This window comes from Centrocercus urophasianus, unplaced genomic scaffold (genome assembly GCF_019232065.1).
Source record: "Centrocercus urophasianus isolate 14NV4802_14NV808 unplaced genomic scaffold, USGS_Curo_1.0 seq_16, whole genome shotgun sequence".
Classification (NCBI taxonomy): Eukaryota; Metazoa; Chordata; class Aves; order Galliformes; family Phasianidae; genus Centrocercus; species Centrocercus urophasianus.
This window is the reverse complement of record NW_024884711.1, coordinates 24,834,582-24,978,399: the sequence shown is the minus strand read 5'-3', so window position 1 is coordinate 24,978,399 and position 143,818 is coordinate 24,834,582. Positions and strand designations below refer to the sequence as shown.

Genomic DNA, 143,818 nt, shown 5'->3' with positions numbered 1-143,818 from the left:
CTCTCTACCTCATGCTAGAGCTGAAACATTTTACCAGCCTTTGTAAAACTACTTGGAGGCTGATGGGGAAAAACAGCATACACAGGCTTTTATTATTATCAGTGTAGTTATTATTACAATTATTAACTCTAGCAACAAATCAACATTTTGTTTTTTAATCTCACCGTATGCAGAATATCCCCTGTAGATTTATTACCATTGTATTGAAAACAAACTTCTGAATCCACTGTGCTTTAAAGACCAGCATCAAAATAGTGGTGTGCAGAATAATGATATCAAATGGCAGCAGATGTTCTGCTAGGGAGACACTTGAGAATACATAACCATAATACCTCAGAGTGACTGCAGCTAACAATACACTTATTTACAAGCCAACCTGGTTTCCACTCATAAAACATGGAGCTTCTGGTTCATGTAATTAAAGCTAAATCAGATTATGAAGACTGTCAGTTTAGAGGGAAAATATAATCAGTGTCATGACAATGGTGACCCGTAGAAATCAATGAGAACTAGAGGTGTTCATGACCTCTTGTTGCTTAGAGATGACTGCTCCCCAAGTTCTGCTGGGGGAACTCTGGAGGTGTTCAGATGCTCACATATCCAATCAGTTTATAGGAAAAGCACTGAGGTCAAAACTCACTGCAAAAATTTTTGTTACTCTGGATGGAGCACAGAAAACAAGGAAGCCAGTATGCTCGTTAGACTGCAAACAACAAACAACAGAAAATGTGCTATGTAGGAAAGTAAATAAGTTTCTTTTAAACTCTTTTGTCCTGACGTGAAAAAATGGTGACACCACAGCCAGAAATCTACCTTTATTGTCTACTTTCCCAGTAAAGTTCAGGTACTGTAGATATATTAAAAACCCAATTGGAAAACTTAGAACATTTAAGAGAAATGTTGGTAGATTTCATTTTTGGTACTATCCTTTATAATATTGGGGATGCATAGATGAAAGAAAATTGACTTACTGAAACACTTCAGTATTCAGTGCATTTTCCCATCCATTTACCAAAGAGGACTAACTCCTTTCAGAAGGGAAGCACAGAACACTCATACTTTACATCAACAAATGCAAGTGTTTTAAAAAACATCATATCCATTTCCATAAGTGTGAATTTTGTATATTCTTCCTTACTGAATGGCCTCTCACTCCTCTTTTGAGCAAGACAGGTGGTGACCCTTTCCTCTGTTCTCCCCAAGCTGTGGACAGACATGGAGGCATCTGAGCCATTTTGGGGCAAGGTCAGGGAGCAGGGTAGTTTTCCCCCTGTGCTCTTACCCCACTGTAGGTATTTGTAACAGTGGAAGATCCATGGTACATAAAGCCCAAGCTGCCTCAAAGCCTTGGTTGCTCATCACTAGGTTAAATCTGCCATCAGCTTCCCTGTTTGATGCTGGTCATGGGTCACATGCATGGATGTTATTCTCCTGTGATGCTGATCATTTACATCTCTGAACTCTGAAGCTGTTTTGTTTCTTTCACCTCTTCCATGAAAATATTATCTTTTCTGCCTACGGGTATCTCACTTCTTACTATTTGCTTAGTGTTCAATGAGGTTATAATCCTAGAAGAGTAAAATCCTCATTAGCTGTAGGGAATTCTTCAAGGAAACCAGCAAAGTGCTCTAGAAAGAAGGCACAAAATAAATGTAAAAGGTGTCACTGTGACAAGCAGTGGCTTTGCTTTTAGTAACTATTAATTTATTTTTTGCTTTCTGTAACTGAAGATGACTCACTGCTGTTGCTCATTTTTAATTAATAGAAGAATATAAAATCATAACATTTATTCTCTCTGTGAGTAGTTCTGATTATAAGCAGCTGCAGAAGACAACAAATCAGACCTGTTCATTCCCATCTGTGAGTCTGAATTGCATGTTTATCAGGATGCCTGTGATAAACACAATTTTTCCTCTCATTTATGACTCTAAGTTCTGGTGTTTGGTCAGCTCTCCAGTGCTGGAGAAGATAACAGAAGCTGGTAGAACTCCCTTTCTTCACTGACTCCAAGGGTTCCAGTCATTTCCCAAAACAGCTATTAACAATGTTCAGATAAGGGACAAGCTCAAAAAGCTTTGCTGTGAAGACAACCAGCATCACATCAGTAAGAGACCCTTTCATAAGCATCAGAACTCAAGACTGCCACTAACAGTTCTCTTGTATTACTTGGTGACCAGCAAGAACCCCCATGCTCACAAGTGTCCTTACACTCACATCCACATTTCTACATTTCTATCAAAATGTTGAGTCAGGGCTTGAACCAGTGATGGAGCACCTGGTGGGAAGGCGGGGTCAAGCCAAGGCAGTTCAGGTGCATGCAATGCTTCTGAGTGACTGGAAGGGATGCAGTCAGGTCTCATGGGAGGGTTAGTGGGAGGTAAGGCCATCTTGCTAGAGATCCTTGCGTGTCTGAAGCCTTCTGAAGGTAAGCAGCTTCTTTCCTTTATTTCTGTGCCCACGGTTGTTGCATCTGAGCACATTCTCACTTGCTGCAGCCTAGAACCTTGCTAATCTGCTGTCGTTGCTGCAGTTTCATTTATGTTACAAGTTCTGTAGTCAGTTATTATTTTGGAAGGAGAAACTCATAAAAGTCATCGTCCTAAGGTCTGTGCTACATTCAGAGCTGTATCTGTTCGTGCAATATCTGCATTATCTTTGAACTCTGTGCCTTTGGCTTTTAGATCCATTTGCAAAATACTAGCACAGAGTAGCTAGCAACACAGACATGGCACAGGCACAGAGTTGATCATAACAAAGAGTGAAGCCACTCCAATGGTGAGCTGCATAATTTCAGCCCCTCACCTACTCATGATAGTGGGGCTTATTTATTTGGATTTCTTACCTACTGATTTTCCTGGCATAGTTAATTGTTTATTAAGTGATAAGAGGATTTTGTAATGTTGTGCACATAAAACAGTATCAGGGCACTGGACTGATAACTCATGGGCTTTTTAACCTTAATTTTCTTTGTTGGCTTTTCATAAATGTGGATGGTTTCTCAGTCTACTGAGAATAGTGTAGCAGAGAAAGGAAATGGAGAAGCAGAACCTTTATTCTAAAAAGGTTGATGTTGAGGAAAACATCACCAAGGAGAGCATGAGCTGATACCTTCTACTTGCTAAGGCCACAATGACTTCGAATTAATTGAAGGAGGATGCCACACATTTCTTGGAGGAGCAGCATGTGTTAAGTAGAAATGTCATCTGAAGGCAGATCTGTCCTACCTGGGCCATGCTGATGAACCTGCTGTCCTTTGTTACCTGTTCTGTGTTACTTTAGCAGATTACCCGAGACTTTGGCATTCTGTCTTTTCTCCATTAAGAATTCTTTTTCCTGGTCGTTAGGAGCCACAGAGCTCAATTATATGACCAGTTGCAGCTGTGCTACCTGGTGTGTTCTAGGTAATTGCTTTCACTCCTATTTACCCTTGTGCCTTTCCTCTTTCAGTGATTTTGGGATAGGAGGGGTGCTAGAACTGATAAATAATGGAGTAATAAGCAGCAAGGGAATCTGCAATCTCCGTAGCCTCAAAGCTGTGAGCTGCTGCAGGAGAGTGGGCTCACCTTGGTGCCTGAGATGCTGAGATCTCCACAGAGGCACTGAATGTGATATGAGACATCACTGTGTGCCAGTAAGGAGAACTGCTTTTTTATGAGAAGAAACAAATGTAAAAACATTTATTATAATCATGTTATTTCATTCCATTGTTTTCCAGGACAAAAGCAGAGTGTGTATTTGCTCTATCCTTGCTATGTGACATACTTTTATCACACACAACCAGTTTCTGCTGCTCATGTTTGGGTCCCATTCGGTTATAATGAAATACAGCTGATAGAAGATAGCAACAACATTTAAAACCAGGGATATTAAATTTTTATACACCAAAGAAAGCCTTACTCTTGATAAGGCATGGAAAAAAAAGAGAAAGAGACTGCAGAACACTCAAAGTTCTTGCCCCATCTCTACACCTAAAGAAACAGATGATGCAAGGTTTATAAAGGAAAGAGGAGCTGAAAAGTGGAGAGGGTGGATTTCCCCATGTGTATGCTATGGACAATGTTAGTTTAATGTAGCTCGTATAATTTGGACGTGGTGTCTTGAAAGGACCACAGCTGGCAGAAAGCTACACTGGTGAACTTGGCTGGAGGACATGCTGTACGTAGAAGACTCTGTATCTGGGTCTGCACAGGCAAGTTCCAGCACCAGTATTTAATTGGGAAAACAGCAGATGCTCTCCCCACCTCCAGTCCTACTCCTGCTGCAGGATTTCACATGGGAGGAGATGACCAAGTCTTTGTGGCTTTTCCTGCTGTAGCATGAACATCCTGTAGGAAAGGAAGTGGTTGGCTTGTCTAGACAAAACTCATGGGCACAGCATATATATGGTCTCAGCTTTTAACTCTTTGAGAGCACTGTATCAAGCACCAAGTTAGAAGGTTTTATTAGAAAAAAGATTGGAAACCTTTGACTATTTTTTATTCACTTGTTCACGTTATTATAATAACGTGTCCTCTGATTATCCTGCTTTATCATTATTATTACAATGGAAATACAGTGCATTTAACTACTTTCCTGTGCTGTGAGTCTTTCAGCATTGTGTACTTGTGAGGAGATACTTTCTCAGCACTGCGCCCTTCATAGAACTGCTTGGGGCAGCAGTGGAGACATCTTCCTTTCCATAATTTTCTGTTTATTATGAACAGTAACAGCACCTGTGGCCATAGATCTCAAAACTTTCTCTATTTGAAACAAATATAGTTTGCATGTATTACTGTATACATATATGTGTGCATACATATATTCTACATGAGTATGTGATAAACAAAATTCAGTTTGCTTTTTTGCTGTCATCATGGGATCTGCAACACCGGTGTCTCAATTAACATCTAATTCTTCATAACAGTTGAGAAAATCTTTTCTAAGAGTTTGGGGATTTTTTTTTCCTGCCCTTTTTTTAGTTCTAGAAATACTAAGAACACATTAAAACAACGTAATGAAGGCTGAAGGAAAAAACCACAAGGTTATTTAAATGAACAGACTTCTAGACATTATTCAGAAAACTGGAAAAGATTCTTTTTTACAATCTTCTCATCTTCTATACTGTGCTTTAGTGTTTCAGTTCTTTTTATAACAAAGCCAGGCTAATATCTCAATACTTACAAGTTATTAAAACTGAGAATGAATGTGCTTTGCATTCAGGCATGCTTTCTTTGGCATGCACAAAATGTTTTTATCAGATCTGTGACTTCAAAGCAGCACCTGTTAGCTCTTTTCATGGGCTTGTAGTTCACACCATTGTATCTGTTCTTCATGAGCTTCTCAGCAGCTACCACTTTGTCTGAAACAGGCAGCAAAGTGATGAAACCAGCTGAGAACTGTACCCACATCCTAGAGGACAAACCCAGTGTTCAAACAAGCCCGGGAGATCCCATGTGGCAAGAATGTAGCTGAAAAGCACCTTTGGTGTTGTGCTCTTCCAGGGCAGAGCTGCTGATGGAACACATGCAAACATCTCTCTTGTGTCTCACCCAGCGTCTCCTGTGCAAAGGTGCTAAGTCAGGTCCAGGAGCAGAGATGAGCTCTGCTCAGCCAGCTAAGCAGTGCCGAAATCAAACAAGTCACTCGTTCATCTGCAAAAACAAGATGTTCCAGATGTGCACTAGTCACTTTCAGGCAGAATAATATTGGACCACAACCCATGGCAGCACGTGTGTGACCATGAGGTCTTGGGGCAACAAGAGTGCTTTCTTGTTATTTGAGTGTCCAAAGGAGGGCTACAAAGATGGTGAAGGATCTAGTAGGAAGAGTGCGTGAGGGAGAGGTGTATAAAACTGGCTGAGGTCCCTCGGTTTGCTCCTCCCAGAGTTGAGGAGCTGAGGGGAGTCCTGATGGTGCCTGCAGCTCTTCACAGGCAGCGGAGGGGCAGCGCTGAGCTCTGCTCTGTGTGACATCGACGGGGCCCGAGGAAACGGTGTGGAGCTGCGTCGGGGTGGGGGGGGGGGGGCAGCTGGGGGTCAGGGAAAGGGTCTGCACCAGAGGGTGGTGGGCAGGGCCCCAAGTGCTGGAGTTCAAGGAACATTTAGCTGATGCTCTCAGACACAGGGTTTGCATTTTGAGTGGTGCTGTGTGAGCCAGGAGTTGGGCTAGATGGTCCCTATAGGTCTCTTCCAACTCAGAATGTTCTAAGAATTTATTAATGGTGACTACTGAGACTGCTGAAGTGGAATAAGAACACTTGAAGTGGAATGTGATCTTCAGGCACAGCCCCATCTATCCCTGCATCAGAAAGTCCTTTCTGGCATGAAGGAAGTCATTAGCTTTTGACTCCTGCTCATCAGCAGACTTTCTAACCATTTCCACTTTGACTTCAACCATTAGTAACCCCTAGAGATTCTTCTTCAGTACTAATACATACTGACTGTGCTTTCAAAGAAAACCAATGGATTTTCTATACCTATCCAGACAGTATCAGCAGGGGATTGCTTAAGTTTGTCTTTTCCTGCTCGAATCTGTGCTGAGTAGTACTATTTCTTGGAGAGACAGAAGGGCATCTGAGGAAATAATCCTCTGGATGAAACCTGAATATAATATATTTTACTTAAAAAGTCCCATAGCAAGTTATTCATTAAAAAAAGTAAAATAAAATCTGAGAGTTAGAGCTAATAGCCTTTCTTCCTTGTAACTCCACTGGCTCCTGCTGTGCACTGATGTATGGGGAAGAGAATGAACGCTATTATTCTCTATTTGAATGATGCAGGATATATTGAAGGCACCGAAAAGCCTTGGGAATGTGCTAATCAGTCGTGACGAAACAGTGACTCACATAAAGCTATACTTGGAATATGCCTCCCATCTAATTCATTTTATGTGCTGAGCATTTACTAGAATACACGAGGTCTAATTTACCTATATTCCTTTGTAATGTCTTTCACTGCACTCAGGTGAGCCTGGCTGTTCAGCAAATGCTTTTTGCTCTGCCTCCTGAATCAAATTAAAGATATCCCCAGCAGATACTGCTGAGCCAACTAGTGAGTTAAAGTCAATTTACATAGCAAAGCTGTTATAAAGCTCTGAAACTTGTTACACTGCAGGTCATCATCCCTGTGCCTGGAGAATGGGAGGAAGAATTTTCCACCTTACCCAAAATCTGAATATTGAAAGAAAATGTGTAATCATTTATTGGGAAGATTGTAATGGAAATTCCGCCATGATTTGTAGTCTCTGGTATTCAAGTGGTATTCAAGTAATCATACTATTATTTTAGCAATGCTGCACTTTGGCACATTCCTGTTTAACAAGTACATTATTTTAAATAGACAGGTGTCAAAAACAGTTCCCATGGTACAATAAAGAGGAATCATAGCAAGAGATCATTTTAACACTTGACAAATCTATTTCCTTGAATATAACTGTGGGCACCCACTTTTTAATCCAAAATCATATCCTGCCTTGGTTTCCTGATGTGTCTTTCCACCCGCTGCCAGGGGCCATCCAGCACTCTGACTTTCAGCCTCGCAGCCACCTTCAAGATTTCTTCTCACATCAGCCCTTTATTGCTGGGAGTGGTCCTTGTAACTCTGCTTTTCACTGGTGGTCCTGCCAGGAAGCAGAGGAGGGGTTGGAATGTGTTAAAGTATCCAATGAGCTTAATTTTTTCATAGCTCAACAGCCAGATCAATTCCCCAGCAGTCCTCCTCCAAGCAGTGGTAGTGGTACATGTGAAGGTACAGGGTGGTGCAACAGCAACTGTGAAATACCCAGAGAAGAAATGGGAGCACCTTAGTCCAAAAACTCCTTAAACCAGCTTTGCTATAGAGTACAAAAATCAAATAAGAAACTGAGTTTTGTGCATAGATCAGCATGAAACAATTAGTTTTTGCTGTCAGGAATGCAAGAACCTGGAGCTGCTTGTATAATGAGCAACTTCTAAACTTCAGAGATGTGTCAAATATTTCTAATGTGGAGGAGAGAGATGGGGAAAGAAAATTTGTATTACTTTTAAGCAAGTCTTGTTCAGGATGAGGGACTAATGTGACTTTTTTTTTTTTTTTTTTTCTGGGAAGATTTCCAGAGCTGCTGGTGAGGAATTGTTTCCTTCTGTCCAAGAGAAACAGTGTTTTATACAGATTTTCTTAGAATGACTTACTTTTAATGGAGATGATGATTGTCTGTGAGGTTGTACTAATGCTGATGAAAAGTAGAAACCCTGCAAAATGAGTGTATTATGTCATTTTATCTTTCTTGGAAGTCAGGATGAATCATATATATATATAGCATATGTATATATGTATACATACTTTATGCTATTTGCAGAGAAACTCTTTGTCTGCCCAGGAGTTTCACAGAGCTCCTTTGTTTTCACCCTGAACAATAAACCCAGTTTAGATTATGGCAGTCAGTGCCCGATTTCCCACAAAAATCATATTGTTTGCACATGCGAAGTGCAAAATTCAGCCTGTGACAGCCCCCCACACAAAACTTCAGAAGCAATATCTTTCTACTGTTATTTTTCTCTGCAGAGAAAAAGTGCAAAACTATGCTGAAGTCCAGAAAAAATATTTTTTAAATAAATAAATTTCTGAAATACATTCAACTCTCAAATATTGAATGGGTTCTGAACTGAACCGGGAGTATTTTACCTTAGAGATAGAGTATGTTTCTTTTAGCTTTATTTTCCTAAAATGCTCTATACTACTGCGCTGTTTAGAGCAGTGTTGCAGGAAAGTGAGAGCTGCCTTTACATAGGAGTGTTAATTTTTTATTGGTGTACCCAGCCTGATGGTACAAGGAAATACAAGGAAATAACTATCAGCCCACATTTATCATATCTGTAGTTTTTGTTCATTAGCTCTGCTTCCTTTACCTTGGGGATCATCTTCCTTATAATGAGGCAATTTGTTAATTTTATCAACTGATCATATATACGTTGATTTTATATATATATATATATGTGTGTGTGTATGTGTGTTTGCGTGTGTACTTAAAAATGAGGTTTATTGAAGGAAGATAAAGCAATCACAATGAGTTCAGAAATAAGAACATGAATATATATGGTCTCTGTAGTGAATACGAGTTAGTACAACCAGGAAGGAAAATTGAGTTGCATAGAGGGGAGACATCTGATGTTTCTGCAGTATTTAAAGCAGCTCACAGACCTTGATGCTGCTAACTTCTCAGTGCCCAGAGCAGGCATATACATGCCCTTGCCAACACAAAGTATTTAATGGGACACAAGGCGGCCTTGCAGGTCTGGAGAAAATCTGCAGTTGAGTTGGGTAAAGTGCCAGCTTTGTTATGAAACTTTACGTGGATGAGGTTTGTAATTGGGTTTTTGGTTGTTTTGTTGTTGTTTTCCCTGATATTTAAAAGGTAAGAGTGAACAAAAATAGGTGAAAAAAATCACTTTTTTTTTTTTTTTTTGTATGTGACATTGGGAGATAAAATTGCACTTGTACAAGAATGTGAATAATCTCTAGAAAGAATAATGTAGCTCAATGCAATGTCTTACGAATAAGACTAGCAGAAGTCATTGATCTGGTGAATTATGCAAGTTACTTCAAATGTCTTCTACAGGTGAGATAAAATAAAGATCAAAATAAATCCCGAATGTGGAGTCTAGACTCTGCTGCACATCAAGCAAAAGTGCTTGTTTGACACCAGGTCTTAATTCTGCTCTTTCTCTGGGCTGAAACAGATATACTTCTGAAACCAACTTTCTGCTGTCACAGGTTGTCACATAAATGAATGAGGGACCTGAGCTGAAGACTTCGTGTCTCATCTCACAGTGTACATCGTGCACAGTTGCACTTCAGGCTTTTCATTTTTTGACATGCAGCTGCCTTTTGGGTTGGCCTTTTATTGTTTTCCCCACATGACTGAGTCATTCTCCAAGGGCTGGAATCTCAGCCATAACCTGAAGGCATGAGAGGCAGAAGAACCCTGAGTCAAAGCTTTGGAGCTTGTGTTGCAGAGCTGTGGGAGGAAGTGGCAGGCAGCATGTTAATAGTGCATAGTTCATGAAATAAAGGAAGCAGTATTTTCCCAGATCTACCATTCTTCAAAAATAGGAATCTTTTGTCTTCCCAAACACACATATAAATAACTTCCTTCTCTAAGTTTTGCACAAATTCACATAGAAAGCTAAAGATTAAAGATTACTTGCATTCAGTGTATGTTATGCATTCAAAGGATAATATGTGTTCAGGTGCGATCTGGTATCAGCACCAGCAATTTATATTTGTAAAACAGGTGACTTATGCAGCGAAGAATGTGTGGGGAAAAAAGTGTATACGAATGGCTGAAAGGGGAAAGCAGGAGACTGCATAAAATGTGACAGGGCCAGTGCAAATACTGATAGGGGGAGCATCAAGGCTCTCGTGTTGGGAATGTCACACTCTGAAGGACTTACCAAGCATGCTGTCGCTTGGTGGAAGAATTCAGTGATTTGAATGGATCTCTGCCCATACAGTCCCGAAAATACTGCCACGCAGATGCCCCTTGTGTGGCAGGAGCCTGGACACCAGTGGGAGCATCCTGTGTCTCTTCAGGATTCATGGAGGTGCAGATGGACGTGATTTTAAAATTCACTCTTTTCCTTTTGAAACTTGTGAGAGTTTTGTTACTTGTTTCCATCTGGAAAATATTAAGTTCTATATCATGTATTCTGGATGTGAGTTCTTTTCTGTGGCATTCCTGATACTGTTGCAATATCCTGTTGTCTTCATAACTGTACACTTTCGTGCTGTCTTTACTTAGGGGGGATTTTGGGAGCAAAAAGGAACATTCATTTCAAGTTGTGAAGCTATTTTAAACATAAGGATTATAAACAGTGCTCAAGACCCAGTTGGGAGCTAGTCACTCAATGTCAAGATCAATAGCCTAGTGCAGAATCAAGGCAGACGTGACATTAGAACCTATTGTCTAGAAGCAATCATGTAAAAAAGAACAAATTCCCACCTTTTCTCTTTACATCAGCTGCTCATCTTCCTTTTAAATTTTTTCAATTTTCTCTAAGGTCTACAATGACATTATATTCACAGGCATGCTTTTCTTCTTCTGGATGTCAGGATGTTTATTCTAATATAGTTGGACGTGAAGATTGTAATGGGTACTTCCTTATGACAAAGTTTTAATAATATTTAGCAGAACAAATACCAGCAGCAACCACCCCAATAAGTGTATTGTACACATGTATATGTGCATGGTTGCACAAGCTATTTATTGGACCAAAGACAAATACCTGCAGTGCACTCATGTTGAGAAGCTATGTGTCAGTAGCAGGTTTCACTGGGACAGAAATAAAAGCTGGGAGATGTGTGGACAGCATCCTGCCTTGGTAAGGCGTGGCACGTATCCAGCCTCCATCTCTTTCTTCATAAATGGCTAAAAAGAGCTACCTCCCAGATTTCTAGAGCTGTGTTAAGAATATAAAATTATCTGAGGTTGCTTGCTAGCAGAATAGCAGATAAATGCAGGGGTTCAGGGCACTTTGGATCATAGGCAGGTGGGAAGGACATGTCCCAGTTCTGGTCACCATGAACTGACTAACACTGGAAAGAAACCCTCAAAGGAGCCCTGGTTTGCTTTCACTGTTCTTTGGGGTGATCTGAGCAAGTTTTTCCTTAAACTCTGATCAGCTGTATCTGCCTCTACTGCCAGGGACCTGGCTGCTGGCACTTCTGCAAGCAGATGCAGTTCAGTCAGACTTACTGGCTTTTCAAGAGCAGGTGGTGAGGACCTGCTTACATGGCCCTGTGTGAGGATGCTGTGAGAACAGAGTTTGTCTGAGACAGCTTTTACAGCTGAAAACAGAAAATAACAATTTGTTTAATGTCTACATATTAATCTCCTACAGCTTCTAGGAAATGCTCTAGATATAACTATAATAGATATAACAGCACTGTTTTTCAGTGTTTTGGCTGTACTCTACATGCTTACAGGAGACAGTTTGAGTCATACTGTCAGTGGTTGAATTGCTGCCTGGAAGCACAAAACACGCAATGCCCATGCCCAGCAGGTAAGATGTGGTGGTGGAAGAGCAGAAAGGAGCAGACAGCTGGGGAAGAGGAAATTTGCAAATCATTTGTTACTGTTTATTCCATGTTTATCTTCTGGCTGTTTGCCACACTTTCTGAATGAATTTTTTCCTTATATTCTTGCAGTTGTTTAAAGACAGCAGGGAAATAAGCAATCCCTTACTTTAAGAGGGTAGATGAATAGGAAAGGGGACCAGAGGAAGAAGAAAAAGGGCAACAATACTGAGCACTGTTCATTTACATGTGTGCTGCCATGGCAAATCTGCCTGCCTTGTCAGATGTGGCAGGGAAGTCAGTGAGGAAGGGAGATTCTGCTGCTGCTGAAGTCATGGTGCCATCCCTCCATCTGCACAAATGTCTGCATTTCATAGTCCATCCCAAGAGCTGGGATCGTGTTTGTGAATGTCCTCCCCACAGGCAGCATGTGTGCTATGTGTTGTCTTTGTCACATTTACAGCTGTAAGAAAGAGCACCTACTGAAGCTTTCATGGCATGTTTCCTCTTCCTGATAGTCGCCGTAAAAGCAATATGGCACAACACAGACAGCACAACAATGCCTTGGATTGCCCAGGGGATGATCTCTGTCTTGGCACTTGGAGGCTCTAATAGGGTCTGTGGCTAGTTGGTTTTCACTTTGGAACTTCGGACAAAATGGACAAAAAGAAATCGGAGGGAAAATGATCTTGTGCTAGTGGAGCTCATGATTCACACAGATCTGAATGGATGAGCTACTTCTAATAGGCTTCAGCAGGGCAAAAGCAATAGACTCCAGAAGCAGGAGTGGTGCCATGGAGAAGCATCCCGGGGAAAAAACAATTCATGGGAAATAGCAATACCTACATGAAGTGGCATCAAAGAGACAAAGCCATTCTGCCCTTCTTTGGGACAAAAACAGGACAATGTCTTAGTGGCTCATCAGGCTGTATGAGGAGTGTACCTGAAAAACAAAAAAATCAAAGAGTAATAGAAATGAAAACAGAGCTGGTAATTGAAAGAAGATGTCTATAGTTGATTCCTGCAAGGAGAGAGGGGTAAAATTCTTTTCAAAGAGAAAGGAGAAAAAATTGCAACTGAAAACTATGTTGTCCACAGGCAGAGGGGGTTGAGCAATAACACATATTTGCACCCATATATCTTATGAGAAAAGGAGGCCAAAATAACATCAGAAAATTGATGAAGCTTTTTAGAACATCTCTGGTGTAGCTGTTACAAAAATATTAATAGCAATCACTGTTTAAGCAGTTAATGAATACTGAGAAGGCAAATCCACACTAGGAGAGGGAAATAGCAGTTAAAGACTGCTTGGGACAGTGATATATGTGGACCTAAAGCACAAGGTGAACATATCCTCGATTCCTTATGGAAACAGTCAAAATGTATCTGCTTGCTGTAAAACAAAAATTGCAGTTACAAAAAATAATGAATTCATAGAAGATTGGAGGAGAAAAAAATTATAAAGAGAAATATTTTTTTTAAATGTGGAAGAAATTGTAGTCTAAATAATTGCAGCTTAGGCAGCTTAGTTCCAATACCCAGAAAGATTATGGAGAAAATTGCATTCAAAAAACAGCAGAAATTATTTGAAGTTCAGAAAATATAAGCCTAGAAAAAAAGAAGAAAATTATATTAATTTAGTGTAGAAATGAGACTTATTTGAGGACATAATTGGACAATATAAAGAGAGTTTGGGGTGGTTTTTTAAGCCACCTGTGGGGGTAGAGCAAGACAAAAAATCAGTCTAAAGGGGAGCACACAGTATTTTAGATATTAGGAGAAACTTGCAAATGATAAATATACCTAAGTACTGTCATTTTCAAAATAGAGTGCAATTGGAAGGTCCCCAAGGAACATAATGAAATTTCCTTAATCTCACCTCCCAGCAACAAACTTCACCATGGGACTGAGTGCCCACTGGGAGTGGACGGAGGTGAGAAGGAACAGTGCTTGTATGTCTTGCATCAGAAAGCTAAGAACTACTAATGTCAGACTTGAGCCTAGGGGAAGTCCCTAGTTTCTGAAGGAGGGAACTGGGGGATCAATGCCCTCCCCTTTTAGTTATAAAAGGACTGTAGTGCCTCTTAAAACTCATATGGACATTTTACCTTTTTTTTTCCTGAGCAGCTATTCTAAACCTCACTGCTTTTATGGACAGTATTGTTTCTTATGGTCAGCGCTGCTTTTGAATCTGTGTTCTAAATTGCTGATTTATTCCATTTGTTGTTAGGCCAATGTTGTCTTTACATTTTCATGGCCTGGGATAAATCACATCCTGTCTCAGGCTTTATTTTGCTTTTAATTGGAGTAAGGCAAGCTTCCATCATTTTGGAGCCATGCACAGACTCATGATCCCCATCCTAACACTTGAAGCTGTGAGCCAGGAAGGCACTGAGCTGAAGAGCCCTGCTAAAGCATTTGTGCAATGACAGTGCTTACAGAACATCCAGTCTTTCTTGGAGGTTACTGTGAGATAAATCAAGAAAAAAATTTGGGCTGAGGTTATTCTGGGCCTTTCCCAGACCCAGGAAGGGTGGTGGCAGCAGTCCCTGTCCTGCAGCTGAAGACCAGAAAAGGATGTGTTTAGCTTAGATTTGATCCAGTGTGCACACTGGGAGCAGTGTGTAATTCTGGGAGGGATGGAGGGTGCCGTACCCTCAAACTGACAAAACGAAATGAGAACAGAGGAAAAAAAACTATTCTGCCCTGTCTCTGAGTCTGCTTCTTAGCTTCTCTTGGACAGCTGGCACCCAGGAAAATCAGTGAGGAGGAAGCATGATGTTCTTCTCTGGCCCTTGGCTTTATCCTATGGACAGGACATTCCTGTCACACTGTGTATCACTACAAGATTTAGGCAGAATCAGTACACAGTTTTCCAAGAAATTATAAGGTCATTGTGCCAATTACATCTCTCTGATGACTTCAGCAAATCTCACATTTTTTCCTTGTCTTTATCTCTAGCCAGCAGCATTTTTTACATTTCTAGAATGTTCACACTTGTCTGCTAATAATGTATTCCTAAGTCTAGCTATATGCATTCAGGTAGACTTAGGTTCAGTCACAAACCTCTCACTTCTAGGGAAGGAGCTGCACTGTGTTGGTGTGTCTGAAACCCAAAGGTACTTTTAATTAGTGAACTCACACAAAGCCATCTGATTTCATGTATCAACCTCTGAAACTGGTACACCACAGAAATAAGGCCGTTGCAAATGCAGTGAAATTATTTTTCTGAAGACTCAAGGTAAATGTTACAAATCCTGGATTTTTAAAGCCTTCCTCTGAATTGAAACTTAACATTTAACTTAATAATTAAAAAAAAAAAAGACAGTGTGCTTGGTCTAGAGTATCTAACAATGTTTTTCTTATAAGTTGCCTAAAAGGAGAGTGTATCTGTGTTTTTGTTCTTTCGTTAAAACTTGGGGAAAGAAGAGCATAACATACATACACAGAGATAAATCAGCAAGCTTTGCAGAGCCATTGTATATTTCCTGTTCTATGCACTCAGCTGATTGCTTTTGGTGATGTCTTAATCCAGTGGCAGAAAGCACTGATGACAGCCAGCAAATGGTGCAGAGACTGACAGCTGTCTGTGTGAAATGGTCCAAACTTTGTGCATGTCACTTCAGCTCATTTCTCAAATCATTCTTCAAGAAGTGTCACAAACTTTGCTTGTGACAGGTAGGGTATGCACAGACCATTGCCAGAGACCAAGGGCCAGGACTGTGAATCAGCTGGGTTCATGATGGCAAAACTGGAAACTCAATTTCTGCTTCCTTACTGCTTGTTCTTACCCTTTCTGTGCGCTTCCAGTTCCTTCTGAATAAGAGGGGATTGCTTTAATTTTTTAGTAAATCATGGTTTAAACAAAGCAGTTCAGTATTTCAGAGCAGGAAAGAATACGGCTTTGCAATTGTTAAACAGAGTTACAATTGCAAAGCCGTATTCTTTCCTGCTCTGAAATATTACAGCTTTTTCTTTATTCCACCACTAGATATAACTTTCAGTGGAGGTTAGACGCAGTTGGTTTTTAATGTAACCATTTGGAAAACTAGAAAAACGGAGGAGTTAGGCTGACCTACATAATCATAACATCTCATCATGCTTTTGAGATAAAATGTGGGTAATGCAAGTCCTCTGAAATGCAGCTGGAGAATCTGTTCCCACATTTGAGTCCGTGATGTTCCAAGAAAGCACTCAGAAGTCCAGATAACTACTCAGCAAGTCAAAGCAAGAACATATCTGTGTTTCAGGCATAGGCTGGCCTTGCTTGGATTCAAATACAACCTGAACTGGACTCCTGCCTGTAAGGCTAGGTGTTGGCAAAGCACTGAAACTGAATGGAAAAATAAATTTAAATCATTCCATCCTTTAAGAAGATGTTCAGGTGAAATCTCTGCAAAGCAACAGAGCCAAGCTTCCTTGTAGCCCAAAGCATCGTGTCATGCAAGGAGCACTGTGCCTCAAGACATCAGGCTGCTAAAGTGCATATTCCTGTGCTCAGAGTGCTGTGGACATTCTCAGGCTTTCAGAGCACTGTAGGCTGAGCCAGCAGGTTTTGATGCCATGCTTAATATGAATTTCCATATTCAATGTAGAATTATTTCCCAACTACAGACTACTTCTGAAGATTTTTACAGAGATGCCAGGACAAATCAAGTGTCTAACAGTTTGAGTAGCTGTATTTTTGATTCTTCTCCTTTAAGCCTGTTGCAGAGTGAAACGTGAATGCAGGCTGGGTTGAAGTGTTTCATCCCCACTGCACAGTGGTAAAGGATTGTGGTTTCAAGAACAGCAGCATTCCCAGGCTTTGTCCCAGAGCTGCTCAGTATCATTGAAGAGGTGGTGACACTACAATTCTAATTTCCCACTAGTGTTAGCAGTGAGCAGCGAGACACAAAAGAATGCATCAGAAAAGCAAACCAGAATGACTTGCTCCTAATAACTGGAACTAGAAGGCAGAGCATGGAAGGAAGATCTTTCCCAACTGAAGGGCATATCAGATTCATCATAAATTGCTCCTCAGTGTAAATTGCTTCTTCTTCAGTGACAAGAAGTTCCCAGCAGTAGACTTCAACTCAGAATGTCAAGGTTCAGTTTCCAGTAGGGAACACATTAGGTACCATGGTCTTTATTTGATGTGGTGAGCTAATTTCTTCTTGTGTTTTTGTGCATCTGATAAAAAAGCAGCACATGTCAAATAGTGAACTCCAGGGAGGGTGGGAACTCTATTCCAGTGAACCTCACTGGCTTTCCTGAAGGATGAAGAAACTGAGGCCAGCCCTCACACTGCCCTTCTAGCAGAATGAAAATAAACAAATCAACCTCTTTGAAGGCTTGTAGCATTGCATACAGCATTGGAAACCAAGTCCCTGTGGCTTCACACTATTCCCAGCACTGGCCAGGACGTGACTAACACTGGTGGTTTGTGCTACGAGAAAACTGTGGGCTCTCAAGGAACTTCTCATCTGCTAGGTCTGGCCTCACTGCGCTCTGACATGCACCCTCTTTTATTTCTCCATCCTCAGATATCATGAAACTACTGCATAGTGGGAGCTGTGGGGCACTTGGCAGCCTCCGTGCAGGGCAGTTGTTGCTGGATATGAAGCACTAAAGCACTACCTCAGCACAGCATAAGCGCAGTGCTGCATGAAGATGATCTTTCCCAGAGACTGTGACCCTCTTTTCCAAATAGCACAGCAAAGCCATGGCCCAGTAAAATTACTTTCCTTTGATAGCAGACTCACAATTCATTTAAAGATCTTCCTCCTCTTTTGCTGAAATCACTAATATAATAAAAACCTGCTCACATGAACGTCATGCATACAGTGGAACAGCTCTGAATTTCTCATTTCCTTTCTGCTCTTGCTATAATTAAAATAAAATGTTTGATCTTCTTTTGGATAATGTTTGGAGCAGGTTTTCTGCAGTGGTTTGATTAGATTATTGAAAACATTTTATCCTATCATTGTGCAGATGAAAAACTATCTGGGACAATCTTTCAAATTAATAGTAGTATAGTGGTCTATGTTTGCAGTGGAAAGTGCCTTTCTTATAGTTGAAACCGCATGAAAAATATATGCAGAAAATGAAAACTGTGCTGTTTGTCATCTGCTAAGCAGAGAAAGCTCTGCAAACCTGCTGGGCATGGATAATACTGTGCACAGAATGAAAAATCAAGTTTTGAGGTGAGAATGAAGAGCACGTTATATTTTATTTATGTGTTCTCAGGCACTGTGTGATAACTACTAAGCTTAAGTTCATAAACATCACAGGCACAGGAAATAACATCTAGAACAACCCTATGTGGCTTCTGGCACTCTGTTTCCTCCAAGCCATCAAGTCTGTGATTGCCCCCTGCCATGTGGAGCAAATTTGTCTTCCAACCCCTCTGGCAGCCACTGCAGGGGCCGACTGGCCATGGTGTGCAGGCACACGCTAGCTCTATTCAGTGCTACTGGTAAATACCAGGCTGTTATTGGTTTGGTTCAAATATTTTGTTCTTATTGAAATACATACTTTTTTTAAAAATTGCACCTGCACTGTAATGCACAAGACTTGCATTACATTATTCTTTGTCCTCTCTCTATCACCTGGGCTTGTCCTTCAGCAGGTCTATGGCAGTGGGCTCAGCTGCATCCAGGTAGGGGAACAAATCTTCCCACTCACTCCCTGTACCCAGCCTTGCTGCAGCTTTTTTGTAATGTGGCAGAATTTCTCCAGTTTTTCACTGTCTTCAAAAGGTTTCTTGTTTTCAGGGAGCTTTTCCAGGGAGCACTCACTCTCCACTTACAAAACTTTTGTTCTTCACCTATGAGTGAATTTTAGTGGCCAAAACAAATCCATACAAATTAGCTCATTGGAAGAACCATGCGTAACTGATGAGTGGGGCTGATGACACAATGCATGCTGCTAATGTAAAATGCTCGTGCAGTCCAGTGCTCTCACTTCTTAGTTAATGAAAACCAGTGGTTCCTTACAGATTGCAATTAATGGCAAAGACTGTGAAAGCTGTGTTGGAATTAGCCAACTTCTGGACATAATATTTCAGAAGGCCCTGTCTAGGGAGGGGGAGTGGAAGGTCAGGCAGTGATCTCCTCTCACTGGTGACCAATGATAGAACCCAAGGGAGCAGCATGGAGCTGCAACAGAAGTGATTCAGGATGGTAATCAGGAACTGGTTCCTCACCAGTGGGCACTGGGCATGGCCCTAAGCTGAAGGAGTTCAAGGAGCATTTGGATAATACTCTCAGGCATAAGATTTGGATTTTGGGTGGTCCTGCGTGGTGCCAGGATTTGGACTTGATGATCGTTATGGGTCCCTTCCAACACAGGATATTCTATGATTCATAGCAGCAAGGTCACACATGCCCCACCCTCTCACCCCCTCTGACACCCATACTTCCAGCTGAGGAGCCAACTTAGCCCTGTGGTCCCAGGGCAGCTGCGCTCTGTAGCTGCACCTCCCTCTGTCAGCAAATTATTTGCCCCTAAAGATGATGCCTGGCACTGGCTCATAGCTGATGTAAAAGATGAGGTTTTCTGACTCTGCTCCCTTCTGTGAAAACCTGAAATGTTAGCATGAGAGGAGTAGTGATGATTTTATTTTGCTTTTATCACTTCCAATCTTTTTAAAGTATCAGAAGGGCCACTTTTTTCCCCGCTTGGAAAAATAAACATCTTTGAACGTATCAGAAAACATCTGGATGTTTTCAGGTTGAAATGGAAAAATAAAAACTGTTCTGAGATTTCCTTTGAGAAAATGCATCAAAATATGGTCATCTTCACTCTTAGCTTTTCCTGAAATAGTGTCAGCACTCTGGCTCAGCCTTCAGCAGCTCCCACCACCTCTCCTTCCTTTCCCAGTTGCCTCCACCCCTTATGCTGGAGTTTCTCTTATCTCCGGAGCTGCTCCCTACCTCTGAGCATGTACTTCTCCCTCACAACACCCCCAGCTGCTGGATCCTGGTGTGCTCAACAGATCATAACTCTTGTTGCCATTGCAAATGTTGCTCTTCTGGCTTTTGTAGATGCTGTCCAAGTGATGTGACTGATAAACATGCTTCTACAAAACTGCTGGGCTTGTACAAAAGCACCTCTGTACATTCTTTTCTGTTCTGGGTATTGACGTACTATCCACTTAGTCTGCAAAATGCCATCATTCTCCACTATTTCAACAGTGGCAATGAGTTTTACTCAGTTTTACTCAGTAGAAGGAAGCAAATTTGTTGTACCTACCATGATGAAATTAATGATTTCTTTCTTTTTCTTTTGCAAAGTTATTCCACTTCCCCACAGTTTCCCTCTTATTGATTCCCTGCACTGTTAGGGCAGCATCGAACAGCTCACCAAACATCCTTCACGTTTAGCTCAGTTTGCTGGGATTTTTTCAGGAGACCAATCCAAGTAGAAAAATGATCACAGGTCCATGAAGTGTAAAGAAGAATTGCCTAAGGATGTCACATGAGAATCAATCCAAGAGCCAATATTGTTGTGAACATTTTTGTTTACCAGGACCCTGGGATGCTTGGGAGTGCAGGGCGCAGGAGGCACTGCGTAAGCAACAGGCCAAATAAAACAGGCACCAAAAAAAAAAAAAAGCAAAGCCAAATCACACAGTAAGCCATTAGCAATCGACATAGATATGACTGCTGGGGTAACAACTCTCATTGTTTTGGCTGTCTGTGGAGAGTTCCTGCTTATCACACACTCACAATAAAAGACAAACCAATACATATGTCCCACATGAGGCAACAAAGTCTCTCATGGTGCTAGCTATGAACTTGTTAGACGAAATAGCTGGCTCCTCATACTTCAGCCTGAAATCCAAGCGCTTTATTTGTGCAACTGCTATCAAGATGGCATTGCAAAAGAAATTTTAAGGACATAAGTGGGATAGAAAGGCAGCACTGCTGTGGAAATAAGCCTTAGAGTGACAATAAGAAAGACCTCTCCTTACACGTGGGCATGGCTAGACTCCTTGCAGGACAAATTTAATACCCAAATGACTGTTGGAAGCTGCAGTATCCTATCTACACAGTGGTAATAAAGGGGGAGAAAGTAATTCCAATTGTATTTTGCATGCAATATTAGGGGCAACAGCTGAGGTGCAATGACAAGTATTTGAATAGTTCTGTCAGGTTGGTGTGGAGTGCCACTTATTTGAGCCCCAGAACAAAACAGAGCAGATGCTGTAAGTGAAGAACATCCCTATGGCTGTGATTATCAAGATATCATAAAATCATAGAAGGTTTGGGGTTGGAAAGGACCTTAATGATTACCTAGTTGCAACCCCGCGCTGCCATGTGCAAACTGCTGTCTGTCCATCACAGCCACTTGACATGCATTTATAGTCATCTGCTTTCAAAAATTACTGTAGGAATCAATCAGTCTTTTAATTTAGATCAATCATTCCTATGGATTTAATTCATGCTGTGAATTTCAATCATTTTAGTATGAAAATGAATTTAGTCTAGAAGATATTTGGAGATTTCTTAAGCAGATAAGGTGCTCAGCTTTTTTAGAAGTCCAAAGAAATGAGATGAAATACAAGACCCAGGTTTACAAATTCCATCCATCCACTGATTTTCATAAGAACAAGATCTCATATATGACTGTAGCAATGAATGTATTCATTTCTTTATTAAGCTTTATTTTAAAACTAATCTAAGGACAAGCTAACTGGGACATAATCTGTTCTATACTCAGGAATGAACTCATCATGTTGGTATTTTGTTCACCAGAATTTGTTTCTTAAGTATTTTGTGATTTCTCTGTCTAGCTCAAAAATTATTTGTCCAGGGAATACAGCTGGGACTTAAGGATCATTTGGAAAATGACAGAAAAAGCAGTATTTTACATGCGCCCCCACAAAACAAACAAACAAACATAAGAACATTTTTTAAAAAGACACTGCATTCTATGTTAAATAGGTGTCTCCACACAGGAATCTGCACTGATCCAACCCAAATGACATTGGAGCTGTTACCGCTTCTTAAAGCAGGCAGTGGCACAGTTGAAGATGGGGGTCGGTGTGACAGCCTATGGCAATTGAAATGGCTGGACAGCGTGACACTTCCCATGGGACAGTGAATAGGTCTAGCAACTGATCTGGAAATATTGCTGCCAAAACAGATCTTTAAAGCCAAATAAGGAGTCCTCAGGTTAGCATAGGTGTTCTTACCACTGGAAACTGTTCAGGAGCTGTACAGCTTCCCTGGCTATTTGTCTGTGTTGTGCAATGTTTTCTTACAACAGATAAAACAGCATTGCTTAGCAGCTGCAATTATCTCACCTAACAGATTTATTGCGCTTGAAAACTGCCATCACTCAGATACTCTCTGGAGAGAACATGCAGTTACTGAGAAATATGTGTGAAATATTTAGGGTGAAGTAATTCTGGCACAAGGAACATTGCATCTCTATAATTTAGTCCATTCTCAGTAAAACCTCTTTGTTTTACAGGCACTTTTAGGGCTTATTTGACTGATTGCCAGTAACGAATAAAGGTTGAAAATGTAAGAAAGAGTTTGATGCAGAAGGTGCTCACTGAAGAAGTACATTTGAAACAAGAGAGCAGTGTGACAGACACTTCTAGCAGAGCATATCAGTGTAACAACACTGAATTAGGAAAAGAATCCTGGGAAACTGTTATTGAGGACAGAGTTAAAGCATATATACATGAAACTTGGTGTATTTATCAGACACTGCTCTCCAAGTGCCTGCATTCAAAATTTAAGTCGTCAGATGTCCAGCCAGCTTTAAAGATTCTAAATTCTTTTTTTTTTTCCCTCCAAAGACTTAAAGTGAAAAAAGGTCTTTCAGCGGTGGTCAGAATTAAACCAACATCTCACTTACTGTTACCCTAATGAGATCTACCCAGTAGTAATTCTTTCATGTCTCATAATCACCTCACCATTGTCATTCCGAGAGCATGGAATGACAAAAGCCTCATACATTCAGGGACCATTGTGATGGGAGGTGAACTAGATCTTAGGGCTGTAAAGGTGTTTTTTTTAGAGTGGTGAAGATTCAGATGGCAGATACTTAACTTTCTAATACAAAATTCTCCTTAAAGCAGGTTTCTATCATCCAGGTCTTTCTTTTTTTGTGTGTATTCTATTGAAATTTAATTGCATTACTGACATCTTTCACTTTCAATGAATATTGAGTAATTCCAGAGGTAGAGATTTGGAGGAGCTCAGCTAAAAATATTCTGTATTGTGAAACTGGAATGTTTAAGAAGGATGTGTGGATTTATAATCTCTGAACGGAGGGACGAACTGATGATGGCTGTCCACATCTCAGTAAGGGCAGTAACCACTGAGGTAACTGATGAAACAGAATGACTAATAATATTTATGATTTTTTATGTCCCTCCAAGGAAGGGCTCAGAGTTGGAGTTCAGACTCCAAAATGGAATCGTAGAATCATAGAATGGCTTGGGTTGGAAGTGACCTCAAAGATAACTAGTTCCAACTCCCTGCTGTGGGCAGGATTGCCAACCACAAAATCATGCACCAGATCGGACTGCCCAGGGCCCCATCCAACCTGGCCTTGAATGCCTCCAGGTATGGGGCAACCGCAGCTTTTCTGGGCAGCAATGCCAATGCCATATCACTCTCTCAGTGAAAACCTTCCCCAACATCTAATCCAAATCTCCCCACTAACAGACCAATATTCTGATGAGACTTGGCTGAGTCCCACTGCTCACTGGCAGTCCACCGTTTACCTGAAACATTAGGAGACTTAACAATGTCATCTGAGTATGGCATCCTACATCTGGTCTGTGGTTATCCTCAGTGGATCTCAACCTGGATGTATTTGCTATTGTTTAGTAAATCGTCTTGTAACTAATAATGAGGATTCTGAACATAGCTAAAACTTTCCTGTACACTTTGAAGCTTTCAGTTCCAGCCGGATGAGCATGCACCATGGTATATGCCAACCAGCAGGAGCTTGGGGCAGGCCAAGTCTCCAGAAGCACCATTCAGAGGCTTCATTAAACGCTTGGTTAGCGTTGGCTATGCCGTAGCATCATTTCTCCAGAAATTATCTGTTGTCTTTGAAGTATTCCCAAATTCTTTGGCAGGGGGGACAGATATCTGAGGATGTCTCAGAAAGGGAAACCTTCTAGGGGACACTTCCACAGGGCCCTTCAGCCAAAAGTATTTCTTGCTTGTTTGTCTTAACGCTTTACGTGAACTTTATGAAGTTTGAAGTGTTTTCTACCATTTTAGGTAGAACATTTTTTCAGTGTTGATTTATCTGTTCAGTACAACAATGAGATCTGGGGTTAAATGCTACAGACAAGGAGGAGACTAAACTAAGTCACAGAAGTGCAGCCAACACCTCTGAGTAAATGCCATGCCCATGTGGCTTTCTCTGGGCGAAATGGCACTGATCAGGAGAGTGTCATTTCTCTTCCCAGTCAGTCACTGCCCTTTCTAACCTAATATTCTCCAATACCCTCCCTTGCTCTTAGCATTCTGCAGGTAGGCACAGGCTTTTCGCTACACAGGCAGAATTTCTTCAGGTAGACTATTTACAGGTGGAATTAGATAAAAGAGCAACTCTAGCCCAGCTTACTGAAGTGCTTCCCTCCCTCTCCTTGTAACTCATCTCATACAAGCATGTGAGAGGCTGAAGTTTAGGGGGAGCAAGGAGAAATCCTGTTACCTGTCTATCCTGATGGTATTTCTCAAGATAGTAGATGCAGTTACTCAGAAAAGAGGCAGTTCATGAATCAAAAGCAAATGTTGCTTGCATCTGGGAAAAGGATCAGATAGGAGCTCAGCTGCTATTCCAAATATTTAAGGCATCCAATTCAGAAGAGATCAAAATAATTTAAAAGGGTTCACTGCCTTATTAAACTGTTCCTTCTGTTACTAAGCCACCAAGTCATTCATTTCCTCATCAGCTCCTATATGAAAGATGGCAATGAACTCAGAAAATTTGCTAAATGATGGATCAGTATTACTAATTCACTCAGCTGACTCATCCAGCTGGCTGGTCTGTAGCAGGTAAGAGTCTTTTCATAGCAATAACATTAGCAGGTGTGAAAGGTCACAAATACTTAGCTGTAATTTTTAAGCAGATTTTTAAGCATTTTTAAGCAAAGTTGGGTGCATTCATTGCAGTCTAACAGGGGTTTGTCCCAGTAATTGTTAGGTAGGCACAATTAGCCATCCACTGTCTGGCATTAAGGGGGCATAAATATGACTTATGGTAAATTTTAATTAATATGAAATATTCATTTATTCAGAGCTAAATATCCCTCACATGAAAAAAGGTTGTTCCATTATCTGTGTAAAAACAGCCCCAAAGTATCTGGGAGCTCTGAAGATAAGTTCCTTAGTATTTTTAACAAGCAGAAAGGGGAAGAGAAAAAACATTTCTACCTTGGTATAATTTCAGTCTAATGCTATTAAATCCCCTTATCAGTGTGCTCTACCAGAAGGTGTCCACCAGGTGTGGTCCTCAGTGGCATGGCACGCATGCCTGCAAGTAGGGAAGCAGGCACACAAAAACATGCTATATTCACTGGAGCACCTCTCTGGTGAAGAAATGCTGAGGGAGTTTAGATTGTTCAGCCTGGAGAAAAGAGGTCTCCAGAGAGCCCTTGCTACAGCCTTCCACTACTTGAAGGGAGCTTATAAGCAGGAGTGGGACTGAATTTTTACACAGTAGTTAGTGATAGGACAAGGGGGAATTACTTTAAACTAAAAGAGGGGAAATTCAGATTAGATGTTAGGAAGAAATTCCTTATTGACAGGGTAGTGGAGCACTGGAACAGCTTTTCTAGAGAAGGTGTGAGAAGAAAGAACTTGTGCATTGTGGAAATACTTCAGCCTCAAAGGACAATCATCTCTGATTGCATTGAGCAATTAGATAAACCTGACCTTACAATATTTTTTCAGATTGGGTTCAATTTTGTATTTGTAAAGCCTTTTTCATCAATATTTTCATCAATATTGAGCATAATGTCCTGTTCTGCTTTCCAGTAATTAGTGAAGTTGTATCTCATTTCATGGTGGGATATGTCATCTCCATGTGGCACTGGAACTAAAAGGAAATAATAGAAGGGATTGTATCAGGAATGGGATGAGGTCTCCTCCACAGTGGAAATTCAAATTGTGTGGTTGTCCCACAGTGCCATGTGATCGCCTGCCCAAGTGCAGCCTGGCATTATTCAGACCTGGTTTCCCATAACACACAAGGTGATCACTTTTTCTGTGCTCTCCTCTGCCAAACCACAGAGGAACAAAAGCCGCAACACAAGAGCTGAGCTTCACTGCATTGTGTCAGCAGGACCTGGGAAATCTGTCCGAAATATCTCAGAAAATGATTTTATACTCCTTCTGAGCCATAAAAATGGTTTCTCAAAAATTTTAATGAAACAGAATGATTTCACACAAGGAAAAATTATATTTCAAAGACCACTCATTACGTCCTTTTGAGCCATAAAAGATTAAAGGAAAAAAGAAAATGAGTAGACCTCAGAACAGTTCAAAGGACTCTTTAGGCTCGGGAAAAAGTCTTGTTGCAATACCAAAGGAGTTATTTTAGCATTTCTTCTGATTGTTACCATATAAGAATATCTCCTGATTTAATTGGATTTCTTAGCTGATTTTCATTTTTTACCAAGAATATGCAGGCAGAGTTGTTAAGTAGTGCCTATCAATAGTAAAATGTGATAAAGAAAGGACTGAGTTAAAAGGGGGTACAAGGATTTAGGGAAGTAAATGAATGGAGAGCAAAGCCAGTATGCTTTTCTGAAAGATGTTGTCATCATATTTGGCTGTGGTAGGGCGTGCTTGAAATTAAAACTGCTGAGGCAAATGGAAAAGTCAAATTAGCTAAGAAGGTTCTAATGACAAATCCTATGGTATGAAGCTAGTCTGTGCTCAACTGAAATTCCAAAGAATTTCACTAGAAGTATTGCCTGGAAAAAGACTGGAGGGTTAGGCATTTGGATTCGAAGAAAATGGTGGGATGCTTCTGGGTTAGTTTTATGGAACATCATAAAATACTGGGCTATAAAACCAGAGGTATATAATAAAACCAAACTGCAAACACTCTATAAAACCAATCTTTCTATTTTAACTGTGGGGGAAAATGTGACTTAGGAAAAGAAGGAACAGTCTACATTTTGTGCAAATCCCTCTAACTGGCCAGTATTTATTGTAGGAAACCGAAAGGGAGACAATAGCTACTTTCACACTTCAGCATATTAATAACCTTTAGTTTGGATAAAATGAATACTTGCTCCTAAGATGTTGAGTTTACAGGAATAACCTATTACCCACACTTAGATTTCTGGACTTTTTTTTTATGAGGTCTGCTCTAAAAGTACTGCAGCTCATCTCATCATGTTGGCCCACAACGTCAGAAACAGATGGTGGTGATACGGTTAAGGTTGAACCTTCTCACCAATATTCTATTACATGTTGTTGCCATATGACAGATGGCAGCAGAGGGGCAATCTGACAGAATGGCATCTGACATGGAAATGCATATGAAGTAAATGTGTGGAATTGTATTCTTCCATGCAGAAAAGGATGGCACCCACTGACACTGCTGAACATATATGGAGCCCAGACAGTGGATGTGGGAACAGTGAGGTGGTGGGTAGTGCATTCCAGCACTGATGATAGTGACATGAAAGATTAGCCATATTCTGAATGGTCATGCACAGCTGTCATATCATGAAATGAAGAGTATCTCAACCACCTCATCTGTGCAAACTGGCTCGTGATTGCCTATGTTGAAGCGATTTGTAGTTGAGAATTTGTTTGATCAAGCATTGTTACTAAGCTCTTTGTGTCTGTTGTAGTTTCCATAGAAATAAACAGGAGACATTACTTCAGAGCAATTTATATAGTATTAGAAAGAGGAATTAAAGCAAGCTCATTAAATGTACGTATTACTCTGTATAACTTGTGTTCTGTGTATCTATTTTTTAGTTGACAAACTTTTAGGGGACATATAAAAGGTTATCCTTGTGCAATACAAACTGCCAAGCACATTTGGCAAAATGGTTTTGGTTATATCTGCAGCTTGTAAATGGTGGCAGGATTTTGTTTTTTGAAACACTTATGAAGTATGAGAATGGGTCCAAGATACGTATGCCAAATACTGCTACAAAACTTTCCTTTATGGCAGACACTGAAATTTACAAGTTTAAGGAAAAGAATACAAATACTCAACATAGAGCATAAGAAATGTGTGTGAGCACACTGAGTATCAAATAAAATTGTATTAACATTGAAGATGGAAATAGAAAACACATGACAAAATAAAGTAAAAATATATCCATCTTGATTTCTTCAGATCATCTTTGTCTGGCCTGTGCTGTGATTTTTTTGGATGTGACTCATCTCTCATGCATGAGCACAACACCACCTAATGCCAAAAAACACAGTGTCTCAAATTAGTTATTGGTTTTAGCACTAATACAATTATTCCTATGCTGAGCTGCCATTTGCTGAGTTTGTTTAGGGCATGGGCAGAGTGTGCCCAAAACAGTAAGCAAGGCAGAGAGCTGTGCCTTGAGGCAGCCAAGACACCAAAGGACTTGTACAGCAGTTATAACTGCTGTTACAACTGCTGTAATTCTTTTTTTGTGTTACTTGAGGCATTTGCTGTATTTGTGCTAGACTTCTCACTGATGCTTGGACAGTGCAGTTATTGGAGTATGATATGGCTCTCTTAAAGAAGAGGGCTTCTTGTTTATTTTGTTTTCCAAAGGTCGCTGGCTGAAAATACCTGCGGTAGAGGTGACACTGGCTAGGGGGAGGGGGCAAATAAAGCCTTGTATGTATTATGAGATCCTCTAGGAGACCAGAATCAAATTATTTGGCTAGCTGAGTCTGCCAGTGGGAAGGCAGATATAGCTAATACTGTATGACAGTGAACAGATACCATGTGTATCCAAAGTAGTGCCAGGTCTTCCCTCTGTCTTCAATACAGGAACTTAATCCTAGATGGGCTTTTAGACCACCTGCTTCAGCCATAGTCCTGACTTGCCAATAATGATTCCCAAATGAAGTTGGTAACAACACAAAGTATAATCTCTGGGCAAGATGTTGCTATGCACCTGTAGACATGAGGATTACATCAACGGGGATACAGCCCTTCCAGAATGAGGTCATATGGTGGTCAGCATTTCAGAGAGAACCCACTCCATGTCACTGCCCTATCTGGGATTTAATTACTGCCTTGATCATATGGAGCTTGGGAAGCCTGTTTCACAGGATTTTCTAGGATTTCAGTAATCCAAGATGAAGTTTGCCTGCTATGACCATATTTTTGTGCTGTTTTAGGCAAATTAGTCAAGTCTTCTAAGATGTAAGTAACTTTTTTTTAACTTCATGAGAGCTATGTGTCTAGCTGGCCTGCAGGAAATGACTCCTTTCTGCTCTGCAAAGTGGTCGTGAAAGAATCTCATTCATAGAGGAGCATAATAAGATTCAAGAACCCTCATCTGGGAGACTGTGCCTTCAAGTTTTGATAAGATTTCTTAGCTCAGGTGCAGTGTCAAGCAAATGCAGCTTTATAGTTGTTTCAAAGTCATTTCAGGCCAGAAGTAGCCTTGGTGCATTTGCGCAGAGCTTTTTGGGCTGGTATTTGGTTGTAAGACATTCTTTGTCTGTACTACTATCCACTGTATTATCCACTGAATCTCTGCCTCAAAATGGAAACTCATTTGAAGATTAAGCATCACAAACGACTACGCTGAATTTACATCCTGAAAGGACTCCTAGGCTTTGTAGAACTTCAAATGATGTAACATCTGTTTGTGTCTGTATTTTTTCATGGTCTTCTCAGTCAAATACTCATACTGATTTTTCACCTGCCAGGATTCCAGTATTTCTCATTGATGTGATAAGTACAGATGAACAAGATATACATGAAGTGTCTGACTAGGCTTGGCCACACAGTTACAAAAGGAAAAACCTTTCTGTTGGGGAATATCAGTCTGACTGAGGCTGTTTTGTGAGAACGTGTTTCTGTCAACAGCATTAGAGGAGAAAAGAGGAAAGCATTTTTCTGACATCCATCATATTTTGTTTTGACTTGACTACTCTTATACTTCTTTTAGTAAAAATGATATGTTTGAAATGTAATTAAATCTTACAAAAGTAGTTTTTCATTGTAAGTCTGATATTTCTACTTTTTTTTTTTTCCTTTTGCTCCAGACCAACAATGGAGGAAAATATTTGAAATTCAAAAGAACTTCAAACTTTACAGAGGACAGAAATTCTGTTTTTGACAGACAGTGGTGCTTATTAGGCCTACACTTCACATTTTCTGAGTGCACTGGTTGATTTCAGACTGAATTCTTGGAAGTTCTTAAGGGTGGCATTTGTAGGGTGGCATTCGTAGAATGAATTCTGCCAGTCTGTGGTTTACTCTTAGGTTGATCACTGGCAAATGTCAGTGTACCCAGTAACCTTCCTGCTCCTTTATTTGCATGACTGCATCCACATGAACCCAAATCTCTGGCCTTTCCCACAATCTGCTACAAAGCCACCCCAAAAAGGCCTTCTGATTCAGCTTATACAAAAGGAACTAGTGCAAGAACCATTACACAACATGTAAGGTATATATGCATTTTCCCATGTCAATCTCCACCCATCTGAGCCACTGACCAAGTATTAGGTGTACCAAAAGACATCTTGTTAGACTCAGGTCAATGTGGTAGTCATTCGCCTTCCTTGTCTTCATCTTCACATTTACAACTTCCTCCTTTTTTTCAGCAGTTAATTAATTGAGTTCTCAGAAACTGGCTGAGTTCCCTAGAGATTTCTGGGATACAGATGGTAATGAACAGCATAGCTAGCATTTAATACTCTTTTGGGTTAAACTTTGAAAGATGATTGAGAAATATTTTCCAGTAATGTTATAATTTATCCCCCAAAATTGTTTGTAAAAAATCAGGAAGTCAGTAACAGAAAATAAAGTCTTCCTTGTTGGATGACATCAAGGATGAATTAGGTGCTGTATCAACTCCATTAGCCGAAAGGACAGAGACCTTGACAGCTACCACATCCTCACAAAAATCTCATTTTATGACATGACAATATAGACATAAACATGAAAAAAAAAAAAAGTAAAAATACTGAACAATGAAAGCTAAAAACCTACAAGCCTGTTTATTGTGGTTGCATTTCCTGAATTATTTAAAGCTAATTGTATCATTAAGAATAGAAGAGCAATATTTTGCCGGGTACTTTTTTCTGGATTGGCTTCTAATTGGATGATAGGTATACATGACTTTCAGCTTCAGTCTGCTGCACACCACCGCCACCCTTTCTTTATACTTTGTGACCTCTTGCCACAGCATAGCATTCATAACAGAGCTAACAGACTTCTCTTTGCATTCTTCGCTGGTCAGTCTACTTCTTCAGACCTTCTCTTTAGTGTATAAAGATGTATCTATATGCATGAGCTGTTGAAATTTGGTTGACTTTTAGTGCTTATGAAAAGGCCAAAAGATAACTCCCAGGTCTTTAAAAATCTTCCTATTTCCTAAACAGCTTAGGATTGCTGGTTAGAAGCACTTGTAATTTCAGTTTTCTCCAAATGATGAGACCTATTCTGTGTGACCTGGCATTGGAGATGAGTGCATTCCATGTCCTGCATCCAGTAATGTTTGAGTGGAGAAGCATTTTGGCCAGGGTCTTACAGGAACTGGAAGCATCAAGTGAAAGGCCGTGTATCTCAGGAATCTGAGCTATTCAGTATGTCAACACCATTTGAAGAGCCACGTGTGCGTCATGTTCTTGTTTGCAAGCTAATTAGATTACTTGTTTTGAAAGATGGATTAATGAATTAATCACAGGGTGCGGTGGATGTTTTTTTCTTAATGTTCTGAAACCAATTTAATATGAGCACTTTTTTTTTTTTTTTTTCCTATGTATGATTCATCTCTGGACTGGGGAACACAGAAAGTGGAAACGTGAAATGATAACCATGTTAGAAAATTACAATGGTAACCACAGCCATCTTTGGCAGAGCAAATTTTCTTTCATGTTATCTGGAACTGTAGTTAGTACCAGCAACCATGGAGGGAGGGAATGATATGAGAGCTTTTTAGTCAATAAATCAGAGCCAAATGAAATAGGGTGTGGTTTTGATTGCTCAAAATGTCAGACAGGTTTCTGGTTTGCAAAACTGAGACCACAGGTGGTTCGTGTCTTGATATCTTCTCATACTGCAGCATTTAAGGAAATTTAAGGATATATTTTTGTCTTTATTTAAATTAGTTATGCTTTGGAGAAAATTTTAATAGCAGAAAATTCACCAACTTCAGTTCATTCATTCAAAGGCAGAAGGAACCAGCAGGGAGTAGGGTCTGGTCCAGGACTCTGCTGGTCACCTAAGCAGCTACACTAAGTCAAGCATTTATATGTCCATGTATATTTTCGCCTATTTTCTTGGTTTTCATTTTTCTACTTCCAGGCAGTTGCCCATCAGTGGGTCGAATTGTGCATTCTTTGGTCCTCTAACCCACTCAGCTGAGTGTCGTGGGATCCTGGCAGCTGGCACACAAGTAGGGAAGGAGTATGAATGCTGGGCCACACCAACGTGCGCAGTTCTGAGCAGGACAATTGAATGAGCCACAAACAACCTGGTATTCAGAAAATGAAAGGTGTAGCCAGATTTTTGAAGCTATTTGCCTCAATAAATAGAGATAGAAATATATGTCTAGGGGCAGAGATAAGGTGCACTAGACGTTTTTTGAAGTGTCTGGGAAATTCCCACTCTATCAATTGGAGTTGGGTAGCTACGTACCAATAACCAAACACTTCTGTAAATGTGGTCTTTGTTTCCCAATCCTTTCTAGTTCCAATTTTTCCAACTTCAGTGCGGCCAGCACTCTCTGCAGATACAGCATGCACAGCTGCTTTCCTTGTGACCTTCATTTGGTTCTCCCTTATCACTAAAACCAAGGAAATGACAGCTTTACTGGTGAAGGGGACATTGTAGAGACTAAATATTTTCCATTAAGGTCTCTCTGAGACAAAACAGTTTCCAGAGTTGTTGAGTTGTTGGTTATGAAAACCTTTTTTATTCCTGCAAATTGAATGACTGCTAAATGGAAACTTAATGACCAAAGCAAACAGAAAAATTGAGTCCAAATCATCTTTTGGAGCATGACTATCCAAGAGTCTGAAAGAAAATATGAACAGGATTTAAAACCGCAAATGAATGCTAGTCATAATGCATCCTATTCCTGGGTATTTCATGTATTTACTTTTGCATTATAACTTCTCTTTACATGTGCTTAGTTCAAATGCCATGTAATAGAGGAAGAGCTGTCACAATCATTCAGCAGCAGAGAAAGTATGGAAGTTGTGCTTTGCTGTGCTTTATGGGCATTCGCTCCAGTGCTACTGAGACATTTCATCAGCTAGAAAACAAAATATTCTTTATTTTTAATGATTTTGGATTAAAAAAAAAAAGAGAAAAGTTGGAGAAAAGTATTACCCTTAGGCTGCTGCTCACAACAACAGTGATGTTCGAAGGTCTGTTATTAGTATGTGATCCACCTGAGAGGACAGAGAACTGTTTCCATTTCCTATTTCTTTTTGCTGTCTGTAAATGAGATGATGCATGGTAGTGCTGTAATACTGCTGTGTGGCCAAAAAGGTCATCTTGTAATGCTGAAGGATGTAAGTACATCTTGGTCCTCAGGCTCTCTCTCTGCCCACAGTCATTTCCCTATTCCAGCCTGGAGCGATTACACCAGCACTGTCCCTGCCCAGCTAGGATTTGCTACCCAGCTGTGCCCAGCACTGGCTCCAGCATCCTCCCCAAACCCAGTAAGGTCTGTGACTCATGCTGGGAACAGGGATTTCCCCCAACAGTGGTGATGGGAAGAACCCTGGATGCCTAGACTCAGCTTGGTCCCTAGTTTCTTGGCTGTGTCCTCAGAGAATTGATTTGCATTTCTGCTACTATGTTACTCTTCACTTAAGATAAATTCAAACTCCACCTATCATCTGCTCCAACCCAGCTAATTCCCACAGAGCAAGATGCCAGGTGCTGCATTCAGGAGCACTGCAGCAGGAACTGCCACTGCACAGCAGGAGAAGTCTGCTGAGCCACTCCAGACCCTCACTCCTCTTTCCCAGTTGAAGATTTACCAGCAAAGGCACCAGCATCAGCACACCACACACCTCTAGACATCTCTTGAGCCCGTAAGAGTCATGATAGTTTTATATTCTGCTCATTTACCTTTTACACGTGTTGGAAACATCCCCTGCCTCCCTTTTGGAGCCCTCTGAGCTGCTTTCCATGGGGTTCTGCAATTTGCCATGGATAAAATCTCAATTCTGAACGCTGTTAGGTGCTTGCTATCACATTTAAAGGCACAATTCTGTCTGCTGGCAATGGGACCATTAAATACAGGTGTCTGTTCGAAACCAAGGCAGTAAGAGTTTGACAATGCTTTGCCAGCTCCATTTCAATAGGTTTACAAAGATCTGCTTTGTTGTATATCTGGAGATGAGAGCAGCTTTCCATCAGCATAACCACAGAGTGCAGTCTGTAATCTTTTTCCCAGTCTCAGTTTGAAAAAGATTCAAAATTCACAAAACAAACAAAAAAACAAGCAAAAAAAAAAAAACAACAAAAAAAAAACAACAAAAAAAAACCAAAAACAGGTTTTACTTCACCGCTGCTTTTACATTTTCCAGGTGTTGCAACTTTAAATAGTTCTGTGGAAATTAGAATTTATTCTAATTCACACTGTACAGTTTTCTTTCATCACAGCTTAGTCTAGTTAACAATAAAAGGATGCAAAAATGACATGAGATCAGTTAAGGAGCACAGTTTAATTGCCAGTATGAAAATGACATGTGGATTAGGTTTACAGTAGCACTTAATACGTCTGAAGGAAGAACATCCAAGCTATCCAATGACTCTAAGTCTAACTAAGAAGATTTTAAAATTCCTTCTTCAAGATAAATCAGTCTCACTTTACCTCATTATTGCTTTATATTTTGACAGAAGAGGGTCTTGAAAATGATACTAAAGTCCAGTTCTTTCAAAGTTGCAAAGAACAACTCCTAATAAAACCTAGTCAAATCAATGCCTTTAATATTAGGACAGATATTTTTCAATGTTTTCCTATAATAGGCTTCAGAGAAATTTCAATGCCTATCTTATGTGGAGACACACTGGAGTAAAGCAATGAATTAGTGAGTACTTTCCCAAAGGAGAGAGACCAATTGCTTCACCAGAGCACACAGTCACTGATATCAAGCATCCAACACTAGTGTGGGCACTGAAATAAAAGTAGGGAACATTTTTGCTGGGATTTTTGCTCATTGGCTTGCACCGAGGGATAAGAATTGAAGAACACAGGTAAAGTGCCTCATGCTGGTCCCACACCACATCCTTATCTCTAAATAGGAGAGACATGAGTTTGAAGGGTGGACTATTTGGTGGGTAAGGAATTGGTTGGACGGTCACAGCCAGAGTGTTGTTTCCAACAGCTGCATGTCCAGGTGGAGGCTGGTGATGTGTGGTGCACCCCACACCACCTGTCTTGGCACTGTTACTCTTTTACATCTTTATCAGTGACATAGGCAATGGGATCTGGTGCATTCTCAGCAAGTTTGCAGATGACACCAAGCTGAGTTGTGCAGCTGATAAAACTGCTGATAAATCTGATAAAAAGAAGGAAGGGGTGCCATTCACAGGGACCTAGACACGCTTGAAAAATGGGCCCATGTGAATTTAATGAGGTTCAGCAAGGCCAAGTGCGAGGTTTTGCACTTGGTTAAGGCTATCCCAGATATGTATACATAATGGGAGAAGAACTGAAAGAGAGCAGCCCTGCCAAGAAGGACTTGGGGAAATTTAGGTCAGATAATAGGAAGAAATTCTTTACTCAGAGAGTGATGAGGCACTGGCACTGCTGCCCAGAGAGACTGTGGATTCCCCATCCCTGATCGTGCTCAAGAACAGGTTGTATGGGACCCTGGGGAGCCTGATTTTGTGAGCAGCAACACTGCACACAGCAAGGGGTTGGAACTGGATAATCTAAGTAAGATAATCTTAAAATAATCTTAAGATAAACCCAAGTCTTTCTGTGATTATATGATTCTAAAGCAGGTACACCTGCTGCTGCAGTTCAGAGAACACTGCTCAGTGCTAGACCACTGTCCTGAAGCTGAAGGAGGTTGTTGCAATGCTTGGACTCTCCTCAGGTCCTGTTGAAATCATGGGAGTGTCCCTCTGGCTGGCAGAGTGGGAGCTGTGCAGACTCCTTGTACTCCAGCATGGCAGCTCATGTTCCGGGGAGAGCAATAAATACCATTTGTCATCACTGTTTTTCTCATCTGACTTCTTCCTGCTTTCAGAGAGAAAAAAAATGAGAAAATGTCTTGCTAGAAAAAAAGAAAAAACTCAGAAGCTCTTGCTAGTCTTGCTGCTTTCTTCTGGATGCATTTTTATACAGTACGTTTTTTTTTGACACTGCTAAAAAAATCAAGATTTCTGCTTATTGAAAACTACTACAATAATAGGAAGCTCTATAACAAGGTATATTTTTCACACTTGCTCTCTTGACTATTTAAGTAGCTTTTATTAGTATAATTTATCCTCTTTATCTGGCTTCCCACACTCAGAAAAAAATATCCCAGAGAGAGTAGCACTCATAAGCATTTATAAGTTGCTATGAGTTTTAGTACTATGCTCTGTATTAAGCTTTAAAAAATCTAAACTGGGCACTGGCCTCATAGAAAAGCTGCTGCACTTCACTAAGCAAGCAATACCTCACCACACAGAAAGCTCACCAAGCAAAAAAAGTTGTAACTCTGCTGCCAGCTGTGTGAGAGAATTTTACCCATAGTTAATGTAGTAAGGCCTTCATTGAGGATTAAGCATGAGAAAAAATAAGGGTTAATATTGCTGTATACTCACAAGCTTGAGGACCACAGCTTATGATCGCATCAGTTGCCTAATATCATGAGCAGCACATTTTCAGACTTCTTGTTTACTTGGATTTTTTAATATCACAGCTGTTCATTAGGCTTTATAGATTATGATTAATACATCTCAGCAATTAAGTAATTTATTAGATGATAGATGTTACTATACAGGACCTCCATAAAAAATGAGGTTTGCTTCAACAGAAGCAAGTATCTCTGAGCTAATTACCAACAGTGATAGTTATGCATAATAATACAAAGCTTTCTAGAAAGATAATGAGGTAGATTTTGCTTTCAGTAACATTAATGTAAATACCCAATAATTCTGGCACATTTGTGTTGTGGTTCTTGCAGTTTTGCACAACAGCTGCAGTACATTTATGTAGTGCAACAGATTTCTGGTCACTGCTTGGATAACAGAGTTGCCCTCAGCATATGGCTGACCTTAAGCTTAGGGATCAAATCTGTCACCTGTGATTGAGATGCAAGTTCACAGATTATTTTTTTTTTGGCCCATTGTGTCTAGTGAACAACTGTTCGTTAAAACATTCCACATTTTCTACCTCCTCAGCTGAAGGATCAATAGAGGAATGGAGACATTTCTGGCAGTAGGAAATCCAACTCCAGCAACATGGCAACTGACTGCCATTTTGATCTTGATGTATGTAATTGTGAGAAAGTAATTTATTAGGGCTGTCACTGTCAAAATGAGGCATACTGAAATTTAGCCTGCCATCATTCAGCCTATCAGTAAAAAAAACATATTTCCACATGGATTTTTTTTCTCTTTTTGACATTTAAAGTTCTACTGACATACAAAGATGAAGAAGCTCCTCTCCTCCTGGAATACTTTTCAAAGCCATTCCCTGAGTGTTGCCACAGACTAAGGATAAAGAATCAATGCAAATTTTCTTTTTTATGGAATTTTGATGCACTTCTTCACAAGATACCACTAAGAAAAGAACCAGAATTGTGGATTGCAAAGGAAAGTTAAAGATCAGTGATCATATTTGCAATGGCATTTAGTCAAATCAGCTTATTTCAGCAGCTGCTGTTAAGCAGCAGGTATGACTGTCCCAAGTAAATCATTAGTCATGAGCTTCCGTGGAAGTCTACCTGCGCAAGACAAGATGAACCCAACTGATTATAATCACTGCTTCCCTCCTCTGCAGCAGAAATTTGCGCTGTGACACACTATAGCAGCTGCTGGACACTGGCTACTATAATAAAAGTTAATTTGCAGGATGGTGTGAGCAGCATTAATTTTCAGCATGGCAAAATGCTAACAGTTGACCCAACCTTGGGCCATTGTTGTTTCATCAGCTAGCTGAAAAAGGAAGTAAATCATGAGTCATATAAAATGCTGTAGATAATAGGGAATTATTTAGGTTAGTCAAAGGCACAGCAGGAGGCTGGAGGGATACCAGAGTAAGTTAAGCACATCAAACAAGGCAGCACATTGGCAGCTGAAATTCTTGAAATTCTTAAAAAAAAAAAAAAAGAGAGAGAGAGAGAGTTTAAGGCATTTACCTGAAAAGAAAGTACAATTTTTATTAGGTAGAATAGTAGAAGAGAGGCTGAAAGAAATTTACACAGCTGTTATCTTGCGCTATTAGGGAACCTTGCAAGAATAAAAAATGATTTGATTAAAATATTTGGTAGTAGGTAGGTAGGAGATTCAAACCTAAGCCTCTGATATTTCATGGAGTAGCCTAGAAACAGGCCCTTGGACTTTGAATGTTTCCTGCATGGAAAGAAAGAGCACAGGGAGATCTATACTGCAGAGGCAGTTAAACTGAATTACAACTTCTGAAATGAGCTTCTTTTTCCAACTCAGTCTGCAAGTCATAACAAATGCAGCTGGGGCCTCACATGCCATAGTACCAGGCATTCAGAGGGACACAGAGCTGCCTGTGCCAGAAGCAGCCAAAATTCACAATCTGAGGAAAGGGATGGGGACAGTGTCCATTGGACAGTGTGTTTCATCTTGCCTAGGGAGCTGTAATAACTCCCTAGGCCAGAGCAGCCCCAGCTGAAATCCTGGCAGTGCCAGCACACCCCAGATTCACCTCAGCTCAGGTTTGAGTCACAGGAGATGGCTAGGATGAAAGATCCACTGGAATAAGGTGGTTTCTTTTGAGACTAAGTAGCAGAAATGGTGTGGTAGGAAGACTATAGCAGTTTACTGCTTCAGTTGCAAGCACAGGGGTGAGAGAAAAATCAGAATGAAAAAAAATCTTGGCTAGTTTTCCTACCACATTCCTTCACTGAAATGGAGATAAAGCAGGCACCTGAAACCTTCTATTTGGAACAAAAAGGAATTTTACATGTCAGCCCACCATCCTTACAAACGCTAATCGGGCAGCCTAGCATCAGACAGGACACCCAGCAGCAGTCATCTGAGACAAGCAGCCCTTCCTTCCACAGCAGCTCCTATTGGAGCCAACTGAGCCATAAAAGCTCACGAATGAATGGCATCAGTGCAGTCTGATGTCTTTCTTCACATGAAGACTTCAGCATAAGGAAATAATATAAGAGCCAACTAAACTTTACTAGTCATAATTAGTAGATAATAGGCTCCATAACACATATTGGTGCATGCAAGTCATTCAGGATAATTAACAGAATCATATGAAAGAAAACAAGTTGTTCTTCAAAAAAATTTATTGATATTACATATCAATCCATATTAGAAAACGTTGTAGGTGAAATGAATTGAAATTCAGACATGGCTCAAACACAAAACATAAAAGTGCAATAATATCGCCACAGGCATAATCTAACATAAGAAATACAACAGTGCCTCAGATTATGTGAGATTTGCAGAAGCTTCTGGTTTTTTTTAGCACATCCCACAAACATTACTATCAAGACCCTCAACAGATACGTTCAGTGTGTTTAATTAAAAAAAAAAAAAAGAAGAAAAATGCTGATTTCTGTCACAAGAGAATCTGGAGCATGACTTTGTCATGGTGTTTGAAATTTCAACTAAGTAACATCTACATTTTCCTTTTAATACTCAAGCAGGTTACTCACTGTTTTTGTCGGAGTATTTGGCATAATATCCCTAATTCCAATTCTCTTTTGTGGGATGAACCAGATTTATGTTTATATTTCTTGTTACAAAGGCTGAAAGGTTTTGACTATCAGTGCGACTGTAAAGGGTAAAGACTGTAAAGACAGTGTCAAAATATGTGAAATGGCAGAGCTATGAACCTCCGAACACACTTCTCTTCACACATCTTCTTTAGCAAGCAGAAGATGTATAAACAGAAAAAAATTCCATTGCAGAGACTTTGCTTTGTATTCTCCTTAGTGTAACTAAGACAACTTTTTTCAAGTCTTAACTGATTTTAACAGCTGAAATATTCTCCCAAGGCAGTAGTAATATTCCCCCATAAAAACATGGAAATCTAAATGTCTGGCAAAGTATTACTGTGAATACAACAGAGTAGAAGAACCATAATTAGGTTCATTCTGCTTCTATTAAACGCAGTCCTTTATAAAAAGTAAGTTGGAAAACAAGCAGTTCTGAAAGACAGAACTATATGTCAACGTATAAATCGGTGGAAACTATAATACAAAAAAAAAAAAAAAGAGTCAAAGTGTTTCAAACACTCAAAGGCACATTAGACTTAAGACTTCAGGTTATGTGTCTGAGGCTTTTTGATCAGTTTTCTCATCATTTTTCTGCGGAGTAGATTTCTTGGCTTGTTGATGGTTGGTTTCTGACTCCCTGCTAAGAAAGTAAAGGAAGTAGTCAGCAAAGCAGAATGACAAAGTTATTATTACTCTTCACTGTTTGGAATTTTTTTTATTATTTATTATGATGTTAAACCAGTTGAACCCAGTAATAACAGCCATGTCAGAAACTGTAAAATGAGTTCTGGACACTCTATTCTCACATACAGTAAGGTTTCTAGTGCATCCACTATGGCACTGTTCTCTGTTTTTGCTGTTTGTTCTTTTTCTGAGAAAGAATGCAAGTCTATTCTAGCTGCCCCACAGGAGCACCAGAATGGAAGTACACTCTACACTACTTGCAAAAGAAAAAAGAAAACTATTGCTTCATTTCTTTGATCAACAAAAGGGCAAAATCTAATTATAACCAGTGCCTGTGGGAGATGGAAAAAAAGGTAAAATTATCTGAGTTCCTGCAGAGAACAGGCTTTCCATAAGATGCTGCAGAATGCTCCAAGGCAGCAGTCAGGGTTATTTCCAGAAGAATTTACAAAAGCCACACGAAACATGTGAGTATAGTCCTGAAAGCCAGTGCTTGACAATGCCGACTGAGAAATCTTTGCTGCCGCACTGCCTGTTTATCTGCACAGAGTCCTGCATCCAGCTTCCTGTTCATCTGCTTTGACTGCAACTGTTTCCTACTCTAGTTTTTTAAAATGAAATTATTCAGGTACCTTGTCTTTTCAAGAGCTACAGATCAAGTTAAATAGCAGTTGCATATATACATACGAGAAGTTAACCGATTACAACTTCAGACTCCAAAAGGTTACAGGAAAGATACTAGGGAGGGGAACTTGGAAAGGGGAGAATAGTAGATTAAGTTGCCTTAAAGATTTACTTAATGTTGCTGTACACTCCCAAGCTATAGAAATGTATATGTACGTTAATTAACACTAATTATGCCCTTAACTATGAGCTTCAGTTGACCACACCTTACTGAATTTTGAAATGCACAAGTTATTACCAATCCTTTGAGTTTTCCTATCTGTTGCACTAATAACAAGACATAACTTTTCTTCATGCCTTTCTTCCCTGTGAAGAGGGAGTAGAGGAGAGCCCCCAGAGTGGATGTGGCTGAGTATGCAGGGGCAGAAGGCAAGATGCTGAACAGGTGATTTCCTTCCTCCTCTCTTTTTGCATGGTTAGGCTGGAGCCTGTCCCTACCACTTCCAGAGAGTAATAGATGCAAATTAGGTAATCATAGGCATCTCTGATAGACTTAGCACACCATTAGTATCTCCCTTATAATGCCAGAATGGCAGAGACACAGTCAGAGTGGTATGCCACAGAAATAGTACTGCCATGAGTAACTGGCAGGCAATATTTTTACTTCCTAAGACAGTAGTCACAGCTCTTCAACTACCAGCTTCAACAGCCATGGTCTTCAAGCCCAGAACTGGATAATCCTCTACTGACTTAAGCCTTCCACATACCTTAAATATAGCTGTACTTGGGCACTATAAATGTTTCATGTTTAAAACAGAGATGGGCTTTGGTGTTCTGTTGTTTTGTTGTTGTTTTTGTTTTTTTCGAATGTGAAGTATATGTTAGACAGCCCTAATTTTTCCCCCTTAGGATAATTTTTTTTTTTAATTTTTTTTTTTCAAGTTTTGTGCTATGTCTGCTTCCTAACTGTTCTGGGGATTTACATTAACTGTGCTTCTCTCTCTCATAGATTTACATATCAAATCAATCAGAGTATAAGATCTGTAATAGTGGGTATAGACATATTACTGCAGCTAACAGCACAACATGTTTTGAATTACAAGTACAAGAAGCTGGTTCATTATTCATTATATCAAATCATTAAGAAAAAAAAACATCCCAACCCTTCCCCCCATGGCCTCAGATTCAACACAAGTGATGAGGCAGAAATCTTTAGCAATGGGAATGGTAAATGGGAACGGGCAGCAGAGAATCAAGAGAGGATGTTAGCTGCTAAAAATGCTAAAGAAAAAAGTAAATTGATTTCACAACTTGCTTTAATCTCACTTTAAAGTGTCTGGAAGAAAGTAAAACCTTAATTAGTGTTTAGAACCGTTTAAATACTGATTCCTTGTGGGCCCTACTAAATTAATGTCTTTTCGTGTGCCTTTCTCCACATTTCATTTAAAAATTAAAAATTGTATAACCACCACACATTACTCTTTTCTTGTATGAACAATTTAGTATTGCATCTCAGTTTTCCCTTTCTTTGAGAATACTGTCCAAACTGTAGAAAGCATACATTTATATAAAAAATGGTGAGTAAAAGAACACACTGGACATCTAGTACTGGTATATGGATTGGTTTATCTGCTTTTGACTGACAAAATACCAAGGAATCTTACCTTTTCTACAGACATTGTAGCAATCTACTTCAGTAACGAAGTTGTTGGCATTTCCACCACAGCCAGTGTACTTGAACTCCTTGCACGATTTACTTGTGGTGTCATAGTAATAACGGGGCACAGAAGAGGAGCACAATCCTTCATCTTTTGGGCTATAGCATAACAAGGGGCCAGCTTGAAAAAGAAAAAGGAGATGATTTATATAATCTCTATGCCTACCATATTAAAACTCTGCAATCAGTTTGGTTGTTAAACACCTATTACTCCCATTGAACAGACATGAGTGCTACCAATGACTTCAGAGAGTTACTGCATCCTATTCCTATGAGTTATACACGGGAGAAAGCAGCAGGCAGCCCCAGAAAACAAGCTTAGTTCACAAGTGAAATTCATCTTCATTTCCCAAAGGCAGTGCTGTTTTTGGAAGCGCAGAAATATTCATGGGAGATAGACAGCAGTCTGATTCCATGTTTATAGGAACACAATAGCAATTCCAGTGGAATTACCTCTGTAGGTGAGAAAGGTACCATTTACTCTGTTCTTGCTACAATTTTGCTAATAAACCCTACCCACTTGCTGCAAGAAGTACAAAACCTCACCATATTTCTTACTAGAATGTTTAACAAAACCTTACTTCTGTTGCTATAGACTTTTTACTAACAGAAATTAAAAATAATTTTCTGTTTGCTTAAGAAAATGGTGACAGTCTCTCATCAACCAAAAATAACTATCTCATTGAGCGCTAATAAAGCACAGGCAGCAACACTATTCTGGTATTTCTCTGTTCTTCAAAGGCACTGTCCTGCAATAGGTATTAACCAGATGGTGTTTATGAAAACATTCATCTACAGTCACATCCTCATAATTACCCTCTCTCGTCTTAAAAGTTGGTACGGAGAGGCAGGGAAGAGCCACACCAGATGAGGCAAAAAGTCTTCCATCGATAGTTGAATTTGGTGGTGTGGAGCTTTCAGCACTCCCAACAGCATCCCTCAGGCTTGAATTCATAACAGGACCTCTGCATATATCAGGATATCACCTTCCTGACCATGACAGCCATAGCACCCTAGACATCTGCCCCAGCACAGGTCTCCCATCTCACTGCCCTTCATCTAACAGGTGCACAGTTCACTAGAAGGCAAGAGTCTGGCTGGGTGTAGCTGCGCTCAAATTTGAAGTCACCATATCAGAGTAATAGAGTGCTCTCGGTAAAAGGCAGGTGAGAGCAGCCACACACCACAACCTGAAGACAATAATAAGCATCTATGCTACAGAAACATACTGTGCTTAAAAAAAAACCACTGTGCAGGTATCTAGAGCAAAATACCAAATAAAGTATCATCTTCATATCGCTTTCAAACCATCTAGTTTATTAAGGATTTGGAACAACCGTTACTTTTCTCTGGAAGACAGTGATCCACACAGGACTGCAGGTCCTTGAAGTTGTTGCCGTTCCCGTAGCAGCCCCCGTAGACAAACTCCTCACACTTCATTGAACTCAAGTTGAAGGCATATCTTCTTATGTGTCCTCGGCAGGGCCCTGTGTCAGCCTCCATCCGGCACAGTTTAGGCACCTCTGCAACAAAAACAGTTCCACAGTCAGCCAAACCACCCCTACATGCCCTCATTCCAACAGCACAGCATTGCATCCTCAGTAAAACCAACCCTTCGTGCCCTTGTCCCCACAGCACAGCGCTGCACACTGAGTGTGGGTGCGCCGGCTGTAGCAAGACCCAGCTTGTCCCAACACCTGCACTCCACAGAAACGTGGGATAAGCTTTACAGGAGGAATCCGATGCATTAAACAGATGCTTGTTATAATACTAAGATTCTAAGGAAGGTGGTACATCCCGTGCACTCCAATCTGACACAGCGCCCGGCGTACAGGCTGGTGCAGCTCCCCAGGCACGCCCCCCACACCCCGGGGGCTCTCGGTGCTCCGGACTCACTCTTTATGGTCCAGCAGCTCTTCTCGCAGTCGTCGTAGCTGAGGAAATTGTTGGCGTTGCCGTGGCAGCCGCCGTAGCTGAACTCCTGGCAGCTCTGCGTGTACCTGTCGTAGTACCAGCGCGGCACCAGGGCGCGGCACGGCCCGTCGTCGGGGGGCAGCAGGCAGGCGCGCTGCTTCTCTGCGGAGACACAAGGCCGGGGCTGAGGGCACCCTCGCGGCGGCGGCCCCGGCCCCGAGCGCCGCCCGCGCCCCGCTCCTACCTGTGAGGCCGCGCGGCGCCAGGGCGGCACAGGCCAGCGGCAGCAGCAGCGCGGGTAGCGGGAGGCGGCGGCCAGCGGCCATGTCGTGGTGGCGCGCGGGAGGGACGGCTGGCAGCAAGGTCCCGGGAACGGTCAGCGCTGCCCGGCCCGACGGCAGCGCTTTATATGCGCCGACACGGCTTCACCGGGCCGCCTCCCTCCTTGCGCGTGTGGTGGGAGGGGAAGGGGTGATTCACGGGGCAGCAGGTCGGCGGCGGGGCGCGCGCCTGCGTGAGCCCCGGGGTCCGGGGGGGGGGGGGGGGGGGGCTTCCCCGGGGCGGGGGGGGGCTTGGCGGGGCTCCACGGCCGTGTTACGGGACGGTGCCAGAACAGAATTTCCCGTTAATGACGGATCCGGGACGCGTACGGCGGAGCCCGAGACGGGCGCGGGGCGGCAGCAGCCGGCGAGGCTCCGCCATACCGCCTTACAGCCGGCCGCCTTCAGCTGCCCCGGCACCAGGGGCACTAGAGAACGAGCCGGCGTCGGGGCCTGGAAGCGCCGAGAGCTGAAGGGATGAAACCTCTGGATGGGTCTCAGGAGGCATCACGGCTTGGTTTATCCTGAAGATAACCCCAGCAGGCATGCAGGCCCCGAGGGAAACTGTGTTCCACGTACCGTGCGTGATTGCTGGCTGCTTCTGACAGGATTTTGCTTTCTACAAAGGCAAGAAAGAGGAGCAAATTCAACCCCCCAAAACCTTTATGGTTTCTCTTGTTTCTCTTCAAAAATCTCCCAGTTGCTCAAGAATAAGAAGCTGCTTTAGTTAAAACACAGAAACATACAAAAACACACGCAAAACTACACCAACAACCAAACAGAATCCTGGTTCAATGTGAGGCATCACCATGGGACACATCTGCTATATTTCAGGATCTTATTACTATGGCCGTTAATAGCATGCCCTCACTTTTGGGTAAACTTGTGAAACGCAGTGATTGTAATAAAGCTTCGGTTCCTCTAGTTGGAAAAAAACAACCACCAGATTTTCTATTTCCAGAAGAAAAAAAAAAAAGAAAAAAAAAAGCCATCTTTCTCACAGATGATTTTTATACAGTCGGACTGATGGCCTTTAGCTTTCATTGGATTTTGTTGGAATTGCACAGGAAGCCATTGAAATGCCACTTCAAACAATAGCAGCAAAATGAGTGCTGTCACACTAATACCATTTTCCATTTCCTCTGTGCATGCACACATACAAAACAAAGTTTGGATTAAACCTGTCTATCCATCAACCCTGCAGCACGGTGTGGCATTTACTCAGCTGCTCCTCTGCTGTAACAGCAACAAAGTTCACTTAGATTAGGTGGGTATTTGTAAAAACATACGAACCTGAGGAGCAACTAACAGCGAGTGGTGAGAGCCTTCATTAGCTACAGTCAGCAGAAGTAGTCATATCTGCAGGTGGCTGCTGCAGGTTTTCCATTGCTGGGCTATGATGCCCTGCTCCCACTGGCAGCCCTCAGCTCTGGCCCCCCTGTGCCCACCATTCTCTATACCCACTCCATGCTCCCAGCAAGGGCTGTGCTGCCCAGCCAGCAGCTCCTTGGCACTGCTCTGAGCAGCACTGTGGCCAGCAGGGGCATGGGGATGACAGCGTAGGTTGTAGGGATTAGGAACTGCACATGGATAGTATCCAAAAGGATGGAGGGGAAGAGGAGCTGATTTTAGTGAACTGAAATAAATCTGATTAGCAAACCCTGTTTGTTAATACAAACAAACCCTGTTTGTTGTAAACCCTGTGAACACTTATTGGAGCAGTGGCAGAGGAAGGAGGTGTAAATCGTGGCATCCTGCTGTACTGCTTACATCCGGTGGGTGGGAGAGGGGCAGGTAGTGTCCTTGTGGCTATAGCCAGAGATGGAAGGAGGAAGGGGGATGACTGCCTACAGGGGCGTTTCAGGTTCTGAAAACCAAATGGGTTCATACACTCCCACTCGAAGGACTGCACGTAGGCCTGCAGCTTTGCTTGGTGTGAAGGGCTGCGGCTGTGCTGATCCCATATCTGCTAGCGTCATATGAAAGCAGCTGCCAAGAGCAGAGATGCCAGGGCGCAAACAGGGTGAAGGGACACTTGTTGCAGAGAGTGAGACCTCTGCTCAGGGTCTGGACCTCAGCAGTGTATGTATGCAAGCACACAGGGCTTTCATCAGTCCTTCTTGTGCTTTCTGAACCCACCACTCCAAGTGTACCCCATCCCCAGCACCCAGCACAGCTGCAGGACCCTACATGCTCTGTGCAGTGCTGTGGCATGCAGAGCTATGTGTCCCACTGACAGCCTGACCTGACAGCTGTTCCTTCTCCTCTCTGCCTTTCAGTCTGATCTGCCTGTAGTTTTAACACAGAACTTTTGGGGGAATGAGCCCAAGAGAAACACCTGCTGCGACCAGCTCACCTCTCTCAGCACGCCAGCGGCACACGACCACGCAGCACTGAGGTACAGGAGGAGAGGGCTGAGCGCTGGGCAGCCCCGGGCCACCTCTGCCCCACGGGGCGAGGAGGGGAGCAGGTCCCGGCAGCAGTCCGGGTGCGGGGTGCTGAGGCCCCGCAGTGTGAAGGTCCCGAGCGCGGAGCCGGGAGGGCCGTAATCCGATTAGAGGGGATTATCCCGGAGTTTAAAGGCCGGGCGGCGCGGGGCAGGGTGCCCGGCGCGGTGGGGAGGAAGCGGTCGCCGCGGAGCAGCCCGGCGGCACCGGGTGAGTGAGGCCGGGGGCGGGCCGGGGGCGGCCGCCCCGCCGTCCCACCGCCCTACCGGGGGCTCCGGGCCCGACGGCCTCGCTGCCCAGCGGTAACACTTCGTCCTCTCTCCCTCCTCCCCTCCCTCTCTCCGCGCTCTGGCAGCGCACACCATGCCGGCGATCAACATTGAGGATCTGAGCGAGAAGGACAAACTGAAAATGGAAGTGGAGCAGCTCCGGAAAGAAGTGAAGCTGGAGAGGCAGCCGGTGAGCGAGGGGCCGCCGGGCGGGCCAGGGGCTGGGGCAGGGGCGGGGGGCGGCCGGGCAGCCCCGACGCGGTGCCGTCGGGCGGCGGCGGGGCCGGGCGGGCAGCCCCGTGCGGAGCCCGGCGGGGCGGAGCGGGAGGGCTCCGTCCCGGAGCAGCGCGGGGGTGCTGGGGGCCCCGCCGCGGGAAGAGGAGCGCTGTGCTCTCCCCGACGGCTCTTGCCCAGATCCCCCTCCGAGCGGCCGTGCCGGGAGAGGCAGAATTCCCCTCCTATGTGAAAGGCACCGGGGCGTGGGGGGGTGCCGTGGCCGCGGGACACCCCCGGGAGAAGGGTAGAAGCTGAGGGGCCGGTGCCCCAGAGCCCAGCTCCGTCCTGCTGCGTTCAGTGGGAGCACTATACTTTCTGTCACACTGGTAATTTCTTTCCACAGGTGAATAGTTTCTGGTGGTTTTTATTGCTGTTGTATTATTGCACGTTTTCTGTAAATGGAAGAACACAATTGATCTTGCTCCATATTTATATTTATATTAATTCTATATGCCAGCAGGAAAAAAAGTACATCTAGAAAAACTATTTCAGACTAAAAGTGAGTTTATATTAGGGGATCAGTGGAATTGTTTCTGTGTATTAGATCTAGGTACATAGCCAACAAAATAAGAATGCCACAATTATAACAGACTCATTGAATGAATGAGGACTTGGCTTGTAAGGGACCTTAAAGTCCACGCAGTTCTAACCCCCTGCTGAGGGCTCGTGTCCACCCACCACATCAGACTGCCCAGCGTCCCATCCAGATCGGCCTTGCATGCCTCCAGGGATGGGGCACCCACAGCTTCTCTGAACAGCAGTGCCAATGCCTCATTGCATTTTATGTGTCAGTTAAATGTCAGTGGTTGTAGATGTTATGGTTGTGGATCCAGAAGTATTAAGGACTGCACATCTGAATACTACAGGCACCTGGGTCATTCCTCAGAGCATTCCCAAGCTCCTGAAGTACTCTGTAGAATGCATAGATTTTGATTTTCTTAAAAAGAGTTTAAAACTCTTTATGTAAATAAATATATATTTAAATATTCTGAATAGTCTAAATATTCTAATACTTAGTCAATATATTCTAGTATTCTAATAAACCAAAAGACTGGGGAAATGGGTATTTTGAAACCATCTGCAGAAAAGCACAGTCAACATCCTCAGTTTCACCTCTGCACTGTACCAAAGCTTCACAGTGAGAATGGAGTCTGTGTTGCAGGTCATAGCTGTACCACAGCTAGAGGTAGTTAGGCCTTATTCTGCACACCCTGTGGTTGAGGATTAACCCTGAGCTACTTCTGATGGCTCAGAGGCTGTGACACAGCGGGTAAATTCACCATCTCACTTGGCATAACTTTACCTATGGAGTAAGATATAATTATGGAGGAAAGCAGCGCGCCTTAAATTAGAAATAATGGCCCCTGTCGGCCTGGCAGCAGCTGGATTCTGTTGCTGACTGCGCTCTTGTGTCTGTGGGTTGGCAGGCACAGAGCAGGGAGCTGTGCTTGGAGGCGTCCCTTATCCAGGCACCTGAGGACAGTGTCTGTTCCAGAGGAAGGGAAGTGAGAGGTGTGTGTGGTCGGGGCACAGAGCAGCCCCGGTCCTCCTCCAGGGCAGGTTCCTGTGGGGGCCCTCTGTGTGGGGCCGTCATGCAAGGAGGCCTGTGGGTTGTGTTCCTGCTTCGTGCAGTGTTTTATTAGCTGTTGTTTGGCATAATGCCACGTGCCAGTAAGTGAATGATTTCCTAGGTGACTGTCATTGAAGACGGGTGGCTTCTGCTATAGAACTTGGGATGGGGATTTGTATCATCACTGAAAAACCATTATGGAGTGTTTTGTTTGGGAAAAAAGTATGAAGTAATGGATGTGTTGTAGACAGATAGCATGTTGTGGAGCTGAAATGTTGATCCTGAGGGTGTTGACTATAAGTCACATCGGGAAAGATGTGCTTAATACAGCAGTGTAGCAGCCAATGGGCTGAGTGCTGGCCTGTGGTACCCAATGGGCGGGCAAACAGGGAAAGGTGCGAGCCCAGCACCTTGCTGCTGAGGAGTGCGTGAGCTCTGGCAACATGTGTGTCCTCCCCGCAGGTGTCCAAGTGCTCCGAGGAGATCAAGAACTACATCGAGGAGCGCTCAGGAGAGGACCCGCTGGTGAAGGGCGTCCCGGAGGACAAGAACCCCTTCAAGGAGAAGGGCGGCTGTGTCATCGCCTAAAGAAGACCCCAGCCTGCTGGGCTTGCGCCGGCAGTGCAGGAGCGAATTTTGTCCTTTTTTTTTTTTTTTTTTTTTTTTCTTAAATAAATAGATGAATCTGAAAGCAGGGTCTCATCGCTTCGCCGCTCTCCTCACCTGTTCGCCGCTCGCTCCGACCGGTAACCCGAGAGGGCACGGCGGCCCGGGACAGAGGGCGGAGCGGAGCGGCCGACGGCAGCCATGGCGCTGCGGGGCGGAGGGCGCTGGGTGCTGCGGGCCTCGGCACTGCGCGGCGGCGGCGGGCGGCGGGACAGAGGGCGCGTAGCCGACGCGCCGCAACACGGCGCATTGCGGGCGGCCCTCAGGAAGGTACCGCGGGGACAGCCCAGCAGCCTGCGCGGCCTGCCCGCTGCGCTGCCCCGGCTGCTGCGTGCGGCGTGTTGGTACTGCGTGGCTCCCCGTTTCGCTTTAAAAGTCGGGTGGTGGGACTGTGGGGATTTCTGCGAGTGGGGCCGAGCTGCCGTGCTGCCTGTGCGTGGAGAGGGAGCACAAGCGGGGTGTTGGCGGAACTTGGGTTGCCCGAGTGCGACGTGAAGGAGTGGGGCACAGAGCGGGGGAGCGTTCAGTTCCCTCCCAGCTCCTGCAGAGCGCAGGGTAAGGGTTGGCTGTGGACACCGAGCGTAAGGCAGGCGGAACAGAGTCCGTCTGTTACGGTGGTGTTTCTAGAAGGGCCGTAACAGGAGGTTCCTTTGAAACAGAATAAACCGAGAGAAAGAGACACTTTGGGTAAGGTCAAATGGAAGTTGAATGCCATTCTGTGAATAATGGTGGCAGTGGGGAATTATCTGTGTTCCCAGCAGTGAGATCAGTGTCACCTGCAAAAAGCTGTGGTATAATTAAGCAACACCTGTCAAAGTTGGATAATTAGTTTTTTTTGTTTTTTTTTTAAGTTAGAAAACTCTGGTGTGGAACCCACTGGCAGGGATGGTCTGGGGCCAGTGGGTGGAACAGGATGGAGTGGAGTGAATGGGGTGGGATGAGAGGAGAGGAGAGGAGAGGAGAAGGGATGGGATGGGATGGGATGAAATGAAATGAAATGAAATGATACAGAACAGAACCAGGCAAGCTGGGATAGGATAAGGCAAGGTGAGACAAGCTGCATGTGGGAGAAATCTGTCTCTGAATTGTGATGTGCTCAAGTTCATCTGCGTGCAGGGTGTGCATTCTGAGATGGGCATGATGGAGTGTGAGGTACTGCCCCTGATTTGCCTATAAGTGAATGCTCAGCTCCTGGCTGGTGCTGCACTGTAGTTTTTTTTAAAAGCAGTGCACTCCGGGTGTCCTGGTGTTAGATCATTTATATGACCTTGGAGCTATAATGTCCAGAATTTGATAGAAGCTTTTTAAAATGACTTGAAGAATCTTAAACTTTTATGGATAATTACCTTTTTTCCAAATTTCTTTTTCCACACTTAATGTGGAGAGAGGATATTGGGGCTACTTCTGATTTAGACAGTTCTTCAGGTTTTTGGGTTTTTTTTTTGTTTGTTTGTTTTGGAATTAGCTTTCATACTTCCAGGGTTAAAGCAGGATATTGCAAAGGCCGTTTAATTCATCAAGTTCTCTATGGCAAAAGTTAGGCCTCTTATCCTTTAACATTTGCAGTAGTGTATTCATTTTCTTTGTTATACAAAGAAACCTGTGCTTGACCAACTTCCTTATAAGTTAGTTTCATTCATTTAAATTCCTGGACATTCTTCAAAGCAGGAATGAGCTGGCAGGGAAAGGATCAGTAAAAGAGTTGAAGATAAATCCTCTTCTGTCACTCAGGTGAATAATACAGGATTGTTTTGCTTGTATTGCAGTAACAGGCCTGCATGTCTGCAGAGTCACCTGCCTTGCTCTGTCCTCTAGACTGTCCTGGGCTGTCCGTTACTCCTAGAATTTAAAAAATACTTATGTAACTCTTATTTCAGTTTCTGATCATACAGAAAAAATAATCTTCACCAGTTTACATCAGATCCAGTCTAGTGTTGTTTACTCCAAAGCTTCCATCAGTCAGTGTTTATTTTGGCCTAAGTTAAAACTGACCCCAGTGAATTCAAGACAAACTGAAAAGTAAACACTATGGCAGAGAATGACCACTGAGTATCTGGAATGCATTTTAAATGTAATGATTATTTAATTTTGGGCACTTTTTCACTAGGCTAATCCAGGTGCAGTTGCCAGTGAAATCAGAGAAGAAAATGGTGTAATTCCATTAGTGAGAACTGTTATATTTTTGTCTGCATTCCTTTTATTTTTAATCTGTTAAATTAATATATTTTAAATGATCTGTACTTCTCCAATTGTTCTGAGCAGGATGAGGAAGAGACTCCTGTAATTCCAGGAGCTGTTTTTAGCAAGGCATTGAAATAACCTTATGAGTGGTTTCCTTTACTACTTCATAGGTCACCACCCTTCCTCTTGGAAATCGAAAAACATAACTTTTCTTTACCTTGTTAACAATACTTACAGTGCACTGGTATCCTGCAGTTTGATGCAGTAATTATATTATAGTATAGGCTTGAAGGGAAAGAGGGTTTAAGCTACTTTATGTGCATGTGTAACTATGCATATACATATATGATATGTACTTTAGCATGTCCCTATTTGTATACATCAGGCAGTAGTAGTAAGAAGCTTTGGGAAATACATTTGAGAAGGATTGGCAACTATTTTGATGGAGTTGCATCTAATATAAAAAAGTTTCATTTTACACATGGTGATGGCTTGGACTGATTACACAGTGTTACATCTCTGTAGAATAAGGGGGATTCCTGTAAAAATGGACTGTACAAAAGAACACCACTGTTTATTGCCACTCCTGGCTTGTATGTCTGGCTTCAGTTATTAACAGTGTCACAAATTTCTGTTCATTAATATATATGTATTCATGGAGGAATTAGAGCCTCTTTGTATTAGAGCATAAAAGAGCTGGATTAAATACTAATTTTCACTATAAATATCCATTAAAATTGTTGTAATCTGTCAAAAATCTGTCAAAATAATACAGCTATTTTGGATAGTCTGCTGATTATTACTGAACTATACTATAACTACTGTTACTGCTGGAGCACTGTAGTTGGAGTTGTTTTGTCGATCTTTTATAGCAAATCTCAAAAAACAGTATTGAAACAGCAAAGTCATTGGCTGTTGGTGCTACAAATAAATAAAATACTTTCTTACTAAATTGAAAGAGAAAATGGGAAAGGAAAGACACAGCAGAAGTTGCAAAAGATGTGACTTGGATCTCTGAAACAGTATTTGTCATGCATTTGAGGTAGAAGTTTGAGAAGGAAGACAGTTAAAAAATATGATGTTAGTAAACCTCACAGCTTTTGTACAGACAAGTAAGGCAAACAAAATTCCTAGATTCTGGGATATTTGCAGTAGCTTTGTCATCTTGTGTCTAACAGAAACACTGTATAACATTTTAAGGCCAGATCCCTTTCTGGTGTAGACGAATGCAGAAATATCCTTTCCTACTGCATAGAATTTTGGGCAGTAATTTAACAGAGGGAAAGTGTTCACAGTTGATTTTTGTTGTTATCAGGGCAGCTGGGATATAGTACTGTAATAAGAAATACCACTTAAGACATTCAGTAGTACTTTATCATTGTCACACCTGATTGGAGGAGGCAGTGCAGGCATGAACTTCTGACAATTTAAATTGTATCTTCATAAGCGGCTTGTGACAGAGAGAATGCCTGTGATATACACAGGTTGTGCCATGGCTGTTCAGGAAATGTAGCTTTTCTAAATCGTTTTAGGTCCTAGTAGTGTAAAAATGTGTGAGTAATCTTTACTTCTGCTGCACGGGCACACTGATGAACATGGCGGCTCCCAGCTAGGTGTCATTGTGCTCTGAAAGCTGTTCTTTCAACTTGTTCTGAATGTTTTTTTTCTTTTTTCTTTTTTTTTTTTCTTTAGTCTCAAAGGTAACAAGAAAGCCTAGGTCAGGTTTGACAGATGAGCGCTGGTGGATTGCTGCAAGGAGACTTCTGAGATTCTTGGTGTACTACTTAAAATTATTTTCTGTCCTACAGCCAGGCTTGTGTGCCTAGTCAACAACTGTTGTATTATCAACATTGTTTAGGAGCAGAAGGTCCCAGGTCTCTTGCCCTGATAGCACCACCAGAGGTGTGTCCTTCCTCAGGTGGTTCAGTGGTTAGTTTATAGCTTGTCATAAAAAAATTAGAGCCTTGGTTTGTCTGTAGCAGTAAGGCAGGCCAAGCTTATCTGCAATCTGCCATTTTATGTGCTTTAGCCTTCAAAATATGCTGAGCTAGCTTGAGACAGGGAAAACTGGTATGGGTGTCATGCTACGCTGTTTGAGAATGAAGCTGCTCCTCAGGCAGACTTGGGAGGGTCACAAATATTGTAGTTAGAAATTTGCAGTGGGATAAGCAGAAGGATGTGTGTCATAATTGCATTTTCAAAGACAGAAGTGGAGACTAGGAATGTCTCCTCTACCCTGGAAAAGAAACCAGCCCTTTCCCAGGGGAAGCTAATAAAATTCTGTTGATCACCTCATCCAAAGAGAAATATGGAACATTTTATTTCAGCTTAGCTTTATCCCAGCCACGAAAAAGGAAAACGAAAGAACAGAAAATAGATGGAACAAGAGCATGATGAATAAAAATGTTTCCCATGATGCTGGAGCAATGTGGTAAGTAGATTCTGTGTAAGCTTCTTGTGGTTGAGATGACAGTCCAAATCTTTAGTTGCTGATTCAGCATTCAGGACTAGCAGTCCTTCAGTGAGGTCAGCTATTTGGATCTGTGAGGATACCCCAGGCTTACTAGGCACTCAGCTGATGTGGAGATGAGCGTAGTTTAAGTGCTAGGACGTACATAAAATGGCATAAGTTGTGAGTCTCTGGTGGGTTCCATCATTTGCCTTTACTGTTTGGCATGTACAGAGCCATTCTTTTAGTAGCTCCAGAGAATTATTTATCCTCTTTCAGTGACACAAGATAAAGAAAAGGTGAAGGCACCAGTGAGGTTAAAGCCAGTTCTTAGGACTGAATATTTTCCATTTCATCTGAAGGATTCAGTCACGATGTGGGCCACAATATCTGAACATGGCCCCCTGGTGCTCTGGGAAGTCCTAGAGTACTTCAGGAGATGCTTGTTGCCACTTGTTGACTGTTAAAAAAGCACCATGTATGTCTGGAAGCTCTGCTAATTGAAATATCTTGAAGAAGGATGTCTGTTAGCCTGGACAAATCAGCCCAGGCACCGCTTCATACCACATTGCTCAAAACAGCCAATATCTCCAACGGTACCCAGATTTCAGGCTGCACTTCAACCTAGTAATAGCATGAAATGCTGAGCTCTGTCATGGGTAACAGTGTGTAGGTGGCAAAGATGGGCAAAAGCCGGGGGCATTTGCCTTTCATGTTGGATCCCATCATATTATTTCATGACATCCTAATGACTTGCAGTGGAAAGGAGGTCTGGAATGGCCACAGTGAGATAAATTGCTTTGTTCGCACAGGGATATAATCCAGAACCAAATATGAATAATCACAGTTCCTAAGAATATAATTTGTGGTCACTGTGGCCAAGTCTGAACTTAGTAAAGTTGTTGGGAGGTGGAAAAGGGAGTTTTTTTTAATCTAGTTTTTTGCCATAATAATACCATGTGTGCACGAAATGTCCTACAGACTAACAGAGGGAAAGAAAACAAATTTTGTGCATTAGCAGCTTTGTAAGTCACAGGGATGGCACATTTTTTGAATGAGTAGCTAGATAGATCAAAGTTCTGATATTTTAAGTATTATTCCCAAATCTTTTTGTGTTTCCTGACCCATTCTGTTTCTACTAAATGCTGTTTTGTTTCCTAAAGTTAAGAGATTCAGGGGAGCCTGATGTGTGCAGAGGCATTGGGTAAATACTGTCAGTAATGAGGAAAAAACCATATTTTCTGCCCCAATATAAATCATATTTTTAATAATCTCTCCTTGGATGATATCCACTGGTTACATTTTTGTGTTTGGGGTATATATATCCATGAATACCATGGAACCATAAGCGTGAATGTATTTTCTATATCTCAAGAGATTAGTTCACAGTTTTTGCAAAAATATCATGGTAAAAGGAACAGAATTTCTTGTCCAAGAAGGACATGGAGCCCAACATGGCTTAAACCATTTTGTGTTGAGTATCAAGGGTGAGAAATGCTCATCTGATAGCATATTGCTTTGCCCATTGTGGTGTGGTTGAATGGAGCAGATAGCAGATGCCATCAATGAGACGGAGGAATAAATAAATACAGTTTGTGGTCAAAGGGAAGAAATTGAGAAATTCGCTGGAACCAAACATAAACACTTAAATGATTGCCTGATCCTGGGGGGCTTTGCAAACATATTCCTTTCCTGCTTTTGCTGGAGAAATGGTTTTGGCATGGTATTTGCAACTCTTGGAGTCTTGGAGTGAGAAGCAATTTTGGGACCCTCTCATTTTCAGTTGTGTTCATAGATTGGGGCTGTTGAAGGAGTGGCTGGGAGTGAGCAGGGACTACAAAAGCTCCCAAGTGTGCAAGGGGTTTGTTTGTGTTTGTATCCCTTTGGGCAGGGAGGAGAATGCCAGAAAGGAGGAGGGTCAGCTGGGATCACGTCTCCCCAACCAGAGCTGGTCTTTCAGCATCTTGTTCCTCAGGAAAGGTTAAGCTGGGCTCAGCTCCCACATCCTGGTCTGGACCTTTTGTTTTCTTCATCGGGTGATGATACGTGCCAGAGTGACAAATGCCACCTTCTGCTCCACACAGGCAGAGGGACAGCACGTGCTTCTGCACAGCCCTGCACAACCTATAGGACTTGTAGGTTTTTAAGTTCCAGGCAAGCAGTGACAAAAGCTTTGTGGTTGATTCAGATATATATTTTTTTCCTCCAAAGAAAAAATTGTAGCCAGATGTATGGGAATAAAGAATTTGCAATACTTAATTTTCTGAAGCAATAATCAGCTCTGCTTTATGTATTATGTATATGGCAGAGAACTGTGTCTCTGACAGGAAAGAAACACAATGATTTAAACAGAAGCATGTCCAATTATGGCCGAATGTATAGAGCAGAAGAAATGGCATTATACTTGTAATGTGCGTGCTTTTCGGCTGAAAGGAAAATGGATGAGGACAGGTATGTTTTGTTGTATCTTGAGATGCTGCCAAACCTTACTTATTGGTTTTTTTTCCCTGTGGGCTTTTTTTTTTTTTTTTTTTTTTTTTCTCCTTCCCCTTTAGGAAAGGGAAAATTTAATTTAGTAACGATTTGTTCTTGTGTTTGCTGATCTCGCAGTCTTTGGTAGCCAGTGCTGTAGCACACTGCGTGAGTCCTTTGTTGCCTGTGGCACAGCATAACTGAAGGTACAAAAAGGAATTGTGGCGTTATAATTAATAAATTTTAAACACATCTTCCCATTTTGGACATTTATTTTTGAGCACTTGGGGAATTTTTCCATTTTCATCTTCTATAAACCTAATGAGTATTGCTTTTAAATCCACTGTCAGCTTCTCTGGAAGCTCAGCTCTGGTCACAGCTGTCTAAAGGCAGCAGAGAAAGGTGGACATGAGCCGGGTCTGTTCACTCTCACTGTGCAGTAATGGACAAAAAAAATAGAAGCAGTATCCTAACATCTTGAGGTGCTAGCAATGATGTGTTATCAGTCGCCTTTCAGCCACCTTCACAGCACTAAACTGGATTGGCTTTTTCTCCTGAACTTTTAATGTACTGCCTATTGGGAGAGAGAAAAGGGGAAAGCTGAATGACCTCAAATCTTCATGTTTTATGTCTAAGTTTGCCCACATGCACAGGAGGGGGTATATGTAGCATACCTGACGAATGTGGTTGATGTGCCACTATTTATTCTGTCAAGCACAGTTCAAAATTGTATTATTGTGAAAAATATTCTCCCAGTTTGTTCCCAGCAGTCTGATGACCGCTCATAGCAAAGTTTCCAAATTGTGTACTCAAGTAGGACAAACTCTTCTGCAGGTTCACATGTTATGATGTACGTTTAGCTGCCCTAAGTGAATACAGAGTAAACTCTGTAGATTGAATTTGAATGCCAAATCTTCCACCTGAACACGAGAGAATCTTGCCTTCCTCATGCAAGGAGGCAGAAGTATTAGAGCAACCTCTAAGGATATGTCCCATGTTGATAGGACCCTTGTGTGGTGGTGAGTTGTTTTCACATAGGTTTCCTAGGTGAGTCCTGAGATATGCCAATAAAAATGTCTATGTTTTAAAAGATAGTGAGAGAAGGAACCAATAGTTTTGGGTTGCTAGCACCTTTACAGCAATTAGTATTAAAAGAAACAATACTCAGATGAAGGGCATACAAAACTGCTTGAAAATCTATGGTGAATCACTCTGTACTGCTTGAGTGGTACTGGAAGAGGAAACAGAGGGTTGTAGCCTTGCTGTCAAGATCACTTCAGAATGCTGGATTTTGTTTGCCGGAAGGAAGCTTGCTAGGTAACTTGGTGGCATAAGCAAACAAGGTTTACACTCAGGGAATCATTTCTGTGGCTGTGCAGTTAAGTCATCTTTGTGTGATGGGATTATCTGTAGCTCTTGTGGTCCATGATGTCCTACGCTGCCTCCGCTTCTGCTTGTGATCTCATCAGACCCAAGCCATGGCCTCTTCCTTTTGGGTGCCAACCATTGCAGGCCTGGGCTCGTCATTGCCATGCTTGTCAGGGCCAGGCTGAGTTGGGTGATGTAGCCCCCAACAGCTCGTGGCTCCTGCTGCATTCAGGAAGAAGGCTAACAGGATATTCAGATGGAAAGCATGTTCTGGTGCTGCTGGTGCATCCCATGGTGATTTCTATGGGCTTGTTTTGGTAGCATATATGGGCAGGGCAATGGATTTGGCCACCTTGACTCTTTCAGTTCTTAGCCTTGGGAAAGCACTGCCTGTCCTTAGCACCAGTGCCTGCGCTGTGCAATGTTGTTTGCACTCATTGCTGCCAGAGGTTATGAATTCAATTACAAGGAGAAATGTCGTACTATGAGCTGTTCATTATTCCCTTTAATTATGGCTGGTATCAAAGGCAAAGGGCTCTGTAGTCTGTTGCCTCCTTTCTTTCAAGTCAGCGTTCTGCTAATTGTCATGATATAATCAAGGAAGAAATGTTGTTAGTGGTTTGTTGCTTATTTACTCGTTCCTTATATTACTTTCAAGATTTAATCATTATCTCACCTTGATTTAAAACAAAAATACTCCTCTGACCCTGGTATGATATGGCACCTCTAAATCACAGAATTGCAGGGGTTGGAAGGGACCTCTGGAGAACATCTAGTCCTGCCCTCTGCTAAAGCAATTTCACAACAGTAGTTGCACAGGAAAATGTCCACAGGAAAGTGGGTCTGGAATATCTCCAGAAAAGGAGACTTCACAACCTTTCTGAGCAGCCTGTTCCGGTGCTCTGTCACCCTCAAAGTAAATAAGTTTTTCCTCATTTTTGTATGGAATTTTCTATGTTTCAGTTTGCCCCTTGTTCTGTGGCTGGGCACCTCTGAAAAGACCATTGCCGTTTAGGACCCTGCTCCCTCAACTCCTTCAGTTTAAAGCCCACCTCAGAAGGTTGGCCGGCCTGCTGCCAAAGATTGCCCTGTCTCTTCTAGACAGGTGAATCTCATCCCTACCTAATTTTATAATCTTCATAGAAAGTCCCATTGTCAAACTCAAAATCCATGTAATTTTCTAAATACAAGGGTATGTTTTTTGTCAGACATTTTCTCTTGCTTTTCTAGTAAGTCAGCCTAATTCAGGTGTAACTCTCAGGACATTTTAGTAAAAGTTTCTTTTTGTAGGAATGCATATTAATGTATTTTTTCTTTTTTGTTGTTGTTTTTTATAAGACTCAAGGTTATACGTTGTCCTACTTATTGTGTGCTGAAATATTGTACTACCACTGTTCAGTATTGTAGGAGACAGATATGAGATATTGTGTATTGAATGTTATTTTTAATTTCAGATTTGAATTGTTTGCTAAATGGTAAACTTGATGGTGAATAATGGAAAGAAATCTTTAGTGGTTGTAAAGAATATCTGTAGACACTCTCAGTACCCAAAATGATTTAATTACAGTTACCACTAGGAATAGGATATTTGTTTTAGATTACAGTAAGAATTAAATGGCAATCTCTAATGCTTCTGCTGGTACAATGTCAGCAGAAAATACTGAGCACCATGCAAAGGAAAATCCTCATGTGTGTGGTTTTGTTTCTTACTCATTTAAACAGTACAGTAACTTCCAGGGGAAAATAAGAAAAACATGCAACTATCTGGCAATGTTCTGGGGAGATATTTCTCATTCTCTCTTCTAGATGGAGATTAAAATAATCCATAACAAAAAAAAAAAAAAAAAAAAAGAAGTGTATTTCAGTCTTTCTCCTCCCCTTACTCCCCTGCTCAATTTTCTCTTTCCTGAGCAGAAAGTTACAGGTTCTGTTTTCACAACACTTTGTAAAGACTACTTGAAATATAAGGCACTTTTATTTTTCTTACTACCATTGAACATGAGGTGAGTGTGTTGTCTTAATCAGTTTCTGACTGGACATGCGCACACAGTGTTTTTAAAAATAATTCGTGGCTTATACCAACCATGGCAGTCTGCATCACTGAGATATAGACTGAGCCAAGTCTGTCTCCAGAGTTGAGTCCTTTAGTTTTATGTTTTTATGGGCTGTTGAAGCAGCCTGAAAAACCTCTGTTCCTGAACACAAGACTTAACCATGTCCTCACTGCCAGGACAAGAGCAGAATTCTGCTGTGGCTTACTCTATCAGTAGGCAGAAAAAATATAGGGCTCCCAAATAGGCATTAGATCCCAAATACCTGCTGAGAGGTGTTTTAGTTCTTACTGTAGTCACTATCCTAGTGGTGTATTTCTGAATGTTACCAGCTACAATTTCCACATTCTTTTCCGTGATAAAGCCTGTAAAAATAAACAAAACTGCTTCTTGGCTACTGCTAAAAGGTTTTTTTCTGTGTAATTACCATATGTGGCAGGTATCCCTTATGATTTAGCTCAAGGTGCCTGCAGTGCTTAGTGTTTGCTTCTGAAAGCTGTGTGCACTATGAAAATGTAAGTTAATTCAAAATTAATTACTTACCATATAAATTGATTGAAGCTTGATGTAATTCTCTGGGATCACACATTACATTTTGGCAAAAACCAAAGGAAAGGGCAAATGAAACATACAGCAAACTTGATCTGCTTCCAAATACATCTGTCTTTAGCAATGTTTAAAGTACAAGTTCTGTACGTGTGCAAATTCCTTTGGTAATTGATTATTTTGTTCACAGAGAATGTCTCTTTCTGTCAGCTTTTGCATGAAAGAGTGATAATATCCAGCGATCAGTATTAAAGCATCAGCTGGTTGACCAGCACCACAGTTCTCTAGCATGTTTGTATATGGTAGCAAAAGGAGAGGGGTTCCTCCAGGTGCTCTCTCCAACTGATGCTGCCTGTTGTCTGATTGACCCATAACTTTTTCCTCCCCTTTGATTCTGTGCAAATTACCTAAAGTCTTATTTTCATGAATAATACTTCTGAAGGAATTATTTCTCTTGTTTGAAAGTAGGTTAATTTGTTTAGAGTCTTATTTACGATTGCGAATCGTAAACACAGTTTAAAGTGGATGGTCCAGGAGCTAAGAAATAACTGGATATTGATATCTGGACTGTGATGTTCATTTTTCTTGACTGTGGAAACATAAACTCTAGTGCAGTTTTTGCAGTGAGGCTGTCCCCGTTTTTTTTTTTTTGTTTGTTTGTTGTGTGTGTGTGTGTCATGCCAGGTAGATCTTGCTTTACTAGACATGACAAATTTCACCTGCTAGTTTTTAAACTTTGGTTCTGTCAAGCAGCTTGAGCTCTGCTCAAAAGCACAGAAGGAAGCAGGTTATAATATCCAGGAATTATGTAAAGAACTTCTTGAATGCCTCCGTCATTCTTCTGACTTTGTTGAACTTCAAAGGTAGTTTCTTATGTGAAACACTTGGCTTGATACCAGCCATAACAAATACAGAATTGTGTTAGTATGTTCACATCAAACTTTTGCCAAGATCTGTCAAAACACCAGGTTGGCCTTCTGTATAGGCTTCATAATCGCTTTCAGGCACTTTCCTGGGTGTTTTCAGATCAGCATTAGCACGTGTTACAAAAAGTACAATCCAGAACGTGCTTCACGTCCTGTTACTCAGCATGAAGGGCACACATGCTGCTGTCTGAGCATTGTGGATATGGCAATACAGATAGTTAAATGTAGGCTGTCCTGGTGTCCTGGTGAGTATTTTGTTAGTGTTGGCCATGAGGTCTATATCAGGTAGTATAAGAGAAGGAGAGAGAGATGGTAATTACTGAGTGAGATGAACATTGAGCTTGTATATTTCTCAGAATTTAGTAGGAGAATAGAAAAAGTAATTTTCTGTAGCCAACAGTGAAGTATCTGTATTTCTGTGACCAGTGGAGAAGCAGAAAGCAACCGTATATGGTCTGAAATTCTCTGAAGAATGTGCAATAAATAGCTGAGAAGAACACTCTACAGGGTCTCATGAGCACGGCACTTCAAGAGGAAAAGAGATCTATTTCCAGCTTAAGGAACAGTTAGCACTACAGGGCTTGTTTATTTAGCGTGGAGAAAAGACTAAGAGAAGTTCTTAAAATAATAAATTCTCTCTGTGTAGAATGGTGTAACAGTAAAATTGTGGTCATGAGCTAGGGACATTAGATTGAGAAATGGTACTTGTTCTGGTGTGGTTTGGTGGCTTTTTTGCTTTACTATTGAATGCTCTTGTGTGTGCTGACTCAGTTGCACGAGGCACTTGGAGGCCCAGCAGAAGCATGTGCCAGCACCCAGCTTGGCTTGTGGAGCTAGAAAGGGGTGGACGCCATATCATAGACACTTTATGAAAGCTATTTGAAACCATCTACCTCATGAAAGGTCAGTGGGCATGGGAAGCAACACCACAGTGCAGGGGACTGAGGCATGGTGCTGGCTCTGTTGAGCAGTTCCTCAGAACTCAGCTGCGGAACTGCAGATTGCCAATCTGCTCCCTTTTCATGGCCATGAAAATCTGAGGCTTTGGAGGATGAGCAAAGAGAAGGGAGATGAAGCCCTTTTTGCTTGCTTGTCTTGTGTGCTGTGTGTGGTCATCATGAACAGGCCATCATCCATCCTTGGCTGTGTCTCTCTGAGGACAATTCAGATTTCTCTTCCTGTTGCTTTCTAGAAATAATATCCAAGAAGATAATAACTGATGATGGGAAATTGCCATTTTCCTGGGCTTAAACCAGTCCTGCTGAATTCCTGTTGCATTAGTTGCAATTGCTAAAAGAATATACCCCATTGCAGCTGTTGTAGTTGTGAGTGGGTGCTTTCAAAATTTTCCCTGTGTATTTCTTTTCCTTTTTTAATTATTTAGACAAAAATAGTCAGTGTTGTTTCAGTAAGAATGTCTCTGTCAGTAACTTTAAATTTATTTTTCAAATCTAGATCATCGACAAGGAGATTAACCCCTTTGTGGACAAATGGGAAGAAGAAGGACAGTTCCCAGCACATAAAGTGTTTAAAACCCTGGGCCAAGCTGGATTCCTTGGTGTGGATAAGCCAACAGGTAGGAGAGTGTGCAGCTCCTGATTATTGATGGAGACAGTGAACCATACCATTTCATATAGCATTTGCCCCAGATCAAAACCTGCTTCTGAATTCAGTGTGAAGATAACTTTTATTCCTGAGTCATAGGCATGCTGCCTACCAGCTGTGCAGGTATAGAAGATGATGGTGTTTCTAAGTGATCAAGTTGATATTCTCCTAAATATAAATGTAAAAAAAATTAGTGATTGTCATTTTAAAGCCAGTGAAATAAATGTCACTTCAATTCTCAATGTACAGGCCATCTAGTGACTTTTCTTTCTTCTGGATCTGGTCACCATTAAGGAAATCACAGTTTGAATGCATTGAAAGCACTGTAAGATTTGGCCTGTTATAGGTATTTAACCTGTACCTCTGCAGCACTGTAATGCACTGTGTCTCATCATTTGGAGGGGATGCCTGTGTGGGCTTTGGGCCACTGTATTCTAGACTGTCCTTGAACTATTCTGACACTATTCGAGCCAGAAACATGTGCAGAACAAATCATCAACAAAACAATCAGGTTCATGTTTGTTTTCGTGTATTTGTGAGAAAACATCTAGAAGCCCAGAGGTGTAGGAGGTATTTCAACTCTTCAGCTAAAATGCGTGTTCCAAGTATTTTTCATTTGCATTCAATGTAATAGATACTTCTTTTTAAATACTACTGTTACGTATTCCTGTCAGAATTCTGTTTTTTTTTTCTCCCATTTTCTTATTCATGGTTTAAAAGTATAAAACAAAAGCAAGTTTGCATAGGCAAACATTGAGCAATCTTATCAAATTCAAAGCAACCTGAAGTGACGTTTGAACAGTTAACTGCAAATAATCATCTATATAGAACAGCTCACACAACCTTAGCTATGCCACACCACATCTTTATGTTGCTAAGGGACAGGGTTTGAACTGTATCTTTTTACCAGTTATTTTCAGAGGAAAGTTTTCTTCTTGAAATGAACTTTCATATTTTTCTACGTTCCCACTTGGAAGATTTTCCTTCAGCTAGGGCTTGCAGAACTGGTTAGCTGTCGTTTTCTGACAAATCCAATTAGATCTGAGCTGGTATTTCTTTACAGAACTGCTGACGGATTGAGATTACACTTAAGATTTGCTTAAAGGACAAAAAGGATTATTGGAGGAATGAGGAAAAAAAACAGCACCTCCACTTTCTGCCATAACTGTTTGATAGGCAGATCTGAAGTATGTCATGGCGTAGTCTACTTCAGATGGCTAACGCTCGTGTTAATTGTAGTAATGGTGCCTTTCACTGCTTCCATATTATAGCTCTGACTTTGTTGTATACATTTTAGGATGTGCAGAGGCCTGCACTGGGGTAAGGAACCTCAGTGCCAAGCATGCCATGCATGAATATTGTGGAGCTGGGAACTTTGTATAATACTCACAAAGTAGTTAGAAAAAGAGATGAATGAAATATAGAGAAGAATGGGCTTGGAGAGGCAAAGATGGGTGCAGAAAGCTGCATGCACTGACTGCACTTGCTGTACTTGTAGTTAAGAGTATTTTATCCTTGGCTTTGACACTTACATCTATCTAGCTGTTAGTCTAATTTGTTGGAGCTCTGCACTCTGCAGTTGCATTTTACAAAAGCTTTAAAGAACTGGAAAAATTCCTCAGTGCTACTTTGTCACTCTCATCTGATTTTCTGGAGCAAGATGTTAGCTACAGAAAAAGTAACAGCTCCTGCAAGATTTCTTTACCATTGTAATGATACAATAACATCAGGCAAATTCTGAAATTATGGAATGGGATGATCAGTGAAACAGTCCGATGGGTAACATCATGCTCTCAACAGAACTTATTTTGGGCAATTAAAATTTTTTTTATCTCTTTTTTTTTTTTTTTTTTTTTGTTTAGAGTACTTATGCTTGCTGTGTAACCAGTGTGTACTGGTAGCAGTAATTAAAATTAAAAAAAAAAAAAAAAAAAAAGATGAGAGCTGTACCTTTTAGACTCTGCCCAGCCACTTCTATTATTTAACTGCTGTGTACCAAGGAAGAGGTACTTGAAGATCTGAAGAGAAATGAGGAAGTCAAGAGCAGCCAGAAGTTTGGGGGGTGTTGGGAGAGGTCTGGAGAGGAGAGGTTGATTAGTTTGATTGGTTGGAGAGCATTTGAGACGTGGAGCCGTGTGAGTAGGAATCTGCCCTACTTTCCTTTTCCAGAACAGACCAAAATTACAATTTTCCTTTTATTCCTCCAAACCTGAATCATAAAGCATTTGTAAAGAACACCAATTTTTTTTTTTTTTTTTTCTCAAAAGAATTGATTCTAGCAGCTGCAGTTTTGAAATAAAAGTTTTTCTGATTTTATTTTCCAAGGTCATTCTGTTGAGTATTTTTTTTTTCCCCTCAGTAGAATTAATTTTGAAGCTTTCTGATTGGGCAAAAGCAATTCACAAACTTGTTTTAAACTTGTTTTGCTTTGATAGAAGGAAACATCTGCTGGACTTCCCGTTTGCTGAAACTGGACTTCTTCCTGTGTAAACACTGTTCCATTTGTGAACAATGAGCTGCTAGATGGGAGACAGGCCTTTCCCTTTTTTTTTTTAAGGGAACATGCCCTAAATGTGTCACTTATCACTGGAAACTTTCTCTGTATGAAGAACTGATTTGGGGCACTGTTTGCATTGCAAAGGTTCCACCAATTCTCACCATCTGCAGTTGTGGGCTACAAACTTGTCAATATTTTTTCTGGATGCTTTTTTTGCAGTTGTTTATGCTTGTAGTGATATTTGCTGCAGTACAATAGTTCAAGATGTTAGTTGTAGGGGTTATGTAAACACTGGGCAAGGCCAAGCCATACACATGTATAATTGGAGAATGCTGAGGATGATCAGTGCATTTAACCTACTGTGCTCTCTGGTCAGTCCTCTGCCAGGGAATGATGTTTTTCTTTAAATCATTTTTCTGCTCTGCTATTCCTTGAGGGTGGGGAGAAGGGGAGGGAGTGTGTGTTGTTCTCTTTTATTAGGAAATTCTTTCTATTGGTAAAATAAATGGTGAAAAAGTAAATGTTAATTGTGAATAAAAGGTATCATTTTGCTATGTGCAATATGTGTTTTACAGAATCACTCCATTCAGCCTGAAGTATTTAGTTTGAGGGGAAAAAAGATAGCATCTCCAAATACTTATTACACTTCATTTATGTTTACTGTGTGTTTCTCCTCAAATTATAAAGTTTCTGGGCTTTTGAGGTATTGACAGTCCCAAAACTAAAGACATAAAATATTAGGGTAGACAGCAAAAATATTTTAAACAGCCTTGATAATTGGCCATTGGAGATTCCATAAGGGAAGTGGGCAAGACATATTTTTTTTGGAGCATTTTATGTGCAGATTAGATGAGATATTGGAGTAAAAGCTGAAAACATCCATGTGGTCTTTTATGATCTTATGGTTTGTAAATCAAAGCCTTGGCTGTTAGTAAATTTTAGGATGTGTTGCCAAAGACACAGGCCCCAAATATGCTGTTAGATGCCTGTAAAGCTCTGCATGCCAATGCAGATGACTGAAGCTTGTTTTTATCTGATGATGAAGTACAGGAATCCTACTGTAAAGGCTCAGGGAAAGCAAAGGGGAGGAAAAAAGGCTTGCAGGAGGACTGCGTCTTCTGTTGTGTGTCTGCATATAGCAGTGCTGTGAGACATGAGCAATAACATTGCCTGCGCTGGGTATTTCTCTAGCAGTTCTCTAGCAGTTTCACTGGCAGTCCTGTAGGAATTCTGAACAGAATGCATTTACATGCACTAATGATTATGATGGTATGTCCAGACAGTAGCTTTAATTTAATCCTGTCAAACAGTTTGCAGTGCTCTTGCAGAAATACGTTCCTAAACACATGAGGAGAATCAGGAGAGTGTGTTGTAAGGCTTCCCATACATGGGAAAAGATAGATTTACATTATCTCCTTCCCATAGCACTGGGATGTATGCCAGATTTCGGACTGGATAAAGTAATAAGCAGTGTGTTCTTGTCACCTGAAACAGATGAGCATCTGATGCAACAAAACAAGCTTCAAATGATGGATTGCAGTGCAGTTGGAAAAGCCTGCTTTTTGTATGTGCCTGTGTACTGAATGTGAGAATACAAACCTGCACCATCCTTTGAAGTTAGTTCTGTTGTTTTCTTCACAGATTATGTTTTTCTTGTAAGAGGAGACCTTGTGAGCGCTTGGTACTGGGAAGACACTTTTAAAGTGTGCGTGGGGGGCTGTCTCTTTCTTTCCTTTCTGTAATACTAAGCCTTATTGTTTGGAATTAACAAAAGGACATTGGAGAATTCTGCCACTACAAAGGGATTTTTTCTATGGTATGGATGAAGTGGAGTTGTGTGGTTTTCAGTGACTAACTGTAACAAACTTTTTAAGGTGTACCTATGGATTGAAATGAAAAGGGATATAGTTGCCAATAGAGAATTCATTTGCCTCCCAACATTCTGTATGTCAGGAGTGGACCGAATACAGTTCTTTTGAGTTTAAGCATAGCCAGCTGTGCTCCAGATGTTTGGGAGGAGGGCATTGTGCTGTGTATTAAGTTACCAGTGAACAATAAATCAGCAGTTAGGAGGTGCACTTGTTTTACAATCAAGAGATAGCCTTGAAATAGCCTTTGAAGAACAATAAGCCCCAACTAGTCATTGCTTTATTTGAAGTGAATTGCTGACAAAATTCGTGATGGATGGCAGTGGTGTGGACATCTCAGTCAAACAAATTAAGAAATTTTAGGTGATTGTCTGACCTTCTTAATGCCAAGGAAAAGATTATTATGTGTATATATGGAAGTTCCGTGTGGGTGATTCTTTTCTCTCTTGTGAAATGGGGAAGTGCAGAATGAAATTTCTGCTCCTGGTCAGACAAGGAAATGGATGCTTGAGGTTTGGGGTTTGGTTTTTTTTTTTTTGTTTTTTTTTTTGATGCTCCACATGATTGGGAAGCATGGGTGCTTCATTCTTTATGTCTGGTTAGGAACTGCAGTGGAACCTTGGGAATAGCTTGTTTGGCTATCAAGCAGCAGAGAACAGACTTGCTGAAGGACAGTGAGTCTTTGAGGAAGAGATAATCTTCCTTTAAAGTTGTTGTTGATAGAGGGATCAGATTAGTTCCTGGGATTCCGCTTTTGTATTTGAGATGAAGCAAATCCTCACACCTGGGGCTTGTAATGGAGGACCAGACAGTAATTTGTCCATTTCAGGTATGCATATACCAGTACTTCTGGGGCAGACTAGGAATTTATGAAAGCTAATACCTGTACTCCATACTGGGGGATACTGGGGGGAAAAATAAATAATAAAAAAACCCAACAACTTAATTCCTGAAAGAAGTTAGAGGTGTCTGCAATTAAGTACGTGAGCTCTTGGTGCTCCATGACATATCTGCTATGCCAAATTCTCTTCTGCATCTCTCAAGCTTCACACAGCTGACAGACCCAAGTGGTGTCTGGAATCCAGCTCACAGCACTTTGCCTCGCCTGTTTCTGAGGGACAGCTGGCAGCACCTGTGCCCACGGTATGGTCCCCCCCTTCCCAGCCAGGTGTCTGAGGGCAGCTGTGACATTGTTTGAAGGTCACATGAGATGGAGCACCAGGATGAGATCCTTGATTTCCAGAAGCAGAGCTGTGGTCTTATCTACTGCCTAACTGGTTCTGCCTTTTTTTCTGTGCTGATGCTTCAAGCTTCTGAAGAGAGGAATCCTCTCTACCCAGAGTTCTGTCTGTTCCCTGGTGCTAAAACTGCAGCAATCATGTTTTTTGTATTCAGTGAAGAGGACCTGCATGCTGCTCTGAGGTCTAGATACTGAGCCATTAGCCCAATATAACCTGTGGGACAGAACCAATTGGACTAATTGGCACTGAACTGAATAAAAAAACTGGGTGGTATTTCTCACTGTAACATCATGAAAAAAAACAGTGGAATCAGGATTCCTGGTAGTATCTTGTGACCATTTATTTAGAGATGGACCTGTTTCAAAAGCTGTAGTTGAACAATTCTATTAAATTTTGTAGCTTTTAGTATTTCATCGGTATGTGAGGTGCTCATTTTTTCATTTTCTCCCTGTTCCCTTACTTTTAAAGATCAATCTATGTACCTATGGTTAGAATTTCTTTCAGTTTCATAGAGAAATGCTGAGTTTGTTTTTGAAGAGGTAGATCTGCTAAAATCTGATGTACTTAATTTTATGACTGCAAATAGAAAAAGAATGTGCATCAGGGAGAGGAGCTGAATAAATTAAAGAAATAAGAAATATTACAACACCTTCAATATAGGGATCAAGACAGTATCGACTAAGATATTCTTTTTGGAAGATTCAGTTAAAATAATTGAATTTATCTGTGTGCTTCTCTGGATCAAATGGCAAGGCTGTCACTTGGCAAAGCTTGGGCCAATGAATGTTTTGTATTGAAAACCCTTAGTATTAGAAGCCTCTTTAGTTTACAGTTAACTGTTAACAGAAACTGTCACAGTTTCGTAAGTGTGACTCTAGATTCTTGACACCTGTCATATACCTAGATGGCATAATGAGAATGCTTTCTGAACAGTATAAATGCACACTTAATGCATTTAGACGTGTCATTACACTGAGTGTGGGAAAATAAACTTTGTGCAGTATAGCTTTCATTTGCATTTGCGTTATGCTGGGACTGAAGGTTGATTCCATTCCTGGGACCAGAATAGAGAAAAATATTGTGAAACAGTCATTCTGAGGTTGACACAGAAATTGTTGAGGAGCTATTAACTTGTCAACATTTGCAGATCCTATAGGTCAATAACAAGATCACACATTTTGAATGACAGCTGGCCTGAGGAGAGTGTGTTGTTCCTAGGTTAGTGCTTCTATGCCCAATACTTGAGCAATACAAGAAGCTGGTGTCCTGCATAAACCAGAACACGTGTAGCTGTATAAGAGGAAATGAGAGAGGGAAAAAAAAGGAAAAAAAAAAAATCAGTTTATGTTGATCTAGTCTATAATGATCTAATTTTTCTAATTGCTACTGATCCAATTAATGCAAAATCATTATTACATCATTATTAGGTATCATTAATAATCTAATCCATGCTGATATTGCATAAGCCCTTAATCATCCCACTGCTGGTAAGGGAGATCAGAGTTCCCCATACCAGTGAAGTGTCTTTAAATAGAAGTGAAAAATGGATCTTGGCAGTATCTTTCTCCTCTTCTGACAGGTAGCTAACACTGCAGCCACCTTTGTGAATTTCGTCCTTATCCTTGCCAGACAGTGCTAGAACTTCTCCTGCTGTAAACTGGGCTTGTGGAGAAAGTGGTAATCGCTTCTGGAATTATCCCAGAGAGAAGGACAGTCTGAGGCACTGGCCCAGTCTTTATGGTTTTATGTGTGTCTGACAACCTGATATGAAGTGTTGCGTGCATACTTCTGTACTCATTTGCTACATGGTAAAGAAAAAAAAAGAAGAAAAAATAATGCTGATACGAAGAGTGAAGCTCCTTTGTGCTTAATATGTAGATTTATACACTTGCAGCTTTCTAATTTGATGGAGTGCAACAAGTGAATTTTGAATTAATGATGCAGAGAACTGAGATGGCAGTATTTTTAATCATGCTGTGTTGTGTGACATAGATATCACCATTTTACAATAAACCTGGAAGCGAACACATCTTCTGTGATGTTATGTGACGTGGGTCTTATGCTTGTTCTGCTTTTAGGTCTATTGTGATTTCATTGCTTACCTTCACGTAGTACTGATAGGCACACCAGAGACTGTGTGATACCCTCTAGCAAATGAAGTAAGAAATGAAGAAAAAAAAAAAAAAAAAAAAAAAAAAAGTTTTCTTCTTCTGAAATGTTTCTAAAAGCTATTAAAAGGTGTGAGGCATATTGTAACATGCGCTCTGATGAAGTGGTGCAACCATATTGAAAATCTTCTACAGGTTTAGACTAAATACTGCACTGATTTGTAGATATGTGGTCAGTCCAAAGAACTGATCCATTCTCCTTCAGAGTCTTTGTTAATTAATCAAATTTTAAAATCACATGATTTATTTATTTATTTATTTTTAAGTCGGGGTACACTGGAGATAGTAATGAATGATTCTTTAAAACTTCAAAAGTAGCTCTTTTGAGCAGTCTAACCACTGCAAGACAATGGTTTGGTTCATTTCTGGGGAGGCAAGCAGGGATTTTGTGCCATTACAACTTGTGTAGCATTATCAGCTGTGTGTCTTGCAGTTCTGAGGGTTCTGTGAATTCCTCATTGGGGTGGGTAAGCAACAAGAGTCTCAGGCATGTGCAAATGCTCTGTCCAGCTGTAATACGTATCCAATGTGGAGCAGTAATATTCTGTACTGAATAGTACTTTGTAGTGATAAGCATGACTATGTATATATGTTATACATTTATATGACATACTGCAGTAAAGTTATGTTTCATTTTATACATTGATTTTTATAGGTAGAGAAGGATTTTTAAATTATTTTTGTTGTTTTAAACTCTGTAAAACTTGAGAGAATGAAATATCCATTTAGTCAGCTTGGCCAGTTGTTTGGTTTTAAATTATTTCAAAGTCCTGTCTCCATTTGCTATGTAAGGTTCATATTTCAAATCTTACTGTTGAAAATAACAGCACTGTAACATAACTGTAGCTCAATGCTAAGATACCATAATTTGTAGCAGTAGGAAGGCAGTAAGAAATCTTTGTGAAGATTTTTGTTTCTATCACATAACCAAAACTGCTGTGGGCACTCCTGATGGGAAATGCATCTGAATACACTGAAACCTGCAGCTGGCTTTGGGGTCACTTGGAGATTAGAGCTGCCCCCACATGGTTACCTTGTGGTCAGCTTCCAATGCAGCTGCAAACTGAGCCAAGTGAGCACCATGCCCCAGGTGCATTGTCCTCACCTCAATGGCTGGCAGTCACAGCCTACTTGTCCTGCTCCTTTTTTTGGGCACTTTGGTCTCTTAGCTAATCAGACTGGAGTAGTAACCAGTACTGGCTGATTTTTCTTGTTATTTCCTAGGTTCAGTTTTTTTCATCATCTTTTCTCCAGAGAAATAGTGCCACGTTATGCCTCCACTGAATGGAGTGAGCTGTGGATGAGTGTTTAGAAGCATGCCTTTGTGATTGCTGTCCGTACTGCCTGCCTATAGCATCTGAGAACAGTGCATACGCACAGCAGAGGAGCACTGTGTCCTCTTCTCCTGTGCTGCCCTTACAAGAAATGACATCCCATCGTCCAGCGCCGTGCTGAAATTTGTTATGAGCACCAGAATTCAGCTCAGTAACATTTCCCAGGGACTGAGGGGCCAGCCTCTCTCTAGGCTGGCTGTGTCCCAGGCTGAGCTGTGACCTGCTGTATTCCACATGAGATAGAAGTCATATGTCTGGCTGACCTGCTTTTTCTTCCAGCCCGTGATCAGGGACCTTGCCTGACATAAATTTATTTAATCTGTCGTCTTCTGTTCACTGCTAAATGAGTAATCATTATTCTAGTTTATTTTCACATGAAAGAAAGGATTATTCATGTTTCAGAGTATTTTACAATTATGTTTGTCACCCATTTCCTAGAAACTTAAAATGGTCTGCCAAATAGATGGCTTGAACTGAATAAACACTTAAACTTTAAGGAGACATGATTTGAGTGTACTTTGCTAAAACAATTAGATCTAGAATACACAGGTATACAATCTTTTTAAGTCTGTCATGAGAGAAATGTATGGACTCTCACATAGGCAACGCTGTCTGGGCAGCTGTCTTACGGGGTTGGCTAGAAAACCTGGTGCTCCTCGGCCTGCCAGGTACCCCTTAAACTTTTGATCATGCAACATAAGATAACCTTTAGCTCTTCTAAGTGTGTGCTTACATACATTGTTCACTCTTATTGCTTTGGTTCCTCAGGTCTTGGCTGCAAACTACTTGATGTGAGGAACTCACACTTTAGCTGTTTTTTTTCCTAATATAATCTATAACATCCAAGGAAAACAAAAACAAATGTTTCCTGCAAGCTGCAAACCCATATAAAGAGGATAGTGATAAGATATGAGAGACTGATAGCTATTCTTCTCTGAATTTTGCGTAATAGCAAGAGGAAATGATTTGATTTGTTGTTGATTCTTTTTTCTTTTTGGATGCACATGACATAAAAAATGAATATAAGGAAATGTGCCATTTTGAAGCTTTTTTGTTGTTTTAAGTCCTACTTAGATAAGACGTTTACTTAAAACAGAAGCTTAATGTAGTATGTTGCATTGCCTCCTACAGTAGTAGCATTGATAGGTGATGTTTATCTGGTTTCATGCTTGCTTTAAAAGAACAATCTTTAAAGGGAACTGCACACAGTTTATTTTCAGGGCAAAATGGATCAAGTGTCTCAGCAACCTGCACGGGGGCTGGTGTACAATGGAATATGAAAACCAAAGATGGAAAAATAACATAACCTCAAGGCTATGCTAAAGAATGTAAGTCTTTAGGGGTGAAAGGAGCACGGAGCAGGACTTCTGGGTTAGGTGTACTGGGGCAGGACACTTTATTGCAGTCTTGCTCCTGCCTTGTGGTGTTTCAGGTGTTTCGCAGCTGACTTTGTTGGTTGAGACCTTGGGAAGATACACATCCGAAATTCATTGGGACAGAAGTTGGGAGTAGGCGTGGGATAATGGGTGTTAGAAGGAAACAAAAGGCAGGCGCCACGAGAGTGTGTGAAGATTTGTTTAACGCTTTTTTTTTTTTTTTTTTTTTTTTTTTTCCGGAGGCATTTGGTTTTGTGTTGCCATTAGAAAACCGCAGTCATCTGAAGGCTTCAACTTCATACTGTTTGAAGAGCAGAAAACAACAGCAGCAAAACTGTTTATTGATTTAAAAAAAAAACAACCAGAAAAAGAAATTAAAACCTCTAAAAACATATATAATTATCCATCTATCCATTCAAGAAATTAAGTTTATACCATTTTCTGTTTTACAGATTTGTTTTTGAAATTGGACTTTATGTCATTTTTTTATTTTTTATTTTAAAGAAGTACAGTTCCTCTCAGCTGCTAATGCATCCAGAGAAGTGAATGAAGCCAGGGGTTCCTAACCCTGGCTAAAGTGCTGGGTTAGCTCTGTAACAGCAGCTAGAAATGGAACAAACTAATACTTTGAGGAAAACTGGTACAAAGCCTCTTTCAGCTGTCTGTCTAGCTTCTTCATGGTGAAATGGCTCTGCTCTGCTATCTGCTGGCTGTATGTCAATATCCATTTCAGTGACAGAAATTTTTTTGGTGATGAGAGACATGTTTTGGTAAGAGTTTTTTTTGACATGGGACCTTTAGCATGGTATGTACACATTCTGTTGGCCTGTGAAGCTAGCAGAAAATGTGCACTCCCTTAAAACCTCCTGCGTTTACAAATTCACTTCATTTGCTGAGCAGGGAAGCAAAGGGCAGAATTAATGGAAAATTTCCTTGAGTGAGTATCACAGGGGCAGCTACTTGAGTTTTTTATAGCATCATTAAATGGTTTAAAAATCTGTGAAGGTGACTTTAGTCAGCGTTTCTTTGGCTCCCTGTTCTATACGTCAGAGGAAATGATTGAGATTGTGACGCTACTCTCCCTTTATTATTCAATAGTGGGGTCTCTTGGTGGAGTGAAAGTTCAGTGAGTAATAGGGCAACAAAAAGAATTCTTTATTTTTTCTTTTTACGTTATGCATAACCCATGAAACTCGTGCCAAAAAATCCTAGGAAGCAAAGTTTAATAGGAATCCAGAAGCTGTTATATACATTTATAGATGGCTGGACCATTCACATCTACTTTAGGGTGAGCAATTGTATTTCAAATCACTCAAGATCTCTACCAGCAGTCAGCTGCAAAATACCTGAAACACCACAGGGCAGGAGCAAGACTGTAATAAACTGTCCTGCCCTGCACATGTAACCCAGAAATCCTGCTCTGTGCTCCCCAACACAGGAGATGAAACACATTATTTTTGCACTTTTCTCCTCCTTCGCATATTGGAATTACTATGATTATGATTCTACAGTCATTGCTACCCATATTTGTTTTTTAAATCCTAACAGATGTTTTCAGCCACCTCTGTCTGTGATTTCCTACTGAATGTCTTGTCTCTTTTTTGCTGCTTTTCTTTCTTAAGGGAACTCAGGTTGATTCATGTGTGACCTCTCCAACAACTGCAGTTTGCCACTTTCAACTTCCTTTGAGAGGAGTGTAATGTGTGTATATATTTATATACGATGAAAAACTGATGAAGTTCTGGGCATAAAAATGTTCTTTTAATATCAGGTACTGTTACTATTACTGGAAACCTTAAGGTCCTGAAAGCTGAGGAAATTGAAGTTTGTTTTTATGTCATCTACTTGTTACGAATTTCTGCAAAGCCCAGTGCCATTTCAGAAAAGTTCAGACAGATGGACTTTGCTTCATTGGGAAAGCTTATTAAGAATGAAATTGCATATTTTTTTCCTTAAGCTAGTTACTCACTGTGCTTCTTTTACCTTTTTTCTTTTTTTTCTTTTGTTTGTTCTTGCTCTGTAACCTTTTCAGGAGTTTTACTCTGGAAGATAAATACAGTATCTCACTTCAGCGTTCTAATAGGGATTTGCTTTCTCTAGTCTCTTGTAGCTGAGCAGTTCAGGCTAAGCCCAGCTGCCATGGAAACCCTTGTTTACAACAGATTTTTGGAGTTGTTTTGCTTGTTTGTTTGTTTTAGGTAGAATACTGAACTTCTGCCCCTTTTCTTTTAAAGGAATGCAGCTGAACAAGCAGCTCAGTTTGCTCTTCTGTGGCAAACAGAAAAAAGCCATTAACTCGTGGCAAATCAGGAAATTCTTTCCAATATGTCCAGATGCTTCCTGACACCGCGCTGGTGTCATACTTGGCGCATGATTAAAAACAAATAAAGTCACCCTCTGGCTGCATTTATTTTATGTTAAGCCCAGTCCTCTGGCACCGTGGAGGGGGATAGCCTCACTGCCTGGCCAGTGCTGCTGTGCTTGGGTTGTTTTGAAGAACACAAAAGAACTGCAGAAAATGTGATCATTTCTAGCAGCTGACAGCTTCCCTTGGTTTTCTTCTCCATGCTGCCTGTATGCTGACCTCCTTGAAACAACACACTCCTCTATTTTGCACGTGCCAAGCTCTGTGTTACTGAAAAGCTGAGTTAAGTGCTGAGGTTGGCAGCGGTGCTGTGTTTGGAGAGGGCAGTAGGTGTTGGCATCTTTGTGTTCTGTGCTGGGTTTAAGTTGAACCCAATACATCCTCTGACCGCTAAAGACTGCATTGCTTGGTTGTGTAAACTGTACGTCTTGGTTTATGCTTGTAAAACCTGTGGGCTCTTGGACCTGTAAAAGAAACCAGGATGTGTGTGTTGCATTTGGGCAGGTTTCTTCTGGCCTCTCCAGTCATCACACTGAGGAGATATTAGGATAAGCCTGATAACACTCCAAAGCAAAAGTGGTTATCTGTGCTCTCTTCTTATCTTCCAAACACAGTTTTGTGAATCCTGTCCTCTGTCTCTGCCCTAGTTGTGGTTGGATTATCATCAAGTCCCATAGTTCCAGGGCAGGATGTGGAGCCAGAAGAATGCAGGATGAAACAAATACCAGGAGGAAAGTGCTTAAAGGAAAAGTCATTTCAAAAGGAAATGTTCTGTTCCATCCAGCAAACTTACTTTGAAACTATACTCCAAATGCTCCTTGCTTTTTTTCTCTGATTTATTCTTTACTGCTGAGGATCCAGTTTCTTCTTTCCTAGAATATTGTCTGAGATGTGTAGGTACTGGTCTTTGAAAACTTTGCAACTGCAAAATGCTTGAAAGGTGTTCTGAGTTCTTCTGGGGGCTTCTTGTGAAACTGAAGAAACACTCCATTTTGGAGGTGCCCACTGGACATGCCCATGCACAATCATGTGCAGAGCTGCCCCAACACATGGGGTCACTGTTCTGTGTAACCCCTGTGCGACACGATTTCAGGGTTGTGTCTGTCTGTGATAAATCATAATTTGGGCCTTTGTATGGTTTGTATGGTGCTGCCCTCTGAATTAGGGAAAGGAGTGAGAAATCTTTCCATTTTCTATTTTGGGAGGGGATTGGGTAGAGTGGAATGACATGCACTAGCCTTTCTCCAAAGGTAATTTTCAAACAGATATCTTTCATGTAATATATATAAATGTACAGAATTCCAGAATCTTCTGGCTCTGATCTTGCTAAAGCTTTAACAGGTTTTAATTGTTAAAGCAAGCAACTTGAAGAAGTCTAAGATTCCAAACTCAAATCAAATGATTGTTAAACTTGTAAATTTTTACCATTGCACTGAGCATCACCTAGGTCCATTCCATGCACTACTTGTGTTTTGACATGGCTGATACTTCTGCATTGACCACTGCCCCTTGCCTGCTACACTATGAGTGTCTACAAGGTGAGATGGAGAAAACCAGAGGTGGAAACTTGCAGTGTCCTGTTCTGTAGGTAAAGCAGTACATGTGGAAGATGGTGGTCTACCTATGGTCATCCCATCTGCTGTCTTTTGAGTGAAAATGCTAATAGTGTTGAATGGGGACAATGAGCTGAGATTTAAAATAATTCTCCTTTCAGTATTTTATGGATTCAGTGGATTGTAATGAGCTGTGCTCTGTAAATGTCTCCACATGCTGAATGATCTCATTTTCCATGTGGGAGTACAGAATAAACTTCAGAACACAAAAGATTACATGAAAAACTGGCATTAATTATACAAAATTACCTTCAAAAGGCAGATTCTTATATAGAACATTCTTTTTGACATTGTGAAGCAGCTTTTAATTTAATAATAAGTTTAATCTGCCAGTTCTCAAAATTAACCACAAATCTTTGCGGTTCAATTTCTGACAAGGAAATATCCTTAAAGTTAGTTATTGAAGCCTACTAATGTTTTTTGAGGGAAAGAAATCAAAATCTGAGATTTGGTGACTAATTATAAAGAAGTGCTTAATAGAAACCAGTTTAGAGTATCTTTAGAGCCACAGAAAAGGGGTGTGGAGAAGAGCTTACATCCAGCATCTGCCCGTACCCTGCCCAGCTTCCCCTCTCCCTCCCTGTCTTTGTCTGTGGTGTTTTTCAGTCAAGTCTTTTTTTGTTGGGAGAGTGGTTAATTTTGGTGAGAGGGGGCATGCTTTCAAAACATATTACAGATGTTCTTACTGCTCAGGCATCAGGCTGTGAAATCACTTGGCAGTGCTATCCTTATTTCATTCATTTCTGGCCCTGGGGAATCTGAAGGATACCACAAATGCATCTTTAATGATCGGATGCAATTGCACTCATAAGTAACAAATCACGAGTGATCCGATCATTTAGGGTGAAAAAAAGCTCAATGATAGGAAGTCGCTCTGAAGTGCAGGACTTGATGAAAACATCCATGTTTGACATGGGTGATAAAAGCCAAATGAAAGTGCTGGGTTGGGCTGGGTGAGACATGTCACAGCTTGCTGCTCGGGGGACGCAGCCTCCAGTGGTTATTGTTAAGCTTGTTTTGAAGAAGATGTGTCAGCATTGTAGGTTGTTCTTGCAGCAGTGCTTTAAACCCTGAGACTGCAGGCTGAGGCTCTCAGATAGCAGCAGAGGGCTTCCCAGCTTCTCACATGAGCCTTCCTATCTGCTTATGGGTAAATATCACCTTTATATACGTAACCTCGGGCAAGATAAACTTCCCTAGGTGCTGGTAACTGTGCTTTTCCCATTGAACATTCTATGTAATACATATACTTACAACTTTTAATATTTTTTGAGAGAGGTGAGGCACGTGTATTTGCAGTTTCAATTTTTTGAAAATTGCCTTTGTAGTTCCATAAAGGAAGTGCTGTGATAAACACTGTGCTTCCTCTCTGGTGTCTTCCTTAGCACATCTTTGCTTGCAGGTTCCTACCAAGCCTTTAGCTACTCCATGCGACCTTAAGCCAAGCAACAAGATCAGTTGGACCCCAAGTGTTTAGATGCTGAAGGTCTGCCCTGTCTCCCAAGACAGTAATGCTGGTGCTGAGCAGAGCAGGAAAGGACAGGATAGGGTGAATCCTGCTCCCAGGGATTTAATGGCAGCATCCTTGTTGACTTTAACAAGCTCTGGACTGACAGGCAGGAAACACGTCTCATATAGCTGCCTTTTGGACAGGATTTCCCTTGGTATGCTGGCAAGAGATACCACAGTGAAATTCTTTTAGATTTGGAATGCAGAATTTAACTATTGCTCATCATTGATGCCATAAATTTTTACAGAAAAGATTTTCACCCCCTTTTCCACTTTCAGTGGCCGTTTTATCCTCTGTGTTTCAGTGATCACTGTCAAGTTACCCATCTGATTCATTTTTCATGAAATATGCTTCTCACTTTATATTTCTGGGCTACTGTAATACTGCATATATTGATTATTGGGTGAAGAATAATTGTGTTACTTTTTGGAGGAATGCTTTTTTTCTACATATTGCACACGTTGTTCACACAGTGTTTCAGTATTGCTTTCAGATTGTATGCTATTATTGCTGAATGTACTTTTTCTGTGTTAGTTACACCACAGTGAAGCTTTTCTGACATTTTAGAAAAGGTTTAGCTGCAGTTGTGTTTCCTAAGGAAATCTTTATGAAGATATTTTCAGTAGCAGTGCCTTATACATTATTCATGTAATTTATACATATTTTACACTGCCCAGATATATTAAAGAAAACTTAAGGGTAAAGGAGGAGCCCACTGAACCAATTAATGCATTCCAGCAAATGCCCTTAAATCCTTTGAGCAATGGGAGTGGGGCATAGAGAAACCTCCCCTTATACTTATTTCCACTTGTTGCTTCAGTATTTAATTAGCATGGCTTCGTTGCTGTAATTCTCTGTGAGTTTTTAAAAGACTTAATTTGAAACTAATTGGACTAATGCTCCGCCTGCTAATTACCCAGAACTACAGATGGCTGATGGTGGGAAGCCGCTCTCTGCAGAGACCCAGGGTGCGGTGCAGGTTGGGGCTGGAGCTGAGGTGTGGGCTGAGGTCAGGCACAGCTCCCACTTTCCTTTAGGTCCCCCTAGTTGTCGTCTGCAGAGAAGAGAAAGGTGGGTGGCACAGCACCTGCCACCAAGGGAGTCTTCAGTGCTGCTGTTCTGTGATGGTGTTTGTAACATGAGTGAGAGAGGCTTAGAGATGGGTAATATGTATAGCATGTTTGGGTGGTTCTGTGTGGAGCCAGGAGTTGGAATCAGTGATCCTTGTGGGTCTCTTCCAAGTCGGGATATTCTATGATAAAAATATTGTCTTAAGACACATGTACATATATTGTCCAGGCTTTAACTAAGTACTATTGGACATTTTTGTTTGTGTTTTTTTTTTAATGTGAATTTTAAGTGGAAAGGCAATTGCATTGCCTGTCGGGCATCAAATCTTTTTTCTGAGGCCCTTTCCTAGTCAAGTTTCCAGGTGTGAGTGGCCAGTGAGGAAGGCCTGTTTGTGACAGGGTTGGGGTGCCTTTTCCTTGGCTGTGAAGGTACTGCTGGTTGGAGAAGTGTTTGCAAGAAGTTTATCAGCTTGTGAAACTTCAGTGAAGAATTACACACTCTTAAAGTCTGCATTCTCACTGCTGGGCAGCTGGAAATTACGTTTGCAATAAGTGTGTCATAGTGAAATTTGGGAACTTGCCAGATTGGTTACAGTGAGGAAACTTACTCATGCTCTGTAGTTGTTGCAGTTCTGTGCAAGCTTTTGCTAAGTAATCTCAGAGAGCATTGCATTAAGAACATGCACGGGAGACTCTTGGTGTGCTCAGAAGATGATGAGAAGGGGAGGGCTAAGATCTCTCACATTCAGAAGGAAAAGCAAAATACTGATTTTTTTTCCAAAATAATGCTGTGGGTTTTGTTTGTTTGTTTGTTTGTTTCCTGCTGATTGCTTGGTTCCTGCCTGTGGTGTTAGTCTGAAGACTTCTTTATTGATAAGAGGTCATTTGTTGGTGAAGAGACTGCAGGCACAGGAGGTGTTGCTTCAGCATGCTCGAAGGGTTTGTTCTCGCTCCTAACCTCAGAGCTGGAGCTGTTCCACATTTGTCTCTCAACATCAAACTGTAATGCCTTCCCCATGAAGCAGAAGCAGGAAGCAGAACTGTCCCCTGAAACGCGTGGGAGACCAAGGGTGGCTGTTGGCATCTTTCTTGGAGGAGCTTTTCCTGGCACACACTGTGCTTAGTGCAATAAAAGGAACTTAGGTCTGGTTTCATTCATTTAGCTCAGTCAGCTTAATTTCTTATGTTGCTTTCATTTTGCACAAATAAAAAATACCAAAAATACTGACTTTTTATTACACTTTGCTAGAGTTAATTTTTTTTTAAATAGTGAGCTTGATTTCAATTTTTTTTTAGTAAGCCATCTTTTGATCTGCAAAAGTTATATTTTGGAATGCTGCTTTTGTTTGGCTGTTGGAAAGCTTTGCTGCGATGCAGGAGTGCCTCTGCCATTAGAAGATCTCTGAGCTCAGTAACCAGCACCAATCCGCTCTCTGCTGTCAGAAGTCTATCACTGTCCTTTTATGCAAGCAAGAGCAGAATTTCATTCCCTCTTTATTTTCATTTTTCTCTTTGCTACAAGACTGCTGCCTGCAGCTCTGCGCCGCACTTATTGCAAGAGCCGTCACCGTGATCGCTAGTGAATGCTTAAAAAAGAGGAAGCCCATTTTTCCTGTGCTTAAGGGAATTTGCATCTACAAAATAACTCAAGTTCAAAATTAACAGTTTATTTTACTGACACTGAATGAAATTGGGATAGCACCTCTTGTTTAGGCATGTCTTGGCCTGAAAGTTTCTGGCAAACTGTAATGAGTTCAGGGAAGAAATGCAGAAAGATCAAAGAGCTGATTTGTAGGAGCAATTAGAGAGCTCCATTGCTGAGGTAGGGAGTGATTAAAGGAGTGGGTGATTCCTGTGCATGTCAGGCATAGATGAGAGAAGGAGGAACTGCTTATGGCAGAGGAAGAAAAACTGCCAGCAGATCGTTTATGCACCCTCGCTGGAGACACTCAGGGCCAGGCTGGATGAGGTTTTGAGCAAGCTGGTCTAGAGGGAAGTGTCCCTGCCTATGGCAAGGGAATTGGAACTAGATGGTCTTAAAGGTCCCTTCCAACTCAAACCATTCTATGATTCTATGATTCTAGGCAAAACTGAGATTTTCACATATTCATTAAAAGCTGGAAAAGTTACTGCTAGAGACATACCACTTGTATTAAATGCCAGGAGAATATAAGCTCTTCTAGAGGGATTCTTTAATTCCTTTGACTTTTAATTCAGATTTAATGGCAAGCAGGGAGCTGCTTGAATATGTCATTCACCTTCAGTTTTAATGTAGATAATAAAGTTCCATGCAGAAATCAAATAATCAAATCTGGTACTTGTGGATAAATTAGAGAAGCAGGTTTTGGCCTTTGCCCTTTGGATCTCTATGGATCATATCCAAGATGCGTGCAAAAAGCTGGTAAAGAATAACAAACTTCTTGGCTATACACTTGGATAATTACTAGGGAAAAAAAAAATCAGTGTGTCAGGGTAAAAAAACAATGGAAAGCAGTTGAAATGTTGTATATGTCTGCAAATGCTTTAAAAGGTACCACACTGGAAGTTATGTAGGTGAATGGCTGGCATGCTAAGGCATGCAATGTGGCAAGATTATTGTAGTGGTTAGCTGTTGCCTCCCTGTTGAAAATCTGTGTCATATGTCAAGACCTAGTTTTTCTATTTTCATCTTCTGGCTGCTGGGCTATGTATTATCTACCTTCTTCTGAATCATGACTTCAGTCATGGAGTGAAGGTAATAGGAGGAATGACCAAAAGCCACTGTACTAATATCAAAAAGTACCATACCAATACACATATGTTGAGAAGTGCTTGAAGGAGTGCCATCATCAGCAGACTTCGAGCAGCACCATTCACTTTTAGAGCTGGTGCAGAGTGGTAACTTTACAGTGTGGTCTTTCCAAGGTGACAGAAATGTGTTCAGAATCAGCTGCATTTGTGACTTCTTGTCCTTAGGGCTGCAACTGTCAGTGATGCTTTTTATTTTGTGAAACTATCTAATTTGTTATGATTTTTTTCTTTTTTTTTTTTTTTGTTCTGATTTTTAAATAATATTTTTTTTTTCCATGAAACTTAAAAATTACTGTAAAGGTTCTGTCTTTAAAATAACAGTGAAATAGCAATGCAATGAGTCATTTCAAGTCAAGTTTTCATAACTTAGTTTAGGAAAGGCAGTAAGGATAAAAACATATTGCCAACATTACTACTTAAGAACTATATTGCTACAAATTCAAGAAATTAATATTCTTTAATCTACATGCACTAATTTTGCATTTAACATATCTGTAGAGTTTCTTGGCTTTATTTCTCTTGTTCTCAAGTTTGTCTTCCTGTTTTGTAATCAACAGCAAAAACATTTTCCTTTGTAGTTGGATACAGACACAAATAAAAATCTCTTCTCAGTGGACAGTGTCACTTTTCACAGTGGGTAATGAAAAGTGAATGTCAGGTTGTTAATGACAACAGATAATTTGTCTTCGTTATCTCCGTACATTTGTTTAGAGAAAGTGTTTATTAAACAATTTCACATGTATGTTTAGGAACTTGTTCTCAATTAGCAGGCATGTAGAAAGACAGTCAATTTATGGCTGAATTATTTCCAATAATTCCTTTATAAATTGAATTATTTGCAATATATTTTAAATAATTTTTAAGTTCAGGAATAAATATTCAGTGAATTCTTTTGTGAATTTCTTTAAAACATTTAAAACATGACTTTTTAAAAAATATTATTTTAAAAGAAATCTTTCTTGGGGTGTTACTGAAAGTAGTGGAAGATGTGAAGCCATTTATCACAAGAATAATGAGAAGTAATCTCAAGTGTAAACAGAAAAAAAGATAAGAGATCAGCCTTATGGTCATTCCCTGTGACAGCTCGTTCAGCCACAATAAGTTAGACTGTCTATGGGATCAGAAGACTTAAAGTGCACTTTATGGAACAACCACCAACACCCCTAAAAGTGGCTTTTCTCTCATTTGGAGGCTCAGGTAGCAGTCTACAAGACTTCTTAGTAGCAGATATTTCCTAGCTTTTGCAGGCACAGTGCAGATATTGTGACTCTGTGCTGTGGGAAGGAGAAGTAACAGGAGGTAAATCATACAATCATAGAATCATTAATGTTGGAAAAGACCATTAAGATCACCCAGTCCAACCACCAACCCATCCCCACCATGCTCACTGACCATGTCCCTCAGTGTCACATATACATGGTTCTTGAACACTTCCAGGGACGGTGACTCCATCACGTCCCTGTGCAGTCTATTCCAGTGCCTCACTGCTCTTTCTGAGAAGTTTTTCCTAATATCCAACCTAAATGATGTTTGAGCAGGAACAGCGGCACTGATGCTGAGAGCAGGATGGAGTGACCATCACCTCTGTGCCAGGAGCAAGAAATTCTTTTCCTGATGACTTCTGCTTTCAGAAGGGGCAGTAGTTCATTTATGCTAAAGGTTTCCTTTACCCAGAGGAATCTCCAGTTACAGCACATACCATATTGCCCAGGAGGATTCGTATTTCCTTCCATTCCTTGATTCTCCTAATTAAGGTTAAAAATAAAATACAACGGCCAGGACACTTCCTTCCTTGTACTTCTCTGTGATGGAGAGCATCACTCCACCCATCTGTCTGCCTTCCTTCCCCATATGCTTCTCTGAAATTACTCCTCCATTGTTTGCCTTAAATAATTACCTTCTTCCCAGATTCAGGTTTGTTGTTTTTTTTTTTTTTAGATCTTGTGTCTTTTTCAAGTTTGTGGCAAAACCTTGTCATTCCTCTATTAAGAGACTTACTTATCACACCTCTGTAAGTCTTGCAGCATCTACCATTCTGTAGAGACCGTAACCTACACAGTAATTTAAATGACAGAAGTAATTTTTTTGAATTACCTTCTCCTTCCATGCCATCCACTTCTATGCCGTTTTGTCAGCTTTATGGATCATGATGTAATCGCTAAAGGTTGTTTTCTAAGTACTAAGATGTTCTAAAAGAAAGTTGGTGGTATGCTAGCTTCCACAGAATTGCCTCACTGGCCATCTATTGAAAAGATGTGCGAAAGGCCACTCTGCTTATGCAAGGAGATGAAAAATGAAAGTGGATGATCATGTAAACAAGGGTGAGAGGTAGGGGTGTTTTCTCCCTTTTGTTTAAACACAATTTTGTCATCATAAACCATCTGCTGTTAGGTGCACCCTGCATTTGCAAGGTGAGGGCTCCATACTCAGCATTACCCAGTGCTGGGCCCTCCCTCCCTTCCTTCCTTTCTCCCTCCCACCTCCCCTCCCTCCCTCTTTTCCCTCTTTTACTTTCTTTTTTACTTTCATTTTCTTTCTCTTTCATTCTCTTTTTCTCTCTTTCTTCTCTTATTTTGTTTCCTTTGGTGTTTTTTTTCTTTCTTTAAGACAATATTCCTAACATATAAGAAGAAACATCACAATAAGAAAATGGATCTGATTCTTTTATGTAAACCTTAAAATGCTGAAAATAGTGCCTCAGTTTGTTTGAAAGTGTAATTGATAAGGTTGATGTTTTAGCCTACTCTTTAGGTAAGCTTGTATTTGGTGCATTTTTCATGCTTTAATTAATTAATTCTCAATTTAGTCTATTCTTTATCAATATTACTCTAAAATTCAGAAATAAGCATTAGCTACAGTCAGAACGTGAGAAGGTTTCCAAACAAGAAATGAAAGACTCTTCACCAGTATGCAGTGTAGTAATAAAAACAGGAAGTCTGGAGTTTTGTTATTACAGTTAGCATTACCATGTTGGCATACTTTAAGCAAAAAATAAATACTTTAAAAAAGCCAGTATTTTATTTTGTTTCTTAATTTTCTGAAATAAGAAAATGTGCTTTAGTTCCTGTTTTTTTGTTTTATGTCTCCTGATCCGAAGTGATCAGACTGTAGCCTAGGAGGTACTCTGATCTTTTTCAGACAGAAAAAAAATTGTCCTACTTTAATTTAAATATACTTTAATTTTTTGTTATTTTATTTTTTTATAATGGAAAGAATTTCAGCTTCACATTAGAGGAAAAGTTCTTATAACTATCCTGCTGTTTCAGTGAAGGATAGCATAATCTCAAACCTTACTGATAATTTTAAAGCCTTTCAGCCTTCAAAGAACAGTGTTTTGTTCTATCCTCAACCACTTGGAATGTACAAGGAGAGCTGAGTGTAAATTAATGGTTTGGGTGTAGAATTTCTTATACTTCATGATTCAGGATAATTACGTAGCTGAGAGAAAGGAGGCACAACCACTGCTTCTCTGCTCACTGTCAGTTTTGAGTAAAAACAAGGTGATGGAAAATACTTTTTAAACTGAAATAGTGTCTAGAAGACCGTGGGGATGGAGAAATAAAGGCTGCACAGCAGCCTTAGTGGAGGAGCTGCATGGTGAGCTGTGCAATGACAACGAACTGTACCTGTGTGATGCAGTCCTGCGCTGCTCCCATTGCTGCTGCCCTGCTGTGCCCAGTGAGGGCATGGGCTGCAGCAGCCAGTGGTGTCACAGCTGGCTGGAGGCAGCTGGGAGAGCACAGAAACTCTCCTGTGGCTGTTGGATGTGTTTCCAAAATAATGCCTTTGAAAATGTTGGCGTGGAGAGCTTGTGAGATGGAAAGAGAGATGTAACTCTCAAACACCTGCCAAAAAGCCTTCATGTGCTAATTTTATAATTGTGGGTTCTGTTTCTGGAGATTCCTACACCTACATACCCACAAGTTGACCCTGTCTTTGTGGTTTCAGATGTTTCATTTACTCAGTTACAGACTGCACACGTGACAGTGCCATAAACCCTTGCTGCCTGCTGGATGGCTGCCAAGCCTGTCGTGTTTTTCAAGTTGTTTTGCAATGAGCTAGAGCTAGTGGGAAGTGCATGGTACAACACAAACTTAAAAGCCAGTAGTTTTAGTATGTAGCTTTTTACAAGAGCGTTTTCCATCATGAGCAAGCCCTCCTCCATCATCCCCAGTTTCCATCTACCAGTAGATGTGTGAGAGCGATGTGGGAAGGCTGGTGATGGCTCCAGCCCCACTGGTACTTCTCCTGTGATGTGAAAGGAAGGTGTGTTACCAGTGAGATCATGGAGCCATGAAGGTAACTGCTCAGGTATTTGGCAGCACTTCTAAGACAGGTCTTCCAACACCTCATCCAATGATTTCCTAGTTTTGGAGAATTTCTTCTATACCTACAAGCTCTTTTTGTTGCTTTTATTTTTGAATGTGAATGCTTTAAAGCTTGGTTTCAGAATCATCCCATACGTAGAGATATATGCAGTGCAACATGTGTTTTGATTTAATATGCTTCACTAGAATTATTCAGCATATGCAATAAAATCTAATTTCTTTGCAAATGTACCATGTGACTACATAGTCACGGCACTGTTTTCCTGAAGAATACATTTATTGCTGTTACTCCAGTGTGATATTTTAACAATGTGAATTTAAGATAAGATTTATTGTGTAGCTACTTAAAAAAAAGTAAGATTGAAATTAGTAGGTGGCCTCTGACGTTCTTAGAGCTCCTGAGTGGCAGCTGCATGCATGCTGCACGTCCCTGCTCAAGTTCCTGAAGGCTGTGTAAGTTTTACAGAGAGTATTCACAATTAGGACAGGTTTGACTTTAGCTGCAAGCATTTAAACATTCAGAACTGCAGATGCAATTTCCTACAGAGTTAAATTTCCTACAGGCTAAATCAATGTTTTTTTTCCATTGTAAAAAATCACATTTAAACTATGTACTAAAAAGGTACTTTTACAAGATAGGCTTTTCTGTGGATGTGGCTTTTTTAAAAACTCATCCCATTTTTCTACAGAAAAGAACAGAGAAGTTCCTTCTGTCACAGAGCATTCGGTATATATGTTACAGACCTCATTGTGTCAGTTGGAACATTATCTCTTAGGTATGTAATAGCTTGACATGTCTTTTCATTAAAAAGCCATGCTACAGCTTTATCTGCTGTGCAGCTGGTGCTGTCATTCCCACTTGGAATGCCTTGCTTTTCCTGGCTGTAACTGCCTTCAATGCTGATTGTCACTGACTTAAGAACCAATTCAAAAAGAATAGACAGATAATCTGAATTTTTTTTTTTATTTTGTAGTATAGCACCAAAGATGATGGACTGTTTCTAGAAATTACGTAATATTTTGAGTAGAAAGTTCTTTTGAAGAAAACAGTATTAGATGGAGGATTTGATTTCTGGCATGCTTTGAGCTGTACTGGAAGTCCTTTCACCTGTGGTCAGCATCTCCTATAAGACATGCCCTCCAATTTCAAGCTACATAAAAGAAAATAGTGAGATAATATATTTGAGATAATATATTTCCCATTGGAGATTGCAGTTCAGATTAGAATTCTGTTGTGTTAGCTTTTTTACAAATGGAGAAGGATGATCTATTTTACTATATAACATGGCTAGTATTGTAGGGGAAAGGCTGTACACAACATCAGAGGTAGAAATGAGAACAGGTATTTTGAGTTCTAGATTAGTGCTTAAAGTGTTTGTCCACACTCCTTGAGACAAAGTTTTTAATTAATTTTTTTCCATTAAAATTACTGAGCATAGATCAAGTAGGGAAATGTCACTTATCAAAATGTTGATTTTGTTGGCAAAAAGGAAGAAATGCACTGTTGCAATGACAGTGCAAAATCTTCCATTTTCATCCCAGATTTTTTTTAAAATTATTATTTCTTTTATATTTTACTTCAGAAAAACAAGCAAACAAATGAACTGAAATGGGAATGGAATTTCATGTCATAAAGAATTCGTTCATTTTTCTTGTGTGTGTTTTTGGTTTTTTACAGTCTTTTTACAGTTTTTTTTTACAGTTCATACTCATGATGTTTCCTGGAAAACTGAAAATGTGATCAGAAATAGGGATGCTTTTGTGTTGTTTTGCTTTACCTAATGACAGAGGGACATCAGTTCACAGTTCTCTGTGACTATACTAAGAATGTGTTGATCTACTGTGTGACAGGTGTTCTGGGAAGGCATAGTAGGGTTTGGTATCTGTGCCCAGCTCCTCATGGACTTTGGGAATCAGCCACTGGAATATCACTTGGTCCTGCACACCCTGCATTAATCGAAGTCCTGTGGAAGCCTCCTGTGGTGGGTTTTTGTTTTGAATCCTGTGCTGCTGAAATAAACCTCATTTGCTGGCTTTGCTGGCTCCAGAAGATATCTGAACTTCGTTGTTTTATTCACTACACACATTCCTAAAGCCTTTTTCTGCTGGAGTTTTTTCAAAGCCAGCATTTCTCAAATTTCTCTACACACCCTTTCAGTTTATAATACCTTGTGGAGATTGAAAGTTTTGGAATGTGATCTAGTAAAAATTTATGTCTTCGGATGTGACCTTGCGAACTGACTGGTTAACATTTTCCTTGTCAGACAAATATGAGTTCCCAAAAAGCTACTTATCAGCTTGAATTCAAATAAAAGCTTTTGTAGGAAAGAACATTAAATGCAATTTTGAGCTAGTAAATAGTCAGCCTTCATGTTGAGTCTTGGCATAGAAATGTTAATATGTAGTAAATTTAATAAATGTTTAATCCCTGGCTCACATAATATTGCTTCTCAGTTCAATTATTTATATAGAACACAGAGCCTAGAATGAGCTCTGGATGCTTTGAATACTGCCTGTGTGTCCTGCAGCCTTGCAGAAATGGAAATAATTAGCCTACTTTTTTGGTCAGAGGGTATGCAACAAAACTGCATGCAATTTCTTCTGCTTTCAGATCTTGACACCATTTCAGAAAGCATCCAAAAAGTCCTCACAAATGTATGTGCTTGTAACTGGAGTTATTTGGGCTCTGTCTACTATCTGCTGTTTAATCGATTCCTGTTTGCTTTGACCTGTTCACTTATAGCATATTGTGTGTCTGTACTTCACTGTACTTTATTGCAGGTTCCTTAAAATATCTATTTATGTTTTCACACTTCTTCAGATCCTCGTGGAGGAAAATGTGCTGCAATGCACAGTAATGCGATAGTGTTATACTTCTTTTTGTAAGAGGAAGAGTCCTGTGTAGCATACCAGCAGTGCATAGAGATGCTGCACCTGCATTACTCTTGTTGAGTGAGATTATTTGTAATGTTAATATTAATCAATTAATGTTCAGTTCAGGATGAATGTAGACATTTGAAAGAAGATGGCTGAGACCTGTGCAGTTACTCTCTTGGAAGGGCAAGCACATTGTATGTGGGGTAACAGATTATCCGAAGGCAAACCTTAGGACCTGGGAGAATTCATGGTGCTGTGAGGAGGACTGGGTTGGCACGTGCCCTGCTGAAGAATGCTGGTGTAACATGTGCCTGCTTGACAGGAGGGAGGCAACCTTCAAACTAGAGAAGAGCAAAGGGAATAAAACTCAAATCCATAACTTATCGATCTACAAACTTAACCTGATGTTTGATCTGATTTTTGGATGGTCTTGTGTGGAGAAAAGAGTTGGACTGGATGATCCTTTTGGATTCTTTCCAACTTGGGATATTCTATGATTCTATGAATTTAAGCTGGGTGCAAATGCAGCAGATTGGAGCAATGTGTGTGCTCACTGTGTGGAAGGGCTCTGGCAGCTCATGCTGGTGGACTGGCTGCAAGCAGCAGGGAGGCTGCAGAGTTGATATTCTTGAAACCAAGGCTATGCCTTGTTTATGAGCTCGCTTAAATAGAAATCACATGAGAAGTTGCATCACTTTGCAATGCAAAAGTGATTCTGCAGAGAAAACTCTGCAGAAGTTGCGGACTTTGCCATCAAAGCTCAGGAGATGTGATATTCAGCCAATACACCTCCTGATTTCATTTTTCCATGTGATTGTTTCCTATTTTCTTCATGCTGTGGTATTCAGTTGGACTGACGTATTTAAAGATATAATAACTGGGATCTGTGCTTTTTAACCTCAAAGAAGAAAAAAAAAAAAAAAGAAACTGCAGGAGAGTTTAAGTAGGTGTTTGTGAAGTTGGTGTTAGGTTGGTTCTGAAGGGGAAAAATAATCATCTTAAAAGTAGGCAAAAAAGACTGAGGGGTCTTTGAGCAGTGATTGCATCAAGTTACTCTGAGTTGGAGCTGATGCATCAGTTGGTGCTTAGGGCAGCATGCAATCTTGGATTTTCATTTTTCTTTTGTGTCTGCTGCATCTTTTCACACAGTTACTATTCCCTGTGCTTCTTTCTTTTATGCTGTCAGTATTTTGCAGCTTAGCCTTCCCTTCCCTGTAATGATGTTTACATACAGTTTAGGTTTTCATTGTGATTTCTAGAGAGCTCTGATATCTTGAGTTTGAAGATACATGCAGATGGTACACTGCTAGTTAGTTGTATTACATGTTCATGACCATTTAGAAAATAAGTCTGGCTTACAGGTTTGTGAGGGTCCTCAGAGGGTAACTGGTGCAACTGCTATGAGCCACTGGTTTAAAATACATTGCTCAGGCATTCCAAAGCAGTGTCATAGACCCTCTTTAAACATGTTCATGCCTCTAGCAAGGCCCACATCCATGTGGTGCATTTCGTTGCTGTTCCACTGTTTTTTGTATAGATTTTCCTATTTTGACATGATGAGAAAAATGTCTACTGCATTTACCAGTGTAGCACATTGTTGACATAAAGGCAGAGAGATTGCTCACCAGTTACCATCATTGTTGAAGCAGCTTTGGATTAGGAAAAATAAATTTAATTAATTGACAAATAAAATAGATTTGTATAGCGAAGGGAAAAAAAAAAAAATAGACAAAACAGACAAAACATCACATTCTTTTCCAAAGTTCAAACTTCACTCCTTTGCCAGCTCCTGTATCTCCTCCCCCAGCTCTAAATAGCACAAGGCCAGTGGATGTGGGGGCTGCAGTCAGTCCATAGCAACCCATCTACCACTCCTACCCTCCTACATGTCTCCTCAGTTCCAGCGCAGGTCCCTCCCATGGACTGCAGTGTAGAACTTCTGTTTATGTGCATGTTCACATGTGCTTAGTTTGAGTTTTATAATTCCATTTCCTTGTGTAAGTACCTGAAGTCGAACAATGGACAAGATAGCGTATGAATCTGTTTAACAGCTGGAAGTTGTGCTATTGTCAGCAAAATAGCAACAATTTGAATATAGCAGAGTTGCCTTTTTCTACCTGTTTTGAATTATATATATGTTGGTGCATTAGACTTTCTGCCTGATTTTGCTTCACTTCGGTATTTCAATATTTCTTGCAAATTAAAAATGGAAATATAGTCAAACAGTTCTCTCAACGTCAATCAGCTCAATTTAAATGAAATATTTACCCTAGAAAGTAGGGTCATATTTACATATAGTAAAACCAGTCAAAGCTGGAATTGGTTTGATTGCTTTAATCATGGATTTTTCACCAAAAATGATATTGGGCACAATATTTGCTTTTCTGAATGAAAATTTGATCAACCTAGTAGCATTGCAGCACTGGGTAGATAACTGTAGAAAGTATCATTTTGTATATGGAACTGATGAATATAACCCTCCTGCCCACCAACAGTAAAAATTCTGTTTTCAGAATTAAGCATTTACTTTGTACAACGTTCACTATTATCTCTTCACAAGGTGGAAATGAGATCTAGCTGTTCTGTTTGGTGCGAGGTGAGTGCTTGTTCTGAAGGAAGCTGTGGGCTGCCATGGGCTACCTCAGCGATGGTGAGTGTGGTGTGGATGTGTGGTGGTGCCCCTTGGTTGGTGAGGATGTCTACCTTCCTCCCAAGACACCTTCAAAAGAACTGCTCCCTATAATCAAGCATGTACATTTCTCCATGAGTTGCTTTTGTCCTTGCTTTCTGGAGCAGAATTGATACACTTAGGTGTTACCTTCAACCTATGTGCCTGTCTTCTTCTCTGGTTGTCTCCTATATTATCCATTTCAACAATAAAAGTCTTTGGAGCGTCATCATCTAGTGGGTGGCAGCTCTGCCCATGGTTTGTGGTTTGGAACTGGATGATCATTTTGGTCCCTTCCAACCCAAGCCATTCTGTATTCTTTATTAGGGCTTCCCCCTCAGATTCTCAGCTTCTAAGTCTTTGTGCTGTTTCTTCTGTCAAGAAGGAAATTCATCGAATATCACCACTTTGAGAACTGTTCTTTTGCAGCATTTTATTTTTGAAATGTGCTATTTAATACCTACTCTTAAATGAGGACATTGTAAGTCTGCTATGTGGTAATATATTATGAGTTAATGTACAAAGAAGGGATGTGTGTAAGGTGCACATTTGCATAAAACAGTTCTTTTTGGGGTTTGCTGTGTATGTAACATCCCTTTAGTGAACTTTCTCTGTGTTAATCATGGAACAAAGGGTTTGATTTCTGAAAGCACGTTGCAGAAAGGAATATAAATGCTTTCTAGGTGAAACAAAAGACAAAATCAGTAACAACTGTGGTTTGGCAATAAAGTAATGAACTATTTTAGAAAATTAAAAACAAAACAAAATCAAGTGGAAAGTGTTTGTGTAGTGCCAAACACAACTGCAACTCCTGTGCTTTTCCTGTTTGCTGAATGTTTCCTTATCAAGAAAGTACTTCTGTAACAGGAAGTTTTCCAGCCAACCCCTTGCTTCCCCATACTGAGTACTAAATAGTTAAAAGTTCTCCTGTAGTTATAAGAAGGAATTGTATTGGATTATCTACCATGCTAAAGGTGTTCCCATGTTACTGTCTTCTCACTGTACTGCAGAAGCTCCTAGTAGGAATTTAAATTTTGCCTATGTTTTTAAGAAACTTGCTTTATTTTCAGATAAAAATTTTGAAAGGTAACTATTATGTAATGCTGATAATCCAGACTATTCAGACTGAAAATTAAACTTCACATTTAGTCTTTTCCACTTACCATTTTCCCTCTCTCTGTAGAAAAGGATACACAAAGGCACTCTCTGTGAGTTTAGGAAATAGATGATAGCATGCAAAGTACTGTTTGTGTGCACTGTGATGTTTTTAATTTTATTTAATGGTGTTTTTTGAAAATGTCTAAGATCAGAAGAGAAGTGAGTTCAGATAGCACTGGGGAGGGAAATTGTATATCTGTTTATTTGACGTTTTCTTATCTGGCCTTCAAATGAGTAAAAAAGATTAAAAAGGAGGAAAACTATGCAACCAGAACTACTCAGTCAACTAATGACGTCCAACAGTCAGCTCTTTCACTCAGTATTTCCTCTGGAATAAAAGCTATTTAGTGCAGATAGAAATTACTTCATCCATCATAGAAGCATAGAACTGTTCTGTTACTCTGTGTGGGGGCTTATCAGTGCTGGGCCGGGGAAGGAGATGAAGAATAATATCCTCTTTAATTGAATTTGCAGAATGGAATGCAGGGAGGAAGAACACCCTGGGCCCTGGGCCATCAACCTTGTATTAATGAAAAATGCTTTAATGACAGCAATGACCAGGTGCCAGGATATGAAGTATGCCGGTTTGGTGTTGTGCTTCTGTTTAACATTGAGTTTTGAGCTACAGAGGCAACTTCACATGTGGACAACATCTGCACATGGTCTTGCTTTCTGCTAACTTGGTTGCTCAGTGGGAGAAAGATGGTTCCACTGGAGTGCAATGGGGGATGAGAGCAAATATAATATAAGCACATCTTTGTGGAAATTTCTTCATTAGAAAAAGTGATTTTTCCTATTGATGTCATTTTCAGCAGCAATTACTGTTTTCTGCCCTTTCCAGTAAAAGTAATGATGATATGTAACATATCCAGAGGTGACCTGATACAGAATTTTAAGTTCAGGGTTTATAAAGAAAACTGTGACATCACTTTTCTGAAATGAAGTCTGATAAAATCAAATACTTAGAAGTTAGCAGTAAATTGCAGTTGGCAAGTTTTTGCAGTAGCAGTATTTTTTTTCTTGTCATTTATGCCTATGTGGAACATCACTGTGACAGATGGTTTTTTTTCCATGGAATATATAACATCAGTGTGATAGATTTTATTTTTCCCCCCCCCAGAATATGGTGGAATGGGCTTGGACTTCTCCTATAGCATTGCAGTGGCAGAGGAGCTAGGAAGTATCCGGTGTGGAGGTATCCCTATGGCTATTGGGGTTCAAGCTAGTATGGCCACTCCTGCGCTAACAAGGTAATTTTCAAAATGTTTAGTTTAACCTAAAGCTCAAACTGTTGTGTGTTTAAGCTTAAAAAAACATCCTACCACATGTTTTAGAGTAGGAGGAAACATTACTGCCCAGATTATGTTGTAGTTGCTCATTAGTAAGGATTCAGAAATGGACTTTCTTTCTACCTGTCTTTCACACAGGTTAATTTAGGGGAGAGAACGCACATTTTTAATATTAGAGTATTATATAATAAAGGTAGGCCTTGTTTAATAGTAAGTTATCTGTTTCCAAACACAGAACCTTGGTGCTAGAATCAGTCAGGATTCCAGAATCCATGTTAACGCTTTTTTTTCTTACCTAGATATCCCAGTGCAGTCATACTAACGTCACATTTAGTAGTAATTATTAGAATGAGTCTAATTGTGTTTTAACATTTATTTGCTTTTTTCCAGTATTTCAAGGTGTTCCTTGCCAGCTCTGACTTTTTGGAAATAATTATCAGGATTGGTGTAAATCCTGCTAAAATGTTAGCACATACTATGCTGCCTGAACACTCCCATTCAAGTCAATTACTCATCATACTTTTTTTCATGAGCTCATGTCAGTGTTCATCTTTTATCACTTTATTTCACTCAAGCTCCTACACTCTTTTTTTTTCCTTCCCTCAGTAAGAAGCAGTTGTCTGCTTCTCCATCTTGACCTTCACAGACATTCTGCCTCAAAACAACAGTCTGCAAAACTAGAGGGAAGTGACACTGACAAACTGCTCCAGCAGTTTGCCCCTGGGATATGAGTTCATCTAAAAGCTCTGGAAGGTGGTGGTGGTGGGAATTAACTTCAAATAATGATTATGAAGCCAGATTTTTTTCATTACTAAACAGATATACAAGAGAGTACTTGCACAGAAGTTGTTGGTTTTGTTTGTTCATTCTATTAGAGAAAATATTTCTAAATCCAACTGGAATTTGGACTCTCTTCCCAGTCATCCATCCATCCATCCATCCGTCCGTCCATCTATTCTTCTACTAGCTATGTGTGACTTTGGAGATCTTAACCATAGAATATCTTCTTAGAAATTTTGTTCTCCTTTGTGTAATGCACCAAAATCTTGCTGAAAGTGTGGAGGTCATTATGTCTGTTGCAACAGACTTATTTATAGTCCAGTGGAGGAAAAAAAATACAACACTAAACCACTGATATTTTAAAAGATCTTGCCTCCTTGATAGCCTTTTATTCTCGAAGTTTTAGGAAAATCAGCAGGTAAAAGAAGATAGAATTTTCTGCCACTGCAGTTTTTTTGGCTTTATGTTGCTCTGTTCTGGTACAGCAATGAAACTACATACATTTGTGTCAGATCCTAAAGAAGATGTTTGCAGAAAGTGAATTTGGAATTTTTGAATTTGAATTTTTTAGCTAAGTTTTGTTATAGATGATGCATCGATGATGCACAAAGTAAGCTAATACAGAAATCAAACATCATACAGAATCACAGAATCACAGAATCACCCGGGTTGGAAGGGACCTCAAGGATCATGTAGTTCCAACCCCCCTGCCTAGCAGGGCCACCAAACACACACATTCAGATCAGGTTGCCCAGGACCCCGTCCAACCTGGCCTTAAACACATCCAAGGACGGGGCATCCACAACCTCCCTGGGCAGCCCGTTCCAGGGCCTAACCACTCTCCTTGTATAGAACTTCCCCCTAACATCCAACCTAAATCTTCCCTCCTTCAACTTCGATCCATTTCCCCTAGTCCTGCTGTTGTCAGCCCTTTTGAAGAGTTTACTCCCCTCGTGGGTGTAGATTCCCTTCAGGTATTGATAGGCTGCAATGAGGTCACCCCGCAGCCTTCTCTTCTCCAGGCTGAACAAGCCCAACTCCCTCAGCCTGTCCTCATAGGGGAGGTGCTCCAGCCCCCTGATCATCTTAGTCGCCCTCCTCTGGACCCTTTCCAAAATCTCAATGTCTTGTACTGAGGGCTCCACACCTGGACACAGTACTCCAGATGGGGCCTCACAAGAGCCGAGCAGAGAGGGACAATCACCTCCCTGTCCCTGCTGACCACCCCTCTCCTGATGGAGCCCAGGATCCCATTTGCCTTTCGAGCTGCCAGAGTGCACTGCTGGCTCATGTTGGCTCATCATACCCTGAAAAGTAATTTAAAAGAAGACTGAAAGTCATTTGTTGACTTTCCCAAATTTGGGTTTCATTAAGCAGGTTTTGAAAATGTTACTCATATCTGCTTGCCTGTTCATGCTCTTTCCACCTTTCACTTCTTTGTTGTTTTTTTTTACTGACAACCTTCAGAAGACTATATGCATGATCGTACTTGGAAGCAACCCTGCAGATTTTGAATTATGTGCACTTCTATCGTGCAGACAATTACTGAAGAAAATAGTTGTGCTTTACTGAAAGCCCAGACTGACTGTTCTGTTATTTTCAGATTCCTCCAAGTGAAGCAGTAGCACTTCTAAATTTGAGAACAAAATACATAATGTTCTGTCAACAGTGACCTGGCCTGTGATGTGTCTGGTTCTGAACATAACTCTCTGTCAGATCTTTCAAATTCATTCTGGATAAAGTGCCTCTCTTGCTTTCATGCTTACAAGCAGAGCGGAGGAAGCAGCTTTCAGCTGAAGCAGTGAATGAAATGCTGTTTCCTTGGCTTGTAAAAAAACCTATAATGTGACACATCCATAACCACATCAGCATAAAGCTCTTTTATCTCATCAACAGACACTAAACTTTATGGGAAGACAGTAAGGATAGTGAGGATTTTTCAGTGGGAAGACTGCTTTTCTATTTCATTGACTTACGCATTGCAGATTCTTTCTCTGTGCTGAAAAGTGGCTGAGAATTAGTGTCAAAAGCACGAAGATGTTACTGTCTCTGTTCCTGTTTGCTGTAAGGGAAATAAGTTACAGCCGACAGTAAGAATAGCGGTTCTGGAATGCTGGATTATCTGCTGAATCATCTGGGGAAATGGTGAAAATGGGAAGAGGTGATCTGACAGCTGGGTGGCTTGCCCGCAAGCTCAGCGTAGGAGAAACTCGGTTTTGTGCTCCTTCAGCAACCCTGTGTTGTCCGTGTCATTTGGCACTGAATTTATTTGCATGCTGGGCTTGTCCTGAGCCATCACAGAGACTGCTGCAGATTAAGTGAGGAGAAACAGAAAAGTTATCTGAGAAGCCTGACTTCTGAGGAGATCTAAAATATTTCTACCACCAGTGCTCATTGTCCTGTTTTTCCAAGTCTCCTTTGTGCCCTTCTGGGTGCAGGAGCTGTAAGCCAATTCCTCCCAGGCCTGGAGCTGGCACAGACCAGAAGCAGTGTGCCCACACTGGGTAGAGCAGCCTGTGCTGGTAACTCCTGTGGAAAGTTAGAGGTTGTCCACATCTGGGTGCAGACGTGGTGGAAGAGCTTCCACGACCACAGTAATATGGGTACCCTGGGGCAGTGTGAAGCCAAGCAGCTGCTTCCTAACTATCTTCTCTGAAAGCAGTCACACTGCTGTCCTTCTCTCTGAGAGTGCTGCAGGCTATGGTGACAGCTGGCCATTCTGCAGCCTGTCAGGTGGGGGGGAGCAGCAGGACACCAGCGATGCTAAAAACTGCATTCTCTGAAGAAGGTAATCTTTACTTTGACTCCTCTTTCACAATGCCCGCACTTCAGTGCAAAACTAAATAAGTAGTTCAGTGCATTCCTAAATGAATAGAAGATTGACGTAGTCATTCTTTACCAGAACCCTTGGAATAGTCAGAAGGGGCTCCTGGGTTTCCCATCTGTTTTCTTTTCAGAATGTCTCTGCAGCTCAAGCTGAGCAATTTATTTCATATAGTCTTCAAATAATTCAAGCTTAAAAGCTTGATAAAAACTGGGAGCCAGAGTATATTTTTCTTCTTTTTTCCTTATGCTGCCTTTTATGATAAGTAAATAAATTTTCTAAACGTGGGTGTTTTTAAACTTGCATGTCTTCTTATCTCAACTGAAATAAGGACTTACAGAAAGAAAGCTGATTGCAGTATGGATCCTTTTAAAGCCTTTGAAAGCCAAATTCCTGATCCTAAGGAGGCTTTCCCACTGCTTGAGGGAGCTTGATGCTGTTCCCCATGCATTTCTTTCCCTGCCTGTAAGGAAAATTTATTGCCTTTCATCTTCTCTTGCTTCTTTCCGTGTACATTGAGGACCCAAGGAATACTGCTGAGCTGGGACTAGACTTAATGGTAGGATGCCTGTGCAGGATACACAGAAATCATGCAAAAGCATGGCATGTGGCAAACGTATTCTTAGTAGTTTGAGTATGGGAACAGAATAGAGAGGGAACTGGAAGAAATTCACCTGTTGCTATTAAGTGATCAATGGTCAGAGTGACCTTCTTTGGGTGAAGGAAATCTTTCTATTCCTGGAAAGTCCACGAGTGAATTCCTGTGTCATCTTTGACATAATATAGAATAATGCATAGATCACCTGAAAGCTTTTTTTGCTTTATTTTGCTTTGATGTTGAATAATTCTTTTGAAGTTGCTGCACCATTAATGCCTACCTTCAGCCCTATTGAATATGTGAATGTGCATCAGGATCAATGTTGTCTCTCACAACTGTTCTTGAAATGACTGGTTAGAAAATCTCTTGTATTCAGGGGGAGTATTATATTCTCTTTCAAGAGGTCCAGAGGCCCATGTGAGAATTTGGAGTAGGCTATATTTCTCAAATGTTTAAGCTCCAGCAAGAAAGCTTCAGTTGATCAAATGCTGAGAGCTGTGCTAGAGCTGCCTGCAAGTTGCTCATATTCAAAATTTCAGTTTGCACTTAATCATGAATCAAACAATGTTAGTTCTACTCAAAACCTCCTATGCTTAATTAATTAATTCAATTCAGCTTAGCATTTTTTTCTAGGAAGAATAAGAAACAAAAGTGAATGAGATCTGCAGCTCTAACAAGGTGATTATCGACCCAATTAAGTCAGAACAGTGATGTGCAATAGATATATTTTCATTCAATATAGCAATCAAACCTGTCAGAAACAGCATTTTTTATATATTTGAGATTAACAAAACTGGCTTCCATTTTCTAATTTGCAGAGCACTGAAACAAAACTGGGTGGATCAAGAATACATTCTAACATCTGTATTTCATCATAATTCTTTCACCTTTTACCCACCATTTATGAGGTTGTTTATCACTGTCATTTTTGTGTCTATATTCATGACATTCAACTAATATTACTAACAAAGTGTGGACTATTTTCATGTAGTTCTAATGTATTAGAATTTCACATGTGGAACTTCTGGATTATCCAACATCAGTAAGGAGCACACCTGCATAAAAATGACTTTGAGATGGATGTTAAAGCTTCATAGTTAATGATGTGTGACCCTATGCTTGAGGGTATGATCTCAGCCCAGAAAGCAGACATAATCTGGTCTATCTTGAGTCAGAGCAAGTCTCGTTGCATAGTTTTCTCATGCTGGAGCTGTTAAACTGGAAAGAAGTGAACACTGCATTTATGCAAACCTGATACCTTTCCAGGATGTATTTAAGGTGGGTAGAATTTAACAAAAGCAATATACTTCTAACACAATAGCTGGCCATTTGCTGGGCTGCACATCCTTCCTGCAGAGCATGATCTTCAGAAGGTAACATTGGCAGACTACTTTTTTAATTACAAAATAACTTCTCCAGCCTCATTTTTGGGAAGAGCTGAACTTTTTTTCTGGAATTTAAAACAAGCAAACAAATCTGTCAAATCCCAAACATTTTCTTTCTGAGGAAAGTTCTTGCCATGGAAATCCTCTATTCAAATAACTAAAGGTTGGCAAAGTTTTAAGCATCAGTAAGTATTGCCAGAACACCCTAATAGACAGTCCTGCCAGTTCATCTTATAATCTAAATTTTTATGTTGTTTTTCGTTTGGTTTTGTTTTGTTTAAAGAGTGCTCTCAGTTGGCCACACACAATCATGTTCTATGGAAAAAACAACTGCACTGTATGACAGACCAGGGGATTGAACACTGCAAGCTTACTTCTTGTATTTATTTGGGACTGCAACTGTGATTGTTATGGGCCAGGACAGCACTAGGAGCTGAGCTCCTTGCGTGCACAAAGGGAGAGTGTCTGCCAACTCCCACTCTGGTCCCTGGCTTCTTGTGGCCTCTGACTGCTTTGTGGCAGAAAGCAGAGAGAAGGGGTCAGCCTTGGAAGTATGGTGCCAGTACTGTAGAAGAGCCCAGCTAGCTGCAGCCTGCTTAGGCAGCTGGCAAGCCAAAGATCAGTTGAAACACTGACCTGAGAAGCCTCTTAGCTAGGAGGGCACATTATCACTAATTGTAAAACATATATTTCCTGTCTGTTACGGATTTCTGCTCACAGAGGAGAGGTCTCACAATTCAAGGACTTCTGTTTTTGGGACAGGAGAGGTTTAAGAACAAGAGTGTGAGCTAACCATTCAGGCTCCAAGGCCAAACTTGAAAGTTGGTTAAGAAAAAAATCAACCATGAAACCACATTTTGAATGGGTAAAAGCAGCTAAATTTAGGAAAAAAAAAAAATCTCTTTCAGTGAAGGAGAAGGAGTCACTGTTTCTCGGAGCCTTAATAAAAAAGGCACTGTTACACAAGAGCCCTCAAGCTCCTTTGCCGACATCTTACAGGGGAAGGTGGACATTTCTGGGGAGAGCTGGCTGACCCTCAGCAGCCTTTCTGCCTTTTGAAGGGGAAAGGACAAAGGAGAGACAGGCATTGCTTCACTGCTGGATGCAACACAACTGTCTTTCTGCAGACTGTTCATCCTTGTTTTTCCTCCTCTCCGTCCAAGAGTGCTTCTTCATTTCTCCCAGGGACTGGGACTCAGCAGCTCCCTTCTGTCCCCAGGTGTGCCTTTGGTTCTTCTACCATCTTGTTGAAGAAGTAGCAACCCTGCTCTACTAAAGCTTGTGGTGTCACAAAAAGAGGTTTGGTCCTCCTCGTGTTGGTGTACAGGGCAGGCAGCTGGTAGCCCAGAGCACTGAGTTTAGGTATTTTGTGAGATTCCTAGGAAGCTAAGATTAGGTTCCTGAGGGGAAAGGTTTTATCACATGCACATATTGTTTCTTTTTCATCAGCTGGCAGATTTAGCTGCTGTCTTGGTCACTGTTTTGACAAGAAGCATAACTTTTTAGTCACTACTAAAACCTAGCAAAGAGATGGTACAGAAACCAGAAGGTATGCAGAGAGAGGAGCCAACATTTCTTTGTGTTTGATAGCTCTCAATGCAGCAATCATAAAGATAAGATTTGGAGCATTAGAACCACAAATTTCCTTCGAAGTAAAATGTTTGTATAAGCCTTGTTTAAAATGGTTGTGGCTGCACTTCCAGTGAAGATTGATTCATAGCTTTGCACAAAGTCCCTTCTCTCTTTGACTTCAGGATAGATTTTACCTAGTCACAGACAAATTGATCACTGAGTAAAAGAAAATTTGTGAGTAGCCTGTAAATAAAGTTTACCTCGAAAAGCTTTTAATATCCTGACTTTTTATTATATTGCAGATTTGGTTCTGATGAGTTGAAAAAACAGTTCCTCACACCAACTATATCTGGAGATCTTGTGGCATGTTTGGGAATCAGTGAACCTGGAGCTGGATCAGATGTTGCAAGTAAGTTAACCTAGCAAACTACCAATTTCAGACCACTTGGTATTTCAGGGGAAGGAATCTGGCTTCACTGATGCCTGCTCTTATTGTCAGCATTTATAAGAAATACAAAAGAAAGTTTGGAATAGTGAAAAAAGTAAAAAGTAATATTCTAGGAGCAGTAATACATAGAATCAAAGAACTCTAAAATGGTTTGGGTTGGAAGGGACGTTTAAGATCATCTAATTCCAACCCCCTGCTATAGGCAGGGACACCTCCCTCTAGACCAGGTTGCTCAAAGTCCCATCCAGTCTGGCCCTGAATGCTTCTAGGGAGGGGGCATCCACCACCTTACTGGGCAAGCTGATCCAGTGTCTCACCACCCTCACAGTAAAGAATTTCTTCCTCATATCTAGTCTGAATCTACCCTCTTCCAGTTTAAAGCCATTTCCCCTTGTTCTGTTGCTGCATGCCCTTATAAAAAGTCCTTCCCCAGCTTTCCTATGGTCCCCCTTCAGGTACTGGGAGGCTGTTACAAGGTTCCCCTGAAGCCTTCTATTCTCTAGGCTGATGAACCCTAACTCTCAGTTTGTCCTCGTAGGAGAGGTGCTCCAGCCCTCTGATCATCTTTGTGGCCCTCCTCTGGACCCTCTCCAACAGCTCCATGTCTTTTTGTGTTGGCATCCCCACAAACATCTGATTCATTCAAAAGCAAATAAATTGAATGTGTTTGTCAGTGAATAAATAGATGTAGGCTGAGCAGAACAGGTTAATATTCAGCTGTTAGGCTGACCCTGGATTTCTCTAGTGTTTTTGTCCTTCTGCTGTCTGGCCTGTTCTGTCCAAGCTCCCGATTGGTGTACTCCAGTTGCACTGTCACCATTAGTTGTGCAAACCTACAGGAGTATGTGATACAGTTTTGCCCTGTTCAAATGGACAAGGCTTGCACTTCCTTAATACAGACCTCCCCACTGAATGTGGACAGATTGCAGAGCTAGTCCCTTCTGAAACTGATGGCATCACACTTTTGCAATAAGTTCCTCTACCTCATTCTTACCTCACCCCGTCCAGTCATTTCTGTCTCTGAATGGGTAGTTATTCAGGAATAATGAAGAATTTGCCGTATCAAATGTACGAGCTTTGTGATTTAGTTACTTTGCATGAAACTGTTTTTCTTGTTTGAGTACAAGAATATGTTTAAAACATCAACAAGTCAACCTACCATTCTGAAGTGCCTGAGACAGTAGATAATTAAATTACAGCAGATTTTATACTAGGTGATGTCTCACCTGATTGTGGAATGTGTGCTTAAAGGAAAAGAGAATGACAAGAAACCACTGTGTACAACTTGCTATTTTGAATGGCTAAGTTGAACATACTGTGCTCTTACAAATTATAGAGATTACTACTTCTACAAAAATCAACAAATTTAACAGAAGTTTTTGGTCAGCAAAACCAATGCCTATGACCATCTGCTCATTCCAGATCACACTGTTTTTTCAAGACAGAAAACTGATTGTTAAGTATTACAGCAAAGAGGTGCAACAAGTGCCTTTTCCAAAGGGAGTTAATTTCTTAGCAGAAATGCTAAGAAATGCTAAGTCAGGGCTTGAACCAGTGATTGGTGGGAAGGGGCCAGGGGAGCTCAGGTGCAAGCAATGCTTCTGAGTGACAGGAAGGGGTGCAGCCAGGATCCTCCCCTTCCCAGATCTCATTTAAGAGTTGGCAGTGGAAGCAAGGGTATCTTGTTGGAGATCCCTGCGTACCTGGGGCCTTCTGAAGGTAAATAAATTTCTTTGTTTCTGTGTCCGTGACTGTCACATTTGAGCATGTTCTTCCTTGCTGCAACCTGGGACTTTGCTACTATGGTGTCATTGCTGTGTTTTCTATTGTGTTACAGCATTACATGGAGAAAGTTAAATGAAGGGGCTATGAATCTCCTTGCATGATCCAGAGCCATTTTCCCTTCTAGCTAATTGACATTGTTAATAAGAAAAATCCATAAATTTGTAGGCTTGTTTTTTGTAAAATAGTTTGAAATTTATATTTCTCTCTTGTAGGAAACACATCACTTATTTTAGCTAATGCTTCTGTAGTTAAATTACCTGATTATCAAGACTTTCCAAATATGGTTGTAATTTCTGGATGTAGTCTTCCAGACAACAAAAAACAAATACTTTTTCAGTTGCGTGTTGCTTATGATTTAAATTGGTACAGTTTGATTAATGAAATTAAAGAAATATTTCAAGTATACTTAGGCTTATCCTATGAAACCAGGTTGTCAGTGTCACAGTTAAAAAGACTGCAGGATGACAAGTGATATTTTTTCACCTGCCATTAAAGATTTTATCCTTGAAATAAATCTGGAAACTACCCTATGGTGTTCTTAAAGGGTAACTAAATGGGTCACTTAGTCATGAGTACCACTAGTAATTTTTTGGCTTGTGATTTGTGTTAACTGTGGTGATCATTATCTTTACTAATTTTCCACTGAAATATTGGAAGATAACAGCAGTAATTCTTATTAATTGCACCTACTTGCCATGTTGAATTTGGAAAACTCAGAATCATCCTTTTTTTTTCTGGGTAACACCTGAGTTATCTGTTAGTGATGTCTCCCAGGTTTGTCTCACCAATACAGTTCACAGATGTATGCCTGCTCTTCTTCTAAAGGTCATCACTGGAAACATGCAATCAGTTTCAATCAAAGACTGATGTCCAAAGAGAAGCTCCATAGTATCCTCCCTGCATGTCACACTTTATTAATGCAACCTTATTTATTTCATACTGCCAAGTTCCTTACCCTCATTTCCACTTCAGTCCTGATTTTTTTTTCTACTTAAAAAAAAAAAAAAAAAAAAAAAAAAAAAAACTTTTTCCTGTACTGATGACGAAAATTCTACATATGTGCTCTTAATTTATTACATGAATGATTATCTGTGATCATAAGATTGACTTTCAGAGTTGAAGACAACCTTGCCTTGACTTGAGTCAAGAGCACCCTGGAAAAGAAAGCTTAAGTCTCTTGCTGTGATTTGAATGGTGAAATAAATTGCCCTGGTTATTTATTTGGCACAAGCTTTTCCACATGTTTAAATGTTGTACTGAGGGACATGGTTTAGTGGGAGCTATTGGTGGTAGGTGGGCAATTGGATTGGATGATCTGGTAGGTCTTTTCCAACCTTGATGATTCTATGATTCTATAGGCTGTTGAAATATAAACACCATAGGGTCAGTGATGTAGACATGCCAAAACTTAGTGACTGAAGTAGCCTTTTCCTGTAGCCATGCTTTATTGGGGAGAATAATTACAGTGAAAAATGCCAAAGGATCTTACAGCCATATCTCTCAGATCCTCTTAACTCTAGTAAATTGTTAAGCAGGTTTTCAAATTGTGCTGTAGATTAAGTGTTAAATCTACTTATTGGCTTGATAATATTGTAATGAAAATCTACATTCTTCATAAGCTGATTTTAAACAGTCACTTTTCAAGTACTTGAGACAAACTGTTGGCTGTCACACTTGAGACTACTTGTATGTTCCTATTAGTCAGGCATTTCTTTTTTAATCTGTATTTGGAAAGTTAGTCTTGCAAATACTGTTATTATCTGTGATAGCGTTATAGTGCTCAGTGTTCCTTTGCAGACCTTCCAGGCAACTTCAATCTAATCTTCTTAGTAGTTGTTCCATAACAAAGGGTTGTGTGATGTAAATCACTGTGTATTTTCCCATCCTTTTTACGCTACTTGTACCATGTCTCGTCACAGCTCTTTTGCATCCTTCACATGTTGTTCAGTCTCCTTGTATGATTGTCAAATGTCTGTCCACATATTACTGTGATCAGTGGATTCCTTCAGTTTGTTGGCCTTCGTTATTATTCACAATCTACGATATGTCCTTTGGACAGATTTGGCATAGATTGCTGCTGTTTTTATCCACAGTAGTACTATCTCTTGCTGTTCAATGTTAAACTTCAGCTAGTTTATTTATCCACAGCTATATTCACAAGTTCCTTGTCTTACGTCATTACACAATTTTCAGCTGCTTTTTTTTCCCTATTTTTACATTAACAAATCTTTTCAGTCATGCAGACTATAGCTCCAGGTAGTCATTAGTTTGATCCTGTAAATGAAGAGTAGGTGCCTGTTATCAATTTGTTTTGAGGTTAGGACATTTGGGAAGAAGGTTCACGTGCAGATCAGGGTGGGTGTGCATCCAAGTCACCAATTGACTTAAATGTGGCTGCTCATTATGCTTTTTGCCTGACTCTTACACTCCACATTTACTGCCTACCTCACTATATAGCTTCTTATGCACTTTATCGTCTCATAATACAAGTGCTATTAGGAAAGTACTTGGGTTCTTTTTTTTTACAATCAGCAACTTGCAGCTGGATATCTGTTGCAGAGCATTCTTCGGTTGGGGTTTCAGTGGAAGAAATTTGAGTTCAGGGAAGATAGCTCTTTGGAAATTCTGCTGGAGCTTAACCAGTAACTAATGATTCACTCTTGCTGTTGCATTTGGGGCTGCTTGCAGTGATGTGAGTGCTCATAAGTGAAAATGATGTTTTTTCTACATGAAAATGGGGTAGCAGGTGTTTAGAACTCCTTGTTGTACAGACGGTCTTAACGTTTCAACTTCACCTTTTAAAGACCTACTAACTTTGAATTTATTACGCCATTCTGACCTAGAACACACAGGAAGTGCGTGTGTGTGTATATATCCTTAGGCATACACAGATATTGGAGCTTATGTTTGTTTAAGTTGGGACTCTGAAATTAATGGCCTTCTCAGTGACTAATGTACACAGTGACAGACGTGTAATAGATCATCCCAGCCTAAAATATTTCTGGCCTGAGTTTTCTGTAACTGAATTTAGTTATGGAAAGCTTTCTGCTTTTATCCCCTGGGATGAAGATTCCAACTAACAGAGGGTGAGAGAAGTGGTCTGCTTTCCCTGGGACACCTTCAAGGAGACTCATCCACGTGGGCCTGCCTTTTGCAACCTAGATGGCAGTGAAGTCAGGAGTGAATATTGGTTGTCTGAGAGCAAGAGAATCACTTGGCCAGTCACACAGAAACCAGCTTATTCTTCTTTCACAAGATTAACTCTTCATTTCCTTTGCTTTGAATAGGTATCAAGACAACAGCCGTGAGAAAAGGTGATGAATATGTCATAAATGGTGGTAAAATGTGGACTACATCTGGGTGCCAAGCAGACTGGATGTGCCTGCTGGCAAATACAAGTGAAGGGCATCCTCATCGAAATAAATCTCTCATATGTCTGCCGATGAATCTACCTGGTAATGACATGCAAATCTTTTCCTTCTGAGCTGATTTTATTGGTGCTTTTGTTTGTGCATGTTACAGGAAGGAAAGGTGTTTCAGATAAGAGACAACACCCATTAATGCTCTTTTAAATTAAGTGTTTCATTGTCATACAAAGACAACTCTGAAATGCATTTGTACTCGTGCTCCCACAGAAAAGGAAGAGAGTGAACAAATGAGAAGGAAATTGAATATTTTGCAGACTTCAGCTTGGGACTCCCAAACCAAATTATGTGGAAAATTCTTTTTGACCAAAATAAATCTAGAAAAGCTTTTCAGATGCATTAGCAGGGGAGTATTTCATAACATTTTCTGAGAATGGATAGATTAAGTTACTGCCAAGGAGAAAATTAATGCTTTAAAGAAATCATTAAAAATAGAGCCAATTTTTTTTTTTTTTTTTTTTTTTTTTTGAGAATAACAACATCCACAGAACTTTTATCTTGGTTTTCTGTTCAGAAAAGACTTGGAGATGCAGTCCTTGGAGAAACAGTCCTCAAAATAACGTATTTTCAATTTTCTATCCATTGAAATTTAATTTTGAGCAGTTATTACCTTTCAAAGGTTTCAAATAATTTTTGTTCCTACACATTCCTAAAGAATCCAGAACAAAACTTTCATTGAATTAAACAAATTCTCTCTGTTTTAAAAAAAGTCCTGGTGATTTTTAGGAAGTTCAAATCTTTAAACTGGCATTGCAGGTATGATGATGGTGGTAAGAAAACATTCGAATGTGTGGCATTTTTGTTCATTCAATTTGCAGTATTTTATTGTGAAATGTATCATTATCAGCTTTTAATGTGTAGAAAAAGCACAATGGCAGTGAAGCAAATATCCATGTGTTGATTTCTGGGTTCAGACTGAGAATGAAATTCTAGGTCTCCAGTGTTACAAAAGACAGTGGTGGGACATCTTAAGAAAACTTCTTATAAGTGAATTTAAATATGGAGTAAGTCAGAGTAAGCAAATTGCTTTAGGACGAAGCTAGTGGGTTGTGACTTTCTAAACCACTTTTCATGCAAAGCTGGCTTGGAATGTGAACGGGAGGTTGATCTGAGCTGATTCACTTGTTGACTTTTTGCCTTATCAATAAGTGATCAATGAATGTGGTAACTCGCAGCCAGAATCTCCCTGAATTTCCAGATGACCTTACTTATCAGCCATCTGCATAAAGTCCTCATGATTTTTCATGAAAGAGTCAGAGTACATACGTGATACTGCTTCTCTGAATTCAATACCAACATACTGTTACAGGTGGATCAAATATTCAGAAATTGTCTTGGTTTTCAGGTACTTTACTTATTCCAGAAAGATGTGAGTTATTGTAGCTTTATGAGGTTTTTTTTTTAGATGCACTACCTATACACAGAGTTGCTTTACCTTGGGTAAACAGATTTTGAGGAGAAAAATTGGAAGTCAGCTGAAAGTAATGTTCAGAGATATAGAAATCATCAGAAATGAAATCTGGGTGGGATACGAAGAGGAAAAGTATGAACAAGGCTGCCAGTTGACACAGATGTGAGGAGGAAGCTCCAGCTGCTTTGATACATCCTAAGGATGTGTATCTGCCAAAGATCATTATCTTTAGAGGGCAACAGACCAAGACTGTACAGGAAGTGTCTGGATGACATCAGAAAGATGCACTATCATGCTTCTGTAGACATATGTATGACAACACTCAAGAGTGACCACAGTGGAGGACAAGCGTATTATGTCTGACTAACTGCTGCAGTCACCAGGATGTGTGGCAGGGGAAAGGCAAGGTTCAAGGCACAGAAGTAACTTGTTCCGTCCTTGCTGTTGGTAGGAGATAAGAGTCCCGTGTTTTTCATAAAAAACATAGTTGTTTCATACATACCATGATGTAAGGAAAAAAAAATCTGAAATGAATCATTAGCTTCAACAACTGGAAGTTACAGGAGATACAAAATGGGGTTAACTTCTAGTTGTAGGTTTGTGCAGTGTCTGTTGTGCGTTGAAGAAAATCATGGCCTAAATTTGACAAACATTGCTGAAAACCTCTCATAAAGGGAATTTGGGTAACTGGTATGGATTCACAATAGGTACTTGCATTAGGCAGGTAAATACTCCTCATACTAGCAAGTATGAACTCTTTTTCATGTGATGGAAAAGAGACTCTACCAAAGTATAAATTGTCCGTGTTAGGTATGTAGACAAATGGCTAGCAGCCCTCATCTGGGATGTAGTTGTGCACTGGTTTCTCCTGTGGGTCATGAGATAGCACTTAGTAGATTGCACAGAGGATAATAAAGAAGAGAACATCCAGGAAAGGGGGAAAGAGCATGTTTCTCAAATTGCAATTTAAAATGTCTCTTTCTATTCGTAACAGCACTAAATGTTGGCAGGAGAGAATGACTACTTTCTGTTAAGACAGACTAAAAGAAATAAAAAAAAAGATTGTCAGAAGGCTGGAGAAGTGAGAGAAAATCAAAGACACTTAGAAAGAACTGTCCCAGGAAGAGACAGAGCAATCCATTTCAGTCATACTGGTACAAGAAGCACAAATAGGTTTGTTAGAGTGATTTTTTGGGAAGGCAAGCACTTGGCCTTGAAATGTGTGTTTTCAGATAGCCTGTGATTTATTTAATACAGACATGTTCTGGGGATTATTTGGACAGACGATTGCTGCTGCTGCTGGTAATTTTTATTATATAGTACTTTTGAAGAGAATGAAAATAATTAATTAAAGGAACAAAGTGTCCATTTCATAGGTAGAGAGATGATTTTATGTTGGTGTCTTTGAGGAGAAAATGTAAAGCATGTGCTAGCAACAGAGAGGGTGCTACATGGGTTTGATGAAGCTTGGCTTCCATCTGAAGGAGATTCATGAAATAATCTAACAGCAAGTGAAACTGGGAAGGCACAACAAACAAGAAATGCTGCTGGATTCAGGAAGGATGGACACACAATCCAATTGGTAAGAAGTGTGAGTGGAAGTTGTTAATACATCTAAGTCCTCTAACCAAACCTGAGTTTCCTTCATGTATGAGTTTCCTTCAATAGCTGTTACCTTATGTGGGCATTGGGCAGCGCTGAGTTGGATTCATTTAGCAATACAGAGAACTGCCAGCAGTTGCACTTATTCCAGCAGAGTCTTTAATAAACATCCCAGTAACAAGAGCACTAATTGCATCTTCATAGGGCAGGGAGCATATGGCTGGAAGTGGACCAAAATATCTGAGACTCTCAAAGAAAGCAAGCAGTAATGTTCCAGCAGGAAAAGATGTTCCAGAAATCATTTTGGCCTGTAGATGGTTTCAGAGTGTGTTTGTGTAGCTCTGATTTTAATACAGGAACAAAGCTGCTTTGAAAACAGATGCTTTTCTGGCATGAGTAGATGCAAATTGCTGGGTAGTTTTCAGTGTGAGAGTCAAGGAGTTTTATAGAGCTGCCCTGATTTTCTTCCTCCATTGAACACCTATCAAAGCAAATATTCCTGACACATAATCTGTTTTTAGATTGGCCAATGGAGTTACCTTGGGCAGAAGGTGTGAAGTATATCTGGGCATTCTTCTGAGAGCAGGCTTGGCACTTTGAAATAGTGTCAGTATCTCATCTCTGCTTTGCTGAGAGATTAAACTTCCCATAATCTTATTCAGTGCTCCTGGAGAGAATGAATTTGAAATAAATGACTGCCAATTTCTTCTGCCTGGAAGACTAAAGGTCTCCTGTCAGTAGGAGCTGAGAGATCTGTTCTATTTCAGAAAGGGATGCTCAGTAGAAGTCATAGAGTCATAGAATGGCTTGGGTTGGAAGGGACTCAAGGATCATCAAGCTCCAAAACCCCTGTGGCTCCACGGCTGCCAACCTCCACGTTCTAGACCAGGCTGCCCAGGGCTCCATCCAGCCTGTCCTTGAACACTTGGAGGGACAGGGCATCCACAACCTGTCTGGGCAGCCTGTTCCAGCACCTCTCTACTCTCACAGTAAAGACCTTTCCCCTGATATCCAACCTAAATCTTACCTCCCTCAACTTAAAACCATTTCCCCTTGTCCTGCTGTTATCTGCTCTTTCAAAGAATTGATTCACCTTCTGTTTATAGGCTCTCTTTAGGTACTGAAATGCTGCAGTGAGGTTGCCCTGCAGCCTTCTTTTCTCCTGGCTGAACAAGCCCAGCTCTCTCAGCCTGTCTTTGTAGGGGAGGTGCTCCAGCCCTCTGATCATCTTTGCGACCCTTCTCTGGACCCTCTCCAGCAGCTCCCTGTCATTCTTGTATTGGGGGCCACAGACCTGGGCACCCAGGTGGAGCTCACGAGGACAGAGTAGAGAGGGACAATCACCTCCCTGTCCCTGATGGCCACCCCTCTTCTGATGGAGCCTAGGATACCATTTGCTTTCCGAGCTAAATGAACGCACTCAAGTCATGAAAGATAACAGGGTGCGAATATGTACAGAAGGACACCACAGCAGTTTGTGTGGTGAATAATTCCTACTAAGGCACTTCAGAGACCAGGAGAGGATTATAAAAAATAATAGGGGAAAAAAAAAAAAAAAGACCAGAATTTCACCCCACTACAAAACTGGTTAGAATACCATGTCTGTGGATAGTTAAATGTTTGCTTTCTTGCAGAAGGCACATATGTTGAAAGAATGTTTTTTTTTTCTACATATATTGATCTGGCAAATGTAGTTGACGCTCCCTGCAGAAATCCTTATATCTGATTGTTGGCTTCAGTTTACCATGAAGCATTGTTGATCTCTATGCGGAATTTTTGCATGTTAACTCCAGGAACACAAGGAGGTAAAGGTGGAAGATTTCAAGGGCTATAACTTAAAAATCAGTGGATGACTGTCTAACTGTCATGGTACTGTGGTAAGCCATGCTTGCATCTGAGCAAAAGCAAGGAAGAACCTGTGGGGGAAAGAAAAATCTTGATGGGGAAAAAAGACAACCAGGGAGGAGTACCTCTTGGTGGGAGTACATAGCTGAAGTCTTACGTGGCCAAACCTGAAGCAATTTTGAGATCTGAATGGAGATAACAACAAATTTTCCTACAGGAGTCATGTTCATCTTCAGTAGGCAGCTGCACATTGGGTCAGAGTCTGTGCCGTACAGGGAGGTCAGTGGAGAAGCAAGCCCTCTTCATAAAGGATGTCCATGTGGAAACTCAAACAAGTGAATCACGATCTTTGTAAACCTTTGCCTATTTAAATGGACTAGATAGTAATTACAGGCCATCATAAAATATATAGCCTTAACAAAACTTGTAGTTGATACAGAACTATTGGATGTTAGTGTTTATAAATTGGAGTCTAACCTTTTTATTACTAGGCACAAGTGAGATCATGTGATTATAAACTCTTCTGTAGGTACAAGAGAAGGTCAAAATAGGCTTGAAAGTGAAGGATAAATGTGGTGGAAAGAGAAAGAAGAGTATAGAAATTCTCTAGTAACAGTTCAACACAATTCTGCTGTCGTTATTAAATATTTTTTTGCTGTTTCACTGTAGTACAGGGACTCAGGAAATACTACTACATTGAATTTGAACACTTTATTGCAGTGCACAAAAAATCAAACATAACAGATAAATAAAGCACTTCATGCACGATTTGAAGATGTGCCTGAAGTGAGATTATTACTACTGGTAAATGATTATTATTTGGGGATATAATTAAAAGATCCTTAAGGTTGCGATTTCTGATTTTTCTAGTCAAATAACATCGAGAAAACTCTTAGAAATGGGATGTGATCTATTTTATTTTTGCCTCCCAGAATACTATAATGTTTTCCCAGAGATAGGTTTTGCTATATCCTTGCTGAACTTCACTTTTTAAAAACACTATTTTTATACATCTGGCTTTATCTTTCTTGTAGCCTTTCTAATACTCTTTTATTTTTTTTCTTCAGGCATTCACGTTACTAAGAAAATAGACAAACTGGGCATGAGGTCATCGGACACAGCTCAGATCTTTTTTGAAGACGTAAGAGTCCCTAGCAAAAACCTAATTGGTGAGGAAGGAATGGGTTTTACATATCAGATGTTGCAATTCCAAGAAGAGCGGCTGTGGGGAGTAGCCACTGGTAAGTCATCGGTTGTGCTGCAGGGGTCTGGCAGGGACACATGGGTCACCTTACTGCATGACTAATAGCACTTTCCTTTATTCTAAATTATGACCTCTGTTTCTGAAATGTTACAGCGTAGCTACAGACAATCTTCCCTTTCTACAGGAAAACTTGAAACACAAAGAAAATATTTTCTGAGGCAGAGGCTAGCAGAGGTTTTCTTCCTTTTCTCAGTGCATTCTGCTGATAAGAAAAAACAGCATCACGTTATGTCAGCTATAAATATAGTACAAAGGCTATCAAAATACAAACATGAAATAAGATTGTGACTTTTCCTCTAGTACAGTAAACTAGAATGTTTACCTTTACCCTAGATTGTAGAAAATGAATGTAGTGCTGTGTAAAGACAGTATTACAACTTTGTTTATGCATGTTTTACCTCAATATACACTGAATGTAACAGTGTAAAACCAAATGCTTTTCCCCAGAGTTCTGCTATCGTAGAATTTCTGTTATTCTAATTATTGGTATGTTATTGGCCATTCCCAAATCCATGTGTTTGAGATTCAAAGATTTTGGATATTTTAGATAACCGTATCCAAATTTTTCCCCTTGTCCCATGCATCTGCACATTTAACTTAACATAAATACTGTTTCATTTTAAAAAGATTGAAGATGTAAGAAGGTTATGTAAGTAACCTCTGTACCCTGTTAGTGCCTGTGTGTGGCTGAGGAATTGGCAATTGTACAAAGTGATATTTTGATTCAGTGACCAGATTAAAAAAAATGACTCCCTGTTGTGGACTGATCCCAGACCAAATAATTTGGAGCTCAGATGCTTAAAACATCTTTGGTTTGGGCAAAACCTCTTAGTTCAGCCTGAGACAAATAGTAAATATGAGGGTAGTTCTAGCAAAGAGCTGGAGGTCAGACCTGGATGTGATGATGCTGCAGACACTAGCAAGGAGTCCTGTACTGGCCCTGCTTTTGCACACTGTTCAGGACATTTATGGGATGGGAGTGAAGCTGTGTTCCAATCCATGCAATAGGAACTCTTTATGCGTATTATTAAAAGCATAAATTGGGGTTTGCTGTAACAAGGGCTGTGCTATAACCGAGGGCTCCATGGTGTTTTGAAAGCAGTCAGGCTCTCTTCTTTTACTTGGTTGTAAAAGGTGAATATTCCCTGTTTCACCACTTCTCGATGTTGTTTTTCTGTTGTTATTGTCGTTTTTCCTCCCCGTGTTTAATTTGGGCTGATTCCAGATCTTTAGGCATCACCTGCAAACAGCCACCGCAGGCACACAGATCAGCTCTCTGGTACCGCTGCAATGGCCTCTGCAGGCCGGGCCATCTCAGGTCTGCACCACTGTGCTGCACGCCTGGCGCCTGTGCCAAGGCCACTTGCTCAGAACAGCTGTGGTTCTAGCTTGGATGCTGTATGCCCAGGTGTGTGCTCAGATAGTGATCATGGAGATCTACAGGATTCCAGCTGGAAGGGGCAGTTTTTCTGCAGATGTATTTTCTGTCTCATTTGTCTATAAGCGTCATCCTAAAAAGAAATCTTTCACTATTTAATGACAGTGCTATTAAACAGCAGTTACTGCTCCACCTTAGGAGAACTTAGAACAGTTTTGCACACTGAAATCTTGTCAAGATTTGTTTTGATTTATACAGTTCTGCACCTTGTGCTCTTCTTACCTTTGGTGACTGCATTTGACCACTCCCCATTTGCATGACTGGTAGCGTAAGTACTGCCTCACCAAAGGAATATGAAAGAGTTCTCCTCCAAGCAAAAAGAACACTGCCTGAAAGATTGCTTTCTGAAATGTAGCCAAGATATATGTGGACTGTATGGACTTAATTATGCACTTTTATGCTCAGTTTGGAGGTTAAGCTAAAACAATGAGAAGCTCTAGGCTGCAGAGACATTCTCCAGGCAGCAGAGCGGCCAGCAGCATTAGTCATGTTCCAGGCAGAGTGACGAGTAGTGACAGCATCAAAACACAAAGTCCAGCAGGTGAGATCACTCATGTCTGAAACCACCAGCAGCTTGGTACTGTCCAGCTTTGCACAACAGCCTGGCAACCAGCACAGTCTTTCAGGAAGTGGGACAGCAGGTCTCAATTCTCCTTTTTTCCAGAATGATGATGAACAATCTGGGAAGGGAATCTTTGGTCCCTGCTGCGACCAAGAGAGATGGAGCTCCATCCCACAGTGTCTTTGCTAGGAGGGAACCAGGACTTACTGTTCCCCAAGTTGATTTTGCATTTATCCACAGACAATCTGATGTAAAATGGGTGAAGAGCTCTGGGAGTGAGGACAAAGCCCACCTCTTGTGTCAAATTGCAAATTTCAGAGATAATCAGTTGTGGTAAATGAGAGAAAAAGTGTTCATCAGAGCCGGTTGCCTGATGAATGTGGTTTGTTACACCACAACTTTACAGGCATTGCAAGCTTTCAGTCCTGCAGATAGTTTTACAACCACAAGCATTTTGCTGAAGGCTCTGATATTTCCAGACTATGTGCATGCCTTCAGTAATTTTGTATTTAGGTCGGCACATGTTCATTCTTTTCTGGCCCTCAGATGGACGTTTCTTCTCATTCTCTATTCATGGCTATTCATATGACAATAAAAAGCATTGGTTGCGTTCAAGCACTTGAGGGACTGATCCTGGCATGCTTGCTTTGATTGCTCCCTAAAATTTGGCAGAGGCAGTTTACTGCAATTCTTTTTTTTCTTTCTTCGTTGTTGTCACTTTGGAGAGTTGTTTTTATAAAATATTTTAGTATAAAATATAGCATGAAATATAATGTGCTTCAGTCTTATTAGTTATCTTCCTCATGGCCAAATATTAGAATGTGTGTGGGGTGTTTCCTTCCCTCTCTTTTTTTTTAAACTTTTAAAATAAATTTTCAGGGAAACAAATTTAAAACATAAATGGAAAATGAATTACCTGTAAGGCTTTCTATTTTTATCAAGTTTTTCAAGAATGTTACTTTGCAAAACTGGGTCACAAGTGCGATCTTTTCTTCCAAGTGGCACATTGTCGGAGGTGTTGGTAAAAGTCACGGTGTTTCCTGCTTCATTGAGGAGGATGAGCTGCCACGTATCTGCCCCATGTTGTGACACTCAGCAAACACCGTCACTTTGAGGACCTGTCACAGCGACCACAGGAAGGGAATATCACTATGGTGAAAAAGCAAACAGTTTTCTTGTGAATTGCTTAACTTGGAGGAAAAGAGGGAGTTCAGTGAGTGTATGAGAGAGCAGAATGGCACTTCTCTAATGAATTCTCTCTGCTCCTATAGCCTCAGTTTTATGAGCACCATTGAGTCACGGCCAGTAAGCAGCATGACAGATCATTTTGCATGGACAACCAGCGTCTGTAAGAGACAGATGTTCAGCTTGGAGCTTGCTCTACACCAGAGAGGGATCAGCAGTTGCCTGAGAAAAATGTATTCATTTTGTTCTGCATTGGGTGGAGACATAACAAATCGAAGTGTGTTTCTAACGACCAAAAGTTTCAAGTAGGGTAACAGAAATTGAATGGAAGTAGGAGGAAAAGATTGACAGCTGCAGAACGACTGTGAGTGCTTTCACAATGCTCCACTGCCTGCTAGACCACACAGTCCCTGTCTTGGGGAGATGTTCCTTGCATGTGCTGTCAGCACAAACCCTTGGGACCAAGTTTGCCCGAGGATGTGAAGAATACTGTATGACAAAAGAGAAAACAAATGCATGCGAACAGATGAAAGTTCAGAGAGAAAATAGGTTCCACTGTTGACAGCGGCATTTCTTTGTACTTACTGGTAAAGTATTGTGAGCTGTTACATTGTAAGGAGTTGCTGTCAGTCCTGATTATTCATTACACGCTGCCTTGCTTTAGTGTTTGCTTCACAGTCGATCTTTGCCATTTTAGAGCTATGCTGATAGCTCTAAATACCTGTCCTGAGGAAATCTCTCTTTAATTTTTTTGCAGTTTGGTTTACCTCCCAGCAGCTCAGGCTCAGCTGTATGCTGCCCAGCTTGGGGTAAGGAACAAGAGGTGCTAAGACACTTCTTGCTCTTTCTGTAGCATTTCTGCAGCTGAAGACCACAGCAAGCAAAAAAGCTATTAGTGTCTTACATTTTACGGTATTGTTTTATCATCCTTTAAGAAAACAGGGGTGTTCCTTCCATACAAGAAACATACCTGAAAAGAGCAATTAGTTCCTGTCCAGAAAACAAATGTTAGAGCAGCAGCGTAGAATTAGCACAGAAGAAATCAAGATATTTTTAAAAGTATGTTTTGGCAAAATAAGTATTCAGGCTAGGTTTTTTTTAAGGAGGGGAAAATATTAAAGGAATAAGAAAAGCTAATCACCTTATGCAACGTGGTGGGGACAGGATGCAAAAAGCAATGCTCTGTGGAGGAGCTGATGAAAGATGGCGGTGAGGGGCTGATGGTGGGAGCCCAAGGCTGCATATAAGAACAGTGTAGGGATAATGTGTGAGAGCAGTATAGGGATGAAGTTTTAGGTAGAAGTGTTTTTGAAATTCATGCAGAATGGAGTACTGAAGCACACCATCCTCCTGTGAGGAAGTTGCATGTAGAGCCAGGGCAGGTGGGGAAAGGGATTTTATAGTACTACAAGGCTTGGTTAAATTTTATATTGCATTTTGTATTCATATTTTTGTGTCTCAGGTTCTAAATGAGGGTGAATGTAAATTGATTATTTTCAAAAGAGACAATGCAACACTTCTCATAACAATGTATTTGTGAGCTCATTCCACTCTTACCCTCCCTACTGTTAGTCACAATTACATGGGCCCACATTTTCCAAACCAAATTCCCCACAAATTCAGCAGCTGTTGTTATCCGAGCTAAGCTGCAAGAGACTGAGCCCATCCCTTCACTGACTGCTGGTTTGCCTTTTAAAATGTCTCTCTTTTCTTGTTTAAAACAGGGTTGCACTAAGGTAACTAAAAAAAAATTGCAGCAAACTAATTCTCTTACTTCAGAGTAGTTTCTCCCATTTCTGACCTGTCTTCAGGCAGTGTACTCTCTTGATTCTGTTTTCATTAGAAGCACAGCTCAGGATTCACTCAAAGTTGCTATGAAGATTCATACTTTTTCCCTTCATTCTTTGTTGAGATTAGATCACAGAATGCAGTCGTATTCTGTTCATGTTCTGTGATCTCTGAATATGTTTCTGCCTGCTCCCTGAAAGCTTTCTTGAATTTCCATTTCTACCATTGCTCAGTGTGCACACTGTCTGCCTTCAGATTTTCTTTTGGGATTGTATCTGCTCTTCAGGACACAGGTAGCATGGAAAGCAGGAGTTGCCACAAGGTTGTGATAAAAGCTCCAAATGATGTATGAAGGATAAGGATTACATACGTCACACTGTGCTCTCTCTGACTTTGCTGCACTCCTCACACCTCCTTTCACTTTCGTCTGAGTTTGGGGCTCAGGTTTAACGAGGATAAGAAATCTGTCATCAAGGTACAAGGGAATGCCAGTTTTAAGAGTTGAAACTACACCCCAGACTGAGCATAGGGAGTGATTTACTTTAGAAAAAATAACATTTTGAAAAATGTTTGTATTGAAAGAAAACTAATGCCATTTTCAACAAGAAGAAAATGAAACTGGTTTGCATTAAGAGAAGCGTGACCAGCAGGTCCAGGGAGGTGATTCTGCCGCTCTACTTTGCTCTTGTGAGACCTCCACTTGGAGTACTGCATCCAGTCCTGGGGCTCCCAACACAAGAAGGACATGAGTTGTTGGAGCAGGTCCAGTGAAGGACCATAAAGATGAACAGAAGGCTGGAGCACCTCCCCTGTAGGGTCAGACTGGGAGAGCTGGAGCTTTTCAGCCTAGAGAAGAGAAGGCTCCAGGGGAACTTATAGCTGCTTTCCAGTACCTGAAGGAGGCCTACAGGAAAGCTGGGGATAGATCTTTTATAAGGGCATGTAACAACAGAACAAGGGGAAATGGCTTTAAACTGGAAGAGATTTAGACTAGATACTAGGAAGGAATTATTTACTGTGAGGGTGGTGAGACACTGGAACAGGTTGCCCAGTAAGGTTGTGGATGTCTCCTCCCTGGAAGTATTCAAGGTCGGGCTGGATGGGGCTTTGAGCAACCTGGTGTCCCTGCCTATAGCAGGGAGTTGGAATTAGATGATCTTAGGTCCCTGCCAACCCAAACCATTTTGTGATCTGAAGAAAACAATGTCTTTTTCTGTGTTTTGATTCTTAAAGTCTTGACACCACTGGAAACTATAATACAAGAAACCATTGACTACACTCGCCAGCGGAAAGTGTTTGGTCAGTCCGTGCTGCAGAACCAGGCCGTACATTTCCGCCTGGCAGAGCTGGCAACCGAAGTGGAGCTGCTTCGCTCGCTGCTGTACCGTACCATTGGTGAGTTCCCATGTCTGCCTCCTCAGATGTGCTTTTTGCAATGCCAAGAACAGTGTCAAGCTGAAGGAATACGGGGAGATGGTTGCCAGACTGTGGTCAGTGACCGTATGTATGTAATCTTTTTTCCTTTTTAGCTCTCTATGTGGAAGGCAATGATGTGACCAAATTTGCTTCCATGGCTAAGCTAAAGGCAGGTCGCCTGGCCCGTGAAGTCACTGACAGCTGCCTCCAGTTTTGGGGAGGAATGGGATTCACCAGTGAGGTTCTGGTGAGCAGATTTTACAGGTAAGCAAGTAAATGGTGAAACCAGGATGTTTCTTTACTCAGATTTGTCCTCTTAGATATTCTGCTAAAAGATCACTCAATCAAAGGGCCAGCAGTCCCTGGCTTACATGAATAGTATTGTTCCACAGAACAGCGTGTCACTGATTTATATTAGGGCTCAGACTGCAGTCGTTGACCACACCATGCAAGTGCTGGCTGTTCTTTTGCCAAATGTTAGTCATATTATAACAATGTGGTTTGAACTACCCACAGGTTAGCTTGAATTTCAGGTAAAGGAAATAAAGTCTGTGTTTTCCCTAGTGAATCTCTGGCACCTGCCAGGCAATTGGACTAGGAAAAAAAGGCAAAGCCTATGAATGAGATTTTCTTTTTTCTTTTGCTCTTTTCTTGTAATCTTGATTACAGGAAGAGAGCTAAAATAAAACAGCAGTAGTTTTCCTAACTGTGAGGGACCACTGAAAATCAGTTTCATTTTTTTCTTCACACCTTCACTCTGAATATGTGTTTGAAAGTGGAGTTCAGCATTGGGCTCCTGCAGTAAGCTTCACTCCACGAAGAGATGCAACTGGCCCTGCCTACAGGCCTGTGGTAGTCATTCCTGATAGCAGTCTCCATGTAATTAGTCATACCAGGTACCATGTGAGACATCTGAGAGCTGTGACTGCTTCCAGCAAGTCATTAGATCATTAAAACAGTCTTTTTGTAAAGGCCCATGCTAGGCCTTTTAAATTTTGCAGTGTATCTACTTCTATGGCAAAATTCCCTCAAAGCAAACTATTTTTCTGGCTGCTGTTAAGAAAATTCTGGCCCCATCCAATATTGAGCCAGGGGACCAAGATGGAACTTAATTTTTCTTCCAAAAGTAGATTTCAGTTCAGCCCTTGTAACAAAATACCTCATTAATGGTTGGCGAAGTAGTGGTTCTGTTGGTAAATGCTGTATTTGTGTAAAGTGAGAAAAGATCATGTTAAATAAACCAGTAAAAAGCTTAATGCTTTATAATAGATTGTTTTTTTTAATATATGTGTGTATATATATATATATATATATATATTTTTTTTTTTTTTTTTTGGAGTAATGAGGGCTATTTGAAAGAAGTAGAAACAGCATGTGAAAGAGTGATGTAAACTTATCAGTGACTTCATGTCAAGTCTCTTCTGTTGAAACCAGTACAGAAGAGAGAAGAGGCATACCTTCTGCTGTAACAGGGTAACAGGGTCTAACAGCATAGGTAATACAGACACTTTCTCTTCCAGCAAATGGAGCAGCTAAACTCTCTGTTCTTGAGTGTGCCTTTCTGCAGTGACCACCCTGCCATCAATGGCAGAGTAGCAACACAGTAGGAGTTACTCTTTCTGCCTTTAAGAGCATTTTATGAACATGGAATGCCTTTGTGGTAAATCAGAGACTTTTTCAACTCGTGGATTCCTGAAAGGTACAGTCTGCTGTATGGTGGTGGTTTCAAGCCAGTTGTCAGTAGGAAGTTTTTTCTTATTTGCCTTTGTCATCACCTCTTTATTAGTAGCAAGTGGTCCTCAGTGAAGCAGATGCTGAAAGCTACTGTGGTAGGCACTTTGAATATAATGAATGCTTGTCTCAAAGCACTTGCCACCAATGTAGTCATGTATAGACACTAAGTCATGTACGTTTGCATGGCTTTGACTTGTCTTTAGATTTCCTACCCCAGGCAGGTTTTTTCCATGTGAATTGCAGAACAGTTTCTAAGCACCTCAGTACAGTCACATTTTCCCTGAGAAGAAATCCAGACTATTTCCTATTAGTATCAACTGTGTCTGCTGGCTAAAGAAATGTATCTTTCTGCTTCTAAAAAAAAAACACTTATAAATAAGGCCAAAAGTAGCGTGATACTTACACCCTAACATTTTCTGTGAATCAGTAAAATTCCCTCATTGAGTAACCATAAGCACCAGGGAGAAGTAGAGTACTACCTAAATAAACAATTACAGGTTCAAGTTAGAATCCTGTTAATCTGTAACAATAAGCAAAGCAGCAACTTTCCTAAAGCCGTTGTGTTTTTTGTACAGCAGTCTGAGTAACCACTCACGTCACTGTGATATTTGTAAAGCAGCACGCAGGGCTTACAATAACTGCACAGCATGACTGCCTGTCATAATGTACAAGGATTTTTGCTGCACAATACTAACTAAAGTTCCAAGGAAATGTTAGTCTCTAACACGTCAGGCTGTTAATCCTCAAATACTGCACAGCATAATGCAGGGTTAGTGCATTAAGTCTTTGAATTTTGGTCATTGGTGTTACTGGGGAGATACTAAACAGACCCAGCACAACAGCCTGCCAAAAGGCTTTATTCACAGCAGTCAGTTTTAGTAGCTAATAGTTTGCAGATCAAGTGTCTTTTTTAAGTATTGTATTCTTAAAAGGCGTAGCCGAAGGTACCTGTTTAACCATGTAGGAGCCTATACTGGGCTGATTTAATGTACTTAAATGTTTCATTTTCAGTTGTAGGGATTCTGAGAAGGAGAATGAGTTGGAGAAGATGGAACTGAGCCCAAAGACCAAAAGTTTAATAGAAACACATAAATTAGAAAATGAAGCCTAGGATCTCCACTCTTCAGCTTACTAGTATGATTCTGGAGAAGAGAGACAGACTGGAGTTGTGTTTGTCTGCTTTTCTCTCTCTGACATCAAATGCCTCAAAGATCCCATGTCTTAGGAAAAATCAGTTATTGAACAAAGTTCCCATCTATATGAAAGCCCAGGCTGAGGTAGACCAGGGAGAGGGAAAAATTCAGAAGCAAGTTTGTTGCAAGTTTTCAGATTTCAAAACTTCTTATAAAAAAATTCAGTTAGTGAATATTTCAGTAGTAATTGAATCATAGAATTGTAGAACGGCCTGAGTTGAAAGGGGCCTTAATGATCATCAAGTTTCCACCCCCCTGCTACATGCAGGGTCATCAACCACTAGACCAGGTTGTCCAGAGCTGCATCCAGCCTGGTCTTGAATGCCTCCAGGGATGGGGCATCCACAGCCTCCTTGGGCAACCTGTTCCAGTGTGTCAGCACCCAGTGTAACTTCAAACACTTCTGTTGAAGTAGGAAAAGCTTGTTGACTTTAAAAAGTGGGGATTTTTGTTTGTTTGTTTATTTGTCTTTTCCCCAACCTTAATGAGTCTGTGATTCTATTATAATTTTAAAGTATTAAACAATGTCTGCAGTGGCTGTCAGTTCTTACAGGTTTTACTCTTGTGGGGACAATGAGGAGAATACTGATTTTTTTCCTTGGTGCACTGTGAAAGACTCAAGAAAGCAATACTAAAAATTCTTGATGGATTGTTCAAGTGGAATAAATAAAGCATACATAGCTGCAGAAGAAATGATTTCTTTCTCCATCTGCCATCTAGGTATTGCAAGTCTTATTTGTAATTAAGGATGGCTAAAATCTAACTATAGAGTATCTCTGAATAAGGAATGAATACATTTCCTTCTAAATTATTTTTCTATTTATATCTTCCCCAAATTAAAAAAAAAAAAAATTGCAATATTTTAATTAGTTTCATTCATTATTTTATCTATTTTTTCATTCTTTATAAAGCATGTCTAAACTAGAATGAGCCCAGTTCATTGGTTTATTCTTTAGTCAGTCTGTGTAATTATCACAGTTTGTGTGAAACAATCCAAAGCCCATCCATGTGTGCTGACAAAAAAATCTACTTTGCAGTCAGCAGCTAACTGTTGGGGCAAGAATAATAACTACTGCTCAGTGATCCGTGAAAACAAATACGTGTTTTCAAGCTTTTTCTACACAGCTCTTGTAAGAGTCTGAAGATGGAAGAGATCACACGATATTAAACTTGGGGATACATCTGTAAATTTTGTGGAGAAAAATCTTGCCAGAAGTGCAATTTTAACATAATGGTGAGGGGGAAAAAAAAGCTGTTGACCCTTTGAATCAAGTGTAATTTGTGCTGGCAGGAAGCACCATTAAAATAGCCTTCTTGGAATCAGTGATGCTCTGAATCACATAGATCTTAAGGATTTGGCAAGGTGCAGTACCAGTGCTTTCCTAGCAAAGCAGGGAGCAGCATCCCTGAGGGAATAACTGCTATGAAGTCAGGCTGACAGGGAAAATAGAACGAAAGTAACCAAAACCCCTGCTCTCAAGAGTGCTCACTTTTTCACATAAAAATGGCAGTGATAACTCCCACAGCCTCAGCTAAAAAAGGGAAAGAAAAAGACTTATTTTATTTTCTCAGAGCTTCAAGTTATGTGAAGACATCTGCACTGACGATCCTGCAGGTTTGTTCAGGAGTTTTGAGCAGTAAGAACTACTTAGATCCTATTGTTATATGGCTTTCAAGAGGAAAATGTAATTCAGACGCCCCCCTCAGTGGGCAAAGCCTCTTAGCTGCAGGCAGTAAATGGTGGTAGGACACACAACTGCAACACACTCTACAGTTTTATTGGCTTGGTGCTAGACATAGATTTTGTGTGCAGTGGTAGTTGCAGCCTTAGTGCCTGTGAAGCATGTTACAAATGCAAAAGCTGCCCTTGTGTTCACTGTGAGATCAATTGGTACCTGTCCTTCATTTTCCCAGCCTGAAAAACAGCCCTGGTGATGAGCACAGCTTGGTTTGTGCTAACACCAGCCAAAAATGAAAATTAAAACTGAGCAACTGCACCAAGACTTTGCTACTTAGTAAGACACTCAGGCTGTAAATTAGAGGGTCCCTCGCATTTCTGCAGGAGGTTCTATGTTAGCTAACTGTGAAAATAGAAAACTTCATTTGGTGATGTGGAGGGTCCTTTCTGTCCTGTTTGCCTACTAACTATAAAGTATTAGTAATATGGATTGAGGTTGGTAGGCGGCAAGGGCTCCTCACCCTCCCTCGTAAGTTTTTTAAGTCAGCATTGAAGAAATGGTTATTTTTTTCATCCATCAAAAAATGGATTTTTTTTTCAGATGCGTGGGATGCCTCGATATGAGAGGAAACTCCCTGTGCGGAGCATTGCGGTTTGGGTTTGTTCGGGTTCTTTTGTGTTGAGGGGCAGTGAATGCAATGGTTATCTTTTCCCCAGGCAAATTGCTTTGGCCTTCTGATCCTTCCAGTCTCCAAGGAAAACAGCATTCAACATTATCTCTTAAAATTACACCTCTTGTACCTGTTGAGTGCATTTGGGACTGGTTCCTTACTGTCCTTGATAGGAGTGATGCCACTGCATATCAGTGCTCATCTCCCCAGAGTTCCAGGTAGTTGAGGGGCTGCAGTTCTGCACTGGAGGCCACAGAATGCAATGTGGGAATCAGAAAGCAAGGTGTTGCTGTTCAAAAGCATTCCAGGGGCAGCCTGCCTAACACCATATCAGTCTAATATTTATATATATTAAAATATTTATATACTGTGTTAATATATCACTGATATTAACAATCAAACTATTTACTTATAATGGCTTATATGCAAGTTTACTATATAATCTTCCACAGCATTCTCACAGTATTCCTGGGAGGACAGTTTGTCCCGTGGTTTTGTTATATTAAAAGCAAGTCTTATTTTTAGAAGGAGGACTAGTAGATTAACAGCATTTGAATCCTTTCTCACCTCAGTCCTTCTAAACCAGGTAATATCTTCTGTCCTATCTCACAGGAGAGAGATCAACATTAGTTGATGCCTACAGTTTGTTTCTGGAGGAAATATTCCTCAACACAGAGACAAAAATACAATCACCAGCAATTCTGAAGGACAGACTGACAGACACGCACACACACCCACTCAAGTGAAATACTCCTCTTTTTAAAAGCATTTGCATAATGGCTATCTAATAATTTGAAATATCTGTTATACAATGCCAAAGCTGGATCTCACCACTGCCTATTTATAACTTCATATAAACAAGCCACAAGTCTGAGATTTCTGCTGCAAATGGAAGATTTTTATCTGCACCACAGAGTAGTTTTGTGGAGGCATTGTCAGAGGCTTTCTGGCTTCAGAAAGCAGCACCAAAGCACAAAGAAGAAGTAACCTACCATTGTTCCAATTCCGTTGCCTTCCACAAAACTTGTATGAAGGTGTGAAATTTTCATGCTATTGAATTAAGAAGAGGCAGTTTAGCAGAACTGTTTTTCATTCATTTTTTCCTCTTCCCCAAAGAGGAACAGAAACTTGCTCAGAAAATTGCTTGAAGTGCAGTAGTTAGCATTCTAGCTAGCCAAGGGAATTGAAGCAATACTGCGAAGGATGATTTAGCAATATAAATGGTGGGTTTTAACTAAGTCGAGTTAGAAAGATCATATCAAAAGTAAATAAGCTTGGAGCAGCTGTTCATTTCTAAATCAGAGAAACTAATGCATGTTTAAACTACAGTTGTGCTAGATATTCATAGAGCCATTAGGGAGACCAGGGTGCTTTTTTTGGTTGAAGAACACACTATATAAAAAAAGTACCTTCTCCATGCAGTTCTGCAGTAGCTATGTATTGATTGACTAATACTTCTTTTACCAGAGACAAGCAAACTTAAATGCTTCAGCATGTTTTGCTGTTGCCCCCTAAAATCTTCTTCGTCTCCTACAATTCATAGAATCATAGAATTGCTCAGGCTGGAAATGGCCTTAAAGATAATCGAGTCCAACCACAACCTAACCATAGCACCCTAACTCTAACAGCCCACTGCTAAATCATGTCCCTGAGCACCACATCCAAACGGTTTTTAAACACATCCGGGGATGGCGATCAGCCACCTCCCTGGGGAGCCAATTCCAGTGCTTAACAACCCTTTCTGTGAAAAAGTTTCTCCTGAAAATTGTTGAATGATAGCAACATACAGCTTTGGCAGAGGAGCAGTAGCAACATTGCAGGACCTATCACAGACTGACTCACGAGGAGGAGGCAGTGGATGTGGCATTCTGCAGCCAGCTGGCAGATATTCGGAGCACAGGTAACTAGGAAGAGCCAGCTGACACTTTTACATGGCAGGCCAGGGATGGGACCTATCCAGCAGTCTCCATGGAAGCTGCAGGAGCTCTGGCCAGGCTTACATGGGCATTTGTATACTAGGAGAAATTGTAGCTTACTTGAAGAGTAAAAATACAGTGTTCTGCCAAGTTAAGGTTACTTTTGAAAGAATGTAACCACTGGTCACGCTAAATTGTATCTCCTCACCTTCAACTATCAACATCCTTGTCAACAGAAGGGTATTCATGGTACTGACACACAGCTGTCCGCATCGTGCACACACCAATAAACTAGGGATTTAAATGCAATAAAAACAGCTCCATAATGAATGCATAGAGGAATAAATGAGCATGTGCAATTGTTCTACCAGTACAGTATGCAAATATTTATATCTGCTCTTTGTATTTCTACAGGGATCTGAGACTGGTGTCAATAGGTGGTGGTACAGATGAAACCATGCTTTCTATTATATGCAAACACATGGAAACACTTCCAAGGAAATAACACATCTGCACTCTTCCTCAGAAACTTAAGCAAGCAAGAGCATGGTTATTACTGCATCCTGAAGGTAACAGACAACATGATTCAAGCATGGAAGAAATAGGAATGGTATTTATAAAATATCAGTAAATTTTCCAGGAAAACACTTGTCAGAGTGTTTCACCAATATCATGATGCATATTCTCCAATATCAAATTAATGTTATTGCCTGCAAGATTTTTTCCATTTTTAGTGATTTACAGCTTTGAGGGCTCTGGTGATCCCAGCTAAAGAAATCTTGTCTTCTTCAATCAAGGTACAGCTGCATTTTAGCTCATCTACGCAACCAAATAAGAAACACAACTTCCACATGGGTCCAGGATAATTTCAGTAGTAACATAATCTAATTTCACTTAACTTCGCTTTCAAGTCACAAAATTTTTATTCCATATCCACTTGATATTCAAGACCCAGCAGTGGTTTTGTTCTCAGTTCCCATTATCTTCCATATCTCTCACTTTTAGCAAGTAAACATCAAAATTAGTTACTTCAGCAAAAGCAAGTCAAAAATCACAAGCCCCCCAGTCCAGTCACCATCATTACCTTCTCACTCTTGTGCTGCACTCTGACACAGATGTTTGCTGGTAGGACAGGAGGCAGATTTTTAATTTTAGAATACTGCAAACAATACCTTACTTGTACTTTTTTGGAGTACTTGAAATTTCTGGAGGCCTGAATTTCAGCAGTAAGGTTTCACATTTTATGTGCAATTATGAATGAAAAATATTAAAGTGCAAACGTGAACATTGTAACCAGTTAAATGAGACCATAAAATGTGCACGCCACAATCAAGTTGAAACAGAAATGTACTAAATATTAAAGTAAATAAAACTAAATATTTTCAATATTTTATTGCTATCTGTTCAATAAAGTCTCACTGAAATACACATCTACTACGAAGCATCAGTTCTCCCTTCGCACTTCCTAATATTTCATTCTTTTCACTTCACTGCTTATCAGCCATACCTTCAGAAACACTGGCAACTCTCCTTATAAGGCAGAAGACACAGCATGTCTTATTGAAAAAGAAAAAAGCTTCATTGGAATTCTCCTTGAAAAACAAAGAAAGGAAGACACAAGCTCATTTTTTTTCCTCCTATTCCTTCTCCCTCAATCTCATCACATCACTGAAGAAAAGAAAGAAAAGGAGGGAGAGGGATCCTAATCTGTACGATTCACCTTTGATCTGGTCTGACTTTTAAAACAAAATTCCTGTTGGTTTTACACATGAATTGAAGGACAAGTAAGAGGCTTTTTACCCATATGCTGTGGCAAGGGAAAGCACAGCATATTGTTCAGAACAAATATGGGAAATGTCTCAGCTGTGTAACTAGTTGCACCTACCTATTTTCTACTCTATATTATGCAGATAAATACTACTTCCATTTATTGGTAAGTAAGAAAGAAATACCTAGAAATTGCTCAGACACCACGTGAGACAAAGATTGTTTTCTAAACGATGACCAAATATCAAGGGAGTGTGGATGTCAAAGTTACATCAATAATTATTGCCCTGAATGCTAGGCACTCTTACATTCTCTCAGTTGGGATGGCAAATCATAGCCTATTGACTTTCTCTGAGAATACTGTGTTTGTTTAGCAAGCCTAGCAATTCTCATATAAATATTAATACCGGGATAATAAATCTTATATGTTCTGATACTTGTAGACCTTTTAACAGTCCAGAATTAAATGGGCTAGAAACAATTGCATTTCAGTTACTTTTATAAAAGACATCCTACAGAATGTGTGATTTAGACATAATATTCCTGTTACATATGAAAATGAACATGAAAAGTGTAAAATGTATACGGCTCTATGTATTTGAACAGAGTTCACCATCACACAAGTCTAGTTGCTTAAGTGCAGCACCATTTCAAAAAACAATGGTATTCTACAGCAGGAAAGTATGCATACAAACAACAAGAATACTCCAGGACATTTTATTTGTCAGCTCATAATTAACTTATTAATGGCAGTATGCTATACAGTATTTCTAAAAAAATTATTTTAAAAATGTAGATACAATTTCAAGGTCTAGAAAACAGTATTTTTCTGTCGAACCCAGTGATGTGATACTTTCAACTATTAGAAACTACTTTGTGAGTTAAAGCTAAGTGTTAGAAGTAACAACCTTAATACGCTACCACCTCCAACAGGTGCTTCATAATATTTACATTTATCAATATAAAATCTAAAATATTCAACCTCATATTCAAACATCATGCAGAGTAGATTCAGGGTTCTCACAGAATGAAACATAAATGAGCTAATGGTACAAGTTCCAGTGATTCAATGGAATCATTAAGTTTTGAGTACTTTAAATGTAAAGGAAACATTTGCATTGTGTCCAAATTTGTTGAACCAAATGATCAAAGGCATTTGCTTAACAGAACAGACACGCAAGCATCATTTGTCACATTTAAAAGGAAGATCCAGTTTTAAGTAACTTCTCCCCCAAACAAAATGTTTAAGCTACTTAAACATGCAGACCGTTAGACCCATCAATCTAGCATCACAAAAATCACTTTTGGGGGGTACCACCATTACATTTGTTACTCTCAAGCCAGCCTTCCAAAAATCTACAGATAAAACCAATTTTGAAAGACCCAACTATTGGTCATGCTTCTGAAACCCAGAAGATCTGAAACCTAGGGAGCTCTAATTTAGAGCATGGCTCAGATTGAAAAGCAAAATGAAAGCGAAGGCCTCGTAGTTCTGCAATTATTTCATATCTGAACAACCTTTGGCTTTGGGGGAGTTCTTTGATTCCTCTTGTATTTTTTTTAACCAGTTCTGTAAAGTCTTTTATTCTAAAAAAAGCAACTTAAGAGTGCCAGCAGTTTCTGTGTACTTATAAATAATCCCCCCAAAACAGGGGACAGTGGGAGAAATTTCAATACATCAAGAAAACTGTATATAACACTGCATTAAGTACTAATGCAATTTACAATACTTTCATTGTGTTTTATCAACAGAATATGGCAGTTTAAATCAACATTGTCATTAAGACTGATGGTTGAAATTACACAATTTAAACTTAAGACAACATGCATCACCTGAGTTTAATAATCCAGTATGTTACAAAAAAAACAAATAATGCAAAGAGCATCATGTAGCATAATAGTTTTGTCTGGCTCCCTCTGGACAGCCTTCTTAGTCTGCCCATAGTCGCACCTAGAAGTCCAGTTGCAGAGTCAAAATCATTATCCTGTGTTTCAGTGAAACAGAACAGGAGAGAAGAGAGGGGAAAACAAACAAAAACATTACATATATAGTCAGCAAGAAGCTGTCAACATATTTATACAAACGTTCAAACTACATAGAAGAATGTTCTACATTACTAACTTCACCATCCTGCCCCACATTTAAAGAAAATTAGTGAAAAAGCACTTACCATTTCTGATAACAATTTGTTTTGATTTTTCACTTCTGTTCCAATCTCAATAGAAAGCTATTGAAAGAAAAAAAAAAAAAGAGGTTTAAATATGAGTCATCAGGTATACATAAATTAGAAAAGTTGCTCTAAAAATATATGATATCACTAGTGCTTTCTTGGATAAAATGTGAAAGAAATATCTGGCATCTTTGAAAAACAGAAACTGAAGTTGTAAAAACAAGTGCAGCATTCTGTCAGCAATCCTCAGGGAAGGAAATACTTATTTCAAAAACTGAAGATCCAGTCAAGTCTGAGTAGCAACTACTCATTTCCTTGAACTGTTAGAACTCCTGACTGTGAAGCAAGGGCAAGGCCTCCACAGCCACAGTGCTTTCCATTAGCCACAACCTCTACGTTTTTGTGGCACAACCTCACGACTTCTTACTGCTGCTGCTTTTCACCACCATCTATAAACAAGTCACAAGTCCACCTATTTTAATTAAATGTGGCTATAATTAAGTACTTACTGATTTTATTGCACTGACTTTGGTGCGCAGACTTTCTGTTAACCTTTCATTTTCTTCTTCATATACACTGTACCCACTGTTAGTATAGCCATAGTTACCAGCTGGCGCCCCATCACCTGTAAGCAAAAAAGCCAGTAGTCACAGACAGAAAATATAATTGGAGTAAGTGTTCTTCACTCGTGGGAAAACACTCTGCATTTAAAAATGCATTTCCTTAACAGAAATCAGGCATCTGGGAAGAGGTGTTGCATGTTGCAAGAGACATAGATTCAACCTTTTTCAAACACTGAAGTAATCTTGCAAATCAAAGTAGGTAAAGATTGAGGAATGTTGGCAATTAAATGCTATATTTTTCCTTAGAGGGTGTTTTCAGATGGTTTTTATGAAAATCAATCTAAATATTGTATGAAGTTGTGAAAGCAGCGCTGAGGTTGCTACACAGAGCAGTAAGCCTGATTCAAATAAGAAAGAAGAGCAACAAGTAACGTTTGGCTACACCTGCCTTTGAAGGAGAGAGCACACTCATCCTTACACGTCTCTCTACAAACAGGACCTTAGACCAGAGGCCAAGCCTGCAAGCAGAAGAGCACACTGCTCTTTCTGTCAGCATCCTGCAGTTCTACTCTCCTGCCTTTGCCTTTTGGGTGATGGGCTGCAGGACTGCTTTCCAGAGAACTGATCCTGCAAAGAGAGTAAGCAGAGCAGAAGAGAACTGGAGCTGGTTTCCTCAGCTCCAAATACACACTGTCCCCAGCACCTACTGGATCCCCTACTGACAGCAACTGGGCAGCAGCACTGGAGTAGGAGAAAGAAGGCTGAGTACAGCCTAGACAGAAATCAGCCTACGACCCCAAGTGTAACATTTGAAACCAAAGAAGCAAATCCAAAACAAGAAAAGCAAACAGAAAATATCCTAGATTCATTCTACTAACAATCCAGTTGTAACACTAATGAGTATTTACATGGCAAGTTGGAATGCCACACTAGTGTCTCAATGCCACGCTTTACACGCTTTACAAAGTGCTGTGTTTGGGTATTTTCCTTTTTGAGGAAAAAGTGAGAGAATAGACACAATGACATTCATAGATAAATCCATATCTCAGTTTTACTGTGTGCTTTGCATACATACTTGTAAAAGAACTATAGTGCTACTTCGATAATAGATGTCATTTTATCTCAAGCCATAAAGCCATTGCTAAGTGTACATAACAACAATTTTTCAAGGAGTCAAAATTTACAAGTTTGCACTTGTAAAATGGTTTTTAAATTTTATTCTGTAAGTTAAACTAATGACAAATACAGTAAGACAGGGTGAAATGCATCTTTTCATCAGAGGGAGAGCTGAGGGTTTTTTCCTCTTGAAATCAAAACTACTGATGCCAATGTTAACTAAAAAATTATGCTATTTAATGGAGTCAGGATTGTTCTTATTGTTTTTCTTTACAAATACATCTAACTACAGTACCTCCTACTAAGTAACAAGCAATTTTGAATGCTTGTAAGTTAATACTCATAGCAGGAGAGTTGTAACTAAATGGTCTTCAAGGTCCCTCCCAACCCAAGCCATTCTGGGATTCTATGGTTCCAGAGAGGAAATGGGAGGCTCTGTGTAGAGCCTGGCTACTGCTACTTAAAGGAAGGCTACAAACTCCTACATGGCACGTCTACAGGCTGCCTTGCAACACCACTAATTGCCAGGACATGCCCATAGACATAACCATAATATCATCTCAGGCTGAACAGGAGGTACCAGGTAGCTGGAAACAAAAGCAGACATACTGGTGTGCAGCCTGTACTTCCAGCCCATGGAATAAAAAGGTTGGACTAACAGCTGACATATGAAGATAAACCAGCAAAAAAGCTTTGAAGAGCCTAGAGAAGGGCCACAAGGATTATCAGAGTGCTGGGAGCACCTCTCCTGTGAAGACAGGAGCTGGACTTATTGAGCCTGGAAAAGAGAAGGCTGTGGGGAGACTTGATAGCGACCTTCCAGGTCTTAAAGGGAGCTTATAAACAGGAGGGAAATCAACTTTTTACATGAGTAGATAGTGACAGGACAAGAAGGAATGGTTTTATACAAAAAGAGGAGAAGGTTATATATCAGGAAGAAATTATTTACTCAGAGATTGATAAGGCACTGGCACTGCTGCCCAGAGAAGCTGTGGGTGCCCTATCCTTTGAGGTATTCAAAGCCAGGTTGGATGGGGCCTTGGGCAGACTGATCTGGTGGCTGGCAACTCTGCCCATAGCAGGGCATTGGAACTAAATAAGCTTCGAGATCCCTTCCAACCCAAGCCCCCAACGATCCACTGGAGATGCCTGCTCTCAGGAATACACACTCAGCCATCCCCTCACCACACCACCTGTGTGTATGGGGACGTGACAGCACTTCGAGGTCCCAGAAAACAACACACGAGGTCAAAGTTTCCTTCCAGTCATCAACATGGCTGCTGGGTGAAGGGGCAGAGCACACCCCGCAGAGACCCCGGCCTTTCCCCCAGACTCTACCAGCACTAAACCGAAAGTAGATCCGCCTTCTTTTTAACCCAAACGTAGCAGGAAAGCATACAGAAGGACTGAAATTAAATAAAACACGAACAAAACTGGCAGGACGCCCTTCCCACCCAAGCCCCGACCCACGGTCGTGCCGTGCCCATCGCATCGCATCTATCTTACGGCACCGAGCGTCGCGACGGCCCGCAGGCCCCTCGGGCCCCCACGCAGGACGACTCTTACCCAGCCCCGCGCGCCGCATGGCTGTGCCCGGAGCCGCCGAAGAGGGTCGGGAGGAGGAGGGTGAGGAGCGGGACGGCCGCGCCAAAAGAAGCGGGAGCGGAGCTCGGCCTGGCCGCCGCTGCGCCGCCCGCCTCGTTCACCGGCAGCGCCACGACAGCGCCGCGCCGCACGGCCCGCTGGGAGCCGCGGTGCGCGGGGACCGATGGGAAGTGTAGTCCCGAGCCGCGGGAGGGCGGGAGGCGCTGCGCTGCCGAGGGGAGGGCCGGCCGGTCAGAGGGCACCGCTGCGGTGCCTCGCTGTGCTCGTAAACAGCAATTCAGCGCTTCGCAGCAAAGCGTGGAAATGGTACTGGCGCGATTAATGTTTCCAATACATTTTTATTATATTGAATTTCTGCTGGTTTTTTTCTTTTATGCACTGGATCACAGTCACAAGTGGCCACAAGTGGTTTTGAGATGCCCGATCAACGTATTTTTTGAATCAAAGGCAACATGTAGGAAGAAAAAGCAAATAAGAAAATTAAGCCTTAAGCAGTCTGCAAAACTGATCTGTCCTAACTGTGTTTTTGTGAGCAGCCTGTATAGGTGTATCATAGAATCACAGAATCACCTAGGTAGGAAAAGATCTCTAAGATCATCCAGTCCAACCATCCAGCTATTAACAAATTTCCCACTAAACCACATCCCTCAGTACAACATCTAAACGTTTCTTGAACATGGTGATTCCACCACCTCCCTGGGCAGCAGCACATAACCAATCTCTCTCCTTTCCCCAAAATATTGATCAACAATTGCTCTCTTTCCATTTTTTTCTTTATAAAAGGGATGTTCTACATATCTTTCCAACAGGAGCCATTTCTTATTGCTCTTAACTGTTGGTTATATTTACTGGCTCCAGTTCGACTAGAAGAATAAATTTACATAGCAAACAGTTTATTAGTAGATTACTCCAGGACTCTATTGCAAAAACAATAGTGAGAAAAAAAAAAAAAAAAAAAAAAAGAAAAAGGGAACAACAACAAAAAGAAGCTGTGTGAACAGATACCATACAATCAAACTTCTAGTACACAAAGTACAGCAAAGGAGTCTTATTAATGCGATGATGATAATGACAGTATTATCATTGAATTATTTAATGACCAACCAGACTGACATTATTCTTACATGTTTGATAAACAGGTTTTCACAGTCAGCATGATTAACACTACTTTGAGCACTGACAGGCTGTGAAAACAACCCAGCAAGTTACAGTCATCATTTGAGAGATGAAAAGCTCATAGGGCATTATGTTAGTACCAAATACTTCAACTGCTGTTTTCTGAAGTAATAAGCTGCAATTTTTCAAAATAATAATAAAACAAAGGTAGTTCAAGTTTGATCCATTGCATAATTAAATAAAAGCTGATGAGACATTTCCGAATAAAATCATTGCACTTACCATGTAGAATCTGGACTAGATCACAAAATAATTAAGAATTGGTGCCTTCAAAAAAGGAATAAAGAACATCTTTCAGCATCCTTCATCAGTATCCTTTTTACTTATTATCCTAATTTACTGTAATGCCATTTAGCAATTAAGAATCCTCAAAATGCTTCTGTTAAAAGATGTCAGTCCAGTCGATCAGGTGCCTTCTCCCATAACACTGACAGTGAACTTAGTATATCATCAATGTTATTCTTCCTGGTTGTACTCTCCAAGTACTGCAATCAAGAAGACAAGGTGATGCTATGTAAAACCATGCCTTCTTAAGACAATGAATGTTTGAAGGAGGCTCATCATGGCTGCTGTTAATATCTAGACTGTCAAGCGAGGAATTAATCATGTAGAATCAAGCAGAATAGTTTGTACATTCATTATTGATATTCTTTAATTAGGTGAACATAAGTAAATCACTGCAAGTACAGACAAACCTCTCAGTTTCACCCATCACAGTGATTCAACATTTTATTAAATACTGTCAAAAAGAACCGAGGCTGTTTCAGGTCTTAATGTGCTTCCATCAAAGATTACAATTTCTTTCTGGTATAAGCCTCCAGTTTTTTGTGTATTATATACATTCAAAGCTGTAATCCATATCACATTGTTTTCTTGTTACTGAATTCAGTATTTCTCTTTTTTTTCCCAATCCTAGCAGAAGATTATCCTCAGGGAGTCCTCAAGAAGATGGCAATTTGGACACTTCAGCAGTGACACAGCTGAGGGAAGAAGCAAGAGGTTAGGCAGCATCAGCAGAAAGCAGCTGTAATTGAAGATTTTTGAAGAAAATGCAGACTTTCCACTTTCATGACCCATTTCTTTACTCACAATGAAGGCTTCTTTCTCCTCATTTTGAGCTATGTTTGGGAAGTAATGAGCTTTATCTTCCCTTGTGGATAATCACATTTAAATATGTTTATTATTTACTTACTTGTTTCTGCTATACACTGTGATTCTTCTTATTCTTTCATTACTTTTTGGTAATATAAACTGCTCCATCTCTTGTTTGATTCTGTGGGGAACGCTCCCACACACCCCTGCTGCATTTTTATAGATTTTTTGTCAGTGCTGTTAAATTGCATCAGAGTAGAGAAGGAAGGCTGTGGGCCCGACTAATAGTCTCCCTGCTAAATTTCATTACAGAGGGTTAGAATCAAAATTTACTGAAGTTGTGGAGAATTTTTGTATTGACTTTGGATCAAGTTATAAATTTTTATTAAAAAAAAACACAGCTCCTCTGATTCTCTATCTCCCAAGCAATGTGTGCTGTGCAATCTATGAATAATTCCAGTCATGACTTCTTTCTCTCATATTAAGGTACCATTTCTGATGTCAGCATTGACGGGGCAATAATATCAGCTGAATGAGTGATAAGAATTCAAAGCCATTGCAGTAGCTTGAACATTAATAACTGTAATGTCTAAAGAGGAGCACTAATACATTTAAAATAAGAAGTGGAAGTGGAAGTAATATTTTTCATTTCAGTAAAACAAATGTATGGGATGACTGGAGCACACAGTTCCAATGCTTCATAAGATGCAATTAAGTAATAATTTGATTATTTGAGTTCTGTTTGTTTTGACCTTTCAGACACGTAGGAAAGGTTTTTACCAGTCAAAGCAGAGAATTCATTAAAAGCAGAGACTTTAAGCACAGTGAATTTCAGGGAGGGGAGAGCTGCTTTGCAGACATGTATCTGGGCAGAGCATTTTCCTGCAGCACACTTCTGAAGACAAATGAGTCGGTATCCTAGTTGCTTTGTTGTCCAGAAAGGAAAAAGTGAGAATGCAAATCAAGATTCCTGATTCTGAGCTAGTTTTGTTCTAGCTTTGTGCTTAGCCACTGCGGAGTCACTTGAAAAATAAAAACATCATGTACTTCCTTAATTCTCATTAGTTTTCTGACAGGTCAACAAATCATGCACAAAACAATTAGTTTGATGACTAATTAGAGAGACTAATGCCTGAACATAAATCTGCAAAAGATCTTGCAGGTCCCTTGTTCTCCAGAAAGACCATGTCAATTAAATTATCCATTCAAAGCACCTTTATAAGGTTTGTTTTCTTGGAATGTTGCAAGGAGCACAGCAGCAGAGCTGATTGCCTGTAGTGGAGCGTGGTGTAAATGGACGCTAAGCCTTCCTGCACCATGGTGGCTCTTTTGGAGTTTAGCTGTGGATTTCTGCATAGCTTTATGTTAAGCCACAAGAACTAGTACTGGATAATTTCTACAATTGTATTATTTGACAGATGGGAAGAGAATATAACATTGTAATCCATAAAGATGAATCAATGCATTTCGAAAGAAAAAAAAAAACAACTTAATTTTATTGAAAATTTCAGAACATTTTGTGGCCTTTAATGAAGCCAGTGGCAATTTTTTAGAAGTTTTTATGGCATGGAATCAAAACTGAAGTAACTACAGTGCAAAAAGGAACATTAATTACTGTGTAGAAAGGATTGTTTTATTTCAGAATTGAAAGCTGTAGGTTCTTTTCATGACTTTGTGTAAATCTAGTTGAAAGCAAACATAGATCATGCTTTGTGGTACACCATGAAGAACTATTTCTGCCTCCACAGCATTTTCACTAACAGAAGTAATTCTATTCACTTGAAAATAACTATAACAAAATCATTAGCGTAGTTGTACAGGCAAATAAATGCATGATCAGTGAGTTAAAATTCAATAACAATCTACAAATGTGTCCCACCACATACAAACACTCACTGTATAGTTGTTACAAGCTAGACACCTAAAATTTTTAATTGGACAATAACAAGAATCTTTTTTTCCCCTTAGGAATCATGTTAGGCAAAAGGTCTGCAAGGCTGCCTACAGGATAAAAAGGCTCACACAGTTCCCTTTACCCACAGTTCAAGCACCATGCCTGCACCTTTTTGTGGATGTCTCGAGGTCCAGCAGTTCATGCCCAAGGGCAAGCTGCTCCCTGGTTCAAGGCCCACCAGCACTGCTGTCATGGACTGTGTCCTGGCTAACGGCTCAAAGCCCAGCAGGCTGCCCATACGTTTTTCCTCTCTGTCAGTTGGCCTGCTTTATCCTGCTGTTTGACTTGTGGCAAATTAAGCAGTGATCTTATCCGGCCCATTTTCTTTACTTTTATGTGCTGCTGAGGAGGTTTTTTTCAGCTTATCCACCTTAGCAGTTACCATTTTGTTCCCTGCTACTCAGATAATCACCATCTCCTTATACAATTGCTGTCTTTGTTTCTGCATAGCCAAGCAAAGATGATTTGGTATTTTTGAGACCCTTTCCCGAGGAAATCTAATGATTCAACTGAACCCTCTGACCCAAATCTCTTTCCTGAGATGCCAGAAGAGGGGAGAATATCAGGTTGATGGTTTACACAGAGCAACTTTCCTCTGAATTATTTGGAAGTCTGGAGATAACGTTATACACAGACTAGTTCTTCTCATAGTGATGCTCTTGAGTTGAATCCATATGCTACATGATAATTCTTTCAATTGTACCTTTATGGGAAACTCATAAAGTTAAAATGCAAATGTTCATTTACTACAGGAACACTGAGTTCATATACCCCACTGATGGAAAAGAAAATGTACATGTGCATGTCTGAATTTCATGAATCTTCATTTATAAAGAACATTTTCCTTTAAATAAGATTATTAGGATAATCTCCTCTATTAAAAATAAATGCTGTCATTTCAGTGATGCATTGAGTGCATATTTAATGGCTATGCCTTAGTAATCATGTTATCTATCTTCATGATCCTCTGCTGACATTTATGGTATTTCCCTAGAGCACTCTGTTTTAGCATCTCTAATATAACATAATTTCACACCAAAATTTAACCAGTATATTCTAACATAGATAAATTTTGTTAGTGCTTAGCCTGACTACCTTAATGTCTTCTTATAGTAAAATATGCTTTGGGGTGGCTGGCATTACCTAGAATGAAATCTTCTAAGATAAGGATATCCTGGCATTTGTCTATGGCAACTTGTCTGTAATCTCGGAAGTTGTACATGCACTTTCATTTTGGGATGCTCCAGAGACTTTCTCAATGGGACACTGCAGCCTGAAGGACTTCATATGCATTTACACAGCAGGTTCTTTAAATAGCCTAACCCAGTAACAACCTCTAGCTCTCGTTCTGCATCGTGCCATCTCCATGACTCACCTCACTGCCCACATGAGAGCATCATTTGCTTTTGACCTCTTGGCTTCTGCAGTCACATGCATATTCACGGAGAAGATTACCTACGTATTCCCAGCCATTTCCAACCACTGCACCGGAGCAGACTGGAAGGTGGAACAGAGGGATCTTGTGCTTGTGCTGGGTCTTCCCAGCATCTCTGTTCAGGATTGTAGGGGTGAATCAGGTTCAGGTGTGTTGCTGGTATACACCTCAGTATGATCCCACTAGTTTTACAGAACAACTTGAAGAAGCAGACCTGCTGCAAGTTTTTTGGCTGTGCATGTGGGACCTGAGCAGTGCCACAGGTAAGATGACAGGGAGTTCTCTTTTCCTTAGGGCACTTCTTTGGAAGAGGCACAAAAGCTGTGGCACAAAGCTAACGCTAAGGGGAAACATTACAGGCTTGGTGGTATTCAGAAGGGACACCTCAGAATACAGGTCAGTATGCCCATGACCAGGCATTCTCCTGTCTTCTCCCTTCTGTATAAACAAAGTATTCTCCTAGGGCTCCAGAGCGTACTCGTTTTTTGCAGGATTTGTGGTCATGGATCTGGTTTCAGGAGTTCCTCTGAAGGCTCCTTGCTGGGAAGTCTAGACCACTGTCTGCTGTGCAGACCACTCAGTGCTATAAACTACAAACCACATTCCTCCTTCATGGATCATCGTTGACCACAGTAAGGGTGCAGATGATTCTGGATGGTTTTGCTTTAGGAGATGAAATTTTCTGTGTCTGGACAAATCGTGACCAACTGCAATGTGAGGGACTCCACATTGCTTCAGGCTCTTTCTACAGATTCCAGTTCTTAACTAATTAATGCTAGAAAGAAGTCTAGAAAGGACAGCAAAAGCAAAGAGCAATGACAGCAGGTCTGTAGCACTTGGTTGTAGTGCCTGCAATGTGCTCAGCACTTGTAGGTTAGCTCTTCCAGTGCCAAAGGTTGGAGCACAGAGCACTGGAGCTGCTGTGTGTATGCAGTCCTGATGCAAGTCTGATGTGTCCTGCCTGTGCTGTACATGTTCATGTACAACACACTTGTGTACATGACACACTGAATCTACCACTGTCAGATCTGAGTCATGCTTTATGAATCAAAGGAAACCTGAAAGACAGGAAGGATATCCTGAGCCAAATTTCAGAGAGAAATCTTAGTGACCTGCTAAGTGGGCAGGGCTGCATCTAGTTCTGCCTCTGTGCTCCAGACATGGTCTCAGGGAGATAGGCATACAGCCTGCTACCTAGGCAGTGTTTTCTTATATCACTTGCAGCGCGCAGTGCAGATGTCAGCACAGAAAGTGTGGCTGTGAAGTGAAGTGCAGGATGGAGAGTGGACTTTAAACGTGTAAAACAAATTAATGAAATGGAGCCAAATCTCTAACACCTCTATTCCTCTCTTTTCCCAAATCCACTAAAATGTGGATTTCTTGCCAAAGCCATAAAGAGGCTTATTTAATCATTTTTAATAACATGCTCTAAGATTGTGAAATGCAGAGTGCCTTGGGAAAGTATTATTAAAATTCCATGGAATAACATCTGCTATCTGCATTACAATAGAATCAAATGACCTGATCCATCATGTAAATTATACATTAAGATATGATACCTCCCCCAAAGTCAGTGGAGAGGACTTTGTTTTTTTGCATTACAATTCAGTCATATGATATGGTCTACCTTGAAAATTACATATAAAAGCAATGATACCTCTCCCTGACATCTTATAAACCTTTTGAGTCCTGTAACATAAATCATTTTGAGCATTATATATTCTGCCAAACATTAGCAGTGAATTAAAAATGTTAAAGAAAAAAAAAAAAGCAAAAACAATAAAAAATATATTAATATTTTAAAATGAATCAATTTATTCATTTTTGTAGAATAAAATGGAAAAACTTTTCCATTAGAAACATTTTGCATCTCGGTAAAAGAAGCTATATGTTATGGTGAACCTGCCTTGGATTTTCTGATTTTATGACTAAGCTTCAGAACTTGGAGACAAGCTTGCAAGTTCACTCATGTCACTGGGCAGCTATATAAAAAGAGCTTTCCTCTCAGTCTCTTCAAGGTTTTGACTTTCTGTGGGCTAAATAAATGTATGATAATCTATCCTAGTCTTATGGAGCAAAGTTCCCTATCAAATAATTCAGACATATTCAA

General features: G+C 40.6%; 4 protein-coding genes and 1 long non-coding RNA gene across 7 annotated transcripts; 2 read left to right on the top strand and 3 right to left on the bottom strand.

The window, feature by feature from the left end:
• Positions 1-39,619: 39,619 nt before the first annotated feature.
• On the bottom strand, positions 39,620-45,337 carry TFPI2 (tissue factor pathway inhibitor 2). The gene is made up of 5 exons (XM_042816981.1): positions 45,256-45,337; positions 44,994-45,173; positions 44,441-44,620; positions 43,045-43,218; positions 39,620-40,712 (listed from the first exon to the last, which is right to left on the bottom strand). The coding sequence occupies exons 1-5, from the start codon at positions 45,335-45,337 to the stop codon at positions 40,609-40,611; spliced, it is 720 nt and encodes a 239-aa protein (XP_042672915.1). The 3' UTR covers positions 39,620-40,608.
• Positions 45,338-47,623: 2,286 nt separating this feature from the next.
• Positions 47,624-50,575, top strand: LOC122159536 (guanine nucleotide-binding protein G(I)/G(S)/G(O) subunit gamma-11). 2 transcript variants are annotated; one of them, XM_042817226.1, is made up of 3 exons: positions 47,624-47,729; positions 48,134-48,237; positions 50,356-50,575. In XM_042817226.1, the coding sequence occupies exons 2-3, from the start codon at positions 48,142-48,144 to the stop codon at positions 50,479-50,481; spliced, it is 222 nt and encodes a 73-aa protein (XP_042673160.1). In that variant the 5' UTR covers positions 47,624-47,729; positions 48,134-48,141; the 3' UTR covers positions 50,482-50,575. The 2 variants fall into 2 exon arrangements, with proteins under 2 accessions (XP_042673160.1, XP_042673161.1); XM_042817227.1 differs by lacking the exon at positions 47,624-47,729 and adding an exon at positions 47,910-47,988 and having other exon boundaries at positions 50,356-50,574.
• A 125-nt stretch (positions 50,576-50,700) lies between these two features.
• On the top strand, positions 50,701-130,217 carry LOC122159336 (probable acyl-CoA dehydrogenase 6). Its single transcript, XM_042816826.1, has 9 exons — positions 50,701-50,829; positions 64,008-64,128; positions 96,141-96,270; positions 103,771-103,877; positions 108,989-109,156; positions 115,052-115,225; positions 121,455-121,616; positions 121,751-121,901; positions 129,244-130,217. Exons 1-9 carry the CDS (start codon positions 50,701-50,703, stop codon positions 129,332-129,334), a joined length of 1,233 nt encoding a protein of 410 aa, XP_042672760.1. The 3' UTR covers positions 129,335-130,217.
• Positions 114,681-128,570, bottom strand: LOC122159338. Of its 2 annotated transcripts, none has more exons than XR_006168447.1 (2): positions 127,481-128,570; positions 114,681-118,366 (listed from the first exon to the last, which is right to left on the bottom strand). It is a non-coding gene; the product is annotated as an uncharacterized LOC122159338 (long non-coding RNA). The 2 variants fall into 2 exon arrangements; XR_006168446.1 differs by lacking the exon at positions 127,481-128,570 and adding an exon at positions 119,575-120,891.
• A 1,080-nt stretch (positions 130,218-131,297) lies between the features above and the next one.
• BET1 (Bet1 golgi vesicular membrane trafficking protein) lies at positions 131,298-136,118 on the bottom strand. Its single transcript, XM_042816827.1, has 4 exons — positions 136,013-136,118; positions 133,277-133,392; positions 132,768-132,824; positions 131,298-132,581 (listed from the first exon to the last, which is right to left on the bottom strand). Exons 1-4 carry the CDS (start codon positions 136,029-136,031, stop codon positions 132,426-132,428), a joined length of 348 nt encoding a protein of 115 aa, XP_042672761.1. The 5' UTR covers positions 136,032-136,118; the 3' UTR covers positions 131,298-132,425.
• Between the last annotated feature and the right edge of the window lie 7,700 nt (positions 136,119-143,818).

What these genes read in the sequence shown, in the direction of transcription:
- TFPI2 (XM_042816981.1), bottom strand. Translation starts at nt 45,337, where the DNA reads ATGGCCGCTGGCCGCCGCCTCCCGCTACCCGCGCTGCTGCTGCCGCTG. An exon ending in GAGCTGCTGGACCATAAAGA is followed by an intron (nt 44,621 to 44,993) that starts GTGAGTCCGGAG and finishes TTTTTGTTGCAG; the next exon opens with AGGTGCCTAAACTGTGCCGG. An exon ending in CTACAATGTCTGTAGAAAAG is followed by an intron (nt 40,713 to 43,044) that starts GTAAGATTCCTT and finishes TTACTTTCTTAG; the next exon opens with CAGGGAGTCAGAAACCAACC.
- LOC122159536 (XM_042817226.1), top strand. Translation starts at nt 48,142, where the DNA reads ATGCCGGCGATCAACATTGAGGATCTGAGCGAGAAGGACAAACTGAAA. An exon ending in TGAAGCTGGAGAGGCAGCCG is followed by an intron (nt 48,238 to 50,355) that starts GTGAGCGAGGGG and finishes TCCTCCCCGCAG; the next exon opens with GTGTCCAAGTGCTCCGAGGA.
- LOC122159336 (XM_042816826.1), top strand. Translation starts at nt 50,701, where the DNA reads ATGGCGCTGCGGGGCGGAGGGCGCTGGGTGCTGCGGGCCTCGGCACTG. An exon ending in AGCTGGATCAGATGTTGCAA is followed by an intron (nt 103,878 to 108,988) that starts GTAAGTTAACCT and finishes TGCTTTGAATAG; the next exon opens with GTATCAAGACAACAGCCGTG. An exon ending in CTGGTGAGCAGATTTTACAG is followed by an intron (nt 121,902 to 129,243) that starts GTAAGCAAGTAA and finishes GTATTTCTACAG; the next exon opens with GGATCTGAGACTGGTGTCAA.
- BET1 (XM_042816827.1), bottom strand. An exon ending in AAGTCAGTGCAATAAAATCA is followed by an intron (nt 132,825 to 133,276) that starts GTAAGTACTTAA and finishes TTCTTTCAATAG; the next exon opens with CTTTCTATTGAGATTGGAAC. An exon ending in ACAAATTGTTATCAGAAATG is followed by an intron (nt 132,582 to 132,767) that starts GTAAGTGCTTTT and finishes ACTGAAACACAG; the next exon opens with GATAATGATTTTGACTCTGC.